Source organism: Tenrec ecaudatus, chromosome 11 (assembly GCF_050624435.1).
Source record: "Tenrec ecaudatus isolate mTenEca1 chromosome 11, mTenEca1.hap1, whole genome shotgun sequence".
Classification (NCBI taxonomy): Eukaryota; Metazoa; Chordata; class Mammalia; order Afrosoricida; family Tenrecidae; genus Tenrec; species Tenrec ecaudatus.
This window is the reverse complement of record NC_134540.1, coordinates 108,259,989-108,401,511: the sequence shown is the minus strand read 5'-3', so window position 1 is coordinate 108,401,511 and position 141,523 is coordinate 108,259,989. Positions and strand designations below refer to the sequence as shown.

The following is a 141,523-nucleotide window of genomic DNA, read 5'->3' as shown; positions in this document are numbered from 1 at the left end:
CTTAACCATTCCAGCACCGGGGCTCCATAGGTAGGCATCCCTAAAGCCGATACACGTTTGGAGCTTCAAGTAGGAATTTATTTCTTATTTGGGAAGACTTAGTAATGGATTATATTTTAAGGGTTTGGGTTTTTTTGTTGTTTGTTTGATTGGTTTGGTTTTTTTTATGTTAGGGTCATGACATTTTGAGTCTGAGATTTTAAATATTAATGTTTAATTAAAAAGAGTGCTTGGTGTATGAGTTGTAAAGAAAAAACACTTTTTCCTACTTTGAAGAAAAATATGTCTCTGTTCTATTTCAGATCCCCACCCCTTATCATCAGGAATAATACTGTGAACCATTTCTTTTCTTCCAAAATTTTCTGCATCCACAAGTTCATGTGTGTCTTTTTTTAAAATCATTTTATTGGGGGTTCTTACTGCTCTTGTTTTTTAAATCATTTTATTAGGAGCTCATACACCTCTTTTTTTTCAATTTTATTTTATTTTATTTTATTTTTTTTAATTTTAACAATTTATTGGGGCTCATACAATTCTTTTCACAGTTCATATATATACATACATCAATTGTATAAAGCACATCTGTACAGTCTTTGCCCTAATCATTTTTTTCTCTTTTCTTCTTTTACATTTTATTAGGGACTCATACAACTCTTACCACAATCCATACATATACATACATCAATTGTATAAAGCACATCCATACATACATACATCAATTGTGTAAAGCACATTTGTACATTCATTGCCCTCACTCATGTGTGTCTTATATTTGCACCAAGAAGACGAATAGGTCATATTCTTATTACCTTAGTCTTAAAGATAGATAAATTCAGAGAGCCAGAACTATCTCGGCCTTCTGAACAAACATTTACCTTGAATCCTACTTCGAATACAATGAGACAGACGGTGACTTGCTGTGAGGGCAGGTAGTGGAGCTGTATTGCCTTGTTGTGCGGATCTACTTCAAGATTACACTATCTGAAAAGCTATCAGATAGGGACCATAATCATTACTAGCAGTTACAAGAGCAAATTACCCACAGTTCCCTTGCTCTTGACGTGCATAGCTGTTTTCATTTGACTCTAATCCTTTCCAGCCCTTGCCTGTTGGGACTATATATTTTTATGTGGTGGTTTTCAATGTAAAGACAGCTTTGCCACTTTTTCCCCTTAATGTGGTGAGCATGTTTTTAATGGTATTCAGAGCTATCATTATTAATAAGGGGATGTTATTTCACACAAAATGTTTACTTAACCATCCCCTAGCTGCGATCGTTATTTCAAGCTATTTTAAATAATGCCACAATGTATACTGCGTGTGGACTGTGTGGCTATTGGAAACAGTAAACTAGATGTACATGGGTGCTTTTTATTGAAAGGGAAAACAGTATGATACAGGAAGAAATTTGTAGCCAAATATAGGTAAATTAGGTACCCAAATATAGGTAAATTAAAAATACATATAAAGCAACAACTACATATTAAAATTTTACAAGGATACATACATTTTAAAATATTAGTTATGTTTAATACCCAAAAGATCATAACATCTTGACCATGAATCAAGTGATTATTAGCATGGTATTGAGTATTATACCTTTATTCTTACATTAATAGTTTATTATTAAGCACATTTCCCAAGAATGTCTTTCAGTATTAAACAAAAGTACACTGTAAGCCAAATTTGTGAGTTGGGCTCTTTTTTGTACATTTTAAAATGTATATATTAGGGCTCATATAACTCATCACAATTCATACATACATCCATTGTATGTCAAACACATTTGTAAATTATTATTATTTTGTCATGTCTTACACTATCCAATGTCTCCCTCCCTTTACCCACTTTTCTGTTGTCCATCCCCCAGGGAGGAGGTACTATGTAGATCCCTGTAATTGCTTCCTCCTTTCTACCCCACCTTCCTTCCACCCTCCAGGTATCGCCACTCTCACCACTGGTCCTGAAGGGTTCATTCCGTCCTGGATTCCCTACGTTTCCAGTTCCTCTCTGTACTCGTGTACATCCTCTGGCCTAGCCAGATTTGTAATGTAGAATTGGGATCATGATAGTGGGGGAGGAAGCATTTAAGAATTAGAAGAAAGTTGTGTTTCATCATTGCTACCCTGCACCCTGACTGGCTAGTCTCCTCTCCGTGACCATTCTGTAAGGGGATGTCCAGTTACCTACAGATGGGCTTTGGGTCCCCAATCTGCACTCCCTGTTTACATTTTCTATAACATCTTACTTTCTTCACTCCATTCTTTTTACTTTTTCCTCTTGCAGTGTATTTACTGAATTAAAACTGTATGCATATGAGAGGGCTATAAAAAGCTTATGAAATTAGACTTAAAAGACAATGAAATTTTTCCACAAAGTTTTTTTTTTTTTTTGGTATGATGACTTGTCAGGGTAACACAGGGACATCTTGTCTGCGTTTCAGTGCACCAAGTGTCATATTCTATCTTTTTATTTGTAAAGAGGACAAGACAATGACAGAGGCATCACATCTAGATGGAGGCCAATAGCACAAGGTCATAAGGATTTGCTGGATACATAACTTTGAAAGGGACATGAGGGGTCAAAGAACACTGTCACATAAACATGGTAAATATCTTTGCCAGTGGGACTCCTGGAACAGCATGGGGGCCCTAATTGGGGCATGGGCATTATGTAAGGCAGGGGAGCATGCAATATTGGTCCACGGGCTTTCCCGAAGCAGTCACGGGCATGGCTCAGGACCAGGGGACCTCCAGTATCCTGATCTCCATCAAGGACACACCCAGATAAGCCCCAGGGGGAGACTGCCCCTCCCAGGGCTGGCTCAGTGAGGTGGAAATGATCTACTTTCCAATGCACGTTGAGGGCAACACTGTTCACATCCCTGGTCTACGGAAGCTTAATCCACTTTGGGACTCTTCCAATGGATTTGAGGCTTTCAGCTCAGAATGTTAGCTCGAATACAATTCCTTCTTGTGATCAGATTCAAGCGTATTTACGGCCATTCATAAAACAAATAAAAATGAATATCTGAGAAGGACAGAAGGCGAGGTTCGGGGAAAATAAAACAAGAGAGGGGCCAGGAATCACACAGCACCATTACCCTAGAGGAGACTAGAACTGCCCCTGGGGGGTTCCAACACCAAATCTTTGCAGGAGTAGAATGCCTCCAAATCTTTCTCCTGCAGAGTAGCTGGTAGTTTCCAACGATTCGTCTTGCAATTATTAGCCCAAATGGTGGACCATTGTGCCCGCAGAGCTCTTTATGAGTCAGAATCAACTGGATGGCAGTAAGTTTGTTTTTGAGTTTGAGGACTCATATTCTATGAATGAGAATATAATTAAATCCCTATCCATTGACCTAAAGCATAATTTTTAAAAAGTGATGCACCGCTTATAAACCAATGTTTGTTATAGCACTATTTATATTAGCCAAAAGGTGAAAACAACCTAAAAATTTATCAACAGATAGATAAAAGAAAAATAGTTGGCCTATCCACACCATGAAATATTAGTTATAGAAAGATGTAGTCTTACATGCTACATCATAGATGAACCTTGAAACCATCTTTCTCTGTGAAATAAGTCAGCCACCAAAGAATAAATATTGTATCACCCGATCCTTCTATGGAATATCAAAACTAAGCAGATTCATAGAGATAAAAGCTTGTTAGAGTTTATCAGGAATGGAGGGGGGGAGGAGCTCAGGAGCATTGAGTTTCCGTTAATAGTAGTGGGATAATTTGGTAACTGGTTGGAAACATGAATGCAGGTTCTTTGGATTGATTGATTCAAATCATGACTGAGGGTTGCTGAGGGATTTCTAATAAGACTCCTGTACCAAGACCTTCTTTGGGGTCTTGAATTGAAAATATGAATGTGTGATTTCATATTTTTAGTAACAGATAAAAGGCCTTCTGTCTTAAGGGCTTGACAATCGCAGGAGGATTTTTTCATAATATATGTAAGTTTATCTAAGGGTTTGACAAGTAGCCTTGGGGATGCTACGGGGCTGGCATTGCTCAGCTAACCGCAAGGTTGGCTGTTCAAACCCACCTGGGAAAAAGAGAGGCTATGTGCTCCCAGAAAAATATTACAGTCTTGGAAACCCTATAGAGGATAGGAATGAGTCAGAATGGACTCAGTGGCAGTTGATTTTGTTTTGTTTTATTAAAAGTTTTGCAGATTAAGATATGGAGCGAGGGGTATCACCGATAATGTCAGATGGATCTGGGCTCAAAGCAGAGAATACCAGAAAGATGTTTATTTGTGTTTTACTGATGATGCAAAGGCATGTGACTGTGATCATAACAAACTCTGGAGAGTATTGAGAAGAATGGAAATTCCAGAACAAGAAGGATTAGAACAGTAGAAGAGAACAAGGGGATTCTGGGTGTTTTAAAATCAGGAAAAGTATGTGCCTGGGTTGTTTCCTTTCACCATACCTATTCAACATGTATGCTGAGCAAATAAGCTGAGAAGCTGGCCTATATGAAGGAGAACGTGGCACTGGAATTGAAGGGAGACTTATTAAGAACCTTCAGTATGCAGAAAATACAATCTGCTTGCTGAAATAGAGGAGGACATGAGCTCTTGCTGATGAAGATGGAGAACTGGAATGCAAAGAAAACAAAAACCCTCACAACTACATAAACAGACAACATTATGATAAACAGGAAAAGATTGAGATTGTCAAGGATTTCATTTTACTTGGCTCTACAGTCAATGCTCATGGAAGCAACATTCAGGAAATCAAATGATTTATTGGGCCATCTGTTTCACTAAAACCTCTTTAAAGTGTTAAAGAGTAAAGATGTCATTTTGAGCTCTGAGACGTGCCTGATCATGTTTAGTGAAGTGAAATTTCTTAATATGGCTCTTCTATTCAGGGCTTTGTAACTCACACCAAATGAATTGATGGGATCATGGCATTTTGATGGGTGAAACACTAATAGAGGGGATTAGTCAGTTTTAATTTCCATTCCTCTGTGTGAAAGAGAACCACCTCAGAATCAGAAATGGGACATCAATGAAGAAGGAGCACAAACCTGAACGTCCTGCCTGCTTTGGTGGAAGCCGTGCCATAAAGAGACAAGAAGTAAGGAGCCCATGAGACAGAGCAGAGGAGCACTGCTGAGACTGTGAGACCGAGGCAGAGCAACTGGAAAGAACATAATGATACAGGAGAACTAAACAACACAATCAACTCTATCTCTGACTAACACGGAACACTTCACCTAACAAAAAGCACAGTATACATTTTTTTCTAGTGCACATGGGACAGCTCCAGAATAGATCATATTTTAGGCCATAAAGCAAACACTAATAAATTTTAAATCTTTGAGCTACTACAAATAATTGTTTTCAGATTATAGTGCTATAAAATTAGAAATCAACCATAGAACCATCAGCCAACAAATAAATCAATTACGTGAAAACTGAACAGCACTTTACTTAAAAGCCACTGGATAATTGGAGAAATAAAGAGAAAATATTTTAAATTCCTTGAAACAAATGAAATCAAACATAAAACATATCAAATCTCTGGGACAAAGGAAAAGCAGTAATCATAGGACAATGTATAGCAATGAGTACATATGTCAAAAATTAAGAAAGCATTAAATAAACACCTTCATACATCATCTCCAACAATTATAAAAAGACTAACAGACCATCAGACAGAAAGAAATAATAAAAGTGAGAGATGAAATAAATTATTTTAATGTTCAAAAACAGAAAAAAATCAACAAGACAAGAAGTTGGTCATTTAAAGACTTAAAAAAATTGATAAAACACTGAAAAACCAACAAAGAAAATGCCAAATCAAATGTAATAAATAAGAAATGAAACGGGCAACATCACAACAGTACCAACAGAAAATTTTTTTAAATACATAATATGAAAAACTGTATTCCAACAAATTTGAAAACCTAAGAAAGGTATAAATTTCTAGAAACACATTATCTACCTCAATTAATATAAACTAGTGAATAAAATCTCAAAATACCTTAACACAAGAAGAAAGGGTTCTGTGTTTACTAAATGGTTGTTTTAAAATTCCCAATATCAAAGAGTCTGTGACCAGATGGTTTTATTTAGAGAAGAGTTAACACCAATTCTATATAAACTACTTCAGAATATAGGAAAGGATAATATACTACCAAATTCATCTTATGAAGCAAGTATACACTTGATACCTAAGTCAGGCAAAGATTGAAAATGGTAGACCAATATCCTTTATAATTATAGATGCCAAGTTTTCAACAAAATTCTAGCCAAGAGAATTCAACCAAACATTAATAAAATAATACATCCTTTTCAATTGGGATTCATACGAGGCATGCAAGGATGGCTCATTGTTAGAAAAACAACTAATGGGATCCACCAACAAATGAAAAGAACCACATGTTTGTAGCCACCTGTGCCGCAAAGGTGGGAGGCCTTCCAGAAGCTGGGTTGGCTCAGTGACTGCATCCGTGCTCTAGACATAAGAATAATTATGAGGATGCTGCAGGACCGGGCAATGCTTCATTCTGTTGTAAATAGATGCCAGTGAGGATATTGAAATAATTTAACAGCTAGTTCACTGCCAAATGACCGTTTTAAGTATAAAAAATGATATACCCAAAAGCAGTTTATTGTTTCATACAGTTAATTAAGTACACTAAAAGAGGTCCACAAAGCTAGGTTAGGTTATAGCAAAGTTTTAAAATATTTATGAAATAAGACCTGACAAAACCAATGAAACTATGATTTAAGATATTTCCATAGTGCTTCTTGCTTGGTGTCCTAGCTTGCAAACATCAACTGTGTGATTTACCCTTAGCTGTCTTTTCAGTAGTAGGATCCTGTTCCTTAGGAGGTAGGCCAACTAGCCAATAATCATTGTGTTTGAGATGCTAGAAACAAGTGACTTCGCTTCCCTGAACATTATGTTCCTCTTTGAAAAGCCCCTTTCTGCTTCTGCTGAACTTTAGCGATTATTCTGACAATATTTTTAGTTCTTTGAACACTTTTAAAAAATGCCTAATTCCGTGGAGTAAGGCCCAGCACCAAAAATTAAGTGAATTCCTGCCCCTCCCCCGAAAAGAATTTGTTTCAAAGGATGACATTGATTCTGCAGCTCCGGGAGATGGACATATCTGATCAGAGCACACGGGAGCAGATGAAAGGGCAGGAGGAGACAGTGGAACACAGCCTGGCCCACCAGGCCGTGATGATGATGTTCCTGAGTAGAGCAGCCAGTCCACAGAGAGAACAACATGGCTGGCCCTACTATGAGACATGATGCCCCTCAGTGACTAAGGGCGATACAGGGGACAACACCGGAGACACAGTGTGGGAATTGCACCTGACCTGACCCCACCACACCGAGGCAAAGCACTGGAGGAGTGCAGTGGAACAGCAAGGGAATGGAGTGGCAAGGTCCCCAGGGAATGCTGAAAGTGGACTTTGGGGCCAGGGCGTGGTGCCCCAACAGACTGGACTGGAAAATGCTCCTAAGGGCCAGCAAATGATCCTTGAACGAACTACAAGCCTTTCTTTTGTGAAGTGTTTTGTTTTGTTGTCAGTGGTTGTTTATGTTGTTTTATTCTCTGGTTGTATACTGTTGCTTTGTTTTCCTCTGTCTTGTTTTCGTGCATGTTAGTGTCTCCACAGGTCTGTCTGAATAGGACAGGCTGGATGAACTATCTGGAGGAAAAACAATAGGACAGACAGTTCCGGGGGGACAGACAGATCCGGGTGGGGGAGGGGGAGGAGGGTAAGGAAGTGGTGTTAATAAACACAGGGACAAGGGAACAACATGGGACCCAAAATGGTAGTGAGTGGGGAGTGGCAGGCCTGATGGGGAACAATCAAGGTTAAGGTTGCGTAGAGAAGAGGTATAGCTGTAGCCCAGGAGCATGATGGTGGGGCAGGAGGAAAGTCAAGGGAGAGGGAGGAAGGAGCTGGGAGTCAAGGGGCATTTATGGAGGTCTAGACAAAGACGTGTACATGCAAACATATATATGAGGATGGAGAAATAGATCTAATTGTCTACATTTATAGGTTTAATATTAAGGTGGCGGAAGGACCTTGGGCCTCTACTCAAGCACTCCCTCAATGCATGAATACTTTCGTTTATTAAATTGGTACTCTATGATGCTCACTCTCCCGACACAACTGCTGAAACCAAAGTGGGTGAACAAGTAAATGTGGTGAAGAAAGCTGATGGTGCCTGGCTATCAAAAGAGATAGTGACTGGGGTCTTAAAGGTTTGAAGATAAACAAGCGGCCATCTAGCTCAGAAGAAACAAAGCCCACATGGAAGAACACACCAGCCTGAGTGAGCGAGTAATCCCAAAGGGATCAGTTATCAGGCATCAAAGAACAAAAAATCATCATATCATTGGCTGTACACCTCCATGATAGGATCGCTGAAGACAAATGGGTTCATAAGCAAATGTGGCGAAGAAAGCTGATGGTGCCCGGCTATCAAAAGAGATAGTGTCTGGGGTCTTAAAGGCTTGAAGATAAACAAGCGGACATCTAGCTCAGAGCAAAAAAGCCCACATGGAAGAAGCACACCAGCCAGTGCAATCACGAGGTGCCAAAGGGACCAGGTATAAGGCATCATGCAAAAAAAAAAAAAGAATGTGTGTGTGTGTGTGTGTGTGTGTGTGTGTGTGTGTATATATATATATATATATATATATATATATATATATATATATATATACCACATTGAATGAAGGGGGAAGTGCAGAGTGGAGAACCAAGGCCCAAGTGTCGGCCACTGGAGATCCCCTCATAGAGGGGTTTAGGAGAGGAGATGGGTCAGTCAGGGTGCAAGGTAGTACCGATGAAGAGCACAGCTTTCCCCCAGATCCTGGATGCTTCCTCCCTCCAACTATCATGATCCGAATTCTACCTTGCAGGGCTGGATAGGGCAGAGGTTGTACACTGGTACATATGAGGGCTGGAGGCACAGGGAATCCAGGGTGGATGATACCTTCAGGACCAAGGGTGTGAGGGGCGATGCTGGGAGAGTGTAGGGTGAGTGGGTTGGAAAGGGGGAACTGATTACAGGGATCCACATGTGACCTCCTCCCTGGGAGAGGGACGGCAGAGAAGGGGGGGAAGGGAGACTCCGGATAGAGCAAGATATGACAAAATAACAATGTATAAATTACAAAGGGCACATGAGGGAGCAGGGAGTGGGGAGGGAGGGAAATAAAAAGAGGACCGGATGCAAAGGGCTTACGTGGAGAGCAAATGCTTTGAGAATGATTGGGGCGGGGAATGTATGGATGTGCTTTATACAATTGATGTATGTATATGTATGGATTGTGATAAGAGTTGTATGAGTCCCTAATAAAATGTAAAAAAAGAAAAGGGAAAAAAAAGAAAGACAAGAAAATGATTAGGGCAAAGAATGTACAGATGTGCTTTATATAATTGATGTATGTATATGTATGGACTGTGATAAGAGTTGTATGAGCCCCTAATAAAATGTTTTTTAAAAAAGCCTAATTCATCCATACTATCTCGTGGGAATTTGGAGCATAACACAGAGCTGAAACGAATGAGCATGTCACCTTCTTATTGCTTGGCACGTTTTCTCTTTACATTATATCTTTGTTTACTGAATTAACAAATGCGGTGGGAAACTGAAAAGCAGGAAGGGAGTGTTTGCACACAAATTCTCAACATTCACACGTTAAGGAGTCTGGGAGCCTATGCTCCCGTGGAGGAAATCTTCACGCTCCTGGGTTGAAGATGTGTCCCACTTACATTCTCCTGAAGTAAAAGTTACTCTCCATGATGTCCCTCCATAATCATGCCAATTTTAAGATGCTGTTTGCAAATGCACGGTGACTGACTATACCCTTGGAGGTCAACTACTTGAAGGTTATTTACCTAAAGGTTGTCGGCCATCTAAGGCAATCATGTCCTATTGTCTGCCCCACACTATGTAGGTAGAACCCACTCCCTTCTGATAAAGGACACTGGCTTGTTCCCCTGGAGGAGAGCCCAGAGATGCCTACAGTCAAGCCAACTCAGATGACCAAGGTGAGACTGCCTTCTTTATTCCAGAGCCCACTCATCTGGCTACATTCATGCCATCCTGTCACACATATGCCTCCAGTGCCTCCCCTTCCTATTGAAGGTCTACCCCTAGCTTGTTCCCCTCCAGGTACTCCAGTACTGTTGTACAACCCCTTCCTGCTACCTATGTGCTCCCCCTGGCCTGCCTGCCCCAGATCACATGAACTCGTGAGATTATGTTATTCAGCCTCTTTCTCTGCTCGGACCTGGCCCCTGATGTCGTGACTGAGAGGTGAGCCCTTGCATGATTTAGCTTGTCTGATGTCTCTTTAATTTACCCCTCAATTATACAACCACTCCTTAGACCTATTCAGTTGTGGGGAGGTTGTCCCTCACAAAATGCACCGGAATAAAAATGTATTTCATAAAAAGTATAATGAGCTTGATGAAATGAATAAATAAATATTATAAGCATGGGTTTGTCTAATTTTTTTATCCCTATGGATGAAATGAACATTATTACGGGCGCGTAGAATACACTGTTTCATAGGTGAATGTTAGAAAGAATAAGGGGCCTAGTTCATTTTAATGTATCTTATATACAGTGGTGTAGTGATTACGAGTTGGGCTACTAACTGCAAGCTTATCAGTTCAAAACCACCAGAAGCTCTGTGAGAAAAAGACAGGGCTTTCTACTTTGGCAAAGAGTTACAGTTTCAGAAACTCACAGGAGGTAGTTAGTTCTACCCTGCCCTATAGGGTCACTATGATTTGGCATTGATTCAATGACAGTGGGTTTGGGCTTTGAGTTTTATGTATATAAATATACATTTATATTAAGGAAATGGCTCACACAGTTGCAGAAGTGAATGACCGGCAGTTCCAACCCACCCAGAGGATCCTCACAGGAAAGGCCTGGCATTCTGTTGCTGAAAGGTGGCAGCGTTGATTGCAGTTCTACTCTGAAACACACGGGGCTGTCAAGAGTCAGAGTTGACTCAAAGACTAGTGGTTTGGCGGTTTTTTGGAGCCAGTTCTCACTGCTGTTCATTCTACATGGCAAGTTTGTAACAACGCTTTTTGTTTATTAAGAAGTTTTAAACCTTTTTGTTTATTGTCTAGAACCCAATGCCCACGATTGCAGAACTTTTGTGTTGTCCAGCATCTAGATATGACAGGCACATAGCAGAGGTTTAATAAATATTTGTAAACTGAGGGAATGAATACAAGCAGCACGGGTATTATTTTATAGCTAATCTTAGGATGTGGAAGCAGGCTCAGAGAAGCTCTCTTATCAGGCCTCACTCTGAATTGGAGGGCTGAAGATCCAGCTCTCCGGCCTGACTGTTCGTTTCTTCTACACAACAATTTCCTAGACCTTTATCTCTCACGATCCAAAAATTCAAGTATGGTCTCTCAGTTACTGAAAAACGATTTCCAATGGCTAAAAGTGATATTTATATCTTCAAACCTACCGTGCGATCCACAGCCTTGACCTTCTCTGTGACAATGCGCATTGGAACAGGCTCTGTTTGTGACGTCCCACATCCCACATCCGTCAGCACCCAGAGTGATGGTGACCACCAGGCAACCTCATTCCATCGTTACTAGCACAGTTCTCACAGCATCTGCAGGACTGTCAATGGTAGGGCCACTTAGACTCTCAGCCTCACTTTCATTGCAGCAGAGCACATCTGAAAGGGTACTGACCTGAAGGGATCGAGGTCCGCAATGGCGGGATCTGGATTAAATATTTTCATTGCCAAGGGCCAATGTTAAGGCTTCCAAAGAAATTGCTGGAGTTACTTTTAGCTGAAAGATCTTTATTTTGGCTCTGCTAATGACATTAGCTAATTCTCTCAGGTCTCCAGTATGCAGAAGCAAATTTGCTCCGGTCATTATGATGACTGGTCCTTCGTTACAAACAATTATAGAAGCAATACCTGTACTAGCATCTTTTATCTGACAAGCAATTTCTGTAGAAATGTCTTACTGTTTTAAGTTTCTATATAATTGCCAAAAGAGTCTTGGCCAACCTTGTCCACCATGGATGTGCAGATTTCAGTGAACTACACTGTGTTGCATTTTGCCCATATTTTAATGCCACCACCAAGTGCCAGGACTGTCCACCGTTTCCAAAAGAAATTTACCTACCAATTGCTGAGGGACTAGAAAGGCTAGGAAAATTATTTTAAAGGTATTTCTGGGAATAGTTGACTGTAGGGAACTTTTATCATTATGTTGCCTCAGGAAGATTGGGTCACAAGGTCATGGCCGTAACATCTTATCATGTTGATAACGTATGCCAGACTGTTTGCTTCCTTTGTGATTCCTTCCGGGCGGCAACAGACAGTTAACTCAACCCAAAGTGGCTCAAACAAAGGAAACTGCACTCGCTAGATTGATGGAAAACCACCACCTACCTCTCAGTATGGCATTCCGTTGTGGTTTTGGTGTTGCTAAGATGCTAGAAGCCAGACCACCACGGGTATTTCAATAGCAGCAGAGCTTCCACATTAAGACTAGAAAGAAAGGCCTGGTGATCTACTTTAGCTAATTAGCCAAATGGCTTAGGCTGGGTTCTCTAGAAAAGCAAAATCAGTGACACTGATATGTCTAGATATACTTGAATATATGTCTAGATATACTCACTGCTATCAGTCAATTCTGACTCAGCCACCCTATAGGACAGGGTAGAACTTCCCCTTTGGTTTTCTGAGACATGACTCTTTCGCTTCTTCTTTGTCCCACCGAGTGGCTGGTGGCTTCCGACTGCTGACCTTGTGGCTAACAGCCCATAACCCACTACACCACCAGGGCTCCCCCAATATTCCCTTGATTTTCACATGAATTTGGATCAGTCAGAGATAGACCACAGTTGCTGAGACATGGGGAATCTCTGGGATAAACACAAGCCATAGGGATGGAGATTGACCACTGATGGCTTCCAGTTAGGGAGGAGCAGAGTTCGCCCTACAGTTATGCCTCGGGATCCTCCGGAGGGCATCTCCATGAGCAGACCACGCAGCATGTCAGTGGGAAAATCCTCCCAGATTATTCTCCTTTGTTAGAGTTTACATTCCGGGGCCCCTAGTTTGAAAAAGGAGATGGATGGCAGTGACAGCCCCAAACCCATTCGCAGGGTTCCCCAAATAGATTGAGCCTTCAATGAGTGCTTTTCTGATTAATAACCAAGGATGAAGATAATCTTGCCCTCAGGCAAAATGCCTTGGCGAGTGGGTTGCCTCCACCCTTCTCTGGTCAACCCAGGGAGGGGCAGTCTCTCTCTCTTAAGGACTTGCTAGATTCCTCCTTGATGGAGGACACTCTACTGGGGCCAGGAGAGAAGGTTCGATAGTCATGAGTCATGCCCCATCAGCCTTGCCCTGACTGCCTTGGTCAGAAGGCCTGGGACCAATCTTGTAATTTTTACCTAATGTATATGTCCCTATTATGGTCCCATACTTCCTTCTGTAGATTCACCTGTAATTATGATGTGTAAATCTGCCACCAGTCATGCTTTTGTGACAGTTTCCTTTGCCTACCCATGCCCCTTTTTAAGCTTGGTATCTCAACAAAATCTTGGAGGCCATTTTAACCTCATATCAGTGACTTCCTTCATCCGGATGATGCATCTCTATTTGTGTTGTCTTTGTCTCTTTTAAGACTTAATAAATCGTCTCCTTAAATTACATTGGAGACTGGTTCTCTTTTATCAAAACCCTTTTATAGGGCATTAATACAGATACCATATCATTCCACAGTTCAATCACATCAAGCAGTATTGCACAATCATTTTCCAAACATACCTTTTCCTTCCCAAACTCCTTGACATCAGCTTCCTTTCTCCTGCCCTGTTTTGCTTTTTAAAGTGCAACCCCATGGCTATGGAGTACCAATCTCAAAGCACAAAATTGCCAGTCCTTTTTCTAACCAAGGTCAAGAAAGTAGCAATGTCAGGCTTAATTAAAAGCAATAAGTAGTTATACAGCTGTCTCTGGGTTCACGGTTTATAAAAGGATTTAGCTTAGAATCTTGCTGCCTTAAACTATTTGTGAATTTCGCACAATGCCATTCCCACTCCACATGGCACAGTGCCTGGCAGCTGGCGCAGGAGCAGGCCACGCCCCTTGCATCCTGATGCTACCTCTGTCACGAGGCTTTCTTGGAAATACTGCATGGGTCAGTAGGACCTGGAGATTCACAAACACCTTCTTCTGCTTGGGAGACATGAGATCTTAAAGGCTGCCCCCAAAAGTGGCCAAATGTTCCCCTCAAATGAGGTGTGGGGAGGGAGGAGAGCAGACACTGTCTCGTTGTGTGTGTGTGTGTGTGTGTGTGTGTGTATGTCTTCACACTTATTCACAGATGAGTGTTTTACACACCATTTTAGGAGGTAGCATATCAGGAAGAACCAATGGTACTAAAGGAAGAAGTTCAAGCTGCGCTGAAAGCATTAGCCAAAAACAAGGCTCCAGGAATGGATGGAATATCAATCAAAATATTGCAACAAGCTGATGATACACTGGAAGCACTCACTAGTCTATGCTAGGAAATTTGGAAGACAGCTACTTGGCCAACTCTGGAAGAGATCCATATTTATACCCATTTCAAAGAAAGGTGACCCAACAGAATGCTCACATTTTAGAACAGTATCATTAATATCACATGCAGGCAAAATTTTGCTGAAGATCTCCAACAATGGTTGCAGCAGCACTTTGGCAGGAAGTTGTCAGAGGTTCAAACAGGATTCAGAAGAGGGCATGGAACAAGGTGCATCATTGCTGATGTCAGATGGATCTTGGCTGAAAGCAGAAGGATGGTTACTTGTATTTTCTTGACCACATAAAGACATTGATTCTGGGTCTTTTACCGCATTATGAAAAATTAAATGCTTGTGGAAGAAAAAAAAACCATTTGATTCTGTGGGTCGCAACAAACGATGAATAAATAGCCTTGAGAAGGATAGGCACTTCAGAGCATTTCGTTGGGTGGAACATTTCGTTCATGTGGAACTTGTGCATGGATCAAGAAGCAGCTTAAAATCGGGAAAGGTGTGAGTCAGTGTTGTATCCTCTCATGCTATTTATTCAATGTGTATGCTGAACAAAATAATCAGATAAACTGCATTGTATGAAGAAGAATGTGGTAGCAAGGCTGAAGAAAGTGTTGTTAACAATATGCACGATGCAGATGACACAAACCTGCTTGCTGAAAGTAAGGAAAACTTAAAGCATTTGCTGACGAAGATGAAGGATCCCAGCTTTCCGTCTGGATTACAAATCAATGTAAAGGAAATCTGAATCCTGCGAACTGGCCCAATAGGTAACATCATCATAAACAGAAAAGATTAAAGTTGGCAGGGAGTTCATCTTGCTTGGATCTACAGTCAAAGCTCATGGAAGCAGCAGTAAAAAGATGCATTGTTATGGGCAAATCTGCTGCCTGAGAACTCTCTGAAATGTTGAAGAACAGTGTTGGAGGCTTAAGAGGAGCCTGACACAAGCTAGGATACTTTCAATGACCTCATACACTGGTGAAAGTTAGGCCTTGAATAAAGAGGACTGAAGAAGAATTGGTGCATTTCAATGGTGGCGCTGGGGCAGACTATTGAAAGGGCCAGGAACTGCCAAAAGCACACACAGATCTGTCTCGGAAGAAGTACAGCCAGAATGCTCTTTAGAAGCAAGGATGGCAAGACTTGCCTTATGTACTCTGGAGAAAATGGTCCCTGGGGAAAGGCATTGTTTGGTAAAGTGGAGTCGTAGCTGTGAGGGAGGGGAGTGGGGGGAGACCCTGGAGAAAAAGGGGTTCACACAGTGGCTGCAACAAGGGGTTCAAACAGAAGAACAATTGCGAGAGTGGCACAGGACCAGGCATTGTTTCCTTCTGGTGTATACAGAGTCGCATGTGTTGGAACCAACTGCGTGACACACCAACACACTCTGTGGTGTAAATGGTCCTTGGATAGCACCCTTCAAAGCAGATTGGAGGCTGGGTATCTATGCTGATGCAAGACCCACCACAAAGAGGCTCTGTTGCTATCAAAACCCAGAGAGCAGGAAGGAGCAGGTGCATCGTCTGGCTGCGTTTAAAATGCGCACGAGCAGCGATTCCAGCTCCCGTGGGTCTCCACAAGCTGGGCCGGACTGGCAGCAAATGCCAGGGTCGCCGCAGGTAGCGCTGAATGCGGGCCGGGCATGGTGCCTGCCACCCGCCGGGAGAGACCCAGAAGCTGAGGGTCTAGGGCTGGGAGATGTGACCGGCCCAGGCGACCTGGAGCTCCCCGCCTCCCTGGCTCCTCCGGCGCAGCGCTACCGGCCGGCGGAGCCCCAGGTGGAGGCTGTGGGCAGCCCGCGCCCAGAGTAGCCTCGATCGGATCCAAGCGGGGGGCTCCGCAGCCCCTGCGGCTGGGGCAGCAGGAGTGGGATGGCGGGGGGCGCTCCGGGCGCCCCTGGCAGCCCGCGGGACCCGGCTGAGTGTACAGCCCCCGCCTGGCCGGGATCCGGGCGAGAGGAGGGGACAGTGAGGGCCGCACCGCGGCGCCGGGACACCCAGGAGGAGCCCGGGCGAGGCGCCCCGGGGCCCGGCTGGCGCTGCGCTGGCGCGGGGTGCGCTCCTCGGCGGAGCTGTGGGCGGGCAGACGCCGCGGGGCCCCGGCAGCGGAGCTGGCCTTCCCCGCCGCCGCAAGGTGAGTCTGCCAGGGTCAGGAGCCCTTCTGCGCGGGGCTCAGCGGGGCTCAGCCCCCAGGAGGAAGGTGGCAGTCCCAGTGGGGCCTTGGCAGTTGGGCTGGGAACTAGGGTCCACTTGACCGTGAGGTGGTGGGTGGGGCGGCCTGGCCAAAACCTTCTTTGAGGGAAAACAGAACTCACAAACCTGCCTGGGGAACTGCCCCTCCGCGCCTATCCTGGCCTCTGCCTGCTGGATCAGAAAGCCATTTCCACAAGTCGCTCTAGGGATCCAAGAAAGCTAACCCATCTCCCCCATTCAGCCAGCTGCCCTTCCATATGACTCTTTCCCCAGAACCTTATGAACTTCTTTTTCCTTTAAATCATTTTATTAGGGGCACATACAACTCTTATCACAATCCATACATACATCAGCTGTGTAAAACACATTTGTACATTCGTTGCCCTCATTCTCAAAACATTTGCTCTCCACCTAAGCCCCTAGCATCAGCTAATTTTCCCCCTCCCTCCCCGTTCCCCCCTCCCTCATGAACCCTTGATAATTTATAAATTATTATTTTGTCATATCTTTCCCTGTGCGACGTCTCCCTTCACCGCACTTTTCTGTTGTCCATCCCCAGGCCTTATGCACTTCTTCTGTCGCCTCTACCACTATATGACAAACCATCCCATTTAGTTACGGTCCACTCAGACACAGGAATCACAATTATTTTTGCATAAATCTAATTCCTCACAGAGCTCAGGGGTCTTGTATACTCAACCTAAATTCCCATAATGTAGGTTTTTACTGTTTTAGTCAATTTGGCTAGCCAGCAAAGCAGCTGCCTCCCAGACTGAGTGGAATATGTTAAACACCAGGGAGGGGGCGTGGGGGTGGGGGAGGTTCTAATCCTGACCTTGCCAGTAACTAGCCAATTTAGTTTAAGTTCACAAAATCTTTGAGACCATCTAGCTTCCAAGACCTGGAGTGTTGCTTCGTTCGTTCATTGATTCTCAAAGTCTAGCACATACTACTTATCTGCTCCAGTAGAATCAATGCTGACGCATGGTGGGGTGTGCACACGTGTGTGTGTGTGTGTGTGCATGCGTATGTCTGTATTCATGGGTAGAATTATGCTCCATAGGCTTTTTACTAGCATTTTTTTCATAAGTAGATTGCTGAGTTATTCTTCTGAGGAACCCCAAGTGAACTCCAACATTGAAACTTTCCATTAGACCATGAGCACATTTATACCCCACAGACCTGTGGTGTGTCCAACCAAGTGTCTTTCACAGGATGTGGTACACAGGTGGTGAGGAGAGCTTTGGGCACTTCTCATAAACTGCTACTTTTTGATGTAGGAAAGAAGGCTTGGAAAATATTGCTATATATTAGGTTGAAATGTAAAAGGTGTATTAAAAATCCAATGAAGCACACAAGGACAGTTTTTAAAATTCACGGGAAAATTTGATTATCTTTTAATTCCGTTTTTACACAAACATTTTGAAGTACCCTGTATCAGCACCCAAATCGATTTGTTATTCTACACCAAGGTTTCTCAGTGTTGACACAATTGATAATATCAGAGCATGTTTAACAAGATGTCTGGTTTCTACTTACTAGATTCCAAAAGCACCTCACCTTAACTGGGAGAATAAAAAATTGCCAGCCACTGCCAGATGCCCGCAGTGCACTATGGGCACTGTGAAGGAGAGACCACTTACAGTTGGGGCCACTTAGACAGCTCCTCTAGGGAGGTTGAATACTTAGTTTAATGAACTGCATTTTACCAGTTTTCAAATATATGTCTTTTTAATTATACCACTAAGAAATAACAAGTCCTGTCTATTAAATTATGACATCCTATTATTTGCAAGATACAGCCTAATTTCAGAGATCTTAAAATACAAATAAGGTGTATCTTAGAATGATGTACTATGGAGAGCCCAGGCGGCACCGTCAGGCAAGCACTGGACTGCTAGCACATCTGTAGGAGAAGGTTGAGGCTGTCTCTTTTGATAACGATTAACAGCCTTGGAAACCCCGTATAGGATGGCTATGCGTTAGAATTGACTCGATGGCAGTGAATATATTCCTGACATTGGGACTGTAGACCAGACATATATAGGTTGGCAATTTTACTCATGATGATCAAAGACAGCTCTTTGGAGGGAGTGCCTTTAAAAAATGATGTTTTCTTGCTCTAGAGGTGCTAGAGGGAAATTAGCTTTCAGGAAACTTTGTAATAATTCCTTGGGTGGTGTTAGCTTGCTCAATGCAAACTGAAATGTGAGCCATTCAAGTCCACCTGGAAGAAAGCCCCGGTAATCTACTGGAAAATCAGCCATTGGCAAATCTTATGGAGCACGGTTCTAATGACTCTTTGAGGCACACACCACCTTCATGAGCCAGACCAGAATGCCTGGATGTGCACGGGGCTTTACCTCAAGCTCACTTGTAGCCCTTGGACTTAAGGCTTAAACTCCATCGTGTGAAGAAACTGATGGCTAGTATACCAAGGTTATCGAACCAGTATTGTCGGACTTTGGCTTGGATCTCTTGCCTTGCAGGTGCCCAATGAATGGTAGCCCAAGACTACCCTACACTCACTACTTTAATGCCCTCTTTGCCTTATTAAGATATGTATTAGTCCCCTCAGGAACAATACTGGGAGTAGCGATAGAGAAAATGATCACAATGATGCACATATAACCCACCCCCAGTAGGATGGACAACAAAAACGTGCGTGAAGGGGGACAACAGATGGTGTAAAATATTAAAATAATAATAATTTATAATTTATCAAGGGTTCACGAGGGTGGGGCAGGAAAAAAGAGGAGCTGATAGTAAGAGCTCAAGTAGAAAGAAAATGTCTTGAAAATGATGATGGTAACATAAGTACTAATGTGCTTGATACAACTGATGTATGGATTGTTATAAGAGCTGTAAGAGCCCCCAGTAAAATGATTTATAAGATATACATATGGTATATAATCTGCCACCATCAGTAATATTGAAAGCATCACCGTATTGACAACCCCAATTGTTTGTGTAATTAATGTCCATTTACTTGAGTTAAATCTGTATAAATCAACAATTTATGTATCACGGTTCATAGTCAACATATACTTGTATAATCTCCTTTTCTCAACTGTGTTTTAAATTCTATATCATTGGTGAAATTAATGAGACTGTCAATAGAATTCCCTTATGTCTCAGGGAGATGATGGATTGTGGTACCTAACATAAAATGACAATGATGTCTCTAAGGTGAACCACAGACATATATAAACCATGAATATATGAATGGATCTTGAGTGAACTCTTCATTCTAGGCCCAATCTAAGAACATTTAGTTCTTAGGACATGGCCCTGCTTGATATTCTCCCTCATGATGAGATCACCGAGGATATGGGTGTTCTACTAAAGTGTGGTGAAGAAACTAGGTGGTGCCCAACTATTAGAAAGAATAGCATCTGAGGCTTTAAAGGTTGGTCTTTAAACAAACAATCATCTAAGGTAGGCATCAACTAAGTCCACATGGCGGAAGCACATCAGCCTGCGTGACCCAAGGATTGTAAATAATATAATCCAAATCTGAAGGAGGGAATGATATCAGAGTTTAAATTGTGAACACCCATTTTTCAGGATATGGATGGCCAAAATCCATGTGCAGGGTCCAGGCAGAGTTCACATCTCCAGTGAATCCCCTCAGACCATAGTCAGGGATGTAAATAACTGTGTTATCAGCATACTTTACAGACAATTATAGTAGATATAGTTAGTTTAAAATGTAGCATCTTATTTGAACACCCTTTTTGTCCTGTTTAAAAGTTGTATTTTTTTAAGTGAAGGGGAAATACACATAGATGATGCCTCTGGAATCCCCTTTGAACACAGACCAGGGATCTGCATAGCTTTGCTATCACGCCGAGTACATTAGATTACGGAAGGTGTAGCTAGGTTAAAATTTAACACCTTATCATTTGATCTCCCTTTTGACCCAGTTAAGAATTGTTCTAGTTTTTAATATTTTCTTCTCAATCAAGGTTTTTCTCTTTTCTTTTGCTACTGTTATTACCTTTTTTGTTTTTGCGTGCTTTTGGGTAGATGAGATCCAGGATGAGTGGATCTAAAGTGAAAACTGGATTAGTGGTGTCTTGTGGGGAAATGGGGATCTAATAATGAGCACAAGAAAGCAGAAAATGTGCTAAAATTGCCTGTGGTGACGATTGTACAACTCTTTTTTCATGTGATCAAACTATTGAACTGTATGATATATATTATGTCCCAATAAACTGTTTAAAAGAATAAAATTAAAAAAATGACTCAACTGCGTAGTTTTGCTATGATTAAAAAAATATTGGAAGGATTTGGGACTTTGGGAGAACTGCAATTAATTTATGGGCCCAAAAGACAAACATGACACTAGAGAGATAACTGGGAGTCAAATGGGGGAGTCCTTCCTGCCATGCTGCCGATCTTGCGGACAAAGGGTAATTATTGAAATGACTTGAACCTAGATACATCTTGGGAAGCTAACTTGCAGTTTAGAAGTCAATTTGGCCCATGATTGCCTGCGTTTATGACACAAGTCTGTAGCAATGAGCTCCAGACCCCATTGTAGCTCAGGAACCCCAAATCCACCACTATCAAATTGATTTCAACTCACCTTTCTCCTGTGAAATAGCTGATGGGTTTGAACCAATAACCTTCTGATTAGCAGTCCAGAAATGATCTGCAGTGCTACCAGCGCTCCTTTATTCAGGGACAGTCCGCTATAAATAAATAATGTCAATTAGTTTGCCACATCCACTGTGTCTATGAGATAATACTGTTAAGGCTTTTCTAATTGAATTCCACCCCCCCCCCCATGTTGCAATCAACATTTGTCTTAAACATTTCCAACTTCAAGCCTTCTCCAGGAGCCAGAGGAGCGCAATGGTTAAACACATGGCTGCTGACACGTGGGTGGGCAGTTTGAATCCACCATCTGCTTCCCAGGGAAAGGGAAAAGATGTGGCAAGTCTGTTTCTAAAACTTATCAGTTCTACTCAGAGATAGTTAAGGTTTATTGTGCTAACCTGGCCGATAAACACATGTGAAATTAATTGAAGGGCGGAGAGATAAATGGCTGGGTGAGCCTCACCTTTCTAGTTTTCAGGTCTCTTGCTTTCTGATGATCAGACCAGGGTGCATCTGCCTTAGCCAGTTCCCTCCTTCAGAGGAACTTCCTGGGAGACATCCCCAAGGAGAAGCTGCGTGGACCTACCCCAATGCAATCCTGGGTGCTAGAGCAGCCGTATGGAGACCCCTGCCAGCGCTGAGATGCTGAGATGCTGAGATGCTCACACGTTCACTGATTCAGCGTTCCTCCTGCAGTCGGCATCATTGTGGGTGTTTTATGAGCTTGAGGAGAACTTTGTAGATCAGTGTGAGACATCTGGGCTAGTGTTGAACCTATGAGCTTGGACAGCACTGGGTTGGAATGCTCTCTTAATGTACACTTACCCTTCGTATAAAACTCTCTCTTATACACATATGAGTTTCAGTGGATTTGTTTCTCTAAAGTACCCAGACTAACACATACTCTTACAGCAATGGGTTTGATATAGTTTGGTTTTCAAGCCTTCTGCAGTCAACATCAAACTTCTCCCACTTTCTGTGAGATGATTAAGGTCATCTGACAGAAATAGCCTCCTTGCTGTCTAATCTCGTTACCTCTCACCTTCTCTTTTCCTGTCTCTAATAAATAAAAGTTCTTATTGTTTGTGGTACTGCAGAGTCAATGCGGACTCACAGCAACTCCATATACGACAGCCTTCCAATCATTGCTGTGTTTGAGCCCGTTGTTGTAGCCACTGTGCCAATCCATGCCAACTTCATCTTCTCTTCATATTTTCTACTGCATTCTATTGGTCAATTCCTCTCAGTCTATAAACACACTTCATAGCTTCTTTCACCCTTGGTCTTGAGTCATGGGTCCTTTCTTGTCAAAAGTAAACTGCAAATCTAGAGATGTGTTGCTGCCACTTTAAATTAAAAAAAAAATACCCAGAGCATTCATTCAAAACAGGGATCTTAATTCTTTTTTTAAATTACTTTCCAGGGCCCCATAGGTCAGTTCAGACTACTGTGTGTTGCAGAGCAGAACCGTGCCCCCGCGCGTTATCAGCTGTGATCTTTCCAAAGTAGACTTCCAGGCCTTCCGAAGCCCCAGTGGACGGAGTTCAACCACCAAGCTCACAGATAACAGCTTACCGGTTTTCCCATCCAGATCTTTCTTTCGACTAGAGTCAGATCTTCACCTGCATGGGCAGAGTGAGTTTTCAGGGCCCCTCAGGAAAGCAGATGCTTTAAACAATGAAAGAAATAAGGAGCAATTTCTCCAGAAGGTGTGCCTCCTGGCCAGCATCTTGACATTGTGCTTGGTTTTCTCTTTAGAGAAAAGACAAGCTCTCTTCTTGGTTTGTAAAGTAATGATTACAAACCACTTAGACTGAGGGAGTGTTCAGTCTTTTCAGGGGGCTGGGTATGCAGACTTGGCTTCATTAAGCCTGCATAGTTTGTGTTAATTCAAACAATTTGGAAGGCTGTTTTCTATATTTTTTAATTAAAAAAACATGCAAATTGGTTTTAATAAGATTTTTGCTAGTACAAAAAAATGCTACATGTCCCTAGGAAGTGTGTGGAAACCTCCCCGTCATCAGCTCTCCTGCGTCGTGCTACTTGTTACTGAAGGTGGAAACATGTCTTTAGAGATGTTCTTTTTGCTGTGTGACCTGGGTAGGTTGTGAGCCTTCCAGAATTTCTGTCTCCTCAACTGTAAAATGGGCAGGGTGGTCTTTGTGAAGATTCTTGAAGATTGAGATAATACGCATCCTCTAGTCTTTGTTGGTGGCTGCTCCCCATTTTTGTTGTAGTCCCACGAAGCGAATTCTGACTCTGTGATTCTGTGTAGGGTTCCTAAAGCTGTGCAGGTCTTTACAGGGGTAGAGCCTCATCTTTCTCCTGCAGAGTGGCTGGTGGATTTCAACTGGTGGCCTTGTGACTCCAGCCCAGTGCTTACCTGACAGCATCACCACGACTCCTTGCGGCTGTCCATAAAACAGCTCAATATAGTTTAGCTATTACACATCAATATGGAAAGGCCTGGAAAGCAATGACCCAACCAGACACATGCGCATCAATGTACATTGATGGTGGCATTATTCACAATAGCCCAAAGGTGAACACTCCCTTATTGGCCATGAATAGATGAATCGATAAACAACATGCAGAATATACACATAATGGAATACTACTCAGTCCTAAAGAGCAATGAAGCTTGGCTTCATGCTATAATGCAAATGAACTAAAAAATATATTATGCTGGGTGAAATAAGCCATATACACAGGACAAATATTTTATGATTCCACTTACTGAAGTAAGAATAGGCAAATGTAGGGAGATTAAAGATAAGAAGAAGAGCCATTGGTTAGGAATCTGTGCACTTTCATTAATGATGATGGGAAATTTGGCAATTATTATGGGTAATGTTTGTTCAACATGATACGTGTAATTGGTATCATGTAACTGTACATTTGAAAAAATTGAATTAACAACAAAATAAAAAAACAATGAATTACTACCAAGCTAATAATAACAGTAAGAATTTATTAGATATTGGCCACCAAAGGGAATGTAGATCTTGCACAAGCCCAGAAAAAAGTCAATCTCGTGTATTAAAAACTGCTGAAAAGGCACAATCCACATGGGACTACTAATGAAGTTCCTGTCTTAAATTTTCTCTGCCTTCCATTGAGAGTTAAAAAAAAATTAGTTTCCAAGAGTTCTGTTCTGAAGCAGGTCTCATGGAAACTCTGGCAGATGCCAACTGTAGGAGGCAGGCCTCTCTTGGCTTTGCACATTGAACTTGCCTTAGCTCACCCATTTCATTAGCTAATTCTGTTACCAATTATTCCATCACATTACGCGGGCCTTGCTGGTTTTCTCATTCCACCCTGAGTGAGCACCGTAATAAAGTTGTTGGCTTCAGCTACCCAGTCGTTGCTAATGCTCTCTGTAAACCGCAAGTGGGAAAATTGGGTGCTGTTCTAACTTTAGGGAGGGGTGCCAGTTTCTGAAAATATTGGAATTGTCTCCTCAAAAATTACTTAACACTGTTCGAGAAATAGTGTTTATATGATCGGTAGCTGTAAATTGTGCCCACAAGTGGACTTTTGTTTTAGCAAAAGGTACAGTAACAGGCACAGCATATCTTTTTAGGGATATTGTGCCTGCTCTGCCAGCAGCTTATGTTTAGTGTGATAATTCTTTCTAAGGTGAATCCTAAGAGAAAAAGAAAGGGACAGCTAAATTCTCTAAAATGAAACATTGGCAAAGGATTTCTTTCTTCTTCTTTTTTTTCAGGGAAAGACATTTCCAGGAAGTCCTAAAACAAAACTCTTTGTGTTTGATATCTCCATAAAAACGTTGCCGTACTTTATTTTATAATTTTTCTATTTGACTTGTGAGGATCCTTGAATGGAGGACTTGTACCTATCCCAAAGTGTTTTTCACTGGATTTTTCAAATAAAAGTGGTTTCATACTCATGGTAAATGCCTAACAAACCTTAGCTACTTCTGAGTGTTTTCATTGGGAATACAAGTAAAAATATTTAATTTCCCGTGGATGATAGACGTTTATGAAGACTGGCAGATACGGCTCTTCATGGGTGTTTTATAAGACACAGTTACAAATCTATTTGAAACTGACTTGGATGCGGGCAAATGAATCCATAGATTAAAACCTGATTTTAGTGTGCCAAATGAAACTAGGGCAATTTGTTGTGTACTGTTTGTGATGGTGGTATTACTTTACGGCTCTAAAACCAAGAGACATCATATGACTTTTACGTACCTTGTACAGGATTTTAACAGGTTTGGCAAAGGGTTTTACGTTCATTATAAGGCCACTTCAGAGAAGAGCAGTCCACTGGTCAGTGTGGACACAGGAAGCCGGGGCCAAGTTCTTTCTTTCAGACCCTTTATAGAAAATGTTGGGGTCGTGTCAATGATTAATGTGTTGTGCTGTTAACCAAAAGGTTGACGGTTCAGATTTACTCGAGGCACCTCGGAAGAAAGGCCTGGTGGTTTACCCCAGATAAATCAGTCACTGACAACACACTCAGTTGTACGCTGAAATACATGGGGCCACCATGAGTCAGGGGGGACTAGACGTTAACTGGTGCTGAGTGAGATGGGTAAGCGTGAGAAGCAAGCTTGTGGAGATCATCTTAAAAGTACATGACTCAAGATGTGCCTGTTTGAAAAGAGCCAACTTATTTTGAAATCCGATGTTAAGAGAATGAACCATTAGAGTTTATGCCAACCTGAAAGTGATTTTGAAGGTGATATGGTTGGAAAACTAAAAACCTTATGAATGGTGTAAAAGGTCTCTGCTTCTGTATAGCCTGTAACCCCATTTTGTACTTTTGACTTTGTTATTCTTTGGTATTGCTTTCTGAAACGGACTCCTGCTGCCATGCTCGTTTTGCCTTCAATCCTGTGGTTTGATGAGAGTGGTTATTTTCACTCAAAACTGAAAGGGCATATGTTTTCTTTCAGTTTTGGGACCTGGCAGGTGCATTTTCAATAGTCCAGGTTTTCAGATCTGTGGGTTCCTAATCAACACAATGCACAATTCAGAAAAGTATGAGTTTGTGGATGATGATTGATGTAATTGGTGGCGCTGTTTCCAAGATGGCTCCATTAACTAGTAGTTGGTTCCACATGGAGGCAGAGATGGACGCATGTGTTGAATATCTTCTAATCCAGCCATGTCTTCTCAACTCTACTGCAACTGAGACTATTAGGCCAGTTAGCTAGTCTTCAACATGCTTATGATCATTGCCAATTTGAGCTTCCTAGGAACTAACTTTAAAACAGCTTGAAATATGGCCAAGGAAGGAAAAGAAACTTGTAGATATTTTTCTTCCTTCTCAAAGATTTAGTTTAGTTATTCCTCTGGGTGCTTGCATGAGTCCTTCTTATCCTAGTAGCTGACAGCCCTGGCACTCCCGGGCACTGGTCTGGTCCCACTGTTGCACACACAACGCTGTGCCGCGAGTCTCTGACACTCCTGTAGCTGACTGGGGACAGGCCTTTCATGAACATTTGTGTTCTGGCAGGGAGAAGTTAATACCAGCTCTGCCATTCCCTTGCTGTATAATTCATATATCTCAGTTAATCTCTTAAAATCTCCTCAGCAGACCCAATATGAGTATTGAGTGAGATAATGGGCACAAGTAGCCAAGGTCAGGGTCAACTAGGTCCTCTGGGCAAGAGGCCATATCAGGATATTTATTTTAAACTCTGGTTTGCCATCTTACTCACATGCTTGGAATCTCCCGTGCCCTTGATGTGATCGTAGCCGCTCATATTCTGGCATAAAACACAAACTGCTTTTAGACTCGCTCCACAAGGCCCAGCTTCTTTTCTTTAAAAAAATGTTTTTACTTGCATTATTATACACCAAACATTGGCAATCATACACACACACACACATATGCATGTTTGCTGTGCACAAAGTCAAGAGAGTGAGGCCCTAATTTCAAGTACTACTTCAGAATCAGTTGCAATAAACCAGTATCTTTTCGCAGAAATCCTATAATTTTCCTTGAGTTTACAATCCAAGATACGGATAATTCTATATAATGTTAAATGAAAAAAAAAACTATAGGAAAGGGGGAAATTATGAGGATGGAACAATAGCAGGGCTTTGATGGTTCAGAAGCTCTTAAGGCTTTATTATATAAATATCGTGCTCTTGGAAAGTTGAAGGCATTGTTAAAATCCACAAAATGACTAATTCTGGCAGAGGACACGAATGTTGCTTCTCGCCTCTCCCACCAAGCAGCTCTCCGGTTTGAAACGAAGATGGAAGACTTAGAGGATCATAATTATCCAGGAAATCCTGAGGTCAGGAGAAATGGTGTATGTTTGTTTTTGGTGTTTTTTTGGGGGGGGGCGGGTGGGTACGGTTCACAACTCCCACACTGCGATGTGGCGTTTGGGTATCGGACGTGACAGTCCCTCGCTGCAACATGGAAACTGGTCTTCAGTCTGCAAGAGGACCGGCGGCTGGTGGCAGCTGCTGGGCACAGGCCTGGCCAGGGCGCCTTGCCGAAGAGCGCGGGCACGCTGGTGGCGCGTGGGAGCTTCGTGAAGGTGCCAGCCTTGGCCCGGGCCACCTGTGCGTCCATCTGACCACGCTGCCCGGCACCATCCTCACCAAGGCAGGAGCCCGTCCAGGAGACTGTCAATGCGTCTCCTCTCGGCGGCCTTGGCGGGGACGCGCGGCACGTCCACGCGCGCCGCGGGCGAGAGTCGTCTCGGTCACATCCAGCACGCCCACGTGCACCCCGACGAGTGCCGCCGCGGTCACGTCCAGCTCGCCCACGCGCACGCCGGGCGGGAGTCGCCGCGGTCACGTCCAGCTCGCCCACGCGCACGCCGGGCGGGAGTCGCCGCGGTCACGTCCAGCTCGCCCACGAGCTCGTCCGCGCGCGCCCCCGGAGCTCCGCGGGTCCGCGCGCAGGGCCTCCACGTCGGCGCGGGCCGCGGGCAGCAGGCGGCGGGCGCGGCGCGAGGCGAGCGGCCTTGGCGGCGGCGGGCGTTCGCTTCCGTTCGCGTCCGTTCGCTTCTGGCGGCGGGCGCGCTCGAGCTTGCAAGCTTTCCCGTTCACAGCCTGGTATCTTCTTGGTGCCTGGATGTTAACTAGGCGATTCATTCTGAGGAGTCCCTGGCTGATGCGACCGTTAAACAGTTTGGCTGCTGGAAGTTTGGAGGTTTGGGCCCGCCTACAGGTACCTCAGAAGAAAAGCCTGGAGACCTTCTGAAAAGTCAGCCATTGACTGTTCTATGTAGTGCACTTCCACTCTGAGATGCCTGGGCCCGTGAGTCTGAGTCTGCTTGGTGGTACCTAGACTGGCTTTTTGTATATTCATGCTGAACTGCAGAGGTCGTTTTCTTCCCCGATGGCAAGCCAGCTATTGTCTTCCTTAAATCACCGATCTTACAGTGTCTAGTACAGTTCTTTCTGCCTATCACGCTTCTGATGCCTCTTCGAGTCCCCGTTCCTTTGCAGAGGCCAGGAGACTACCATTATGAAGCCATCCACAGCTGTTAGGAGCCACAATCTCATTCTCTGCAGCATCTTCACAGAATAGTTCCAAGTCGATCGCACCCACATCCACTTTAAATTCTCACGGCTCTCCAGTAATCTAACAGAGTACTTTATTCACAGTCTTATATTGGATGTTATGCGTCGATCATTGCAATCGGTACCCCCTTCCTCGCCCACCTTCCCTCTACCCTCATGGTATTGCTACTCCCATTATTGTTCCTGAGGGGTTTATCTGTCCTGGGTTTATCTGTGTGTGGAGAGATCTTATTACATGCTCTGGTCTAGGCAGATTGTAAGACAGAACCGGGATCATGATAGTTGTGGGAGAATTAAGGAACTGTAGGAATGTTGTATGTTTTGACAGTGCTGTACTGCACTCTGGCTGGCTCGTCCCTGCCTTGTGACCCTTCTCTGAGGGGATATACAATTGTCCACAAATAGGCTTTGGGTCTCCACTCCTCACCCACTCCTTCGCCATCTCCATACTTTTAATTGGGTTATTTACATTTTTCTTGTTGAGGTATTGTAGCATTCTATAGATTTTTGAGATTAGTAACTTTTCCAAAATATCATTGACAAATATTTCCCCCCAATCTGTGGGTTTTCTTTTTACTCTTTTGGTGAAGTCTTTTGATGTACATACATAAGTGTTGTATAATTTTTAGGTGGTCTGAGCCCTTTATTTTATCTTCTGTGCTGTGGGGGATTTTCATTATGTTTAATGGTATATTTATACTTTGTATTATGACCCTTAAGTTTGTACCTATTTTGGGGGATGATCTTTATAGTTCTAGTGTATATATTTAAGTATTTAATCTATATGTCGTATGAAGTATAGGTTCAGTTTCATTCTTTTGCAAGTGGAGATCCAAAATATCTAGCATCATTTGTTGAAAAGACTCTCTTCACCATTTAATGTATTTTAGTCCTTAATCAAAAATCAGGTGACTATGTTTGATTTTATTTCTATGTTTTCTGTTCTGTTCTATTGCTCTACATATCTATCTTTGTGCCAGTTCCAAGCTGTTTTGATTGCTGTGGCTGTATACATTATGAGTTTTGAAATTAGGGAGTGAGAGGCTCCCACTTTGTCTTGTCTTTCAGCAGTGTTTTGTTTATCCTAGGTTTCTTTTCTGTCCACAGGAAGTTTGTGATTCGTTTTATCATTTCTTTAAAGTATTATGCTGGGATTTGGCTATGAATAGTTTTGAATTTATAGAATGCTTTTGATAACATTGACATTTTCACTGTATTAAGTCTTTCTATTCATGAACATGATTCCATTTATGTAATTCTCAATTTTTGATAGTAATGTTTTATAGTTTTCTTTACTTTGTTTAAGTTTATTCCTAAGTATTGTACCTTTTGGGTGGTTATTGTAAGTGGTACGTTTCTAACATTTTTCTTTGAGTTCTCTTCCTTAATATATAAGAATCTTGTGTATTTTTGTATGTTGATCTTATAGCCTGCTACACTGCCAACATTTTCTTTCTTTTTTAATCATTTTATTGGTAGCTCATACAACTCTTATCACAATACATCTATCCATCTATGTGTCAAGCACATTTGTATATTTGTTGCCATCATCATTTTCAAAACATTTTCTTTCTACTTGAGCCCTTGGTTTCAGCTCCTCATTTTCCCTTCTTCCCTTACGAACGTTTGATAATTTATAAATTACTATAATTTTTCTCATGTCTTACACTAACCAATGTCTCAGTTCACCCAGAAAGTTGTATGTTTCATTGGTGCTTTACTGCACCCTGACTGGTTCAACTCTTCCTTGTGACCCTTCTGTAAGGGGATGTCCAATTGCCTACAGATGGACTTTGGGTCTCCACTCTGTACTCCCCTCTCATTCACCATGATATGATATTTTGATCTGTGTCTTTGATCTTTGGTATCTGATCCCATCGACACCTCATGATCACACAGGCTGGTGTGCTTCTTCCATGTGGACTTTGTTGCTTCTCAGCTAGATGGCCGCCTGTTTTATCTTCAAGCCTTTATGACCCCAGACGCTATTATCTTTTGATAGCTGGGCACCATCAGCTTTCTTCACCACATTTGCATAAGCACCCACTTTGCCTTCAGCGATCGTGTCAGGAAGGTGAGCATATGCCAGGTTAATAGAGTGAAGTGTTCTTGCGTTGAGGGAGTAGTTGAGTAGAGGCCAATGTCTATCTCTTACCTTAATACTAAACCTATAAATATATGTACATAAATCTATTGCCCTATCATTTTATTTAATATATTTACATATGTACATGCCTGTATTTAGACCTGTATAAATGCCCTTTGCCTCCTAGTTCTTTCCTCTATTTCCTTTTATTTTCCTCATATCCCACTATTATGCTCAGCTTTCATTTGGGTTTCAGTAATTACTCTTGGTTACATTGTCCTTGATCAAGCCTTACCAGACCTTCTACACCCTCCTTACCATCGATTTTAGATCACTTATTGTTCCCTTGTTCCTGCGTTTGTTAACACCCACTTCCTTCCCTGCTCCCTGCCTCCCTCTCTCCTGTATCCCCCAGAACCGTCAGTCCCATTGTTCTCTCCTCCAATTGTTTATCCCACCTATTTTATCTAGGTAGACATGCAGAGATAATAATACGCACAAAAATAAGAGAGAGCAAAACAAAACAGCAAAAGAAAACAAAACAACAACAACGACACAAAATAGAAAAACCTATAAATACTTTAAGGTCTGATTTTGACCTTTAAGAGTGTTTTCCTGTTAAGTCTAATGGGGTGCCATGCCCTGGTCCCACAGTCTATTTTTGGTATTCCCTGGGGGCTTCATTGCTCAGCTCCCTTTGATGTTCTATTGCATGCCCTTAATGTTTTGCCTCGGTGTGGTGGGGTCAGATTGGGCACAATTTCCCTACTGTGTCTTAGGTTTTGTCCCTTGTATTGCTATGGGTCAGTGAGGGATGTTATGTCTCCTGGTGGGGTCAGCTGTATGGTTCTCTCTGTGCATTGGCTGCTCTGAGCAGGAATATTGTCCTCAGGGCTTGATTGGCCAGGATGTGCTCCACTCTCCCTCCCCCTTTGTTTGTCCCTGTGTGCACGGATCTGACATGTCCTTCTCCCTGAGCTGTAGCTTCAGTGCTGTCCTCTAAAATGAATTGTTCTGGGGGGAGGGGGGGAAGCAGAGGAGGTATTTTAAAAATAAAATCTTTGGAGTTTTCTCTATACAAATTGTATCCTCTGAAAATAGAGTCATATCATCTTTGTTAATTTGGATGCTTTTGATTTCTTTTTATGAATAATATCTCTATTTAAGACTTCTAGGACTGTATTAAATAAGGGGGATGGTAAAGGGCATCCCTGCTTGGTTCTCAAGGGGAGTGCTTTCAGTTTATCTTCACTGACTGAAATGCTAGTTGTTAGCTTTGCCTATATAGCCTTCATTAAATTGAGGAGTTTCTCCTTTTATTGGGTAATTTTAATAAAAAATGCATGTTAGGTTTCATCAAATTTCTTTTCCACATCAATTGACATAATCATATGATTCTTTTATCTATATAGTGGATTACATTGATTGCATTTCTATTATTGAACCATCATCTTTAACTACCTGATATAAATCCCACTAGATAATGATACATTTAAAAATATTTTTTGAATTCTATTAGCTTGCATTTTGTTGAAAATTTTATCATCTATGTTCATAAGGTATAGTGGTTTATAGTTTTCTATTCTGGGATAGCTTTGCCTGGTTTTGATATCAGGGTTATATTTGCTTTATAAAATGAGATTGGTAGTATGTTGTCCTTGTCTATATTCTGGGATCATTTGTGTAGAATTGATGTTAACTCCTCTTTATGTGTTTTGTAACATTCTGACTAAAACCATCTGGTCTTAGAATTTTTGTTGGAAGTTTTTTTTTTAAATTTTAACAATTTTAACAATTCTTATCACAGTTCATACATATACATACATCAATTGTATAAAGCACATTTGTACAGTCTTTGCCTTAATCATTTTTTTCTCCTCTTTTCTTTTTTTACATTTTATTAGGGACTCATACAACTCTTATCACTATCCATACATATACATACATCAATTGTATAAAGCACATCCATACATTCCCTGCCCCAAACATTCTCAAGGCATTTGCTCTCCACTTAAGCCCCTTGCATTAGGTCCTCGGAAGTTTTAAAATCACCTGTTCTATTTCTTCTTGTATTATAGGTCTGTTAAATTTTTCTATATCAATCTCTGTTAATTTAGGTAAGCAACGTGCTTCTAGAAATTTGTCCATTTCTTCTAGATTTGAAATTTGTTGTAATACAGTCTTTCATAATATTATGTAATTATGTTTTTATGGATAGCCTTGAGAAGAATTGGAATTCCAGAACATTTCATTGTGCTAAAGTGGAACCTGTACATGGATCAAGAGGCAGTTCTGCAAACAGAACCAGGGAATACTACATGGTTTAAGATCAGGAAATGTGTGCAACAGAGTTGTATTCTCTCACTATACTTATCTAGTATCTCTGCTGAGCAAATAATCAGAGAAGCTGGATTATATGAAGAAGAATGCAGCATCAGGGTTGGAGGAAGACTTTTTAATGACCTGTGATATGCAGATGACACAATCTTGCTTGCTGAAAGTGCGTAGGACTTGAAGCGCTTGCTGTTGAAGATCAAGGATTAGAGCTTTCAGTCTGGTTTATAACTCATTGTAAAGGAAACCAAACTAGACCAATAGATAGCATCATGCTAAACGGAGGAAAGGTTGAAATTGTGAAAAACTTTATCTGGTGTAGATCTATAATCAATGTTCATGGGAGCAGCAGTCAAGAGAAAACAAAACAAAACATATTGCATTAGGTAAATCTGCTGCACAAGACCTAAAAGTGTTGAAAAGCAAGGCTGTGACTTTGAGGATTAAGGTGCACCTGACTCAAGTCAGGGTATTTTCAGTCACTTCCGATGCATGTGAACATTGGATGTTGAATAAAGAAGACTGAAGAAGAATCTATTGGATTTGAATTATGGTGCTGTAAAAGAATATTGAAAGTCCCACGGACTGCCAAAAGAACACACAGAACTGTCTTGGAAGAATAACAGTCAGAGTGGTACTTAGAGGCAAGGATGGTGAGACTTCATCTCATGTATTTTGGACATGTAATCAGGAGAGACCAGTCCTTGGAAAAGAATATCATGGTTGGCAAAGTAGAAGGGCAGTGACAAGGGGGAAGGTCCTTGAAAAGATGGGTTGACACAGTGGCTGCCTCAGGGGATTCACTCAGAAGAACAGCTGAGGATGGTGGAGGACCAGGCAGTGTCTTATTCTGCTGTACAGGGTCAATGTGAGTCGGAGCCAACTCCATGGTGTCTAATAAGAACATTTTTATTTCGGTTAGCTCTGTGTGATGTCACCCCTTTTATTTTTTATTAATGATTTTACTTTTCTCTCCTTTTCTTTTGTTAGATTGGCCAATGGTTTATCAAGTAGGTTAATCCTTTTAAAGAACTAACTCCTTGTCTTGATTTTTGCTATTGTTTTACTGTTTTCTAATTAATTTATTTCTACTCTAATCTTTATGATTTCTTTTCTTCTGTTGCTCTTTTTCTAATTCTGTAGGTATTGTATTAGGGTGCTGATTTTGCTTCTTTTGTGATGTGCATGTAGGATTTGGTATGTTGTTTTCATTATTTGTTTTGATGAATTTGCACTTTTTATTTCTTCAGTTACTCAGTGTTTTTTAAAGTAAGGTATTACACAATTTCCATGTAATTGTTTTTCTTGGTCTTCTTAATACTGGTTTGTAATTTTATGGCATTGTGATCTGAAAAGAGTTTGTAGTATCTCAATATTTTGTAACGTATTGATGCTTGCTTTGTGTTCTACCACATGCTCTGTTCCGGAGGATGTTTCCTTAGTGTGGGAACAGGATATATATTGTGCTTTTGTTGACTGTTGACTAATTAAAGTGTTTAGTTCTTCTGTGTCTGTTGATTTTCTTTCCTGAGTGGTATATTGAAATCTATTGTTATAATACTGTCTACTTTTCAACTCTGTAAGAGTTTGATTAATGCATTTTGAGGATTTTTGGTCTTGTCTTTGGTCCTCTAGCTTTTCTTTTATTTTAAACTACCATTAGCTTGTTATATATCGTTCCATCTTTTAATCCCCCCCCACATTTTAATTGTTTTTGTGTCTGTGCCTGAGGTGTGTTTCTTGCAAGCAACACCTTTAATGGGTCATGTCTTCTTAGCCCTTCTGCCAGTCTCTCTTCACTAGTGAGTTTAATCCATTTACAGTCAGTGTCATTATTGATAGATATTATTTTATTGCTTTTGTTTTACTGTCTGTTATTATAGTGTTGTTGGATTACTTGTTCACCATAATTTTTTTAGTTGATTTCATATTGTATATAGATTTTCTTGTCTTTATTGGTTTTATATTACTATTTAATTTATTTTAATGGTTTTTCTCTTTTTATTTTGTGGAGGTTTTACCATTTTCTTTGAGGTACTTAAAAATTATGCTTTCCTCCCCACGTTTAAGGAAGTTTATTCTGTTTTGCAAACCATTTGATTTCTTCTTTTTTCAACTGTGTAATATCTATTCTATTCCCTCTATTACTTTATTCTTGTCTTCATTTGGAATCTTATAGTTTTTGTTTTACTTTTTGTATTACTTGTGTATGTTGATAACTTGACACTGCTGATTTTAGGTTGCTGTCTGCTATGGTTATTGAATGTCCGTCCCAAAATTTTCCTTTAGTAATTTTTGTAAGGCTGGTCTGTTTTTTGTTTTTTTTTTTTACAAATTCCATTAGTTTTTAATTGTCTGAAATGTCCTTTCTTTCCCCTTCACAAGTGAGAAATAATTTTGCTGGATAAAGGATTCTTCATTGGCAATTTTTTCTTTCAAGGTTTTGTATATCTCATTCCAATGCTTAATCTTGCCTGTATGGATTATATTGAGAATTCTGAGTTTAGTGTTATTGTTTCACCTTTATAGATGATTATTGTTTTTTCCCCAAGTTGCTCTCAGTATTCTTTTCTTTCATGTTAGAAAGTTTGACTATGATGCGCCATGGTAATTTTCTTTTGGGTTCAATTCATTTGCGGTTCTTTGGATGATTGCTTTCAGTTCTGTTATGATACTAGAGATGTTTTCTTCTACCATTTCTTGGGCAGTTTTATCCATGGTTAATTTTTCTTCTGTTCTGGATGTTTATAAAACATATGTTGTTATTTTTCACCATGTCCTATAGAATACGTGTGTTTTCTTCAGCTTTTGTTTTGGTTTTATAAGTTGTTCTTGTATTTTGGTCTTGAGAGATTTATCTTTGAGCTCATAGATATGTGCTTCCAGTTCTTTAATTCTACTGTTTTGTCTTTTCAGTGTTATCTAGTTCTAATACCCAGGGCGTTGTTGAATTATTCCTGGTTTTTCATTTATTCTATCATATTGGTCTTCTATTTCTTTCCTAAGTTCTTTCTTATCTTCTGCCCCCCGCCCCCCACCGTTTTTTCTTCTGTAATTCTGTTGACTTTTCGTCTGTTTAAAGCAGCTAAAGATAATTCTTCTAAATTTTCTTATGGGACAATCCAATGCCTTTTCTTCATTTGTGACATCTCCCTCTATTTTTTGTGTAGACCTCTTATTTGTGCCATATTTTGTTGTCTTCTGAAGTGCACTGAAATTGCCTGTTGTTTTAAAGACATGTTGTTTTTATATTTGTCTCTTTGATGGGCAGGTGTTAATAGAATGAATAGTATTCTGTGCACTTGCTGCAGCTCTTGAAGATTCAAGGGTGGCTGAGTTGTGTGTCAACAGCCTATTCCAAGCAGGGATTATTGACAGACCAAAGTTAAATACTACTTCCTTTTAAAGTATGAGTCGAGGTCAGTCCCTATAGTTATTGAGCGGTATTGTCTATTAACCAAAAATAACTGCCATTAAAGGAAAGAAAAGACAATATCCAAGATGCTTTGCCTGTCTACTAGAATTTTTTACACTGAATCTGAATATCAGAGCCAGGCCCTGGGTCAATTTAAGTATACTGTCTAACTAGGAGTCCATGAGCTGTATCTTTTTAAGCCCCAGGGATTTGATAGTTAATGAACTTCAGGCTCTCTCACATTAATTTTCCTTGCACGGATTCAATTAAATTCACTCCTCCTCAATGTGAATTTATTCAAGCTACTCCTCCTCAGGTGGGCTTACCCACATTCAGTTATCTCAGGGAAGGGGTCTCATTGTCCCCTGTGTGGTTAGATTTAAGTCTTCAGGACCAAGAGAATGTGGGGAGCAGTTTGTCAGCCCACCCCATTCCCCTCTCAGTGCCACTGATCAAAGCACTGGGAGGATAGGTCACCCAACGGCATTTTGTCAAAGCGTTCAAAATCTGCCTCTTTTCAGGGCTTCTTATGCAGGTTTCCTCCTTCTGAATTGCTGGAATGTCTGGTTCAGAGTTCTGTTCTACTCAAGAGGTTCAAAACTCAATTTCCTTTTTTGCTGCTTTATTATTTTTATTTGAGAGTGATTACAGAATGTCTGGTTACACCACCATGTTTTGACACAATCCTCCGAAAATACTTTAAATCAAAGTGTATTTCTGTTGTTTTCAGATTCAAATGAGAGTTAAGTTTAATTAAGACATATCAGTTGACAGCTATTGGGAGGTATGAGTCCATTCCCTTTGGTCTAAACTGTTGTGGTTGAGAAGTATGCTGTCTTGCCATCCTTTGAATGTCGTTTGTCTTTTTCACTCTCATCGCTTTTAAGAGTTTTAATTTAATGAGTTCAGATTTGAATCTTATTTAATTTATTTTTCTGAGGATTTTTTTCATTTCTGAATCAATTAAATGACTCATGTCTCTACTCAGACCTAAATACATTTCATCCATTATTTTCTTTGAATGTCATCTCTCTTGTTTTTCCTGTAAATGTATGTTCACTAATCTGTTTTCCGTGCTAATTAACCTCTTATTTGTATTTCCCATATCAATTTTTCTTAACTTTCATTATGAATAATTTTTCATATGTCAACCAGTTCATTAATTCTTTTGTCAGATACATTTAACCAGGTGTTTAAGCTAACCACATTTTTAAATTTGTCACTATCATTATAATTTCTAGAAATGTGGTTCTTTGCTAATGTGCATGTGCATGCTTAACTTTTTATTATTTATTAAAAGTTTACCGAGTATATTGGTTTTCCATTCCACAGCTCATATACATTTTGCTTCACAACAATGATTGAAATCCTTACTAAGTTACCGAATTCATCTCACCCCCTCTATCTGTTTATTGTTTCCATTCTTCCTTCTTTCCTGTCACTTCCTGCCTTCTCAGCTTTATGACGGGCAATTGTTGACCTTTTGGTCTCATACTGTACTTCCCTGGTATTACTGCACAGCCCTATTTATTGGTCTGATAGAGAGGGATTTTATTTTCTTTGAGGTTTACTCGATTGAAGCCTATAATCTTTGATCGTTTGTCAGTAAGTACTTCAAGTCCTCTTTGCTTTCAGCAAGCACTCTGCATATTGCAGGTTTTTAATGAGCCTTCCTCCATATTGAGGTTGTGTTCTTCTCTTCTTTATATGGTAGAGGTTCTCAGTTTGTTGTTCAACATATAGATTGCATAATTATGGTGAAGGGATATAATCCTGATGTATGCTTTTCCTGATTTTAAGTTTGTCTCCTTTTTCTTAGATGCAGTCATTATAGAAAGTAGTTCAATGTTTGCTCCAAAGCCAAACAAAATTACCATATGATTCAGCAATACAGTAATAAACATTATACCAAAGAAAATAGAAAACAGAGAGGGCAGCAGTCAAGGAGGAGGGCGACTTGACATTTTGATGTCAGGGTTGGAATTTGTCTGGGCATTTCCAGTGGCAGTTGGACCAGTAGCTGCATCACCGGATTAGTCTTTAGAAATGGGGTTAAGTGTTGGAGGCATCCTGGCAAGTTAGTGATCAAGTAGCACACAGCAGGACTGTGCAGAGAACAGCACAAAGGAGCCAGGAAGTGATTTCACCTCCAGACCACAGGATTTTCAAAATAAAGAAAAGTAACCATAAATTTACTAAAATTAGAGAGCAGCATCGGCCAATTAGAATCCCCTTGGTCATGTCTCCATGGAACCTAGCCACCTGAGGTCAGGTTCCAAGGTCGACAAACCGAGGAGCTAGCTGCGGTGAGATGCAGCAGAGGAACAGGGTCATAATTCTAAGGGAACAGACTGAGACCAGGGAAAATAAAAATATAAATTGCTTTGGCTCTCTAGTCACACCAGAAGACCCCCAGTGGATATCCCACAGATAAGGCTCCCCAATAGTGGGGATAGCACACAACACAGATTCTTTATATAAATACACAAAACAATATAATAATATGCACAAAAACAAGGCAGAGCAAAACAAAGCAACAAAAAACAACTACAAAAACGACCAAAAAAACAACAACAGAGAAAAGCCTATAAATAGTTCAAGGTCTGTTTGTTGACCTTCAAGGTCAAATCTGATGGAGTGTCACGCCCTGCCCCCAAAGTCTACTTTTGGTACTCCTTCAGGACTTCCTTGCTTTGCTCCTTTGGCTGTTCTGTTGCACACCCTTAGTGTTTTGCCTCAGTGTGGTAGGGTCAGCTCGGGCACAATTCTCACCCTGTGTCTCCAGTGTTGTCCCCTGTAGGGCTATGGGTCATTGAGGGATGTCATGTCTCATAGTCTGGCTGGCCATATGGTCCTCTCCGGGATTGGCTGCTCTGAGCAGGGATATCATCCGCAAGGCTTTGTGGGCCAGGTGTGCTCCACTCTCTCTTCCTCCCCCTTCATTTGCTTCCGTGTGCTCTGATCAAACATGTCCCGCTCCCTGAGCTGTGTAGCCTCAGTGCTGTCTTCTGAAGTAAATTCTTCTGGTGGCAGGGGCAGCTGTCCATGCAGTTGGGATTGGGGCTGGCCCCTCAGACCTCTCTACTAGTTCCCTGCTTTATGCTGATATGACACAACACAGATTCTTTTTGGTTTTGGTTTGTTTTCTTTTCTTTTAAAAAATTATTTTATTGGGCGCTCGTACAATCCATAGAACAATCCATCCATCCATCCAAATGTGTCAAGCACATTTGTACATTTGTTGTTATCATCATTCTCAAAACATTGCTTTCCTACTTGAGCCCTTGATATCAGCTCCTCATTTTTCGCATTCCCTCCCCGCTCCCCCCTCCCTCATGAACCCTTGATAAGCACACCAGTCTGTGTGACCATGAGATGTCGAAGGGATCAGGTATCAGGCATCAAAGAACAAAAAGTCATATCATTGTAAATGAGTGTGACTGCAGAGTGGAGACCCAAAGCTCACCTGTGGGCAACTCAACAGTCCTTTACAGAAGGGTCGTGGGAAGGAGACAAGCCAGTCAGGGTGCAGTGTATCAACGATTAAACATACAACTTTCCTCTAGTTCCTAAATGCTTCTCCCCCTCCCCCCACTATCATGATCCCAAATCTAACTTACAAATCTGGCTAGACCAGAGGGTGTACATTGGTACAGGTAGGAATTGGAACAGGGAATCCAGGACAGATGATCCCTTCAGGACAACACAGATTCTTATAATAAATCATCAATCAGGACTTCCCCCTTTTTAGGAGTACATAAGGATAGTGAAATATTTATACTACTTTGTTTTTTCCTTCCGATTTAATTTGTTCATTTCCTAGCTACCTAACACTATCACTCCAGAAGTTAGACCCACAACAGAAATTAAGCTCATGGGCAAAGCTTGGAGCCCAAACAAACATCCGTTTACAGCTCCTCTGCTTCTTACGCTGGTATTATTTCTCCTCTTCCTATTCTTAATACTTTCATCTCTTGTCCTTTCCTTTAATCTTTTAAAAATGTAATCTAAATATCTAATGTTTTACTTTACAACACTCTTAACCTATCTTTTAGTTTCACTTTTCTTCTTGTCAAATGGTTACTTTCTCATCCTCATAAAACCAAAAGCTGACACTATTACTGCATTTAAAAATATTTTCTATCAAATATTAGTACCCATACATCCATTATTGCATATCAGGCATTTTGGGGGCCTGATCTCTCCTTTCCTTTAACCTGCCAAATAACATTACCTGATCTCACACACACACACTTTAAAAAAATCTGCTTTTTTTGCTCTCCCACCCCTAGCACTTCTTCCTCCACTTTGTGATCACTCCCTAATGCCTAATGTAACTCTCTCCCGCAGAAACCTAATACAAACTGTCCATTTCCCCCATACTGCACCACCTAATAGAGTTAACTACCCAAATAGCACCACTTACCTAGCACCTCTAATAACAATTCCAAGATATCAAGAAAACAACAGAAGATACTGCTGTACACACACAAACACACACACACACACAACAACAAAAAACAAGAGAAACCGAAACCAATAACCAAATACCAATCAGACTTAAGTGAAATGCCAGAAATTGAATAGGCTTTGGATTTACCAGGAAAATTTATTTAAAAGCAATAATGATTGCACTCATGAATAGTTGAAGAAAGAGGGAGAGAAAACATATAGAAACATATAGAAAGCATAACCTCATTAGAGAAACTCCAAACAGAAACAACAACAAAACCAAACATTAAAATAGCAGAATTAAACAATACTCTAAAGGAAAAATATGAAGCTATTAAAGAACAGAGAAACGATAGAAGAGATGGAAACCCAAATTCAGGACCTGGAAGACAAACCAATAGATTACAACTTAAAAGAACATATAACAACAACAAAAAATGCAAAAGAAACCAAGAAAGCTTGAGAACACTGTGGGACACAATTAAGAGGAAAAGCCTGCATCTTACAGGGATTCCAGAAGAAGAAGAAGCGAACATTCCACACAGAGAACAGTCCAGGAGTCTAAAGGAGAAAAAGATAATTTTTCAGGAAGTTGAAAGAACCCGAGCCAGGAGAGATTCCAAAAGGAAAACTCCCTGGCATATTGTAGCTAGTCTCACATCAATGACAAGGGAAAAAAATTCTAAGATCAGTGTATTGGACAAGGTTCTCTAGAGAGACAAACCAGATCGTGACTGTCTATTCTGCTGTTCACCTGATCTACCATTCTTTTGCCTATACAGATCACGTAAATATTTAGTAGGCTTCCCATCTATTTCATTCCTAGGGACACCGTGGCTAAGTAGCCAATGCCATAATTCCACACGAGACAGGTTGCTTTGATTATTATTGAAAACTTGTTGTCTATTATAACCATGCCCACCCTGTCTCTGTTGATTCAGTGCTGACACCTGCCCTCTACCATCATGGGGACCAATCAGCCCCATTGTGGGCAAATGTCGGAGTTTGTTTAGGGCAGTGCCCACTGTTAATCCTGGTGCACATAGAATAGCAATTACAGGAGTCTTAAGAGATGCTGGGGCCCACTTCACAAACTTGTTCCTTATGGTTGTGGTAAAGGGTATGTCTTCAGAACACCCCCTTTTTGGATCTATGGGAATATCTTGATAGATCCATTCTAACATACCAGTTTCTCTAAGCTTTTGGATGCCTTCCTCTACAGTGTACCAAGGTAGGTCAGGTACTTCAAGTTGGTCTAATCTAGGCCATCTGGCAGTCCATGCTTCATTGAACCAACCAAATAAAGACTTAGATCCTTTTTTAGCCTGTCTTGCAGAGACATTGAAAGAAGAGTCTGTGCTTAGGGGTCCCATATCCAGAAACTCAGACCGGTCTAATATTACATTTCATGCACCAGTATCCCACACGCTTAGTAACCATTCCCAGGGGTATTCTCCAGGCTTTTGCTTGTACGTATTTGAGAACTCGAGCAGGTCTTTATGTGTGTAGCGCGCTTCTTCTTGGATAATCCTCTCAACCTCACCTTTAGGAGTTTTCTGAGACTTAACTTTAGTGACAGGTCTTGAGGAAATAATGGGTGGTGAGGGTGTTTCCTGGGTGCTCTCAGCAATATCTTGCGAGGCATCTTCCTCAGGTAATGCTACTGATGCAGCCCACCTGGCATATCAACTTGAATAGTTTGGCTAATCTGCTCAGGTGTTTCTAAGGGCTCAATATCCTCTTCTTCTGGATCATCAGCCCATATGTTCCCATCCCATGTTTCAGGGTCCCAACTTTTCCCAATTAATGCTCTTACTTTGGTTTCAGACACTACTCTAGATCTGCAATTCAGCTGCTGTTGTAATTCAGCCACTCGTATAATGAGATTCTGGACCTGGTTCTCAGCAATGTCAGCTCTTTTACTAGAGGAGAGAAGGCTCTCCTTTGTAGCACAGATGGAAGTTTTCAAATCTGTTAGTCTGCACCTGAGGCATGCCTTTGAGGCTCTGAGATCATCCCTTTCCTTAATAACACTTTCCATTGTACGAAGGACCAGTCAACCAGCTTCTGTATACTTGTCATTATCACAAAACTCCTGGAAAATATCAAATATACGATTGCCTAGAGCATCTCCTTTATCCAGCACGTCATCTACTTTAGGTGCTACTTTAGGTATTATCTTTGCTATTTCACACCATGGATTAGTATGGGTAGTAAATGTATCCCCATCAAGACTAAATAGGTTGGAAAACCAATTTAAGAAATCCATATTTATAGTTTATTTCTCTAGAAGCACTCCTTGTACCAAAATGTATTGGACAAGGTTCTCTAGAGAGACAAACCAGATTGCTAGTAATTATATAAAAATATATTTATAAAGATAGATATATAATTCAAGAAATAAACCATTAAATAATATTCAGATAGATAATACAAGAAATTCACAGTTAAATTATAACGCAGTGAGACACTAGCAGTCCTTCAAGTTTTGAGAGCACAGAACAACCAAGGTGAGGCTCGCTGAGCCATTTATCCCTCTGCCCTTCAGTTAATCCTACTTGTGTTTATCGGCCAGGCTGACACAATAAACTTTATCAATCAGCTAGAGAAAAAAGACCAATTACATACAAAGGGTCAGAAATTAGAATAACCTCAGATTTCTCAGCAGAAACCATGCAGGCAAGAAGACAATGGAATGACATATAGAGTACTAAAGGGGAAAAAAATCAATCTAGATTCCTGTATCCAGCAAAATTATCAATCAAAGTATTCTAAGACAAGGAGAAATTAAAGGAATTCACAAAAGCAAAACCACCACTACAAAAATACTCAATGAAGTACTGTGGCCAAAAAACCATCAGAAGCAACATACAAATTTGAAACCAACATACAAGACAATTCCTCACAAAAACCAACACACACACAGAGGAAGCACCAAAGCAAATAAATGACATAGGGAGAACAAAGAAGCTAAACACAACACACACATACATTAAGCAAAATGACAACTGCCAACGACACATCAGACAAAGGGGTAATTACCAAAATATACAGAACTCTACAACATCTCAATAATAAAATAACAAGAGACCCAATTAAGAAATAGGAAAAAGATATGAACAGACAATTTACTAGAAATGAAAAACAAATGGCTAACAAAAACATGAAAAAATGCTCAAGATTACTAGCCGTCAGGGAGATGCAAATTAAAACTACAATGAGATACTATGTTATACCCACAATGATAACCCAAAAATAAAAATGCTAAAACAACAAATGTTGGACATGATATGGAGAGATTAGAACTCTGTGTACACTGTTGGTAGACTTGTAAATACATACGGCTGTGCAAAATGATATGGCAATACTTAAAGGAACTAGGAATTGTAATCCCATATGACACAGCAATACCACTCTTAAGCATATACCCTGAGGAAATTAGAGACAACACAAATGGAGGTATGCTCTCCCATGTTCACAGCAGCACTATTCACAATAGCAAGAAACTGGAAGTAGTACAAATGTCCAACAGTGGAAGAATGGATAAAAAAACTGTGGTACATAAACACATGCATCCCTAAAAAACAGTGATGAAAGCATGAAACACATGACATGGAAGGACCTGAAAACCATTTTACTGAGTGAAAAAGTCAATCATGAAAGAACAAGTACTGTTTGAGTCCACGACTATAAAAAGAAACACCAATTAAACCAATGTTAGAGACCAGTTCCTGAGCAAAAGGGGAGAAGGCTACCTACCGGCCATAAACTATACATTACCTACCTTTTGCATACTTCTCAAGAGCCAACTTGAAGGAGACCTCACATTCCTGGGGTCACTCTTTCAAGAGTGGGGAAATGGGAGAAGAGCATCCATTTAAGGATATAAAGCATTGAGACAAAGCTGGGGCAAATCAATTGATACTCCCCTCCCCCCCAAACACATTAATGGAAGGAGAAACTTGCTGGAAAATCAGGTCAAGACTCTGGGAGAGCATCATCTACATTTTGGAAAAGACACTGATAATTCTGTTCGTGAGTATGGTGGATAATTGGGGGAGATGTAGCTGCACATCAGGAAAGGATGTTCAACAAGGATTGTAGGGAACCTAGGGTACAATGGTCCAGATTTTATGTTCCTAGGTAGACACTGTGTAAAGATTTCTAACCACCCCTCAGTGAAACACGCCATGGACTAAACACTATGAAGAACTTGGATGCTGCCCTTGTGGGCAGCATCACATAACCCAGGGGCTACATCAGAAAGATTGAACATAAATGCTCAACAGAATGAACTGAGACCTGCATCAAAGTTGTCTGCACCCTCAGACTGAGGGCTGGGGTATTTGAATGGAAAAGGAAACTAGAGAGTGGCTGCCCCAGGCCTGTGGAACTGATCTAGGAAGTTTTCCCCCTGCCATCACCCATCCCACCTCACCCCGATGCCTAGGATAACATCTCGGTGGAATGGGAGATGGAACTGTGTGGAGCAACAGCTCATGGGATGTGGCTCACAGTGGAACTGTACTTGCATAGACTCCTCATCCTTACAGTATCCAGAGTGATGTGTCATTGGAAAAATTAATGATGTTACAAGTACACTCACCTTATAACCCAGGGGATGATTGACAAGGTTTTCTGGTTTGTTTGTTTTTTGGTGTAGCATAGACTTTTCTTTTTAAAAAAAATTAAAATCATTTTATTGGGGCTCGTACAATTCTTTTCACAATCCATACATACATCCATTGTGTCAAAACATATGTACATTTGTTGCCATCATAATTCTCAAAACATTTGCCTTCTACTTGAGCCCTTAATATCTGCTGCTCATTTCCCCCCTCCCTTCCAACTCCCCCCACCTCATTAACCCTTCATCATTCATAAATTATTATTATTTTGTCATATATTACACTATCTGACGTCTCCCCCTGCCCTCTTCTCTGCTGTCCCTCCCCCATGGACGATACTATGTGTAGATTCCTGTAATACATTCCCCCTTTCTACCCCACATTCTCTCCACCCTCCAGGCATCGCCACTCTCATCACTGGTTCTGGAGGAGTCATCTGTCCTGGATTCCCTGTGTTTCCAGTTGCTATCTGTACCAATGTACATCCTCTGGTCTAGCCAGATTTGCAAGGTAGTATTGGGATCATGATAGTGAGGGTTGGGGGTGTGGGGGGGAAGTATTTAAGAACTAGAGGAAAGTTAAATATTTTATCATTGCTACCCTGCACCCAGGCTGGTTCATCTCCTCCCCACAACCCCTCAGCAAGGGGTGTCCAGTTGGCTACCTTTGGGCTTTGAGTCTCCACTCTGCACTCACCCACCTTTTCAATAATAAGATTTTATGTTCCTTGATGCTTAATACCTGATCTCATCGACAGCTCGTGGTCACACAGCCTGGTGTGTTTCTTCCATGTGGCCTTTGTTGCTTCTCAGCTAGATGGCCACTTGTTTATCTTCAAGCTTTTAAGACCCTAGAAGCTATGTCTTTTAATAGCCGGGCACCATTAGCTTTCTTCGACCATTTGCTTATGCAAATGTCTGTCTTCAGTGGTTGTGTCAGGAAGGTGAGCACCCATTGATATGGTTTTTAGCTCTTGGATGTCTGACAACTGGTCTCTTTTATACCTCGTGGTCAGCCAAGCTGGTGTGCTTCTTCTATGTGGGCTTTGATGTTTCTTAGCTAGATGGCCTCTTGTTTATCTTCAAGCCTTTAAGACCCCAGCCACTATATCTTTTGGTAGCCAGGCACTGTCAGCTTTCTTCAACACATTTGCTTATGCACACATTTTTCTTCAGCAATCATGTTGGGAAGGTGTGCATCATGGAATGCCAATTTATTCGAACAAAACGGTCTTGCTTTGAGTAAGTGCTTGTTTACTTTACTGTTCCTATGGGTTTTTCTGCCTTTAGATTACTTGTTTCTGTTTGTCTTTTGTTGTATGCTAGTTGTTTGTTGTTGGGGTTGCTGATCTTATGGAGTTTGAATTTCTCATAACACAACTGCCATGGATTGTGATAAGAGCTGTAAGAGCCACAATAAGATGATTAAAAAAATACAATTGCCAAAGTAAACCTGAGTTATGAATATCCCAGGGATAAGAAGATAGATTCTGGGCCACCACTGAACTCTAGTCCCAGTCTAAGAAGAGTTCTGATAACATAGCCTGCTTGATACTCACCTTCATGAAATGATGCTACAGCAAAGTGTGGTGAAAGAAGCAAATGGTACTCGGTCATCAATCAGAATAATGTCTGAGGTCTTAAAAGCTTGTATTCAAACATGCAGTCATCTAAGTAAGAAGTCAACTAAGCTCACATGGAAGAAGCACACCTGATTGTGTGACGATGTCAATAATAAGATTCAAATATGATCAAGGGAAAATATCAGAGCTAAAATTGTGAACACATAATTTGTGGAAGGCTGTGGAGGACAGTTGGAGTCAAAAACCCATCTGTATAGTTCTAGTCTGATTAAGTCACAGGCAAAAATCCACAACAGCCTGTCATCTTTTCTCCATTGACTACCACGTTGGCTGTTGGTTTGTCATATATAGCTTGTACTGTCTTGAAGAATTTTCCTTCCATTCCTATCTTCTCAAGTGTCTTAAACAGGAATTGGTATTGGATGTTGTCAAATGATTTTTCTGTATCTATCCATATTATCATGTGGTTCTTAATAGTTTTTCATGTCAATGTGGTGAATGATACTAATGGTCTTCATATGTTGAACCATCCCTGCATCATTGGTATGAAACCCACTTGGTCATGGTGAATTGTTTTATATACTTTTGTTAAGGATTTTTACATTGATGTTCGTTAGGGATATTGGTCTGTAGTTCTCAATTTTTGGGGAATCCTTACCCGATTTTGGTATCAGAGTTATACTTGCTTCATAGAAGAGTTTGGGAGTTTGCCTTCTTTTTCTATGATCAGGAAGAGTTTGTGTAGGATTGGTGTTAGTTCTTCCCTAAATGCTTGGTAGTATTCTCCAGTGAGGCCATCTGGTCCAAGGGATTTTTTTATTGGTAATCCCTTGATAACCTTGTCTATTTCTTCTATTGCTATAGGTCTGTTGAGATTCTTGACTTCATTTGGGGATATTTAGGGAGGCATTATTTTTCAAAGAATTTGTCCATGTCTTCCAAATTGTTGAATTCATTGGAGTACAATCCTTCATAGTACTATGTAATTATCCTTTTGCTTTCATTAGGATCTGTTGTAATGTCCCCTCTTTCATCCCTCATTCTTTCTATTGAAATTTGTTCTCTCCTTTCTTTGGTTAGGTTTGTCAGTGGTCTGTCAATTCTGTTTATCCTTTAAAAGAACCAACTTTTAGCAGCATTTTCCCATAGTTTTCTTATTTTCCCTCTCCTAAATCTCAGCCCTGATTTTTATTATTTCTTTTCTTTTGCTAATAGTAGGATTGTCCTACTGACTCTGCTCTAGTTGTTGTAAACTTTGTGCCAGCATATCAATCACAAGTCTCTCTTCCATTTTCAGGTGTGCATGTATTGCTATGAAACTTCCTCTGATAACTGCCTTTGATGTGTCCCAGAAGTTTTGGTATGTCGTGCTCTCATTCTCATTGGTTTTAAGAAGTTTTCTAATTTCATCTCTGATCTGTGCCAGTATGCACTCCCTTTGCAATAGAGAGTTGCTCATCCTCCAATTGTTTGCTTTGTTTTCTTTGTCTTCCTTTTGTTGATTTCCAGCCTTATGGCACAGTAGTCAGAGAGACACGTCTGTATATCAATGTGCTTTAATGTATGTAGATTCATCGTAAGCCCCAGCATGTGGTCTATCTTCAAATATGTGTTATGCGGACTTGAAAAGAATGCGAATTTATTTTGTATTTGGATGAAAAGTTCTGTAAATGTCTATCAGGTCAAATTGTCTAATTGTAGTGTTTAGATCTCTAGCCTCCTGTTGAGTTTCTTTTCCTGTAATTTCCTTTTCTCAGAGAGTGGTGCATTGAAGTCACCCAGTATAATTATTGAGGCTGTGATTTCTTTTTCATCTTTTGGAGTGTTTTGTTGACGTATTCAGCAGGTCTCTTTTGGGGAATATATGTTTACAATGCTTAGTTGTTCTTTGTCTACCTTTCCCTTGAGAATTGTATAGTGTCCCTCTTTATCTCTTTTTTTATGGTTTGTACTTTGAGGTCAATTTTATCCGAGATTAGGATTGCAACCCCTGCTTTTTTTGAATTACTATTTGCTTGGTATGACTTTCTCCAGTTGTTGATTCTCAGCCCATTTTTGTCTGTAGCCTTGAGATGTGTTTCCTGTAGGCAGCAGATTGATGGGTTGTGAGTTCAATCCATAGATAATCAGGGTTATTATCTCCATCTGCGGACTCTGTGATGTCATCTTATAACTTTTGTGTTGGGTGTTTTCCTACCTTCCTTTCTTAGTAGTGTCTTGTGCATGTGTGTGTGTGTGTATCATTCTTGACTTCTTTCCATCCTTAAGCCAATGCTATTTGGGGGTCTGTTTTCTCTTTTTTTGCCCTCTGGGTGAGGTTGTTCTATGTGGCGGTCTCTTATTTATGCTTGGTGAGTGTTGTTCTTCTGCCCATAATGGGTTAGCAAGAATATTTTGTAGGGCTGGGTTTCTTCTAATGTATTCTTTGAGTTTTTTCTTGTCTGGGAAGACTCTTACTTCTCCATCTATCTTGATTGATAATTTTGCTGGTTAGAGTATTCTTGGGTTTGCATGTTTTCCTTCAAATTTTGGAATATGTTATTTCACTCTCTCCTCTCTTCTTCGTTTCTGCTGATAGGTCTGATCATATACTTATTTGGGAACCTTTATTTGTGATTGCTTGTTTTTTCCTAGCTGTTTTCATGATTTTCTCCTTTTCCTGAAAGTTGGATAGTTTAGCTATTATGTGCCTTGGTGACTTCTTCTTGGGATATAGTCTAGCTGGTGTTCTTTCAGCCTCCTGAATGCTTGCCTGGTTTTCATTCATTAAGCTTGGGAAGTTTTCCTCCAATAATTCTCTCACAATTGTTGCAGATGACTTCTTTGTTGCATCTTCCTTCAGTAATCCAATTATTCTGATGTTGTTCCTCTTCATAGCATCAGGGCTAGCTCTTAGGTTTTCTTCAGCTTCTCTGATGATCTTATTAGATTTTTTGTTCATGTTTGTTAAAGTCTGCTTGGCTGTCTTCCAAGTCACTGGTGCAGTTCTCTTCTTCCTCCAGTCGATTCTTGAGGTCCGCGAGTCTGCTACTGGTTTTGTTATCTCCTCCTTAAGCTCTTATATTTCCCTTTGGTGTATGTACTTATCTCCTCTATCATTTCATCCTTTTTCTATATTGTTACCCTCATATCCTGTATGACTCCAAGCATCATTCTGGAAATTTCTTTTTGTGGCAGCTCATTGTCTGCTTCTTCTATGCATGCTGTTAGGTTCACGACATCTTCTTCCATTGCATTTGTTTCTCCTGTTTTATCGTTGAGGTTGGTGGGGCTGATTGCTGTTTGAGTTGCATTGTTTAAAGGACACAGGTGCTGTTTTCCAGGGAGTTGAAGAGCACTGGATATTTCTGGGAGACTTGTAGGAATGCTTCTTTGAACTGCCTACAGCTAATTTCATGATGGAATTAGCCTACCACTTTATCCTCCTGTGGCTTCACTCTCAAGGTGAGTGCCCCAGAAGGCTGGTGGTTGCCTGCTTTGGTGTAAAATACTGGGAATGGTGGGCAGAATTGCCCTGGCCAGGTAGATCACTGTGGAAGTTGGGCAGAAGTTCCTGCAGCAGCTTGGAACATTGGAGGCTGTTGACTGAGCTGCCTTAGGCTGTGTGAGTCACTAAGGTAGGCAGGAAGAAGTTCCCATAGTCACATGGGATAACAGGAAAAATAGGAGCTCCTCCAGCCACACAGGCAGGAATTCCCCTGTAAAAAGTTGGGCAGAGTATCCCCTCATGGACATCTGCCGGGCTTCCCTCTGCCTTGGGCTACATTTCACAGGGTGGAGCTCAACTAACTGGGTGGGGGGCAGGCATAAATGTTCTAGGCTAAGGGAAGTGGTCTGGAGGTCTACAGTGGTGTGTGAGATTACAGGGAAGAGACAAAGAGGAGAAAAAGTTAAAAACTAAGCCCACTGAGACTATGGGGAGATAGAGATAATAGAGGGAAACAAAAGTAACAATATTGCTGAGCCCCAATCCCTGCCCGGGGCTACAAGGGTTTAATCCTTGCTCCAAGGTGGTGGCAAGATTTGGCTGTGTTGAGATTAAGCTCCTGTGCCGGCTCCAAATGGTCCTAGCTCCAGTCAAGACAGGGGCAGGGCTAAAGTCAAACTCTAACCAGCCTCCACTGTGGTAAGCCAAAAGCCCCCAGCCCCTCAAAACCTTGTGGATCTGTGCCTACTTATCTTTATGATGCTCCTCCTGTGATCCAGCAGTGTTCAATTTCCCTCTTAGTAACTCTCCTGAGTTGATTTCTGCAGAGTCCCTCTGATATGTGTTACTAGGTCGCCATCTTCCCGGAAGTCACCATTCGCATTTCTAAGGAGCACTCTGGTTGTATTTCTTACAAGACATACAGTATTTTTTGTTCCACTGTAGTCCTTGATACTGTCAACATTCTTTTATTCTCTCAACACTATAATTGAAATACATAATTCTTCTGTAGTCTTTCTTATTCGTAGCCCAACCTTCACAATCATATAAGGTAACTGAAATATCCTGGCTTGAGTTAGGTGCACTTTAGTCCTTAAGCAGCCATCTGACTGAGGCATCAACTCAGTCCTCATGGAAGAAGAATGCAAACCCATATGACCCCAAGGTTTATAAATTATATTATCCAAATCCAAAGGAGGGAACAGTATCGAAGTTTAAATTGTGAACACCTGGTTTTCAGAAGGCTATGGGTGACACTGGAAGCCAAAAATCCATGTGCAGTATCCACACATGGATTAAAAGTCTCCAGTGTATTTCCTCTGACCATAATTGAGGCAAGTAAATAGCATTGTTACCTGACAGAGGCCATTATTAAGGTGATTATGGCTTGTGTAGTTTGATTTAAATGTAATATTCTATTATTTGATCTCTCTGACTCATTTTAAAGTTGTTTCAGTTTAAAAAAGTGAGGGGGAAAATACGTGGATTAATCCTGTGGTGACTCTCCTCTGACCACACACTAGGGATGTAAATAGCCTTGCTATCATGCAGAATGCATTGGAAGGTAGAGTATTGCTCATGCAGTTGTTAACATTTAGCACCTTATCATTTTTAAGTTGTTCTAATTTTACATTTTTTTGCTCTCTTTTAATGGTTCCTTGGGGGCATAGCTGGAAAAGTTGTGGGGAAATGGGGAGCTAATAACGATGAATACAAGAATGAAGAAACTGTTCTAAAACTGATTGTGGTGATTGAAATATTTTTTATGTAATTGAACTAATGAATTCTATGATATGTGAAGTATATGCCAATAAACCTGTTAAATAAAAAGGTGTTGTGATTACCTTCTACAGTCTGATTAAAATCCTATTCATCCTTCAAGGCCCAGTTTACCATGAGTGGATTGTTTCATCAAGTGTGCATCACCTCTTCCTCTAACCCAAACAGAGCATTTTTTGGAATTCATTACATTTTAAAGCATGGTTATTGGTTATGATTGCCATCAAGCTCAGCCTTCTCAGGGCAGACGTTATTTTAGACATCTTCATATACTTAATGTCATTTTTTAAAGATAATTTTATTGGGGGCTCTTACAACTTATAACAATTCATACATCAATTATATCAAGCATATTTGTACATATGTTGCCATCATTATTTTCTAAACATTTACTTTCTATTTGAGACCTTGGTATCACCTCTTCTTTTCACCTTCCCTCTCCCCTACCCTCCTTGTGACCCCTTCATAAATTATAAATTATTATTATTTTCATATCTTATACCAACTGCTGTCTCCCCAGCATCCTCCTACCCTCTTGGTATCTCTACTCCCATTTCTGTTCTTGAGGGGTTTACCTGACCTGAACTCTGTGTGTTGTGAGCTCTTATCTGTACTGGTGTGCATGTTCCTACAGTGAAAGACAAGATTGGGGTCATAAGAGTGGGGGTTGAGGAAGCCTCAAGGAACCAGAGGAGTATTGTGTGTTTCATTGGTGCTATATTTCACCATGGTTGACTTAGCCCATCCTTATGACTCTTCTGTGAAGGGAAATGTCCCATGCTCTACAAATGTGCTTAAACTCTCTGCTCCCACCCTCCTTGTTCACTACAATGTTTTTGGGGTTTTTTTTATTTGTTTGTTTGGGGACTTCTGATGCTTGTTACCTGATCCCATCAACACCTCATGATGATACAGGTTGTTGTGCTTCTTCCATGTGGGCTTATTGTTTCTCAGCTAGATGGCCGCTTGTTTAACTTCAAGCCTTTAAGACCCCAGATTCTTTATCTTTTGATAGTCAGACATCATCAGCTCTTTTTACCGGATTTGCTTATGCACCCATTTTGCCTTCAGTGATCATGCCAGGAGGGTGAGCATAACATAAAGCCTGGTTGTTAGAACAAAGTGTTCTTGAGTTGAGAGAGGACTTGAACAGAGACCCGAAGTCTGCCCACTTCCTCAATGTATTGTCATATAAATATATGTGCTTAGGCTAATACCTCTATTTTTATGAATTAATATATTTGCATGAGTGCACACCTATGTTTATACTTCTAGCCATAATTTTGCTTCCTACATCGTTCCTCTGATTCCTTTTACCCTCCTCCTTTCGAAACATCATGCTCTCCCTTCTTCTGCCTCTTAGTAATTCCTCTTAGCTAGTTTGCTGTTGCTCCAACAGCCCCAGGATCTGTATGTCCTCTTTGTTGATTTTAATTCCTTATGGCGTTTTTTTCTCACTGGTCCCTTCCTCCATCTCCTCTTCCCTCTAAGACCCTCCTGAACCTTCAGTCTCAATGCTTTCTCCTTGGGCTTGCATCCCAGGCCTATCTAAACCAACAACATGGACAATATAAAAAGAAAAGAAAATGGAATACAAAGAGAAAAATATATAAACAATAATAATAAGTAGCAGATAGATTGAAAAAGCATAGATAATTACAGGTCTGCCCACTGACCTTTATGACTATCTCTCCACTGGTCCTGGAGGGCTCCAGGAACTGCCCCTCCTTGTCTTAAGTCTATTTTGGGAGCTCTTCGGGGGCATTGTGTATTTGCTTTGCTTTGCTCCCATTGCTGATCTGTTATGTTCCTTTCTTGGTTCACCCCACTGTGGAGGGTTCAGACTGGACTCACTCCCCTCTATGTGTCTCCAATATTGTCCTCTGTTTTGGTATATTCCAGCAAGGGGACATCAGGTCTCAAGGTGTTGTCAACCCTACAATCCTCTCTGTGCCTTAGCAACTCCATGTGGGGACATTGTCCTTAGGACTTCATGTGCTGTTATGGGGTCAAATCCTCACTCTCTTTTTCCTTCTTGCTTTGCTTCCATGTGGGTATGGCATGCTGGCCCCTCTCCCAACATGTAGGTTTAATGTTGTAGCACATACTTCTAGGGAAGGGGTCAGTTTGGCTCTGACTGGGTCTGGCCCTATAGCCTGCATGTCATTTTAATTCTCAAAATTGTTTGAGCCTACTAGAACCTCCATTTCTTCTATAACCTTTTTGCTTCCTCTACTTTCCTCCTCTCCCACAGCACCAATCCTAAATGCTATGATTTGTATTCTCTAGTTAATCTGTGTAATCAATTCATTATATAGAATCACTAATTCCCCTCCCTTTTTTTCCTTAGCTGAAGCTATTAGCCAAATTCCATTCCTGGCAAAGATGAATTTTCCACTCATTCCACATCTGCATGAGTGGCTGAATAAAGCTGAGGAAAAACATACAACCATGAAAAGATCACTTAATTTTATGACTGTGAGTATCAAAGATGTCCTCCGTATTTTCCATTAGTCCTATTTTATTTACTGTGCCTTCCCATATGATAATCATTTGACATATATGAGCACTCTAAATGTGACCAGGCTAAGTGGAAGTGTACTGAAAATGTAAAATGCACCATGGCCTTTTGAAGGCTTAGTTATATAAACAAATATGTAATCAATAATTTTTATACTTATTCTATGTTGAAATGACAGTGTTGGGGCTATGTTAAATTAAATGAAATCTATTATTTAAAAAAATCATTTTATTGGGGGCTCATACAACTCATCACAATCCACACATACATCAATTGTGTAAAGCACATTTGTACATTCATTAGCATCATCATTCTCAAAACATTTGCTCTCCACTTAGGACCCTGGCATCAGCTCATTCCCCCCCCCCCCGCTCCCTGCTTGCGCATGAACCTTTGATAATTTATAAATTATTATTTTGTTATATCTTACACTGTCTGACATCTCTCTTCACTCACTTTTCTGTTGTCAGTGTCCGAGGCAGGAGGTTATATGTCAATCCCTGTAATGGGTTCCCCATTCCACCCCATACTCCTTTCACCCTCCTGGTATTGCCACTCTCAGCACTGGTCCTGAAGGGGTAATCTGTCCTGGATTCCCGGTGTTTCCATTTCCTATCTGTACCAGTGTATACTTCCTCTTGTCTAGCCAGATTTGTAAGGTAGAATTGGGATCATGATAGTGGGGTGGAGGTGGGGGAGGTAGCATTTAGGAACTACAGGAAAGTTGTATGTTTCATTGTTGCTACACTGCACCATGACTGGCTCATCTCCTCCCTGTGGCCCTTCTGTAGATGTCCAGTTGCCTACAGATGGTCTTGGGGGCCCCACTCTGAACTCCCACTCATTTACAATGATATGACTTTTTGATGCCTAATACCTGATCCCTTCGACAACTCGTGATCACACAGGCTGGTGTGCTTTTTCCATGTGGGCTTTGTTGCTTCTCAGCTAGATGGCTGCTTGTTTACCTTCAAGCCTTTAAGACCCCAGATGCTATATCTTTTGATAGCCTGGCACCATCAGCTTTCTTCACATTTGCTTATGCACCTGCTTTGTCTCAGTGATTGTGTCAGGAAGGTGTGCATCATGGAATGCCAGTTTAATAAAACAAAGTATTCTTTAATTGAGGGAGTACTTGAGTGGAGGTTCAATGTCCACCTGCTATCTTAATATTAAACCTATAACTATATGCACATGGATCTATTTCCCCATCCTCATATATAAATATATTTGCATATGTACATGCCTTTATTTAGACCTCTATAAATGCCCTTTACCTCCTAACTCTTCTATTTCCTGTTACTTTCCTCTTGTCCCATTATCATGCTCAGCCTTCATTTGGGTTTCAATAATTTCTCTCCATTACATTATCTTTGGTCATGCCCTACCAGGCCTCCTACACTCTGCTTACCACCGATTTGGATCACTTGTTCTTAACACCACTTCATTTCCCCCCACCTTCCCCTCTCCCATGTCCCCTAAGAACTGTTGGTCTGTTGTTTTCTCCTCCAGATTGGTCATGCAGCCTATCTTATGTAGACAGACTTGCAGAGATAATAACATGCATAAAAACAAGACAGAGCAAAACCAAGCAACACAAGAAAACAAAACAAAGCACAACAATAAAAAAGAAAAGCTTGTAGTTAGTTAAAGGACTGTTTTTTTATCCTTTAGCAGTGTTTTTCGGTGGATTCTGATGGGGTGCCAAGCCCAGGCCCCAAAGCCTATTTTTGGTATTCTCTGGGGACTTTGTTGCTCTGTTCCCCTTGCTGTTCTGTTGCACGCCCTTCGTGTTTTGCCTCGGTGTGGTGTGATCAGATCGGGCAAAATTCCCACACTGTGTCTCCAGTGTTATCCCCTGTAGGACTATGGTCAGTGAAGGACGTCGTGTCTCATAGTGGGGTGGCCATATGGTCTTCTCTGTGGATTGGCTGCTCTAAGTGGGAATATCATCCTCAAGCCTTGGTGGGCCAAGATGTGCTCCACTCTGTCTTTCTCCTCCTTCATTTGCTCCTGTGTTCTCTGATCAGATGTGTCCCTCTCCCTGAGCTGCAGCTTCAGTGCTGTCCTATGAAGTAAATTCTTCTGGGGGGAGGAGCAGGTGAAATATATTATTAAAACTGAATTTTCAGTTTATCTTTCTTTCATAATGAAGCTACTGGGAAAATGCAAACTTACACATGTTCATTGCACTGTATTTCTATTGGATAATGCGATTATCCTAGAAAATTCACTGGACAATTCAGTGCTGAGCAAGCCTTTCCATACCTTCGCAAGCTTTCTCATTCTCCAGCTTCCTGCGTCTCCATTGATGACCTTGCTTCTGAACATATAGTGAAATAAAAGCTATTAATGAGCATGTACATCTTTTTACTAACTGGTCTACTAACCTGCATCTTCCCTGTGCATCTTGAGTTTCTTGTTCTTGTTATTTCATTTTTTTTTGTGAAACATACATAGCAAATGACGCATGTAAAGTCAATTACATTTTTTGCAACATTCAAAGTTGTGTAACCATTTTTGATATCCCTTTTCACATTATTCTACAACAATTAATATAAAATCACAGCTCTTCATCTAAAAATTTGAGGCGCTGTTGTCAGTTTGATGCCATGTAAATATGTCTTTGAAAGCATTCAGTGCTTAAGGTAGACATACTGAAGCTAAACTGTTTTGGTTTAAAGTAGATTTCTGGGGAACATTTTGGTTTGAGGTTTAGAGATTTATCTAGTAAATAGTTTCAGATGTTCATCTAACATCAATGGCTCTAGAACTGGATTTCATTGAAAATTGGAAATCCTGTTTCACTTGTCACCCCTTTGATCAGGATTCTTCTATACTATCTTTGACAAAAAAATTAAGCAATGGTAGTAGGATATCTATTTCTTATGATCTCACTACATAGGATGTTGATGTTCTTGGTGGTGCTATTTCTAATTCCAAAGATTGACTCTTCTTCATTGTGAACTCCAGATGAATGGAGACATATATATGGCTACTTGCAAGTTTTAACATCCTAGGTTCTTAGATGCTTTTTGTTATAAGACAGACTATTCTGCTGTGACAGTTATATAATCTCCTGCCAACTTGAATGAAGGGGTGGAGTCTACCCTGTCAATCAGGTCATAGCTAATGAGGCTTCTGTGAGGGCATGGCCTTCTCATGAGACTTCTGGGAACTCATGTTTTCCTCCATGGAGGCAGAACACACACTCTTTCTCTGTCTTCTCTTTCATGCTGTTAAGACTTTCAGAGCGCTGGAGGAGACATGTGGAGACATGTGCCAGCATTGGAATGCTTCCATTGCCACTGGATCCTCAAGACCTTCTACCCATTTCCTGCCATTTTCCTGAATTTGCTTCATTGCATGTGCTGTATGAGGCTAAAGATGAATTTATGGACTTGTATCAGGCATATGTGCTAATATTGGACTTATGGACTTGATCTGGACTTGGCTGGGATGCTTTTTCAATATACAATTGCTCTTTTATATAAACTCTTTCTTATACACATAGGGGTGTCTCTGGATTTATTTCTCCAGCCAACTAACTGATGGACTAACACTTCGCTCTTATGCGAGGCTGCTTGGCTACATACACTGTACTCGATAGTCTTTTGTTTACTCCTGGGTTCTCCTCTTGCATTCATTCCCTTGCCTTCAGTTGCCATCTATTTGCTTCTAGCTGACTAACTCTTTTTGAACTAGTTGACATTCAATCATTTCAAAGGTAGCATGTGATTAAGATCTAATGGTAGGAAGTATGGAAAGCATTAGCCAAAAACAACTCCCCAGGAATTTATAGAATATCAATTGAAATGTTTCAACAAGTTTATGAAGTACTGGAAGCACACACTTGTCTATGCTAAGAAATTTGGAAGACAGCTACTTGGCCAACTTATAGGAAGAGGTCCATATCGGTACCTGTTCCAAAGAAAAGTGACCTAACAGAATAAAGAAATTATAGACTAATAATCATTATAACACCCGAGGTCAGATTTTGCTGAAGATAGTTTTGCAGCATAACAGAGTCTTATTTTTCTACTCCCTAAGTGATCATCCAGATGGGTCAATATGTTAGTAGGAGAAATGGTGGTGTGAAATGCACACTGAATTTGAGTTTTACCCCCAATGCTATAAACTTTATGAATGAGGCTGACAGAATCTGAATATGTGCTCTTGAATAACCCATTGCTTTCCATTTTATTGGTAGCTCTTACAGATGTAACAATCCATAGTTCAGTTAATTCAAGCATGATTGTACAATTGTTGCCACCATCGTTTTCAAAAACATTTTCTTTCTTCTTAATTAACTTCAAGCCTCTAAGAGCCTAGATGCTATATCTTTTGATAGCTGGCCACCAGCCACTTTCTTCACCACATTTGTTTTATCTTTGGTATGCCCAACATGTCTATTTTCTCTTCCTCTGGGTGAGCATCCTTCAGTATTGCTGATCGCCCATATATTCCCTGTGCTATCATTCTTAACGTTTCCCTATTTTTTTCTTTTAAAAAATCATTTTATTGGGAGCTGGTACAATGCTTACCACAATCCATATGTCCCTATAGTTTGGGGTTTTACCTTGAGATCTGTGATCCACCTTGACTTTGTCCTTGTGTATGGGGTGAGGTAAAGGTCCTGGTGAATTCTGCAGGTTGACATTTAGTGTTCCAGCACCATTTGTTAAAAAGGGCACCTGCTTCCCATTTTATTTTTGGGGTCCCTTATCAAACATTGGTTGTCTGTATTCTGCCCTTTTTATTTCTGGATTTTCTGTTCTTATCTATTGGTCTGAGTATCTATTTTTTATACCAGTACCATGCTATTTTGGCAGTTGTGGCTGTATAATAAATTTTAAAGTCAGGCAATGCAAGTCCCCCACTTTCTCCTTTTTTTGAGTTTTTTTGTGCCAATTCTGGGTTTTTTCCTTTTCCATTTGAAGTTAGTAGTCAGTTTATCCATTTCTTTGAAAAAATTATGCTTGTATTTATATCAGGATTGCATGAACCTACATAGTACCATAGGTGGGATTGACATCTTTACAATCTTAAGTCTACCGATCCATAGGCATGGGATATTTTTGCATTTGTGAAAGTCCCTTTTGGTTCCTTGTACTAGTGTTTTATTGTTTTCCTCAGACAGATGTTTTTTGGGTTTTTTTGATTAGGTATATCCCTAGATATTTAAATTTATGTTGGCGATTGTGAAGGGTACTATCTTCTTGATCTCTTTTTTTCTGTAATCCCATCAGTTGCACATAGCAATCCAATTGATTTCTGCTTTGGGATTTTCAATATATACAATGATATCTGAAAATAGCAATAATTTCACTTCTTTCCCCAGACGTACACCTTTGATATCCTTCTGTTGTCATATTATTAGATAAGATCTCCAGGACTATGTTGAATAAATGTGAGGACAAGGGGCATCCTTGTCTAGTTCCCTTTTTTAGTTGGAATGTTTTCAACTTTTCTCCATTGATTGTAACACATTGGCTGTTGGATTTTCATATGTAGTTTGAATTTTATTGAGGTATTTCCCTTCCAGTCCTCTTCTTAGGAATGGCTGGTGAATGTTGTTGAATGGTGAATGTTGTTGAATGGTGAATGTTGTTGAATGGTGAATGTTGTTGAATGGTTTTTCTGGGTTTTTTCATATTATCATGTGGTCCTTATCCTTTTTCTTCTCAATGTGGTGGATGGTGGTGATGGATTTTCAAACGCTGAACCAACCCTACATCGCTGGTATGAATCCCACTTGGTCATGGTGGATTATTCTTTCTATAAAGTCTGTATTCTATTGGTCAAGATTTTAAGGATTTTTGCATCTCTGTTCTTTAGAGATATTGGCCTGTACCTCTCTATTCCTGTCAGAGCCAGTGTTTTGGTATCAGTGGTAGAATGTGTTTGGGAGTTTACCACCCTTTTCTATGATCTGGAAGAACTTACGTAGCATTGGTGTCAACACTTCCCTGCCTTCTTGGTAGAATTCTCCTGTGAAGCCATCTGGGCCAGGGTTCTTTTTAGTTGATAGTTCCTTGATAAATTTATCTTTATCTTTTTTGTTTTTGTTTTTTTTGCTATGGGTCTGTTCAAGTTCTTGTGGGGTAATCTGGGCACAGTTTGTTTTTCCAGGTATTTGTCCATGCCTTCCAAATTGTATTCCTTGGAGTACAGCCCTTCATAGGATGGTGTTATTAGTCTTTTAATTTCATTGAGTTCTGTTGTAATTTCTCCAGTTTCATTCCTCAACCTGAATATTAATGTCTGCTCCTTCCTATTTTTGTTAGTTTTGCCAGTGATTTATCGATTCTGTTAATCCTTTCACAAATCAATTTTTTACTGAGTTAATTTTTCCATTGTTTTTTTATTTTCCCATTAATTTATCTTTGGTCAGATTTTATAATTTCTTTTCTCTTGCTATTAGAAAGAATATTCTGTTGATTGTGTTCCAACTGCTGAAGCTTTTGTGAGAGGGCATCCACCATAAGTCTCTTCCTTCTTATGCATATTTATTGCTCTTAAGCATCCGTTCATAGCTGTTTTTGCATAGATTTTTGTATTTTGTCTTCTCATTCTCCTTGGTTTATAGAAACTTCTTTATTTCATGTATTCTTTGGTCCAATACTCACTCCTTTTGGCAAAGCAATTTATTCATTCTCTAAGTATTTGCCCTTCTTTTTTGGGGTTGACTTCCTGCTTTATGGTGTTGTAGTCAGAGAAGGAAGCCTGAGTGATCTCTGTTTCTTTGAATTTGCTCAAACTTGACTTGTGTCCCAAAATATGGTCTATTTTTGCATATGTGCCATATGAGCTTGAAAAGAATGTGAAATTTGGGCAGTTGGGTGGAGAGCTCTCAATGTCTGTGGTAGTTACATAAACTGTTGTCAATTTGAGACTTAAGAGTAAAGTGGTGTTCGGCCTGTCAATCAGGTCTCAGCTTGATGACCTCATTTGGAGATACTAAAGACATAAATAGCTCTCTGGAAGCAGGGCACATGCTCATTTCCTGCAAGACAGTGCTGATGAGGATCGTGATGGAGCTATACTGATGCAGCCAAAGCCTTGGAGCTGGAGGAGCCACGTGGAGACCCACGCCAGCGCTGAGATGCTTCTACCACCACTGAATCCACAAGATTTTCCACGCACTGGGCTGTAATCTTACTGCACTCATCATCACTGAATGTGCTGTGTGAGTCTGAAAAGGATTTTACATACTGGTACTGGACATATGGCTAATATCAGACTTATGGGCTTGAATTGGACTGGGCTGGATGTTTTCTTAATGTATAATTACTCTTTATATGAAGCTCGCTCTTTCCTATACACATATGAGTTAGTTAGTTTACTGTGTCAACCTGGTAATAAACACATGTGAGGTTAATTGAAGGGCAGAGAGATAAATGGCTCAGTGAGCCTCACCTTTCAAGTTCTCAGGTCTTTTGCTTTCGGATGGTGGGACCAGCATGCAGCTGCCTTAGCCTGCATCAGCCAGCAAGGATAACTTCCTGCAAGACATCTCTGAGGAGAAGTTACATGGACCTACCCCTTATGTAGTCCTGGGTGCTGGAGCAGCCATGTGGAGATCCCTGCTAGTGCTGAGATGTTTACACGTTCACTGATTCGGCTTTCCTCCTGCAGTCAGCATCAGAGTAGGCTTGCTAGCCATGAGGCTGTGGCAGTATTCTGGGAGGGACAGTGGCGTGTTAGTGGTGGTCAGGGGGCACACCCTGAGCATGAGGTGGCAGTGCTGGCTGCTAGTGGGATCACTAGCTTAGAAGTGGTGGGGTGGTAGGTGGGCCATGGGAGGTCAAGTGTCAGCTGTGGAGGGGTGAGGGTGGGATTGTGGGCCCCTGATCATGAGCCTCAGGAAGAGGTGGTCGGCAGGGGTGGCACCTTTTGAAACAGTGGCAGAGAACAGAGCTGCTCTGTGGAACAGCAGCTAGGGTGGGACCACGCATGAACTGTGATTCAGCGCCATCAGGCATGGGGAGAGGCTTTGAACTGTGAAGCGGGCAGCAGCAGGTGGGGCTTGGGGCATGGGCCGTGCATGTGGGTATGGGTGAGTGATGCAGGAGGCTGTGGCCCAGGGACCAAACCACATGTCACTTCAGCCCAGGTGAGCGCTCAGTGGGGCAAGGCAGGTCAACACCATGGGGAAGGTCTGCCCATGTGCTGGTACAGATCCCTGGCATGCCATGAGGCCTCACTGCTCTCTCCGGACCCTCCAATCAACCTCCCTGACCCCCAAACCAGCATTCTCCCATGGAGCTCCTGATACAGTTACCTCTACCTCACAGCCATCTTCCCCAAGTCTTTCCTTGAGTAATTTAAAAGCCCCTGTCATTTGTAATGTCTTATGTATAATATATAAAGACTTTAAGATTATTGATAATGGTCTTTGGTTTGAGTATTAAACTAATGATCTCAGAACTGTATGATAAAATAACCATGTCCCTGTTTAGCACACATGGTTAAGTATTTGGCTACTAACATGAATCACATTTGAATCTGCCCAGAGATGCCTAAGAAGCAAAGCCAGATATTTTTGAAATCATAGCCACTGAAAATTTGTGCAGCACCGTTCCACTCAGATCCACATGCAATTGCCATTAGTTGAAATTATAACAACCGAACAGCTGATTTTGTTTGCTTTTGGTATGTTTCCTGCTATACATATGCTCACCGGGGAAACAAAACATATAATTTGTATAACTTTTTGAAAAATTTCCAAGTATAGTTTTTCCATATAAATAGTGCCAAATATTTCTCTGACTGGATTTCATTTTAATTACCCAAATATGTTTATTTCCAAAAAGGCAGTTGGCATAATCTATTTAAATATATCTTAAATATTTAAGCATACATACAAATGTTAAATAGTTTATGAACACATTGAAAATAGAAATAACAAAAATAGATTCTAAAATATTAAATGTATAATACAATGATCTGTTTTGAAATTGAATAGAAAATGACATATTTTGATCTTCGTATTAAAGAAACTGAACTACTATGTTACATGCTGTGGTAGTTAAATAATCTGGTGCTAATTTGAGACTATTAAGAGGGAAGGCGTGGAGTCTAGCCTGTCAATCAGGTCGCAGCCTGATGACCTCATCTGAAGGTGCAACTGAGAAAAAGAGATTATTGGAGGTCAGACACACACTCCCTCTCTGTGAGACATTCCTGTTGACAAGCCACCTGGAGCTATACTGATGGCCACCAAAGCCTTGCACCTGGAGGAGCCAGCTCTAAGATGCTTCTATCACCACTGGATCCACAAGACTTTCCACTCACTGGCCTATAATCTTCTTGCACTCGGCATCATTGCATGTGTTGTGTGAGCCTGAAGAGGAATTTACAGACTGGTATCAGACATATATATTGGACTTATGAACTTGATCTGGACTGGGCTGGGGTGTTTTCTTAATGTATAATTACTCTGACATAAAGTTCTCTCTTACAAACATATGGGTCTCCCTGGATTTATTTCCCTAGTCTACCTGGACTAACACACATGTCAAGGAGACCAAAGTCAAACACAAATACTTAATTCATGATTTTAAAAGGGATTATTAAGGAAGTTAACAAGTTGTAATACCAGCAAGAAAAGCTGAGCATAGTTGTTTATGGGGACATGTTACGAAGTTTCAGGCCTGCTAATAAATGCCCAAAGGGGCAAACCCCTCTGCTGTAAACCTCAACTTGAAGGCACACATCAGAAAACCCATTTCCCTGAATTAAGTGCCCCAAGGCACCCCACCCCAGTAAGGCTCAGTGTGAAGGCACGCATCCCCACTCCTGTGAGTCAGCAAGCCCAGTTCTCCAAGTAAGTTTCCAGAGGAACCCACTCCTTAAAGCAGCCCTCTTCGCGGCAGCCTTCAGCTTTAGATGCTCCGTGGGCGGGAAGTCCACCACTCTGTGTTCCATCCTCTCCCTCCTGGCTCTGCTGTTCCTCCTCAGATGTTACAGCTGTCTTCCGGATCCAGAAGATTCACTGTGCAGGGATTTTGTGTTCAGAGGAAGCCCTCTGTTCCTGGTTCCTGCTGGTAATGAGATTTCCCTCTCTTGTTTCTTCGGGGGTTAACTGAAGCTGCAAAGGGATGGCATTCCAAGGAATCTTGTTCATAAGTACTCACAGGTGAATCCTAGCAGTATTGTCCCTCTGCCACCTTCTTACCTGATCCATGCAAGGAAAGGTCATTTCGTGGGAGTTAGAGACTTTGGCTAGAAGAACCACCTTAAATACGAAAAATGCATTAGAAATGGAAAAAGCTGGCTCAACATCTATTTGAATGAGGTTGCTGTTGTAACTATAACATGTCAAGGATTTCTTGTGAACTGAAAATGTAGGAAATTAGCTAATAAGACAGAGCTACATTGGGATCATTATATTTGTGACATGGATTTGGGAAAGTGGAGTCCATATGTTGAAATTAATTCATTCAGCCCAAGATAAGAAATTGTTTTAGTTAACTGATTTCAATGGAGATTTTGACAATAGCTATTGTCACCTAGAATTTAGCAATTTAGCCTTATTATCTAATTATCCAGACAAGACATTTCTCCATAGGATTGACAAAATGCTCTTATTAAGGCAAATAATTCTGAAAAGAGGAAAATGAAAACAAAAAACCACAAAAGAAGTTGATTCATGAGCTATTAACTCTCTTCCACAACCCAATCTGGTCTCAATCAAAGAAATGCCAGGATTAATGTTGACTGAGTGCTGGTCAACTCAGATAATCCGTCCATCCATTTTCTTACTGGTGCTTTTTGAGGAGACGAAAGAGAGTTCCTGAGACGTAGCTGAGTTTCAATCTATATAAAGGTCATTTCTGCAACAAACCGATAACAATAAGTACGATAATACCTAAAATAATCTCACAAATCAATTTTTTTCAAAGTGACTGCATGTCTCATATCTCAGTGCATGCTAGGATTTTGTGGGCTCTAGAGTGGAGGGAGATTTATTTCGAGTAACTCTATTTCGAGACGCATTTCGAGTAACTCTATGAGGGGGTTTCAAAAAGTTTGTGGAAAGTGGCATTAAAAGACAATGGGATTTCCCACCAACTATTTGAAGCTTCTTCATATTAGTCACAGCACTAAAACTACACCTGGAGTAGTTTGTGTGTACTTTCTACTTAAATCCTTAGTTTTCTTTTCACATCAGGAAGACAAAAAAAGTCATGTCATCAATCCCCTCCCTGCTTGTGAAGAAAGGAGGAAAACAGCCAAGGAGACATAACAGGGAACAATGTGGCATAACAGGAAGAACATGGACATTGGGAGTAGAAAGAAGGAGTTTCTATCCTGGAGTTATCTATCTACTTTCTGTGTAAATTTTGGACAAATTGTTGAGCCTCAGTTTCCTCATCTATAAAATGGGAATATTGATATATTCTTTTCATAGGGTTGTTCTGCTAGTTGTTAGACATTTATAACAAATACATAATGATGAGCACATGGTATACAAGTGAGTACAGAGAAAACTTTTTTTACTAATAAATGGGAAGACAGAATAAACATTGTTTTACTATAAACATGAAGTAGCTGGCATCCAATTTACTGGTCTCTATTAGAACCCTGATGGCTTAATGGTTATGCTTCAGGCTTTGATCCGTATGATCAGGAGTTCAAAACCACCAGCAGCTCTGAGGGAGAAAGACTGGGATATCCAATCCCCTAAACAGTTAGAGTTTCAGAAACCCACTGGGGTCACAAGGAGTCAGCATCGACTCCATGGCAGGGAGCAAGGGAATTCCTATGAAGCCTGTTGCCAATCAGAACACTTGTTGACAGTAACCACTATTTGTCACCCAATCAACCCCACCATTTAAAATTTATATAGTGTGGCTCTAGAAACCCAAAGTGAACTTCAAGACTGTCTAGACAAGCCGTTGCAAGCTCTAGGCACACACATGTGTATTTTTTACCATGGGGAAATGGAAAGGAAGCATCTTCTTTAAAGTGACAATAGCCACTAAATTCAAGGACACCCAAAGCCCTATTTAAGCCAGTGGGGAGTGGACTAGAATGCAGAGAAAATGAAAATTTTTTTTTAAAGAAAATATTTGAAATGAAATTTTTTGAATGGAAATTTAGACTCTTAATGTGACATTTCACAACATTTACATGTGAACAACAAAGTCACATTCTCTATGACCAAATTTGGGTCTCCTTTCTATGCCTCCCAATGAGGGACTTGTACTTGCAAAGAAAGTACAATGGTTTATCCCTCATACCTCTGTCCATAAGCTTATTTTCATATCCAATAATATGATTAATTAAAAATATATATATGAGCCCCTTGTCCTAAGTTAAACATCAAATCTTGATATATTTATATTGTTCTAAAAAGACACTCCTTATGCCTGTGGCTCTACCTACTGCTCATCCAGTCACGGAGTCTCTTGGTTTAGTTCAGAATTCAGTATTTCTGATCCCTATATCTGGATGGACACTACCCAGCAGCTGCTCCACATCTCTACCCCCGCCCCCACGGCCCCTAGAATCTCTTCTCAGGCCCCAGCACTGAAAGTGTGTGAGTTTCCCCTGAGCACCTTGTCTACATGCACCTTTAGACTGGAAGAGTTGCAAACGGACCACCGCCCCCCCACCCCTTGAGTATGACTGTCAGGGAGCTGAAAATAAAACTCTCTTGCAACACTACAAGCATATTGTGTCTTCACAGTACTCCTGCCTTAATGCTACTTTTCTTGTACCTGATCCTTAGTTTCTAACTTACCTGTTTGTATATTGTCGTTGTGTCCTTGTTCTTAGTTGCTACCCAGACTGACACAACTATGTGGTCTTATGTAGAACAAGACAACACACTCCCCAGTCCTGCATTGCTGTATTGTATTCATTTTCAGGAGTCCCCCTAAATCACATTTTAGGATGTGGTAAAAAAACAAACTAGCATGTTAAACATACATAGGTGTGTTTTATAACTAAAAATTAAACAGGGACCTTTTGAAAGACTTTAACGGAATTATGCTTAGTGAAAAAAAATGCATCTCAAAAATTACATATTAGCCCATTTATATAACAGAGATTTGCATTAGAGTTTGGAGCAAGTAAAGTGGGAAAGTGTGTTTATAGATGATGTGCTGTGTTAGGCTGGGTTCTCTAGAGAAGCCAAACCAGTGATATGTGTACATACATATACACATACACATACTATACATATGTATATATGAATTATATATGATAATTAAATTGCATCCATTCTTTTTTGATCTTCCTTCCTCACTGTCCAGCTTTCATATGCTTATGCGTCCATTGAAAATACCACTGCTTGTATCAGATGCATCTTGGTGCTCAAAGTTACATCCTTGCTTCTCAATGCTAAAAGAGGGCTGTGCTACAGACTGACTCAATGCAGGGCTGTGTTTGACCTCCTGACTGCTGCTTCCAGGAGTATTGATTGTGGCTCCAAGCAAGACAAAAATCCTCACCAACTTCAATCTTTTTTCCATTTAGCATGATGTTACCTATTGCTCCAGTGGTGAGGATTTGGTCTTCCCTATATTGAGTTATAATCCATACTGAAGGCTGCAATGCTTGATCTTCATAGCAAGTACTTTAAGTCCTCCTCACTCTCAGCACAAAGACTGGGTCATCTGTGTATCACAGGTTGTTAATAAGCCTTTCTTCAATTCTGATGCCACATTCTTCCTCATATAAGTCTGCTTCTCTGATGGTTTGCTGAGCATATAGATTGAATAAGTGTAGTGAGAGGATACAACTCTGATTCACACCTTTCTAGATTTTAAACCGTGTGGTAAGCCCTTGTTCTCTTCCCACAATTCCCTCTTGGGCTATGAGCACAATGTGTTGTTCTGGGAATCCCACTGTTCTCAAGGCTATTCATAGTTTGTTATGATCCACACAGTCAATAAAACACAAGTAAACATCCTTCAATTATTCTCTGCTTTCATAGAAACAAAACCAGTGACACTCATATATGTATAAGAAAGAATTGTATACAAGAAGGAAATTTATATCAAGGAATCAGCCCATCCCAGTCCAACTGGAGTCCATGAGTTAGATGCTGGCTGGAGGCTCCTCCAGACTCATGCAGCTCCTAAGCAACAAAGCAGGAAGGAAAAGTGGGAAGCTGGACGTTTACAGGCTGGTGAATGCACAGTCATGATGATCCCAGAACACTAGGAACATAGCAGGACACTGACAGCTCCTTGGTTGGCAGGCCACCCCTACTGCCAGCCTCAGAAAACAGATGTAGGATCCAAGCAAGCAAGAAGGGTAGGAGAGTCAAGAGAAAGAGGCCGGGCCTCTCCAGTCTTTTAGAAATTGACCATATCCCCAAAGAGATGTCATTAGGCTGTGTCCTGTTTGAATGGATGGACTCGCAGTCACACCAAGTTGGCACATAACATACCCATCACACACACATATATATTTAAATTAAAAGACCACATATATAGTCTTTAATTTATATATATATGGTCTTAATTTTTATTTATTTTATTTTTATATGATCTTTTAATTTTTAGAGCACACACACACACACACACACATATATATGTATATATGGTCTTTTAATTTTTAGAGCACTTGGGTTTTCATAACTCAAATCAAACTGCAAACAGAATTTTCCTATCCCTTCCCCCAACTTACCCTAATGTGATAGTTAGGTTTATTGTTCCAAGTAGGCCCATAAAACTTGTAGGCAATGATTAATCAGGTCTCAGCTTGATTGGAGGGCCACAAGATAAATGCAAGGTCTCTGCAAGGCCCCCTTGTCCCCCAGTTCCCCGGTGATTAGACCAGCATTCTGCTGCTTTAGCTGGTTCTCTGCCTCAACCTGTGTAATATATTACTTGTGGGCCAAGGCAACCTGCACATCGTGTTACTGGAGCTTGAGGCTCCTTCAAGATCTGTGTACATTGTTTGAGCTTGAGGCTGGTAGATCCTGTTTCTTTGAAGCACTTGTGTTTGAGGTTCCATCAGGGCCAGCTTTGCTAAGCTTCTGTACTACTGACTGTTAGTGACCCACCCTGCTGTCTGCTGCCTGCCGGCAGACTCTCTGTCTTGCCTAAGGGAAGACTCTGCTGTCTGCTTCCTTGACCGTAGACCCGACAGCCCATGTGTATATAAGGACTTCTAGTATATTAACTGTTCCAGGAAAGTGAGTTGGACTGAGCTCTCTGTACTGCTCTGTGTACCAATAAGCCGTTATAGTCCCTCTTGCTGTATAAACCTGTCCTCTTACATAGATCTAATCATAAGTGTCCTGGTTTTGTTTCTCTAGAGAACCCTGCCTAGAACACCCGTGTTGTAGTTTTGCTTTGTTCTGTAAGGATTTTCCTCTATTGCTTTAAATATATATCCACTCATTTACCTCTGAACTACATTAACATAGAAATCAATACAAATATTCACAAATATCCATCTCAGTTATGATTGATATCAAAGTGCTTGTTTTCACCTGGAGGAGTCCTGATTGCACTGTAGCGAAAGCACGTTGATGCAAACCGAAAGGTCAGTGCTATGAGTCTACCGGCTGCTACAGGGAGAAATGGGAAGCAGTCAGCTACCCTGAGGATTTATAGCCTGGGACACTTGGTTGGGTGGGGATTTGGTTTTGTATTACAGGCTGGCTGAAATTTCTGCCTTTCTGCCTGCTTCCTGAAGATGTCGCACTAGAGGCACATTTATGGGGGCTTTAGGGAGTCTTTTACATACATAGTTTTGAGAAAATGGTTTATTCTGCTCCTGCCTTTCTTGCCCTGCACCATTCATCTCTGTGTGCAGATGAAAATTCACCTTTGGAAGTACCACTTACTTATACAGCGCCAAATGGATTTCAACGTGCTCTAAGTTAGTCTTAGGATGGGAAGCTGGAAGCGTACTGGAAGCTACCCATGCACACCTTTCTGCTGTTCTTCAGCTTCCTCAGCGCCCAGGCTGTGTGCCCGCTCACAGGGTCCCGGCAGCTAGTCCTGCAGCGCATCCTCAAATCAGGCTGCCTCTGTGTTTATTTATGTAAAGTAGTTTCCAAATAATGTTTCTTTGGAAGACAGGGTTTTGCTGCTGGAAAAAAAGTAAAATAAGTTGATAAATAAAACCAAGCAGCGGATCAGACAAGAACACTGACATTCATTCATCAACATGCTGCACTTTCTGATTTTTAAACAGGAGGCTGCAGTATTTAAAGATGACAGAGACGGGGTCAGGTCTCCTGACTCCTGATTAGCCTTCTTCTGTGAGGCCCTAAAATTGAAACCCTAAGTTTGGGGTAGGTGGTGTTTCTCCGAGTCCTGGGTGGTGCCAACAGTTACCGACTAGGCTGTTGACCCGCATATTGAAGAGGCACGTCCATCCTGAGGTACCAAGAAGAAAGGTCTGATCATCTACTGAGAAATCAGTCAGTTCTAGTCTTGACAAACATGGGGTTAATACAAGTTAAAATTATTACCCAACATTTGGATTTAGTCTTTCCCTCCTTGATGCAGTATTCTCAGATAACGTGGCTGGGGATAGAAGAGCTGGTAGAGTGGGAAAGGTGTTGAAGGATCATGCTTAACCAGAACCTACCTCTGCCCTTCCCGTTAAAATAACACAAACACCCACCTGAAAAAACATCCTGCACAAACACTATAAACACCTGGCTCCATACACACCCCTGCCCACAAAGTGTGTCTGAATATGTCCCTTGGACTAGTCCTATAAAACCTGCTAGTCTATACAGAGAGAGCCTTTTGAATAAGGTCAGAGGTCCCCCTTATGTTTCCTCTAATAAACCTCTCTCTCCCTCTCATCTTGTCTCTCCTGTCTCTGATTCTAACAGCTGTGTTAATGATAAACTCATTCTCAGGGGCCCATTCTGTACTCTGCTTTATTCTATTTCTCAACATCTGGAAAAGTATCGATGGTCTGAATGTAAAGTACCCTTGAAGTGAGAAACAGAAAATGGTAAAAGTTAAAAACAAAACAAGAAAATCCCACCGTCCCCAAGCTAAGTAGGAAAGTTCAACTTTTCATGTGCCTTCTGGCTCAGAGGATCATACACCATGATGCTGGGTCCCAAATAAAGCTCCTAATGTGTTTGCACAAACACTATACATTTCTCCTTGTGGTGAAAAAAATTGTTTATGCAGCTGCAATTCCTTAAATGATTACTGACTTTCTTCCCCAAAGTACCTTTGTTTCAAAGACATTGAAGTAGAGCGCTGTACTTGCATTTGGGGAGAATTTTTCAAGTAAGACCACCTAATTAGGAATAATCACTGTGCATTAGATCCACTAAAAAGGAGAAAAATAAAAAAGTCGACATAAATGCTTCCATCTTAAATTATGGGCTTCATAGTTTAACAGATGTCTTCTCTGGCCTGAATGATCTTTCCTGGGGAGACCCAGTGGAAGAGTGACTGCAGGCTGGCCAACAGAGATCTAGAACACACTCTCAGGAAATTTAGTCCCTCACCCCAGCCCACCCCCCGGCGGGTCAATTCCCACTGAGAGCAACTGAGATTATTTTCTTACGTCATATAACTAACCAGATAATAGACGGACTAATGGGGTCAACATGTTCAGTGTAAAGTGTCTTTAGAGCGGAAAGTCTGCCATAGGAGAGGCCGTCACTCAATTTTTATAATCATCCCAAATGAATGTTGGATTAAATGCCATCGAGTTGGTTTGGACTCACAGTGATGCAAATGAATAAGAACCCTCCTCAATGATCATTTCCATTTGAGCCCATTGTCTTCACTGTGTCAAGTCATCTTGTCTAATTGCCCAAATGAATGTGTCCTCCCTGATGAAGGATCCCTTTCGGCTAGCAATAAAAGATGTGTTTATTTTAAGGTGGCTATTTTCTGGGACACATTCAACCAAGTTCGTTTGCTCTTTCTTTCTTTCTTTCTTTCTTTCTTTCCTTTTTCTTTTCTTTTTCTCTCTTTCACCTAAGCACATGGAGATGGTTTTATTACATTTTGCTCTGTAAGCATCTGATAAAAGGCAAATACATATCACGGAGTTTGTCATTGTCAAGAAAAAGTCACCAAGCTTTGACTGCTCATCGAGAAACTATTGTCCGGAGGAAGAAAGAAACCATTGTCAAGATTTCTGTCTGAAGTGGTGGAGAGCACTAAGACCAGATGCATCGCTGTGGCCCAAGACTGTGAACTACAGAGCAGAGTGACAGTCAGGCTGGCTTCCTGGTCCATTGAAGCCAAAGGCCAAAGGACAACATGGCTGAGAGACTGAGAACTAATGAGAAACTTGGCTACCAGGAGACGGAGCGGCTGAGAAGCTGAGAGACACTTGGCTGCTGACTGAAGTGACGAATGACTATACCCTTCCTGTTTGCTGACCCTGACTTGTGGTAACCTAATAACTTCCTTAATAACCCCCTTGATTCACTGATAGACATTGGGTGGCACAGTGTGACCATCAGGACTGTGGATGTTGGATAGTAAAAAGAAACAACAGATCAAGAAGCCACCTTGATTGTGCAAAGCAGCAAGTCTCTGAGCTATTTGGGGCTGATGAGATGCAGTAAAGTCAATGACGTGATGGCGGAGCAATCGGCACAGCAGTGCCCCCATATTACTTTCAGCACCATCCTGCAGGAGAGGTCCTACCAGATGGACTGGCCCCCCAACATGTCTGCTACCTCCTCCTAATGCTCCTGTCCACTCATAGGCTGTCTGGATGGAGAAAAGAAAAAGATATGTTAGTCTGGGTACTTTAGAGAAACAAATCTGCAGAAGCTCATGTATAAGAGAGAATTTTATATAAAGGTTAAGTGCACATCAAGAAAACATCCCAACCCAGTGCTGCCCAAGCTCACAAGTCCAACATTAACCCATTAACCCATATGTCCAACACCAATCCACAAAGTCCTCCTCCATCCCACAGAACAGACACAATGATGCCGACTGCAGGAGAAAGCCAAATCAGTGCTGGCAGGGGTCTCCCCACACAGCTTCTCCAGCACCCAGGCCTGCACCGGGGTAGGTCCATGTGGCTTCTCCTCAGGGAGGTCTTTCAGGAAGTGAGCCTTGTCAGTTGAAGCAGGGAACTGGCTAAGGCAGCTGCTCCCTGGTCCGACCACCAGAAAGCAAGAGACCCAAGAACTAGAAAGGCAAGGCTTACTGAGCCATTTATCTCTCCATGCTTCAATTAACCCCACAAGTGTTTATCAGTCAGGTTGGCATAATAAACTAACTACCTCAGACGATTTTTTGGAAAGGTTTTAACTGTCACCTGTGAGAGTACTCAATTATCTATATATTTGTGTTGCTTACTTGCTACATACCATATGTTCAAGTGTGAACTGGTTTAACACACCTACCCTTCCCCACCGCAAAATGAAAGTGTTTGAAAGCCTCAAAACTTAGTTTTAATCTGAAGGCTTATTTATTCTCCGTAAAACAGAAATTGAATATAAAGTTCAAAAAATGAATGTGCATATTTATTCCAAGCTTCTAACTACTACCACTTAGTGATACCCCAAAATGAAGACAACCTTCTATTTGGAGCTGAAATAATTGTGGACTTCTGCTGGTGATGACCAGCCACTGGCATTGCACTAATTAGGAGTCTTAAAACTCAAACAACTCTTATTATAAAGCAACCATCAATCCAGTATGTCAAGCATATTTGTACATTTATTGCCATCATCATTCTCAAAACATTTTCTTTCTACTTGAGCCCTTGGTATAAGTTCCTTATTTTTCCCCCTCCCTCCCCTCCACCCTCCCTCATGAAGCCTTGATAATTTATAAATTATTATTATTTTGTCATATCTTACACTGTCTGATGTCTCCCTTCACCCACTTTTCACTAACAGAACATTTTATCTAACGTGGCCTTGCCTGACTCCATGCACCCACAGGTGCCCAACTTGCTATCTGGAGGGTGACTTAGTGACTAGAAAGAATAAAGCCTTTAAAAAAATTTTTATGCAGAGGTAATAATCTAAACCCTCTGATCCCATGTAGAAGTAATAGTCTAAACTCTTACAAAAGCTGATTATTCATTATTTCACCACCGTATTCTATTCAGAAGTAAACTTGTTAGTTGAGTTTTACATTAATGTGTTAGCTTTTATTTTGTGGATAAAAAAAACTGGTAAGGATATTGTGTTAGTCTGGGTACATTAGAGAAAAAAATCCTCAGAAATTCATGTATAAGAGAGAGTTTTATATAAAGGGTAAGTGCACATCAAGAAAACATCCCAACCCAGTGCTGCCCAAGCCCACAAGTCCAACATTAACCCATATGTCTGACACCAATCCAAAAAGTCCTCCACCTCACAAAACACATGCAATGATGCTGACTGCAGGAAGAAAGCCAAATAAGTGAATGTGTAAGCATCTCAGCACTGGCAGGGGTCTCCACATGGCTGCTTCAGCACCCAGGGCTGCATCGGGGTAGGTCCATGTGGCTTCTCCTTAGGGTTGTCTTGCAGGAAGTGAGCCTTGTCAACTGAAGCAGGCTAAGGCAGCTGCACCCTGGTCTGACCATCAGAAATCAAGAGACCCTCCAATTTAACCCCACATGTGTTTATCGGCCAGGTTGGCACAAGAAACTATCTCAGATATATTTTAATATTTGTCTAATCATAGCATTATCTGTACTTAATCCATCAAAGTAATTAATGCTATACAGTTAGTAAAACAGTAAAGGGAAAAATATGTAGATTAATTATTTTGTTAATTTGGGTAAGTATGAAAATATATTTTTTAGATTTGGATACAGTTAAATTAATAGAAGATTAATGAGTGAGATGTAAGTAGACAATCTTCTATTGATTTTCTTTACTTGTTTTTCTTTGCTTTGATTTTAGAACTTGTTATTCAGATACATGCATGTTATCATTTTTGATTACTTATGCAACTGCAAAGATCTATTGCTGTCTAATGTGTGAATTAGAAAAAGAAAAACAAGAAAGTCTGGTTATTAAAATTCTGTTTACACTTATCAGAAATAAGTATTTTCTTAGAATTAAAGATTGCTGGCTTTTGTTTAAGACAGTACCTATTAGCAAGTGAATATATGTTTTGATTTCATACATCCTAACAATTAATTTATAGGAGGGATTCAGGCTCAAATGAATTTTCCTGTGTATACATTTATAATATGAAAGCAGGTAGTCTTTTTAAACTAAAGAGTGATTATCTTTCACAGTAGTAACAGAAACAAAACTCTGATATGTGAATTCGCTATTTATTCCTCTCCATTATGGACATAACTTATTTGGTCTTTAACAAATAAACTGAGGTCTGAGTTTCATTTTTATAAGTCCTAATATTGCTAAAGTGTTCCCAGCTACAAGAAACAAAATATAGATTTATGTTTGAATGTCATTCACTTATTTATAGTGACTTCATTTTTCGTAAGCACTTCTTTCTTTGATTATTATGTCAACATGTTTCTGATGCGGCATTTTCCTTTTGTTTTTTATTCAAATCAGTTAAGAGAGTATAGTCTGTCAGTATCAAGGGTGCTTTTCTCATAACTAAATGTCTTCTTAACTTAATTTGAAGGGAACACAAGCTGTGTAAGAAAAAAATCTATAGCCGTTAATAAACTGTAGTTCCTCTTAGACATTGAACGGTGTCGCTTTCCTTTCATCTCGCACCCCTTGGGGAAATGGACCTTCTTTCACAAGACTCGAACTGGTTGTTAGTTAATTTATAAGGCAGTATGTATACTAATAGTATCTCGAGTGAATAAGGAAAAGTTTAATTTTCATATATGTCACATTATATTTAAATTTTTTTTAAAAAGGACAAAAGATAGAAGAGCCATCTCTAATATAGATAGTACCATTTTAGTTCCAAGTACCAATCCTCGTAGTACTACGGTTTGGTTGTCAAGTGGTTTTGGAAGTGTAGAGCTGATTTTCCTTTTAAATGTTGCATTGTTTTACTAAAGTACACACTATTAACATGCTTTAGCTTTGGGAGGTGGTGATGGTGGTGGCGGGGAGGTCTTGAACTTATTCTTTAAACCATTGACTAATCATGAAAGCCTGATGCAACCTAACCTGGGAATATGCTTTGATACATTTGTAGAAATCTATAAAAATATAATATGTAAAAAGCATCAAGGAACAAAAAATTATATTGAAAATGTGGTGAGTTCAGAGTGGAGACTCAAAGCCCATTGGTAGCCAACCAGACACCCCTTACTGAAGGGTTGTGGGGAGGAGATGAACCAGTCAGGGTACAGGGTAGCAATGATGAAACATATAACTTTCCTCTAGATCTTAAATGCTTCTTCCCCCCCCACCCCCCACTATCATGATCCCAATTCTACCTTACAAATCTGGCTAGACCAGAGGATGTGCACTGGAACAGATAGCAACTGGAAACACAGAGAATCCAGGACAGATGACTCCTTCAGGACCAGTGGTGCGAGTGGTGATGCCTGGAAGGTGGAGAGAATGCGGAGTAGAAAGGGGGAACTGATTACAATCTACATATAGGCCCCTCCCTGGAGGAGGGACAGCAGAGAAGAAGGTGGGGGGAGACATCAGACAGTGTAATATATGACAAAATAATAATAATTTATGAATGATGAAGGATTCATGAAGGAGGGGGGAGTGGGGAGGGAGGTGGAAAATGAGCAGCAGATATTAAAGGCTCAAGTAGAAGGCAAATGTTTTGAGAATGATGATGGCAACAAATGTACATATGTTCTTGACACAACGTATGTATGTATGGATTGTGATAAGAATTGTATGAGCCTCCAATAAAATGATAAAAAAAGAAAAAAGTCAGCAACTAGAAAAAGCATCACCTTGAGTAATCTTGTGATGGATGTTGAATGTGTTCTCTTTAGATGCTTTGAAAAGCGCTTTAAAATAATTCCTCTGGGCAATATAGTTCCTTTTTCTTTTTTGCCTAGGATGTCGTAAGTACTGTGAACACTGTTAATGCAGTGACTTCCATCCTCTCCAAAATGTCAACAGTATTTTCAGAAAAGAGTTGATGAAATATATTGCTGAAGTGAAAAATTCTGGTCCTTTGTCTTTGCTGTCTTTTTGAGTGGATGAAGAAAATTCACCTGACTTGTAGTTTCTATAGTTCTGTGAAGCTTTTGACCTTGCAATGGGTTGCAATGAAAGAGAATCTCAGCCCTCTCCGCCCCCTCTCACCCCCTCCCCCCAAAGGAAAAAGAAGCTATTGTCCTTTACATCCTTGGGCTAGTTAGTTAAATAGACTAACTTTGTTAAATATGGAATTGACTGAGAAACTGGCTCTGGATCCCATTCGCACACACACACACACACACACACACACACACACACACACCAAAACAAAACCCTCAACTCAAAGATTTCCTCTACAACCTCTTATTTATTTATTTATATTATTAAGCATTTTATTGGGGCTCTCACAGATATTATAAAAATCCATAATTCAGTTAGATCAAGAATAATTTTACAATTGCTACCACTATATGCCCAGAAGAAATAAGAAACAGACCATGACCAGACATCTGCGCTCCAATGCTCAGTGCTGTGCAGTGCACAATTGCAAAGAATTGGAAACAGACCAAATTTCCATCACTGGATTAAAAACTCTGGTAGATACACAAAACGGGGTACTATGCATTGCTTGAAAAAAAGTGATGAAAATATGAAGCACCTGGTCTCATGGAAAGAGTTGGCAGATATTATGCTGAGTGGTTAGCTCAGCACAAAAGGACAAGTACAACATGAGTCCACTGAGGTTATTCAAACAGCAGAACAGGCACAGGGAAAAATGCACATAATGCAAGTCCCTGGGCTGAGGATCAGATACTCTGCCATGAGCCAGACCAAACCAAATGACGCATATGTCATTTAAAAAAAAAGGAAAGAAAGAAAATATAAAAAACATGCAGATAACACCTGTGCTGAAAGACATAACCCCTCCCCCCACCTCATAGGAGAAAAAAAGTAAAAGGAAATAGAGGAAAAAACTAAAAGGCAAAAGGCACTTGTAGAGGTCTAAATACAGCTATGTACATATGTAAATATATATAACAATAGGGAAATAGATCTATGTACATATATTTGTATGTTAAGTATTAAGGCAGCAGACAGACATTGGGCTTCTATTCAAGTACTCCCTCAAAGCAAGAACACTTTGCTCTAATAACCTGGAATTCCATGATGCTCAGCTTCCCGACACGATTGCTGAAGACAAAACGGGTGCATAGGAAAATGTGCTGAAGAAAGCTGATGGTGCCCAGCTATCAAAAGATATAGCATCTGGGATCTTAAAGGCTTGGAAATAAACAAGTGGCCATCTAGCTGAGAAGCAACAAAGCTCACGTGGAGGAAGCACACCAGCCTGTGTGATCATGAGGTGTCGATGGGATCAGGTACCAGGCATCAAAGACCCAGAACAAAATATCATATCAATGTGAATGAGAGGGAGTGTGGAGTGTCGACCCAAAGCCCATCTGTAGACAATTGGATATCTCTTACAGAAGTGTCACAAGGAAAAGATGAGCCACTCAGGGTGCAGTAACACCAATGAAACATACACCTTTCTGGGTGAAGTGATCATCAGTTAGTGTAAGACATAAAAATATAATAATTTATAAATTATCAAATGTTTGTGTGTGAGGGAGTGTCAGGGAGGGAGGGAAAAAATGAGGAGCTGATACCAAGGGCTCAAGTAGAAAGAAAATGTTTTGAAAATGATGATGGCAACAAATATACAAATGTGCTCGACACAATGGATGTATGTATCGATTGTGATAAGAGTTGTATGAGCCCCCAATAAAATTATTTTTTAAAAATGAAGACAAAACAAATAAATATTATAGGGTACATAGCAGGATTAATGATAACATTGTGGTTAACAAAATGAGAATAGAAAACATTAATTACAACATTCATGTTACAACATTAAAATGAGCCATAATAAAGAATAATCAAAATATTAAATAATAATAAGATTAATTACAATGTTCTGACTCCAGGTACATAAGAGTACATCCTAAAATCAATAACCACTGGGGCTTTCCAAAATGGGAGGGGAAATGGGCAAGTCATCTAGCAGCCAACAAAATGGAGTTACGTTGGTTAGCTTGCCTCACTCATCTGAACTGTTTGGGGGTACCCTCAAAGAGGGCACACTGAAAGTCTAAAGGTATAATTGGGGGGTGTCACTAGATCACTCTATCTCTGATTGCAGGAAGAGCAATGGGGACTTGTAGGAAGTGAGCCTCTCAGACAAGAATGATGAAAAATAAAACGATGTACGTGCTGTTAGGTAAGCAGGTCCAGGGAAATGGAACCCTGAAAGAAAAGGGGAATGGACTGATAGGTTATAACAGGTCCTGCTCACTATTTAACAGAGAGCTACTCTGGGTCAGGATCATAGGATTGGAACTATTTGTACTTTTCTCTCTCTCTCTTTTGGCATCTATCTACCGTATATAAGATAGGCAGGATAAGCAATCCCAAGGAGATAGCTAAGGGACCAATGGTTCTGAGGAGGGTGGGAATGGGAGGGGGTGGGTGAGAGGTGAGCCAATAATAGAAGGGACAGGAAAATAGCAAAGGTTCTAAGATTTAAATGAGGAGGTTGTGGCGTTCCTAGTTGTGTTTGATTAATTGAAATGTATCCAAGAGAAATTACCGAAAGGTGAACGATGGGTAAACATGATAGTGGGTCAGGAGGAAAGAAAAGAGAAATAGAGGAAAAAACAAGAAAGTAAAAATTATCTATATAGGTATATAGATATGTATATATTAAATATATAAAGATAGGTATCTCTCTCACCCTCTCTTGCAGATGGACTTTAGGCCTCTACTTAAATCTTAGCTCAGTACAATAACTGCGTATTCTAATAATCTGGCATTGTATAATATCTTCCCAACATGATTGCTGAAGACAAAGTGGGTGCATAAGTAAATGTGGTGAAGAAAGCTGATGGTGCCTGGCTATTAAAGGATATAGCATCTGGGCTTAAAGTTAAACAAGCAGCCATTTAGCAAGGTATCACCAAAGTAAACTTTAATTTATATTCTAGTATCCCTTTTTTTGTTTCTGTTGGTGGTTTTAATTTTATCTTGCTTGTATTGCTTTTGACTTTTCGGCTTTTCTTTTGAAAATTGAAAGAATAATTTAAAACTTACAGAAAAACTCACCTTGCAAGGATTTTAGTGATTTCTCATTGGAGTACTTTATGGTATACAAATTGCTAAATATTTTTTAAATGTCTTCTTGAATTCTGATTTAGGCTGGGTTTTCTAAAGCAAAACCAGTCTCCTTAAAGCATTCCTTTCTATAGGTGCCCAACAAGGCCCTGCCCACTGCCTCCGAGGGAAGCAGCCCTCAACTAAAGTAATGGCCTGTTTTTGCTATCAGACTTTGGATTCCATTTAGCTTTATTGTATGCTAATCTCTTTCCCTCTCTGACCATCACCACCTCAATCAATGAGCCTACGTCTCTAGGTGGCTATATGCACACCCACCAGGCAGATGCCAATGGGCATCACCCTCCCTAAACACATTCCTCTCACTGGAAACTCATCCAGGCACCTGACTTTCTTAGGGAAGTAGTTCTCAGCTAACCAGGGTTATATTTTTTACTCTTCAGCGTTTTCATTTTATGAAACACAGGCAAAACCAGGGCCTCAGTAACACAGACTCATCCATGTTCATGTTCTTCTAATAATAGAACTCCCTGACCATATCAAATCAAATCCCTAGCCCAGCTTTTTCCTTCTTTCTCATCTTTTTCACCACCCATCTTCCCCCACCCCCTATCGGAATTTCATCACCCGCTCACTCTTCCCTCCCCCTTCTCCCTCCTTTCTCTCTCTCTTCTTAGCTTCAATTGTATTTCTTTTCCAAATATAGACACATATAACTCTCTTCTCCCAGGTTGATTAGCTGCTTGCACTTTTCCTAGCTCACCCACTATTGCCTTCCAATTTCCTCCCCTTCTCCTAATGAATTACACTCCCCATGTTAACTAGCACGTATTATCATAACTCTTAAAATTCCCTTTTCCAATATCTAACAATCTGTTATATTTCCCCAGAAGGCCATGTGTTATTAATACTCTTACTTGGAACCTATTCTCTTGCCCCCTCTATAGTAAATAAGGAAAAAAGAAAATAAAAATAAAACAAACAAACAAGAATACTACAAAATGACAATATCTACAAATGACAAAATGATGAATATCCATTCATCAATAATAACATGAAATGACAATGGACTAAATGTACCAATCAAAAGGGAAAGAGCAGCAGACTTGATTAGAAAACAAGACCCATCAATATGCTGCCTTCAAAAGACATATCTTAAACTCATAGATTAAAAAAAGACTAAAATCAAAGAATGGTGGAAAATCTACCAAGTCAACGGCAGTCACAAAAGGGCAGGAGTGACAACATTGATCTCTGCAAACAGAGACTAATTGTGTTCCTGGAAGGAATCAACGCTTATTTCAAATGACCTGTCTGCAACCTGCATGGGCTGCAGTTTAAAACCCTCAGCAGCTGCCATGGAGAAAGCCTAGATATTCTACCCCTGTAAACAGTTACAGTCTCAGAAACCCACCGGGGGGCAGTGTGTTTGGGTTTTTTGTTTGTTTGTTTGGTGGGGTTCTCTGATTTCCAGAATCACATGATGAAACATTTTGTAGAGTTTATTTGTCTGCTATACATTAAATTTATATTAGTCATGCCTTCTTTTTCTTTTCTTTTTAAAAAAATAATTTTATTGGGGGCTTGTAGAGCTCTTATCACAATCCATAAATCCATCCATTGTGTCAAGCACATTTGTACATATGGTGTCATGATTGTTTTCAAAACATTTTCTTTCTACTTGAGCCCTGGTATCAGCTCATTTCCCAAGCCTCCATCCTCCTTCCCTCATGAACCCTTGGTAATTTATATATTTTTTTCTTTTAAAAATCATTTTATTTTGGGCATGTACAACTCTTATCCCAATCTATCCATTGTGTCAAGAACATTTGTACATTATTGCCATCATCATTCTCAAAACATTTTCTTGCTACTTGAGCCCTTGGTATCAGCTCCGCATTTCCCCCCTCCCTTCCCGGTCCTCTTCTCTCACAAACCTTTGATAATTTATAAATTATTATTATTATTTCATGTCTTACACTGTCTGATGTCTCCCTTCACCCATTTTTTCCTATTGTTTATCCCCCCTGGGAGAGGGTTATGTGTAGATTTATTGTGATTGGTTCCCCTTTCCTACCCCTACTTCTTTCTTCCCCTCCTGGTATCACTACTCTCATTGTTGGTCCTGAGGGGGTTAACTGTCTTGGATTCCCTGTGTTTCCAGTTCTTATCTGTACCAGTGTACAATAAACAAGCAAACAAAAATCCAAGGGCTAGGTTTATTCCCTATCCCCTTACCCTCTGCCTTGCCCCTTCTCTTCACTTTCATATTGGGTTGATCTCCAGACTGGTTGCACCCCACTCTCTCTTCTTTGGTGATTGTCTCCTGGTTCTTGAAAAGGTTCTTACTCTCCTTGTGATCAGTCTGCTATCTTGACCCAGAACCTGCCATAATGTGTTCTTAAAGTTCTTTCATGTTCCTCTCAGTTTCTAGAAAAATTGGGGGCACAGAATCAGAGCTCAATATAACCACTAATTGAGTGAACTAACATATTTTTTAAAGGATGGAAGATAAAAAGTGTGATTAAAAATGGATATTCAGTGTCTTCAACATCTTCCAGAGGATAATAAATCTGCATCTTATTCAGTTTTATTTCATCATATGCTTACAGATCTGAGCAGGTCAACTCCCTAATGCTGTCATATCTTTTCTTCCCTGGAGAGTATGCAATTGCTATAGAACTTCAGACCTACTAAGACACAACAATGTCTTTTAATACTACAAAAAGACACCAACATCTGTTCTTTTTTTAAATCCCCCATTCCTATTTCGAAAAACTTTCTGATTTTTTATTTACACGTAAGAATTTTTAAAGAAAATCAACTTCTGTGAGTGTAGCTCAATAACTGAAGCATTATTTTCATGGGATAATTTTCATTTTAATTTACTTATTGGTAGTTAATACACATATCATTCCATAGTTCAATCACCTCAAGCGGTATTCTACAATTGCTACTACAGTTTCCAGCAATCTTTTTCTTCCTGGACTCCTTGACATTGACTCACAAGCTCCCTCCCATGCCTGGAGCCTGGAACCCTCATTAATTTCCTATGCTGCTGAACCAGATTAGATTTCTCTCAGAACTATCTTTGGCTGTATCTGCTCCCCTGTGTCCCACACAGCCAGGGACTGACCTCTGTGCCTTGGACTCTAGGCAGGTCTTCTCAACACTGAGCCCCACTTTCCTGGACACTGAATCCCAGCACTCTTTTCAGTGACAACTGATCCCCTTGGGTTGAAACTAGGTTTTAGACTTGCTCTCTGGACTCACACTCATTCCTTCTCTGATTGTCTCAGGACAGCCGACTCCATCCAACATGTCCATGTTCAGGACTTATATCTCATTCAATATGGTCAGGCACCAAGTGTATTTCAGTACCAGAAATGGATTCTATTTTTTAATTGCAAAATTTCCCTCTTTCTGTAGCACATTTTGTCCAGGTAGCCTATTAGTCAAGATAAATTAAGTGCTTTAACAAACAACCTCAAATCTTTTGTGGCTTAATGCAAACATTGTTTGTTTTTTGATCACCCAAAGTTCAATGAGGGCACAGAAGCTTAGTGGAATGTCTCAGAATTCACTGGAATCAAGCCACAGTATGCATGGCTACCATCTGTACAGGGAACCTGTCTGGCTTTCAGTGATGAATTTTAAAGTGGAATTACCAATAGGCAATAGCTCATGGGAAGGCGTTCTGGTGGTTAGGTGTTCATCTGCGATCTGCAAGGGCAGCAGCTTGAAATCACCAGCCACTTCATGGGAGAAAGACGGTGCTTTCTGCTCTCCTAAAGAGTTCAAGTCTCAGAATCTCAGGGGCAGGTCTACCTGTCCATAGGGTCACGATGAGTCGGCATCAACTCGATGACAACGAGTTTGGGTTTTCGTGGAGCTCGTGGAGCTGAGGAGCCAGCAAGGACTGTATCTTCTTCCTACTCTAGCTGCCAAGTGTCTCTACTTGTTTCCCATTGAACCTAGCCACCCTGGTCTGTCCAATCTCATCCCCTATTTATTCAGCATTTTCCTGAAACATGCTTCCTCCTCAACAGCTTCTAGGGGCTGGGAATGTCTCAAGGCTGACTTTGAGCTGTCACTTAGCAAGGTAGTAAGCCTCAATGGCAAGCAAATACCACAAGAATAACAAGAAACCCAGCAGGGATCTCCTTAAATGTTATCAGTAAAGAAACAAGCCCACATGGAATAAGCACACTAGCCGGTGCGATCGTGATGTGTCATCAAGACCGGGCAATGGACACCAGAAGATTCATAACAAACAATAAACCAAGAAAAATGCATTGGTGAGGGGGTTGGTTGGAGCAGAGACCAAAAGCCCATCTGTGCACAATGGAACATCCCCCCATAGAGGGATCACAGGGAGGGGATGAGTCAATCAGGGTGCAGCAGGGCACCAATGGATCACGTAATATACCTCTGATCCCTTGAGGCCTCCTCACCCCCACTGTCATGACCCCAGTGCTGCTTCCCATTCTGGACTAGACGGGAGCATGTATATAGGTGAAGGCAAGAGATAAAACTCACAACACATGGAACCCAGGAACAGGAATGGGAATTGAGATATAAAAAGGGTAGGGGGAAAGGGGGGGAGAGATGGGGAGGGAGGGGTGTTCGAATCACAATGAGTGGCACATAACCACACACCCCCATCCAGGGGGAAGAACAACAGAAACCAGAGGGGAAGGGGGACTACAGTCAGTGTGGGTTTTGAAAATAATCAACAATCTATAATCTCTCAAGGGGTCACGAGGGTAGGGGGGCAGGGAAGAGGAACTGATCCTAAGGACTCAATGGAAAGTAAATGCCTAGAAAAGAATGAAGGAATATATGTAATAATACGTCAGATACAATTGATGATGGATTATAACAAGAGTTGTAAGCGCCCCCAATAAAATGATCTTAAAAGGATGTTATCATTCTCACATGTTCACTCACTGACATTCAATTTTATGATTTACTGTTAAAAACACTGCTGTGTGGGTTTAGTTTTGTAAACTAAATCAGGAGCTTCAGTAACTGTGAAGTATATGAAGACAGAAGAAAAAAAAAAGGAAAGGCCATACATACAACTCTTCCAACTTTCCCCACTAGCGATACCACCTTCAGTCCCTGGGGGATTCGTAACCCCACCAGTAGAATAAGTACAGCAAAAATATGCTCATCACTCCAGCTTGTCTCCATCATTGGGGTAAAATTTTATTATTTGTTTATTAAAATATATCTGTAAGTTTTTATGTAATGCTCCAGAACTCAAAGACAAATAAAGATTAGCTACATAAAGACACTGCTAATAAACACAATAATAATGAAAAGAGAAGAAGAAAATGAGGTATTTGACTTATATTAGGCAAAATTTATGATGGAGTCATTGGAATGAGGCCCTTATGAGTTCTGATTTATTAGGCCTTTATAAGTCCTAATCCATTTCTGTATTAGGAATGACCAGTAATCTTCCTCACTGGGTTTTAGTTTATTCATCTACCATGTGTAGCTTAAGAAGCCATGGTGCCATAGTGGTTACATATTGGGCTTCCAACCTCAAAGTCAGCAGTTCAAAACCAGAAGCTGCTCTATGGCAGAAAGATAGAGCTTTCTACACCTGTAAAAATTTACAGGGGAATAGACACCCTCTGTCCCGTAAGGTCTCTATGAGTCTGCATTCACTCAATGGGATATGAAACTTAGAATGAACTTTTTTCCAGTATGCTTTTTAGGGTTAGCATTCTGTGATTCCATAATAACAATGTGCTCTATTTAGTTGACATGTTTCCCCTGTTGGGCAGCATTTCATATAGAGAATAATTGTGTTCCTGAAAGGAATCAGGTTTATTTTACATAACCTGCTACAATCAGCATGGCTGGCAGTTTGAAACCCCCAGAAGCTTCAAGGGAGAAAGACAAGGTGTTCTATTCCTGCAAACAGTTACAGTCTCAAAACCCCACAGGGGGTCGGTGTGAGTCAGCATTGACTGGATAGCAGTGGGTTTGGTTGGTTTGTTTATGGGCTTCTCTGATTTCCAGAATCCAATGATGATGCATTTTGTAGAGCTTATTTGTCTGCTATACATTTGATTGATGTTAGTCAAGCTTTCTTAAAATAAACAAACAAACAAAAATCTGAGTCACTTGCCAACAGGTAGTCTCTGACTCATGGCGACCCATCCGTGTGTCAGAATTAAACTGTTCTCCATAGGGATTTCAGCGGTGGGCTTTTCTGAAGCGAACACTAGGTCTTTCTTTCAGGGTAGGTTTGAGTTTTTAACTACCAGCGAGTCCTCTTAAAGAACAGCATATATTCACACCTGGTGCTTGCACTATATTGAATATTATTTTCCATTAAGGCACGGATCATCTAGATGGGGTTGCCGAGAAAGAAGAGCAACACAAGAACCAAGAAAAGAACACTTGGGTCTGGAGACCTAACTCTGAACCCAGTGCCACATGTGTCCTTCTGTTATGCGCACAGGATGCTCATCCACTGAACATGCTGAGCATGAGGCCACGTTTCCCAAAAGCAGACATCCTTCTGGCTGCTGCTGTCTCACGTGGTGAGGCTCTCTGGGTGTTTGGTAATGCAGCCAGGCTCCAGATGTATGTCTTCCAAAATTAAAACTGTTTACTTACAGACAGACAAAAGACAAATTAATCCCACTCTACTGCAGATTTCTGAGTGGGTACCCTCTCCTATGATATAATCCAGGATTTGATAGCATTCTTTGAGTTTGTAGTTGGAAATGAGGTGCAATGGGTGCAGTGGTTCGCTCCGCAGTCCCTCAGAGCATGACGGTGGACAGTCAGCAATTAGGACAGGAGCTGATGCTTTCTCTGTCCATCCTGAGCTTCCATTCATGGCGAGGAGCCCGAAGATGAAGCAAATCAGCCATCAACTCTCTCACAGTGGGGACACTACTAGATGTTCCAGTTGGGTCTCCCTTCCATCTTGGGTAGGAGTATTCAGCTAAGAACCTAGTCTTGTTTATTATGTTCACATCTGAAAACTCTACACTTTGATCCCTAACACCACCTTCCTCTGGGGAAATATCTTCCCCTTGTAACAGTTTCACTCATTGGTCCTTAAAACAGCGATACAGTGTTTCAAATTGCATGTTCAAAGTGAGGCACTGCAGTCCCAAAAGTGGATACCAGTTGAATGTAGAGACTAAATATTTTAGGACAGATATTTCTACTCCTGTAAACAGTTACATTCCTGGAAAACCACCGGGAAAGTTCTACTCTGGTCTGGAGGGTCAATATGAGTCAGAACTGGCCCGATGGTAGTGAGTGCTGACCTTAAGATTCTTTGTAGTAAATCATATCCTTCGCACTAGTTGCTGGCAAGTCAGTTCTGACTCATGGTGATCTGTGGTGTGCTGGAGTAGGACTGCCCTCTATTCGGATTTCAGCTGCTGATTTATCAGAAACAGATCAACAGACCTTTCGTGTGAGGCACAAGCCTCTATTTTGAGTTAGCAGGCAGGTGTGTTAACATTTTACACCACTCATGGACTTATCTAGTAAATACTAGGAATTGTTTTTGCGGTCTTTACTTTTTTCTGACACCGATGTGGTATCATTTTTAAATGTGTTCATTCATACCCATGGGAAGAGGTGATGTGCAGGCCCCAAATTGATGCACACATTTACCAGCTGCATTCCAAGAGGAAGCTGAGGCAATGTGGTCTAACCTTATGCCTTGAAGGACGGGCAAATTGGTTTGCTAAGCCAGGCTCCACCAATTGAGCAAGCTCAATAAGCAAGTATGGACTTCTCATGACTGTGCCAGCCCCTGGACTTACCTGTCACCAGTTTCCCTGGCTGCCATGTGTGTCAGAGGAGAACTGTGCATCATAGGGCTTTCAATGGTTCATTTCCCCAAAGTAGATTTAAAGTGGACCTTTCTTCTGAGACAGCTGTAGTTGGGATCAACTCTCCAACCTTTAGGTTAGAGACATGCTCTTTGTTTTCACAACCCAGGGGCTTCTAGGGGTTGGGCAAAAGACAGAAATGTGAGGGTCAGTGAGATTCAGCCTATGAATCTTAGAAATTACAATCTTAAAAAAAATGTCCTCGAAGAATAGATGGAATCATATCACAGACAGCATTGTATTTCAAGATTGATTTTTATTTTTTAAAAAAGGAATGTTATTAATTGGGAGTTTATACATGCATCATATCATTCCATAGTTCATTTATGTCAAGCAGAATTGTACAATTGCTACCACAGTTTCCAAACATTTGTTTTCTTCCTGGACTCCTTAACATCATCTTCCTTTTACCCCTGTACCACCACTGCACACCGTCCCCCCAAATCCCTTATTCTACTAGTTGTCCCTATAGGTCAGAGGTTCTCAACCTGTGGGTCATGGCCCCTTGGGGGGGTAAAATGACCCTTTCACAGGGGCCACCAGATTCATAACAGTAGCAAAATTACAGTTATGAAGTAGCAACAAAAATAATTTTATGGTGGTGGTGGGGGGGGTCACCACAACATGAGAAACTGTATTTTAGGGTCACGGCATCAGGAAGATTGAGAACCACTGCTATAGGTACATCAATCCTGGGTTTCGAATAACAAAACACAGAAAAACATACCACATAACTTCATGAAGGTGATCTTCAATGACACAACGCCTCTGAGAAACACCCTAATACGAAGAAACAATTACAAAACAAAACAAAAATACAGAAAATGTTGAAAACCAGATCAAGTCCAGCATGCATCAGATGGGGATCAGCTGACAAAACTTTAACTGTTTAAGTCACACTTATGCCGTTAGCTTCTGTATGATCTCTCCAGTGCACTGTGTAGTGACCACTTTCCTCCCATGCCTCTATTGTGAAGAAAGGGCGATCACCGCAGGCTTATTTTTTATGCAGCTCACATAAATGAACCGTGGGCTCCTACGGTCACCCATAGCCTTAAGAATTTACCATCTTAAGAGTGACACTGTTCCTTTAAAGGCATGGGATAAACTGTGATGGGCAGTTTCTGTTGGTAGTGCAAAGGGTTTGAAAGTAAAAATTAGGTGAAGTGATGAGCTAGGGGGTCAGAGGAGCTCCACAATAGAGTGAGATTCAGAGTAAGTCCTGGAGGGTGAGTCTGGTTTCTGAGGAGGGGAGGAGGAGCAGAGGGAACCACTGAACTGAGGGTTGAAGGGTGGAGGATGACGTATGGTTCATGGTGGGTGGAGGGTGTGGCAGTTACATAATCTGGTGTCAGTTTGAGGATTAAGAGTGTAGGGGTGGAGTCAAGCCTGTCAATTGGGATACAGCCAATGAGACCTGTCCGTGGGCATGGCCTCCTGAGGATTCTGGGAACACCTGTAATTCCTCCCTAGAGGTGGGAGACACAGTCTCTCTTGGTTCTCTCACTTGGAGACTCTCTACTGACATGTGTGCACAAATGAGGAAGTAAATTAAACTAGGGAGGACAGGAAGGAGGAAATGGATGTAAGAGACACTGCAGAGATAAAATGAGGGTGACTTGGCAGTTAGTTGGATGCGGGAGTGTTGAAAGAGAAGTATCACGAATGGGTGCCCTTAAAGAAATTAATTGTCCCCTAGTTCAGGAGGCTAGAAGTTCAAGTGCTGGAAGCCTGCTTTAGAAGTCTCTTGTCAGTCTGGGGAAGAGCCTTCTTTCCTCTTTCGTAGCACTCCTGTTCTTCGGTTCCTTGACTCATCATGAAGCTTCTATCAGGGGCCTTTGAAAACTTGCATTTTTCCACACATTTTTGAAGCCTATTTATTTCTTCCATCATTATGCTTGCTCCAGTGTCTAATCTGCTATTTTTATAACTCTGAAGTGATTAGGTTTAATACGTATCCACATTAATCTGGCCCCATGAAAGACATAGAAAACCCTATTCTCATACAGGATTAAATCCATTAGGATAGTGAGCAGCATTCGCATGCACATTTTCAAGGGCCACAGTTCAATCCATAACAGTGAACTGAGAATATTGGAAGATTCATAGATGAGGGATGTTTTGATAACATACCTACGTATATCATGCTACCAAGGACAGAATATTGGTTTGAGCAAGAACAGCTATGTTGGATGATATTATGGAGGTTGGGAAAATGATTGCTATGTTTCCATGGTAATCATTGTACACAGACTAGGTACCCATTTGGTTTCCAATAGTCATTTATTTGTAAACATTTTTAAAGAGTCTGTTAGTCCCAGCAATCACTGTTTAAATATAGTGACAAAGACTAAAGAAACATGATTGAGGCTCCCAGGGGCTGACAGAGGCATGGTCGGAACTCATGGAGAAACCAGCTAAGGTGAGGGGGAAGGTGCTAAGGAAGACCTGTTGAAAGATGTAGTTGTTAAACAAGTTTTTTTAAATTGATAGAGTACATAACTTTATTCTACAAGACAACCTCTCTATAAATACAGCCACAGTTTGGATAAATACAAAGGAAAGCCCAAACATGAAAGGGTACTGATGTTTTACAGAGCCATGACATAAACTGTATAATGTATAGTTGGCATCTTATTACAAACTTTTCTACCCCTAGGTGAGTGTGTATGTGTGCGTGTGTGTGTGTGTTTAATCTACTTTTAAGATAACAGAGAAGTTATTAGGTTTAGGACTCAACTTATTCTTGTGCTATCTCATTAATGTAACAGGAGAGAAAAATCTCTTTGATTAAAAAAAGTAATTTTATTGGGGGCATATACAACTCTTATCACAATCCATCCATCCATCCATCATGTCAAGCACATTTGTATATTTGTTGCCAACATCATTTTCAAAACATTTGCTTTCTACTGGAGCCCTTGGTATCAGCTCCATTTCCCCCTTCACTCCTCACTCCCTCTTCCTCTTGAACACTTGATAATTTATAAATTATTATTATTTTGTCATATCTTACACTGTCCGACATCACTCTTCGCCCACTTTTCTGTTGTTCATCCCTCAGGGAAGAGGTTACATATAAATCCTTTTAATCGGTTCCCCATTTCTACCCCACCTTTCCTCCATCCTCCAAGTATCACCACTCTACCCACTGGTCCTGAAGGGACCATCTGTCCTGGATTCCCTGTGTTTCCAGTTCCTATGTACATCCTCTGGTCTAGCCGGATTTATAAGGTAGAATTGGGATCATGATAGTGGGGGGAAGGAAGCATTTAAGAATTAGAGGAAAGTTGTATATTTCATTATTGCTACACTGCACTGAATGGCTTGTCTTTTCACCACGCCCCTTCTGTAAGGGTATGTCCAGTTGCCTATAGATGGGCTTTGGGTCCCCAATCAGCAACCCGCCCCCATTCACAATTATATGTTTTTTGATGCCTGATACTTGATCTCTTCGACACCTTGTTATCGCACAGGCTGGTGTGCTTCTTCCACATGGGCTTTGTTCCTTCTGAGCTAGATGGCCGCCTGTTTACCTTCACGTCTTTAAGACCCTAGACACTATATCTTTTGTTGGTTGGGCACAATCAGCTTTCTTCACCATATTTGCTTATACACCCATATGTCTTCAGTGATTGTGTTGGGAAGGTGAGCATCATGGAATGCCAATTTAATAGAACAAAGTGTTCTTGCTTTGAGGGAGTTCTTGAGTGGAGGCCCAGTGTCCATCTGCTACCTTAATATTAAACCTATGAATGTATGCATATTGATCTGTTTCCCCATCCTCATATATAAATACATTTACATATGTACATGCCTTTATTTAGACCTTGATAAATGCCCTTTGCCTCCTAGCTCTTTCCTCTATTTCCTTTTACTTTCCTCTTGTCCCACTAACATGCTCAGCCTTCATTTGTGTTTTAGTAATTTCTCATGGTTACATTGCCCTTTATCAATCCCTACCAGGCCTCTTACACTCTTCTTGCTACTGATTTTGGATCACTTGTTGTTCTCTTGCCCCTGGGTTTTGTAAAACCACTTCCTTCTCCCCACCCCCCCCCCCCTCATGTCCCCCTGGAACCATTGGTCCTGTTGATTGCTCCTCCAGATTGTTTATACAGCCTATTTTATCTAGATAGACCTGCAGAGATAATAATATGCACAAAAAAGCAAGACAGAGCAAAAACAAAGAGACAAAAGGAAAGAAAACAACAACAAAACCAATGACAAATAAAAGAAAAGCTGGTAAAAGTTCAAGGTCTGTTTTTTGACCTTTAGGAGTGTTTTCCAGTCTAGTCTGATGGGGTGCCACTGCCTGGCTCCAAGTCTGTTTTTGTTATTCCCTCAGACTTCCTTGCTCTGCTCCCCTTGCCTTTCTATTGCTTGCCTTCATGTTTTAGTGGGGTCAGATAGAGCGCAGTGCCCACCCTTTGTCTCCAGTGTTATCTCCTGTAGTGCTATGGGTCAGTGAGGGATGTCGTGTTTCATAGTGGGGCTGGTCATTTGATCCTTTCTGTGCAGTGGCTGTGACATGTCCCTCTCCCTCAGCTATAGCTTCAGTGCTGTGCTCTGAAATAAATTCTGGGGGGAGGGGTGGCTGACCACATAGCTTGGATTGGGGCCAGCTCCTCAGACCTCTCTACTGGTTGTCTGCTTCATGTCTGTATGTTGCATTTATGTCTTAGAGTATCGGGTTGAAATCTGGTCCCTCTTTCTCTGGAGATAAAAACAATACCCTCCCCTTGGGTGGGTGAGTGTCCTGTTTCCCCCTAGACCTATTTATCTCTTTTTTTTCTTTCTACTGCCCCCTTTTTTTTTTAGTTGGCTACCGTATGTACCTCTGGATTTGGTCTGGCCCCTGTCAATAGGATCATATCCACAGGTATCCAAAACCAAATGCAGTGTGATAAAGTAGATTCTGACTCATATCCACCCTATAGGACAGATTAGAACTGCCACTTTGGGTTTTAGAGGTTAAAATTCCTTGCAAGAGCAGAAAAGCCTCATCTTTTGCTCTTGGAGCATATGCCGGGTTTGAACTACTGATCTTGAGGTTAGCTGCCCCAGGCATCATCAAGTACACTACCTCTTTCCCACAGACATAAGAACTCAAAAGTTAACGCATTTGTGGGGAAGGCATAAATCAATCCATAAAACAAGGTGTCTGATTCGCAACAAAGTATTTATTATTCACACATTCCCGGCTTCTTCTACTGAAGACACATGAGATATTACTTAATACATGGGAGGGAAAGAGTTAGAAAGGACAGAAATGATATGGAAAGATGAAGATTATGCAGATAAGAGTTCTCTCTTTAAGTGAACTGTCGTTGCTTCTTATCGGCATCTTCAATCAGATTTCTAATTCTGTAGGTACTAGGAGGAAGAAATGATTTTAAAGCATGAATTGTGTGACTGAATAATTTTTAAAAAGTCTTCCTAAGAGAATACATTATTTCCTTGACTGTTACAATGAAAAACTGATGGAGTTAGATTAGTGACTTAAAATCATAATATGCGCTGTAGCCAGGGAAATGAAGCAAGCGGATTGTAAATACTTAAGACGCTATGGCGAGAGTGCCAAGTTCTGGAGCATACATTTTAACTCAAAGGGGAAGGTACTCTATGTAAGAATGTGGCCCAATTCCTCAAGATCAAAAATTTCAAGTGAAGATAAAAATCTGGAGTTTTGTGTGAAATAACTGAAGTGTGTAAATTTAAAAAACTTAAGCAAACAAATCCCCTATAATTCACCTATTTTAAAACTCTCACTTGATTAGGCTTTTTACAATGAGACATAGAAATAGGGTTTCTACATCCCACAACATGGCAAAAAAGATATAAACAAAAAAACCAAGAGTGAGCAACAACAACAAAAACCTTCCATTAACAAAGTATCTAGTGACTGTGTATAGAAAATGTATAAATATAATGTTTTAGAGGTATACCTAACTTCTTTAAAAGGTAAGGTAAATTTCTAGAACAGTCAGCACACAAGTTGATGTTAAATTGCCCTAGTATGTGGGAAGGTGACCATGAGGTATAGAAGAGACCAGGTATCAGACAAAAAGAACAAAAAATCACATCGGTGGGTGCCCACTTTCTTGATATGATTGCTGAAGATAAATGGGTACATAACCAAATGTGGTGAAGAAAGCTGATGGTGCTCGACCAACAAAAGAGATAGTGTCTGGGGTCTTAAAGGCTTGATGGTAAACAAGAAGCCATCTAGCTCAGAAGCAACAAAGCCCACATGGAAGAAGCACACCAGCTTGTGTGACCATGAGGTGTCAAAGGGGTCAAGTATCAGGCATCAAAGAACATAAAAATCATATCATTGTGAATGAGGGGGAGTGCTGAGTGGAGACCCAAAGCCCATCTGTAGGCAACTGGACACCCCTTACAGAAGGGTCACAGGGAGGAGACGAGCCAGTCAGTGTGCAGGGTAGCAACGATGAAACATACAACTTTCCTCTAGTTCCTAAATGCACACCACCACCCCCACTATCATGATCCCAATTCTACCTTACAAATCTGGTTAGACCAGTGGATGTACACTGGAAACACAAGAAGTCCAGGACAGATGATCCCTTCTGGACCAGTGATGAGAGTGGTGATACCAGGAGGATGGAGGGAAGGTGGGGTGGAAATGGGGAACCAATTACAAGGATCTACATATAACCTCCTCCCTGGGAGATGGGCAACAGAAAAGTGGGTGATGAGAGACGTTGGACAGTGTAAGATATGACAAAATAATAATAATTTATATATTATCAAGGGTTTATGATGAAGAGGGAGTGGGGAGGGAGGGGGAAGTGAGGAGCTGATATCAAGAGCTCAAGTAGAATGCAAGTGTTTTGAGAATGATGATGGCAACAAATGTACAAATGTGCTTGACACAATGGATGGATGTATGAATTGTGATAAGATTTGTATGAGCCTCCTATAAAATTATTAAAAGAAATTTAGACATGGGAAATACAGTGACTGAAATAAAGAAATTCAATTAGCATATTAAAGAATGCCGAAACAAAGCCAGAAAGAGATTAAGTGGGAATGACATCTGTAATGAAATTACCAGAGCATAATATACAGAAATGAAAGATAATATATATGAAAAATGTGTAATGGTAGAGTAGGTGGTTTGGACATATTTGATTGTGAATAACAAGTATAAACTTTGAGAAAAGCAAACAAGCAAATGCGTAATTGGAATGTGAAAAAAAATTGGCAGCCACGGAGTGAGAATCACAGTTCTTGGCTTTTCCCCTGAAGGAACTCCCCAATCCATTACAGTGTGACAGATAGAGCTCAAGAAGAATATGGTAGTCTTTGTGGAACTGAGAAACCAGAAGACATGGCTTGGGGATGTCAGAGAATTTTGAAAGAGAGGTAGAAAAGTTTCAGAAAAGAGAAAATCACGTAAGGTAGCTTCAAAATCGACATATAAACTCTCAAATTATCCACTAATCCCTAGACTTTACATGCTTGGGTTGACCACCAAGAAGCCCAGGGAGAAAGCAGAGGGAAAGCTGACAGAACTGATCACAGATTTCAACTGCTGCCTAATCCAAGTAGCTGTATTTTGGAATTCAAATTCTGCCAAATTTGAGAGATAAAAAAATGTCTTCAACATTTAAACATTCTAATTTAAACCTGCAAAACTGTGCTTTAGGACTTGTGGTTAGGTTAAATGCAAAATTTAAATAAATCCATCTTAACAAAGCCTAGACTAAAGTCCTTATGAAGCCTAGGAATTTAATTGTTTTATAAAATAAAAGTCAATATTTTTCAGAGGAAGATAACAATATCTGGAGTCCCAACAAAGTGTTATCCACAATATCTAGTATGAAATAAAAATGCACTAGGTATACAAAAAAATGTGACCCATAGTCACAAGAAAAATAAATCAATTGAAACAGATCCAACAAAACTATTTAGATGTAGAAACTAACAGAAGAGCATTTCTGCTTACTTATGATAAATAATGTCCAGGAATTTACAAGAAACAAACATAGAAGGTGAAAAGATGAGAAATTGTTAGAATCAGCATGGGAAATTTTAAAATAAATCTATAGAAATCCCAGAAATGAAAAATAAAACAAAAAACAGTACATGAAGAAATTAATAGGCTGGAATTGACAGCCTATTAAATCCAACCGAACTCATTGCTATTAAGTCAGTTCTGACTCACGGTAACTCTAGATAGGGTGTCTGAAGCTGTAAATCTCTATGGTACAAATCGTCTCTTCTTTGTCCCCTGATGGGTTGGTGAGTTTGGAGGCCAACCTAGCGGTTAGCAGTTCACTGCTTTACTCCACAGTGTCGGCAAGGTTCCTCATTCGACACAACCAAAGAGCGGGTCGGTGAAGACAGGTCAATAGGAATCCTCTAAAGGGAGACTGTGTTTTAAAAATAAACACAGCTTATGGAGTTGTGGTACAATGTCCTTTTCCCCCCAAAATTTATCCCACATTTTTCTAGATTTGATCCCAAACATTAACTCTCAGGTCCATAAAGCCTGAAAAGATCATGAAGAATAATTTCAAAGAAAAATATATCTAGCCACATCAGAGTCAAACTGCTGAAAACCAAAGATTAAGATCCAAACTTTAAAGGAATCAATAACAACAACAAAAAAGAATCAATAACAACATCATGATCGTCTCATGGAGGTGGGCACCCAATGATATGGTTTATTGTTCTTTGATGCCTGATAACTGATTCCTTCGGAACCTCGTGATCACACAGGCTGGTGTGTTCTTCCATGTGGGCTTTGTTACTTCTGAGCTAGATGGCCGCTTGTTTATCTTCAAGCCTGTAAGACCCCAGATGCTATATTTTTTGATGCCTGGGCACCATCAGCTTTTGTCACATTTGCTTATTCACCCGCTTTGTGTCGGGAGGGTGAGCATCATAGAATGCCAATTTAATAGAAGAACGTATTCTTGCATTGAGGGAGTACTTGAGTAGAGGCCCAATATCCTTCTGCCACCTTAATACTAAAGCTATAGGTATAGCCACGTAGATCTATTTCCTCAATTCTCTCTAAGAGAGTTTTATATAAAGGTTAAGTGTGCATCAATAAAACATCCCAACCCAGCGCTGCCCAAGCCCACAAGTTGAACATTAACCCATATGTCCAACACCAATCCACAAAGTCCTCCTCCATCTCACAAAACAGACACAATGATGCCGACTGAAGGAGGAAAGCTGACTCAGTGAACGGGTAAGCACCTCAGCACAGGCAGAGGTCTCTACACAGTTGCTCGAGCACCCAGGGCTGCATTGGGGTAGGTCCATGTGACTTCTCCTCACGGATATCTTGCAGGAAGTGAGCCTTGCCAGCTGAAGCAAGGAACTGGCTAAGGCAGCTGCACCCTGGTCCAACCATCACAAAGCAAGAGACCTGAGAACTAGAAAGGCAAGGCTCACCGAGCCATTTATCCCTCTGCCCTTCAATTATTCGGCCAGGTTGGCACAATAAACTAACTACCTCAAGTGATGAGCAAAGGAAGAGGAGCCAGTGAAGAGGGGTTAGACAGGTGGGAAGAAAAACCCAAGATCCGATGGCATCAAGTCTCCAGCCCATCTCTTTTCTGATTTGTGTATACGTTTGCTCAGTGTTGCTCATGGTTTTGGTCCTACAACACCCTCATCAGAATTACCTGGGGAAGTGTATTTTAAAAAGAGTCTCCTGTCATATTCCAATTTTATTTAATTAAAATGGTAAGCAGGGGGACCTGCTACTAGTATATTTGACTTTTGTTCCATGGCTTTCTTCAATATATTTTAAATGCTGAACTACTGCCCTTGACCTAAGAAAGTGTGCACACTACATAATGTCACGCAAAGAGAAGGTGCTGAACAAAGGGGAAAGTGCTAAACTGGAGAACAGAGTGACAAAGAGGAAAAGAGAAATTCCCAGTGTTTGGAAACTAGGGTGGGAGGAGGCTTATGCGGAGGAAAGCGACTATTACTCTTACCCCACGGTTCAGGCAAACACACTTGCAGTAGCTGAGTCTTGGGTGCAGCTGGAGTTTCTCTTTGGCACATGGTCCTGTGGAACTCCAGGCCAATGGAGAAGTTAGTGAGTGGAGGGTGGAGTGCAATACCAACAGCTGTGCTGAACACCGCCCCCCCACCCCCCCGATGAGGAATGAGCCATTTGGACTGACAAGCTCCTTCTTGAAACAGCATCCAATGGTAATTTAGTCCTGTTACTTTTACATGATTCAACCAACATATGTTAATTGGAACATTCTATGCTGATTCTAGTTATCATACTTTATGTTTTGCTAATTTAAGCCAAAAGGGCTCTGGCAGTAGTAGTTAAAGTGCTTGGCTGCCAACCAGAAGTTGGTGGTTCGAACCTACGAACTGTGCCACAGAGGAAAGAGGTAGCAGTTTGCCTTTGTAAAGATTTGCAGCCTTGAAAATCCTCTGGGAAAATTCTATTCTGTTTTATATAAATAAGGATTGACTCAACAGCAGTAGGTTTTTGCTACTCTAACCAAACAACAGGATAATGGAATAAAGCTTGTTGAGATGTAAAACTCTACACATTTATCTTTACCCCCTCTCCCACTCCAGGACTACACAGTAAATTTATTGAAAAAGACCAAAAGTCAGTATCCAAGGTAAACAAGCGGCCATCTAGCTCAGAAGCAACAAAGCCCACATGGAAGAAGCATACCAGCCTGTGTGATCACGAGGTGTTGAAGGGATCAGTTATCAGGCATCACAGAACAAAAAATCATATCATTGTGTGCTCACCTCCATGATATGATAGCTGAAGACAAATGGGTGCATAAGGAAATGTAGTGAAGAAAGCTGATGGTGCCTGGCCATTAAAAGATATGGCATCTGGGGTCTTAAAAGCTTGAAGGTAAACAGGTGGTCATCTAGCTCAAAAGCAACAAAGCCCACATGGTAGAAGCATACCAGCCTGTGCAATCACGAGGTGTCCAAGGGATGAGGTATCAGGCATCATCAGAACAAAAAAAATCTTACCATAGTGAATGAGGGGGGGAGTGCATAGTGGAGACCCAAAGCCCATTTGTTGGCCACTGGAGATCCCCTTACAGAGGGGTCTAGGGTAGGAGAAGAGCCAGTTAAGGTGTGATGTAGCACTGATGAAAAATACAACTTTACTCTAGTTCCAAAATGCTTCCTTCCCCCCACCCCCATCACCCTACTATCATGATCCCAATTCTATCTTGCAAGTCTGGCTAGACCAGAGGATGTACATGGGTACAGATAGGAACTGGAAACACAGGAAATCCAGGACGGATGATCCCTTCAGGACCAGTGGTGAGAGTGGCGATACTGGGAGGATAGAGAGTGGGTGGGTTGGAAAGGGGGGGACCAATTACAAGGATCTACATGTGACCTCTTTCCTGGGGGACAAACAACAGAAAAGTGGGTCAGGGGAGACGTCAGACAGGGCAAGATATTACAAAATAATAATTTATAAATTATCAAGGGCTCATGAGGGAGGGGAGAATAGGTAGAGAGGGGAAAATATGAGGAGCTAAAGCCAGGGGCTTAAGTGGAGAGCAAATGTTTTGAGAATGATGAGGGCAATGAATGTACAAATGTGCTTTACACGATTGATGTATGTATGGATTGTGATAAGAGTTGTATGAGTCCCTAATAAAATGATTTAAACAAAATCCATGTTAGATGAATTCATCCCCAAAGTGAGCAGGAAAAGCGTACCTCATTTGGGTCTCCTAATAGTATCAATGTCCTTCACTTAACTTCTTCTCATTCCTGGTCTTTTCCTGTGAGTGCTGCAAAAGAGTGTTCAAGTCTCTTTCATTCCTGTGCCTGGCACAGAGTTGGAGCTCAGTACATTGGTTGAATTTGCTAAATTTAACGTTGACCGAATTTCTCCTACCCTATGCCTCCATCCTTTTCTTGACTTTTCTTCTGCTTCCTTTACATTTTCACCTCCTCTCACCATCAGTGCTTAACTGCTGTCAGAAGAGGAGGAAGTTTGGAAGCGGAGGTGGAGTTGAAGAAAGCAAGCCACACCTCGGTGTCTGCCAATCTCTCTCCCCTAGCCTCTCAACTCTCTCCTTCCTTGTCTTCATATACTTCTCCTTCTTATCCATCTTTTTTCTGTTTCTTTCCCATCTCTGTACTCTTTGGAATTATTTTTCCACATCCCAAGTCCTCTGTGTGGAAGCAACTATTGATATTGATATGCAAAGTTATTCAAGTCACTGGAGTAAAAGCGACCTATTGCTTCCTATTAAGCCTCCTTCTTTAGTGGTTCTTTTTTGAATGAAAAAAATTCAAAACAAATACAATTTCATGATAATCAATTTAATAGAATTAATATTTTGCATTTTAAACAGTTTAATGTCCTAATTTTATGAAGAATTAATATATTTATCTGTACTTTACAAAACATCTGAGGTCTTGAAGACTCAAGAATTTTGACCAGTCTCCTTCACAAATTAAACGAAAGTAACATTGTATACCCAAATGATAGGGAGACACATCAGCAGGCGGCTATAGTCACTCAAGTAAGATGTGATGTGAACCTGCATTAGAAAGCATGCATGTACAGATAGAAAAAAAAATAACATTGAAAAGAATACTGGAATTACTGAAACCAGAATGAAGGCTGAGCATGGTAGTGGGACAGGAGGAAAGCATAAGGAAATAGAGGAAAGGAGTAGGAAGCAATGGGCATACATCAAAGCCTAAATACAAACATGTACATATGTAAATGTATTTATGATTATGGGGGAAATAGACCTATGTACATATATTTATAGGTTCAGTAGTAGGGTAGCAGGTGGACATTGGGCCTCCTCACGCACACTCCCTCAATACAGTAGCACCTTGCCCAGCTAAATGGTCATTCCATGATACCCATCTTCCCAACATGATCACTGAAGACAGACGTGTGCATAAGCAAATGTGAAGAAAGCTGATGGTGCCCGGCTATCAAAAAGATATAGCATCTGGGGTCTTAAAGACTTGAAGGCAAGCAAGCAACCGTCTAGCTCAGAAGCAACAAAGCCCACAGAGAAGAAGCACACAGCCTAAGTGAATACAAGGTGTTGGACAGAGCAGGTGGCAGATGCCAAGGAACAAAAACCCTCATTGTGTGCTCACCTTCCTCACATAAACGCTGAAGACGAATGTGTGCATAAGTAAGTGTGGAGAAGATGGCTGATGGTGCTCGGCTATTGAGAGATACAGCGTCCAGGGACTTAAAGGCTTGAAAGTAAACAAGCGGCCATCTAGCCCAGAAGCAACAAAGCCCACATGGAAGCAGCACACCAACATGTGTGATCATGAAGGGCCGAGGGGACCAGGTTTCAAACAACAAAGGCGGGGGGAGGGGGAATCACATCACTGTGAATGAGGGGAGTGCGTGATGGGAACCCAATGCCCATCTGTATACAGCTGGACATCCCTCGCAGAGGGGTAGTGGGGAGGAGATGAGTCACTCAGGGTTCAGTGTAGCAACAATGAAACTCAAAACCTTCCTCTAGTTCTTGAACGTTTCCTTCCCCCCCCCCACCCCCCACCCCCATCCCCGCTACTCCCAATTATCATGATCCCAATTCTGCTTTGCGGACTTGGTTAGACCAGAGGATGCACAGCGGTGCAGTATGGATCTGGAAACACAGGTAATCTAGGACGGATGAAACCCTCAGGACCAGCGGTGAGAGTGGTGACACCGGGAGGGAAGGGGTGTAGAAAGGGAGAACCAATCTCTAGGATCTACGTGTAACTTCCTCTCTGGGGGATGGACAACGAACAGGAAGGTGGGTGAGGGGTGACGTCGGGCAATGTAAGATAAGATAAAATAATAATTTATAAACTATTAAGCGTTCATGGGGGAGGGGGGAGAGGGAAGGGGAGGGGAAAAAAAAGGAAAATGAGCTGATTCCAGGAACCCAAGTGGAAGGCAAATTTTGAGAATGATGAGGGCAGATTGCGATAAGAGTTGTATGAGCTCCCAATAAAATGATTTATTAAATAAAAAAATTTTAAAAAGAAAAGAATACTGAAGAAGAGATTCTCTGGGCAAAGCAAGAATTTTCAGAGTCAAGAGTTAAGTGCCTCACTGCAAAATGGAAAATAAAACTCCCCCCAAATTCTGCACTTGCTTGGAAATAGAATTCGGTCTCTGTATTGAAATGCTCTGCTAGAAAAGACAATCCATTGTGTAAGTATGCCAACTCCTTCATAGACAATGAGCAAATGCTTACAGAGAACTGTGTCGGAAATTACTGCAATAATACAGAAATATATATTAATAAATATAATATATATATTTAAAGCAACAGGTAGAGATTCTTGATTTATTTTCAGACCCTTATTCTTTTGGCTCACCATTCTCTCATCGGCAGCTCACATGTTTCTGAGTAATCTCAGACCTGGTAATTTCACTGGCGAACCACTCTTGCAATGAGAGGGAGAGGATACAAATTCAGATCAGCACTTTTTCTTTCCTGGAAGCAACTCCCAGAATAGCTGAACTTCACGTCTAACTATATTTAATTAATTTTCAAGAAAAAAGTAGGGATAGGGAAAAAAAAGTCCAGATCTCTTAAATTTGCCCTTCTTTTACCTAGCTTCTAAATACTAACTCATTTAACCTTCACAAAGACACAGGAATAAGGAGGGGCTCAAAGAGGTTAAGTAACTTGCTCAAGGTTATTGCAGAACAAGAAATTGGTGAAATCTGGATTCAAACCCAAATCAATACCCTACTCTGTCTACAGTGCTTTATTCCTATGACTGGACTATGAATTTAGTGTTTGCTCTTTTTGCCATAGATCATGCATAGTGAATAGGCCATAATTGTTCCATCTACTGCCTTCACCTCGCCTCCTGTCTTCCTCTTATCTGTTTTCCTATTTGCTCCATCAGTGAGACCAAAATCCACATCAGTTGCCATCAAGTTGATTCTGACCCATGACAACCACATGCATGTTAAGGTACAACTGCATCCCTTAGGGTTGTCAATGACTGTGATCTTTCAGAAGTACATAACCAGGCCATTCTTCTAGGGTGCATCTGCGTGGATTTAAACTAACCAACTTTATCATTTGCTTTACCCAGTAACTCCCATTTGGACTTTTTTTGTTTTTTAAAGACGTTTGCCAGATGCTTCCCTAGGCATCTCCTTGAATGATAACCTGGGGTGCATAAATTATTATTACTATTATTGCAGTTTTCTCACGTGGAACCTGGGATCTGGAGTTCTGATGGGACGGCTCCACATCACAGGGCCAATCAGCAACTAAGTTGATTCCGGAGGGAGGAGCGGCCAGCGTCAGGGCACTAGGCAGATAGGAACAGAGAAGGTCAGTGAGTTGGACGGTGTAACAAAGAACAAGTCGGATGGGGGTGAGTAGGGCAATATGTCCAACTGAGTACTGAAATACACACTGAATTCTGTTTCCAAGCAAGAGCAGAATTGTTTGAGAGCTTTATTTTCCATTTGGCAGTGAGGCACTGAACTGTTGATTCCGCCAATTCTTGCTTTGCCCAGAGAGCTGCTCTCCTTTGGTATTTCTCTCCATCCACATGAATTTTCTTTTTCCATATGTGCACGCATACTTTCTAGCGCAGGCCAGCATCACATCTCACTTGTGTAGTTACAGCAGCATGCAGATGTGTCTCCCCATCTTTAGCTAGCTCTCCTACCCATCATTCACACTAGCATTTGATTTTCCTAAAACGAAAACAAATTCAATCATGTTATCTCTCTTTGTAGCAAGCTAGTGCCCCCCAAACCCTTTTAGGACAGAACCCAGACTCTTTATTACAATGTATGCTGTTCTTTGGAACGCAACTCCTCTGTTAGGAGGACTGCTCTAGAGAAGCAAAACTAGGGGCATGCATGTGTATGTAAAGAAAGAAATTCACATTAAGAAAGCGACTCACAAATTTGTAAAAGCAGTTAATTCCGGTCCAAGCCCGTGGATCAGATGTTAAGCTAAAGATGGACAGATCCAGAGGAAGAAGGTCACAAGCTCGTGGAGGCAGTGGCGGGTGACCCCAGGGTCAGCACATCAGGCTTGCGCCTGCAGAGCTGAATGAATCTCGGGTCAGCAGGTAACATGGCAGCTAATGAGTTGGCTCTCAGGGTTGACAGGAAATAGGGTGGATCTTTGACTCCAGTCCAGAGAACTGGAGGTCGATGGGGCAGTTGCAAGATCCAGACTTGCAAGAAGAGACAAACCTTCGCACAGAGTCTGTTTAAATAGGACTAGCTCACACCCCTGAGGAAACGTCCTTTCACCTGCCTCAGGGCTGCAACGTAGGGAAGGAGCCTGTGCTCCTTCCTGCTTCTCTGACAGTTGCTTTGCTGCCCACAACAGATCCCATCATGGAGCTAATTACACTGTATTATGGCCGCATCATGGGGAATTACCAGACCTAACTGCCAAACCACCAAGTCCTAGCCCAGCCAAGCTGACACAAAAAGCTTAACCATCACACCATCCATACCTTTTCAGGCCCACTTGTTTGCGGTACTCCACTGCTGCAGTGGCATCTTGACCCATCCCTATCCTTCCACGCTGTCCGTTCTGCCACAATCAGCTGCCTGATGGTGCTTCCTCACCTCTCTCACACGGACTCCTGTCCCACGTGACACGTGCATTTGCTGGTTGCTGCTTTCTCCAATCCAAGTCAGAGACACAATGCTCTCTTCTTGGATGTGGACCCGTAGAGTAGGGGGAATTTTTTAAATGATGTAATTAGGAGAAAGCAACTGTTTTTTTTTTTTAATGAACAATAAGAAAAAGAATTTAGGTTTTCAGTATGAGTCCTTATTTTGATTGTTTCTTTTGCAGAATGGTTACTGGGGAGGCATTCCCTCCGTAGGTTACCTTGGTGATCTCTTTTCTCTTTATTGTCTATTTCCAAGATATACTGCCTCTTTCTCCTCCATTTAGGGTTTAAATATCCACATAAATCACGAAAAGAATGTATATTTCTATCAATTTCAAGATATTTGGCTTAGATGCAAAAGACATTGGATATCTTAAAAAACAAAACACACATACAATTTTTACTGTGATTTGGGTGACAATTTATAGAGCAAATTTGTTTCCCAGCCAACAACTAATACACATACTGTTGTGTGACATGGACTGCAATCCAGATCACAGCACAGCATCACGCCATTCCTCTCTCTTCCTCTGTGTTCACGGTTTCCATTTTTCTTCTTTCCTGTCCCTTCCTGCCTCCTGAACTTCATTGCAGGGCAAATGCTGCTCTTTTGGTTAAGTGATTTATAGTGTTGATTTTACCTTATTCTGTGATTATAAGGATTATATAGGTTTTGCGGTTACCACTGGTCTCTCAGTTTATTGTACTAGGATGGTTTGCAAATTGCCATGATGCTGGATGCTGTGCCACATAAAATACCAGCATGGCGGACAGTTCCAGTGGAGCATCCAAATTAAGGAAGACTTGGAAGAAAGGTCTGCTGATGTTTAAAATTAGTCATGAAAACATTATGGATCACAAGAGAACATTAGTTAACCTGCTTGACTTGGATATGTAATAAGGAAAGATCAATCTCCAGAGAATCACGTTTGGTGAAGCAGGACTGAAGGAGACAGATGAATTGGCACAATCGTCATAATACCAAACTTGATCATCACAGTGTTTATGAAGATGGTGCAGAAGAAGCAGGCTACACGTCATTCTGTGTGAGAGACCAAGAAAGGATTTCTACTGTGGTTCTCACATATCTTTCCCACTCCTTTGCCCACCCTATCCTCTTCTTGTGCATAACCTTGACCTCTAACTATTCCTCTCCATGCCTTTGGATAAAACCTAAATTGCCCAAACCATGGCTTCTAAATTACAAGAACAGTTCCTCCCTCTTCTGAGCGCTCTCCTTAACTAAACATTCCTGAATCTGCCTCCTGTACTTCAGCTAATCCTCCATTTTGAAGAATGTTCAACATTCTAGTCTTCTCCAAGACTACTTGGAGTCTTCTCATACCTAGCATTATTACCCAAAGGATACTTCTAGTGGTGTTGTGGTTGATTTTCTTATACAGCTCAAGGGTACTTTAAAAACCTTTATGTTGAATAATAGAATGTGGAGCTAAGTGGAGCTGACTCAGACTGATTTTGCACATTGTGGTCACTACCCAAAGGATAGTAGGTATCTCAGTGAGATGAGGCGCAAAGGACAGTGGATTATACAGAGAGGACTGGGAGGAGAAGCTCTGAAAGAGAGAGCTCAGGAGAGAAGGTCTTTAAGTAGACGCAGTAGTCAGAAAAATGTTTGGTTTATTGGTTTGATGTCTGATCACCAGGTTAAGAAAACGAGGCCCTCCATCTATCTGAGAAACTGAGATCTAACAACCACACGGTGGCTGGACTTGGGACTGGCTCCTCCCTAGTGGAGTTTTAGAGGCAACCACAGTCCTGTTGGCTATTTGACTGCAGCCTCATGAAAGTTCTTGAGTCACCTGGCTAAACAGCATTGGCATTCCCGAGTCACAAAAACCGTGACACGGTAACTTTTGTGGTTGTAAACTGCCTACTTTTGTGAACATATGTTATGCAGCAATTGATGACTGATATAAGGGTAAAGAAAGGACAAAATAAATTTTTTGTTAGCTGAATATTTTCTCACCTTGAACAAGGTGGAACAGGGTCTTAGGAAAAACTTTGAAATGTTTTTAGCTCCTCTTTAGAAATTGTTAGCAATACAGTTGCAAATCTAGATCCATTCTCTGTTTTTCACTCTAATGATATTGTCTGCTTTCACGAATGGGTTTTCAGCGTACATGTAATTTTAGCTCAAATCTAAGAACAATTAGATATTATGACATGACCCTACTTGATGCTTCCCCTTATGAAGAGGTCACTGAAGATAGCAAAATGTGGTGAAAAAACTAGGTTGTATCCAGCTATCAGAAAGAACAGAAAACTGGAGTCTTAAAGGCTTATGTTCAAACAAGCAACCATCTAAATGAGGTGTCAACTATGTACACATGGAAGAAGCACACCAATCTGTGTGGTCCAAGGATTTTGAATAATAAAATCCAAATCCAAAATGAAGAATGGTATTAGAGCGTAAATTGTAACTCCCTGGTCGGCAGAGGTTATGGATGACAGTGGAAGGTAAAACACTGCTTCTAGGGTCCACGCATGGATTGAGCCTCTGGTGACCCCCTCTGACCAGAGACCCGTGATGGGAAACCAATGGTTTCAGATGCAGTTGGGTTAAAATGTACCACCTCATGATCTGATCTCCCTCGTGACCCATTTTAAGTTGGTTCTAGTTGTTAATACTTTCTGCTTTTCTGTTGAGGTTTTTATCTGTTTTACTTTGTTGGTGTTGTTTTACTTCACATGGTTTTCTGTATATGAAATCCAAGTTGGGTAAATCTATAGACACAGTAACTGGATTAATGGTTTTTTGAGGGCATGGGAGGGGAGGTTTGGGAGAAATGGGGAGTTAATAATAATAAGTACAAGAAAGAAGGAACTATTCTAAAATTGACTGTGTACAACTCTTCTTAATGTGTTGAATTGTATGGTATGAGAATTAAACTGTTAAAAATATATATTGGTAAAGAAGAAAACAGTTGGGAAACAAGTCAGGTATAAAATAGCTCATTGTGTTTGGATGAAACTCTACAATATTATAGAGTTGGTCTTTTTGGGGGTGAGTACTTCCTGGTTCAGGCTGCTCCTCCCCCACGGCTGATCAGCCCTGGGAGGTGCCCTGTCCATTTGCTGACTCACATTGCTTACGTGCAGAGCGGGAGATGTGCTTGCAGAGAGCATAGCATTACTACAATTATAATTTTGCTCATATAATTATAATCACATGTAGACAGAGAATGATTTCCACATTCTCCCACTCATTCACCCACAAAGACAGCCAGTAGTCAAGTTCAGCCTAAAAGTTGTGTGTTTAGAAAATAATCAAAGTTATTTTCAGTAACAAGAATGACAGATAGCATGCCAGAAAAAAAAAAAAAAACCTGACCCAAAGACCTGCCCTCCTGCGTGTTTATAAAATCAAGTAGCAGGAATGTGGTATAAGAAAAGCAGTGCCTTAGAAACTTTCACCAGTAGATTGGCTGATGGATTTGAACTGCTGACCTCTTGGTAGCAACCCAACCAAAGTTATTACACCATAAGTTCTCCTTCCAATCTCAAACCAAACTCATGGCATCAAGTTGACGTCAACTTATAGTGACCCTATAGGGCAGAGTCAAACTGCCCCTGTGAGTTCCTGAGACTGTAGCTCTCTAGGAGAGTAGAAAGACCCATTTTTCTCCCATGGACTGGCTTGTGGTTTTGAACTGATTACTTTTTCATTAGCAGCTCAATTGTAAGCCCTATGCCACCAGGGCCCCACGTAAGGCTCCTTAGGGGATAATAAACCAGGAAAATTTGTGACCCGCACAAATTAATTGAATGGTTGTAATTCCTACAACCACAGAAAAACTTTGCTATATCTGAGTGCTGGGTTAAAATCCTCAGGTTGTCTTTTTTGTTGTTGAAGAATCCTTTCATGAAAAGAATTTAGACTGATCTGCATGAAGAAATTAAAGGGACTGTGTTAACCTGGGCAGACTAGAGAAACAAATCCATGGAAGCTCATGTGTCTAAGAGAGCGTTTTATATAAAGGGTAATTGTTCATTCAGAAAGCATCCCAGCCCAGTCCAGTCCACGCCCATAAGTCCAATATTAGCCCATATGTCTGATACCAGTATTTAAAATCCTCTTCTGACTCATGAAGAATATGCATTGACACTGAATGCAAGAAGATCCGTAGCCAGTGTGTGTGTGGGGGGGGTGTCTGTGACTCCAGTGGCATTTGAAGCATCTCAGCGCTGGCAGGGTCTCCACATGCCCCTGGTCACTAGCCATCAGAGAAATGCACGTTTCAACCACCATGCTATATCATCTAACACCCTTGAGGATAGCCCAAATCAGAGAACAACAGATGTTGGAGGGCATGCGGTGAGATAGGAACTCCCCTCCACTGCTGGTGGTCTTGTAGATACACACAGCCTCTGTGGAAAGCAATCTAGGGATATTTAAAGCAAATGTAAATTAAGCTACCTTATCTCCTCTAAAGGGAATATACCCAGAAGAGGTAAGAAATAAATCATGACCAGTCATCTGTGCTCCATTGTTTATTGCGGTGTAATTCATGATCACAAAGAATTTGAAACAACCTAAATTTCCATAGATAGGTGAGTGGATTAGTAAACTCTGGTACATGCACACAATGGAGTAGTACACATCACTAAAAAGCACTGATGATCACAGGAAACATGTCGTTTCATAGTCAGAGTTGGAGGAAATGACCCTAGTACTGTCTTTTACTGTGGGCTAGACCAAGTAATGTGCACAGGTACAGATAAGACATGTGCACAGGTACAGATAAGACATACAGGACACACGGACTCCAGGAACAGGAATGGGAGTAGCGGTACAAGAAGGGCAGGAGGAAGGTGGGGAGAGGAGAGGAAGAAAAGGGAACACATCAAAAGCCCTCAATAAAATGTTAAAAAAAATAGTATATGGGAGGTTTCTCAAGTTTATCTTCCACAAGTAGATGCTTATATCAAGCACATAAACATATTGCTGAGGATCTACTTTGATTGGATACATTCACATGCTTTATCTCATTTTAGCAGGGTTGGATTACCAATAAACTAGGTAATGTTGACTATTTCATACTTACTTACCAATCTATAATGAAACATCCACCTTTGTTCATCACAACCAAGATTCTACTTCTAGGTGTGGCTGATATTTGTTTCTCTCTAAAGCTCACAGCACTTTCCTCCAGAATCAAAGTCTGTTTTCAAATTCACAATTCCTGAAATGGATGGATGAACCAGTATACAAGGTAAGAAAGGAAATTAGAACGAGTAAGCTTGCCAGGTTTACAAGGTGATTCACCGCTTGCCAACTCTATGAAGTAACTACTGCCATCAGCGCTTTAGATGAAAAGGACAGTCTGGCTGGGAGAGGCGAGCAACTTTCCTGCATCCTCCCAGCTACGAGGCCAAATGCATTCATAATCTATCTATCAGCTTCCTTCTCTTTTGCTTAATTTATAGGGCTCTGGAAATCAGGGTGAGAGAAGAGAGAGGTATTATAAAGAGATAAATGTAGAACAATTTTTATGGGTGCAAATAATTTCCAGAAAAAGTGAAAAATGAATATAGTATACAAAAGACAGAGGATGAAAATGGCAGAGATAATTACATTAACCCAGAAAGGAAGGCTTATATGGAGAAATCACAGATTGAGGATCCATACCCCGAGGGGAGCATAACAGCCACTAACAGCAAAATGACAATATGACATTGTAAAATTACTTGTGAAACCTATAGTCTGCCTCCTGAAAGACTGGCTTCAACAGATTGAAGAAACATGCAGAGCAAGGACACTCATGACAGCTTGGTAAACTTAAATGGTGGTTCCACACAAATTGGGATTCGAACTAATAATTAAGAGGTTTTGTGCATTGCATACCCAACTTGCTATGCTTACTGTCCCAGATGCACTTGCTACAATTCTGTTTTGGGATTTTTTGGTCCAATGTCGCACATGCATCCATTGAAAAGTCGACCCGTAAAAACCAACCCATTGCACAAACTGACAAATCAGAAACCTTACCCCAAGAAACACATGGCAACTATTGACTAAAATAACAGCCCATAGAAACATTATTTTGTGAGCCCTGAGAGACAGTGTTGTCTAAGACATACCTTCTCCCTAGGATTCTACCTCAGGTCTCTAGTTATTAATAGAGACTTTAATGCAATTTTGACTTATGAGTCTTTTTTGTTCATACTTGTCTCCAATAACAATAGCTAATATCTAGGGAGGAGAAGGATGTGAGGACAAATGAATACTTTAGGCCTCTATACTTTTATTTCATCACTTGTCTGTCATACGCTGGTGGTGTATTTGTTGCTGTGATGCTGGAAGTTATGTCACTGGTATTTCAAATGCCAGCAGGGCTGCCCAACATGAACGGGTTTCAACAGAGCTTCCAGACTAAGAACAGACAATGAAGAAGGAGTCAGATCATCAATTCAGAGGAAGGTGCCACTGAAAACCTTATGCATAGCTTTTAAACATGATCATATATTGAAGGTCCAATGCATGGAAGCAGAACATTGTCAGAGATAGCTCTGGAGGACGGGTCCCTCAGGTCACAGGGCACTCTCAAGGTGACTGAGGAGGAACTGATTATGGAATGAAGTTGACCATGCTGTGACATGAGGCAGGTAAAGCCTGGGGCAGTGGAGCTTTCAGGATCTTTACTTGCTGATGAGCCAAGACTCAAGATAAGGAAAAACAGCTGCAAAAATCTACTAATGATTAGAATGTGTGCAGCATGAATCTAGGAAATTTGGAAGTAGTAAAAAAATGAAATGGAGCACTTAAAAATGGATGTTCCAGGCACTTGTGAATTGAAATGGACTTGTATTGGCCATTCTGAATCATATGATTTATTATAGTGGGAATAACTCAATCAAGAGGAATGACTTGACATTAATTGCTAAAAAGTACATGCAAAATCAGTCATGAATACAGTATAGTCTGTGATAGGTTTATATCTATGCACCCTCAAGGAAATCCAATCGATACAACTATTGTTTAAATTTATGCACCAAACACAAAAGGAAATAATGAAGAGATCGAAGAATTCTCCCAATGACTTCAGTCTGAAATTAATCCTTTAATCAAAATGCATTGATAATTATTGGCGATTGGAATGCAAAAGTCAGGGAAAAAAGGAAGGAACGGTAGTTGGAATATAGGGCCTAGGAGATAGAAATGAAGATGGAGATGTGTGAAAAAATTTTGCAAAATCAATGGCTTATTCATGGTAAATACTTATTTTCCCCAACATCACAAATAGTGACTATACACATTTTAGTCCCCAAAACAAGTCTCCAGGAATTGATGGAATACCAATTGAAAGTTTTCAGCAAGTTGATGAAGTACTGGAAACACTAGTTGGTGTCAAGAAATGTGGACGCTAACTACTTGGTCAACTGACTGGAAGAGATCCATATTTGTATCCACTCCAAAGAAAGGTGATACAACAGAATACTCGAAATACAGAACAATATCACTGATATCACACACACATCAGTGAAAACAACCGAAGATCATCCAACAACTGTTGCAGCAGTATATTGAAAGGGAACTGCCAGAAGTTCATGTTGGCTTTAAAACAGGACATGGAATAAGCAATATCATTGCTGATCTCTTAATAGAAGAATAAGATAGAACTTGGTTCAAAGTACAGATTACCAAAAACATGTTGACTTATGTTGCATTGACTAGGCTAAGGCATTTGACTGTATCATAATAAACTATGGATAACTTTGAGAAGAATGGGAATTCCAGAACACTTCATTGTGCTCATGCAGAACTTGTATATGAGTCAAGGAGCAGTTGTACCAACACAACAGCAAAGTATTGCATGATTTACAATCAAGAAAGGTGTGTCCAGGTGTGCGACCAGGTTGCATCCTCTCTCCATAGTGCTCTAATCTCTAAACTGAGCAAATCACAAGAGAAGCTGGATTCTATGTGGCATCAGAAGTGGAGGAAGGCTAATTAACAACCTGTGATATGCAGATAACACAACTTGCTTGGTGAGAGTGAGGAGGACTTGAAACAAATGCTGATGAAGGTCAAGGATTGCAGCCTTCAGTATGGGTTGCAACTCCATAAAGAAGACCCGAATCCTCACAACTGGACCAATAGGTAACATGATGATAAATGGAGAAAAGGTTGACGTTGTCAAGGATTTTGTCTTGTTTGAATCCACAATCAGTGATCATGGAAGCAGCAGTCACGAGATCAAAAGACACTTTGCATTATGTAAATCTGCTGTACAAGACCTCTTGGGCGTACTGAAAAGCAAAGGTGTTACTTTGAGGACTAAGATGCACTTCCCCCAAGCCATGGTCTTTTTAATTTCCTTATATGCATGTGAAAGTTGGACATTGAATAAAGAAGACTGAAGAATAATTGGTGCATTTAATTGTGGTTTGGAGAAGATTATTGAAAGTATGGGAGACTGCTCAAAGGACAAACTGATATGTGTTGGAGGAAGTACGGCTTGTGTGCTTCTTAGGGGCAAGGATAGCGAGCCTTTGTCTTAACAGACTTTGGAAATGTTGTTAGGAGAGGCCAGTCCCTGGGGAAGGACATCATGCTTGGTAGAGAGAGGGCCAGGAAAGGAGCGAAGTCCCTTCAAGAGATGGACTGACATTGTGGCTGCACTATGGAGCTCAGGTATAAGAACAATTGTGAGGACAGTGCAGGACTGGGCATGGTTTCCTTCTCTTGTCCACAGGGTCATTACGGGTCAGCACTGACTTGATGGCACCTACCAAGAACAACTTATTTCTATTAAATAAGTTAATTATTTACATGAAAACTACTGAATTTTGAAAAGAAGTCAAGACCCATTTTCACTGAATAGGGGAAGAGAGAAAGTAAGGCTCAACCAGGCTAACACTGACCTGCTACTTAAACAGAATTGACCATAGAACTGTGTTTAGATTTTCTGACGTATTTTCCCTGTTCAGACCTGATTGTTTAAGATTCAAATGAGTAGAGAGAGACACAATGGCCGCCAGATAACAAGCCCTGGAAGATCTCCGCAGTGACTACAGAGAAGGCCCACTAAGAGGATTGTCTTGCCATTTCTGGCAGTGAGAATCTTAATAAAAAGATAAGTAGACTCAAGTTTCTTAAAGTGGTGCAGTAGCAATGCCTACTGACAGTCTCCTTTACCATTAACCAGCGCCCCATGCCACTTCTGTGCGTCCTGCTCCTCCTCTTCACAGCCCCTAAGGCAACCTAAGCAGTCAAACCTCTGACCTTGAAGGCTCCTTGGAGACAGCTCTGTGTGGGAAGCTCACTGCAGACATAACTAGCAATTAAGCTTAACTTTCCTTTCCCTTAAAATTTTTAAAAAATAAATCATTGGGGGCTCTTACAGCTCTTATAACAATTCCTATATCAATTGTATCAAGCACATTTATACATATGTTGCCTTCATCATTTCCAATTTTTTTTTCTACTTGAGTCCTTGGTAGCATCTCCCTCTTTTCCCCTCCCTCCCCCACCCTCCCACCCTGTGAATTTATTTTACACCATCTGCTGTCTCTCTTCGCCCATGTTTTGTTGTGCATCCCCTTGGGAGTGGGGGTGAGTATGGGGTGCTGTACATCAATCATAGCAATCAGTTCCCCTTTTCTCCCCCTCTCTCCCCACCATCTTCCCCCTACTCTCATGCTATCACCACCCCCATTGCTGTTCCTGAGAGGTTTGTCTGTCCTAGAGTCTGTGTGTCGAGAGGTCTTACCTGTACCAGTGTACATGCTTTGGTACAGATTTGTAAGGTAGAATGGGGGTCATGATAGTTTTGGGGAGGTGGACATTAAAGAACTAGAGGAATGTTATCTGTTTCAACAGTACTATACTTCACCCTGGCTGACTTGTCTCTTGTGACCCTCTATGACACATGTTCAATTGTCCACAGATGGATTTTGGGCCTCTATTCTGACACACACGCCTCATTTGAATCAAAATGGTTGTTTGCTTGGGGTCTTCTGATGTCTGATACCTGATCCTATTGACACCTCATGATCACACGGGTTGGTGTGATTTGTCCATAATGACTTTGTTGCTTCCCTGCTAGATGGTTTCTTCTTTACCTTCCAGCCTTTAACACCCCAGATGTTGTATCTTGTAATAGCCAGGCACCATCAGCTTTCTTCACATTAATTTATGCACCCATTTTGTCTTCAGCAATCATGTTGGGAAGGTGAGCACAACAGAATGCCAGGCTATTAGAACAAAATGTTCTTGCATTGAGGGAGGACTTGAGTAGAGGCCCAATGTCAATCTGCTACATTAATAGCTAACCTATAAATATATGTACATCAATCTATATCTCTATTATTATGTATATAAATATGCTTACATATGTACATGTCTGTATTTCGACCTCTATAAATGTCCTTTTGCCTCCTACTTCTTTCATCTATTTCCTTTTACTTTCCTCCTGTCCCACTATTATGTTCCACATTCTTTTGGCTCTCTGTACTACCCCTCAGCTACACTGCACTTGTTTGAATCCCACTAGGCACTCTATGCCCTCTTCACCATTGATTTTAGATATCTGTTGTTCATTTGACTCTGGGTTTGTTGGCTCCCCCATCCATTTCTCCTCACTTCCTCCAATCCCCTGTTCCCTGGGAACTGTTGCTCCCATTGTTTTTTCCTTGGGATTGTTTATCTTGCCTATCTTATATAAATAGGCATATAGCAAAAAAAGAAAGAAAAATCAAGCAAACATAAAATAGCCTATGAATAGGTCTGGGTCTGTCTGCTGACCTTTATGAATGTTTTCTGATCAGGGATGATGTAGTGCCAGGCCCTGCCCATTCCCCCTCCCCATCCCCACCCCGAGTCCGAAGTTTATTTTCGGAGTTCTTCAGGGACTTTATTGCTTTGCTCCCCTTTCTGTTCTGTTGTGCTCCTTGTGTTATGCCCTGATGTGGGGGTGTCAGACCGGGCACAATTCCCACGGTGTCTCCGGTGCTGCCTCCCATAGCATCGTGGCTTAGAAAGGGGACATCATGTCTTTTTTCCTGCTTTTGGCTTGGGTGTCAACCCCCACCATTTACCCTAACTCCCTGACTCAGGGCATGTGTTAATAAACTAACACAATCAAAGAGTTGATCTCCTACCAACAAGACAGTTTCTTTTCTTTCATTTTTATGACTGTTTTATTACAATACTCTCATATTTTTCGAGTTTTCTCTCACTTTCCCTTCTAGTGCCTTCCTGTGTGGCTCCACTCTCCTGAGAATACCACTCAGGCAAACACTACATGACAGTTCACCTACCCAGAAAAGGATACCCCCTGTGTGCACTGACATGCTTACATTCACATTGCTATAGCGACATGCATTAGCATCCACACCCAGATCATATGCTGGTGTTTAGTCTCTTTTGTCCCTTACCACCCAGCAATTGCACACATTATTTCATCTGCTCTCTATTTCCTTGGGAGATATATTTAAGTGGAACTTATTAGTTTTTTTTAATCTCAAAATATATTTTCCAATTATTTTTACCAATTTGCTGGCATTTCCAGACAGCTGCTTATAATTACTATCATTACTTTTAATTTGTTCTCACTCTTCTTCCACTCACCTTCCCCAATTACCCATCTCTCTCCCCTTTCCTCCATTAAATACTGTATATTTTCCAGCTCTTATTAGGCCTTTCCCATGTCACTAAACAGAACCAAATACTTCTACATGATCAGCACTTCATATACCACTAAAAGCTGTACCACAGTGCCGAAGAAACAACAGTCAACAATATTAATCAAGAAAAATAATGCAAACAATAAAAGAAGAGGTCATGAAACTACCAAATATACAATTCAGAAGAACGATACTCAGGTCCTATCAAAGAATATGGGGAGCACTCCAGAGAACAATAGAAGAAATTGAGAAACTTAGATCTTTAAGCCAAAGGGAATCCCAGAAGACAATGAGATAAGAGAATTGGGCAACATAGTAAAAGACCCCAGGGATGGAATGGAAGAAGAGGAAAATGAATCAGTGAGCTCAAAGACAAACACTCTGACTATAATTGACGAGAGAAACAAATAGTAAAACAGTGAAGGAATCAGAAGACATGAGGATGTCGTAGGACTCTATCAAGAGAAACAGCCACATCTCATCAAAATCTCCGAAGAAGAAGAAAAAACAACAACAACTAAAAACTTAAAGAGAAAACATTTTGAGAAATTATAGAAAATTTCTTCAGCATCTCAAAGTAAAAGCAAATAGTTATTCAATAAGCCAAGAGAACCCCAGATAGGAGAGTTCCCAAAAGAATAATCTCCCAACAGATTGTAGTCAAAATATCTTATTTCAAGGAAAAGGAGGGAAACTTGAGGACAGTAAGAAAGAAAGAAGTCATCTACAAAGGAAAACAGTTCAATATAAACTCAGACTTCTCAGCAGAAACGATGAAGGCAAAAAGACAAAGGGGTAATGCATATATAAATCTGAAATTAAAAATCCCTGTAACCAAGAATCCTCTATCTAGCTAAATTATCCTTCAAATATGGGGAGAAATGAAGATATATCCAGACAAGAAAAAAATCAAATGAACTTGTAAAAACAAGACCAGCATTACAAAAATTACTTACATAAAGCTGTTCCCCCAAACAAAAAACAGCTACAGGCAAACTTGAGGGTAGTAGACACGAACGACACTGCCAGCCAGAAACCAATACCTTAGAAGCAGCACGCAAAACAACACAGAAAAAGAGGAGGAACAAAGACCCGATACAATCACCAAACACTGGAGGGGGAGGGGAAGAAACCAAATAAAAACACAACAAAATGACAGCAGCAAATCCAACTATATCAATAATGGCACTAAATGTCAATGGATTAAATGCACCAATTAAACCAGAGTAGCAGACTTGATTATAAAATAACACCTAGTTATATGCTTCCCTCTCTCTTTTTCCACCCCCATCTCTGGCCTCCTTACAGTCATTAAAGTCTTGTCTTTTGTTGTACAAACCACATCTATTCCGTGCTATCTTAAATATTTACCACTGTGACAACGACTGAGTTTGCTAACCATCATACGAGGAGGTACTAAAAAAATCCAGATTTTTTTTCCAAAGCTATGTATTTAAATTTTTTACAAAGCAGCTGTGTTTGGGTAATTTAGAGAAACAAATCCACAGAAACTAATGTATAAGAGAGAGTTTTATATAAAGATAAAGTGCACATCAAGAAAACATACCGACCCAGTGCTGCCCAAGCCCACAAGGCCAACATTAACCCATATGTCTGGCACCAATCCACAAAGTCCTCCTCCATCTCACAAAACTCACTATGACGCTGACTGCAGGAGGAAATCTGAATCAGTGAATGTGTAAGCATCTCAGCCCTTGCAGCGGTCTCCACACAGGTGCTCCAGCACTCAGGGCTGCATCGGGCAGGGTAGGACCATGAAGCTTCTGGAAGTAAGCCTTGCCAGCTGAAGCAGGGTACTGGCTAAGGCAGCTGCACCCTGGTCCGACCATCACAAAACAAGAGACCTGAGAGCTAGGAAGGCGAGGCTTACCAAGGCATTTATCTCTCCGCCCTTCAATTAATCCCACATGTGTTTATCGGCCAGGTTGGCACAATAAATTAACTACTTCAGCAGCCTTATCACCTTCAAAATACTTTGCATTACACTTAATACATTTGTCAAATCTGCAATGCCATTCTTGGAAACATTTGTCAAACTCATCTGTTTGAATGGCTGACAGACTTCCCTCGTTTTTTCTTCACCTTGTCTAAGTCATCAAATCACTGTCCTTTTATGTCCTTCATTGGAGGAAACAAAAAGAAATTGCACAGAACAAGGTCAGGTGCGTGGGGCAGGCAAGGCATACTGTTCTTTGCAAACACTGGTGCACTGAGATGGCTGCATGAGCAGGTGCATTGTTGTAGTGGCAAAACCAGTCCCCCATCAGCCACAAACAGGCCTTTAAAAAAATCATTTTTATTGGGATGTGTGTCTCTTACAACTCTTCACAATCCAGACGTCCATCCATGTGTCAAGCACATTTGTACTTATGTTGCCATCATCATTTTCAAAACATTTTTTTCTACTTGAGCCCTTGGTATGATCTCATTCCCCCCCCCCCATCCTCCTTCATGAACCCTTAATAATTTATGATTTTTTTTCATCTCTTATACCAAACGCTGTCTCCCTTCACCCACTTTTCTGTTATTTGCATCCCCTTGGGAAGGGGTTATATGGTGATCATTGCAATCAGTTCTCCCTTTCTCCTCCTACCATCCTCTTACCCTCCTGGTGTCACTACTCTCATTATTGGTCTTGAGGGGTTTATCTGTTGTGTAGTCCCTGTGTTTCGAGCTCTTATCTACACCAGTGTACATCCTCTGGTCTAGCCAGATTTGTAAGGTAGAACTGGGGTCATGATAGTGGGGAGAACAAGCAGTAAAGAAGTAGCACTTGACTCCTTTCTTCCTTGTGACCCTTCTGTGAGGATGTTCAATTGTCCACAGATGGCCTTTGAGTCTCCACTCTGCCCCATCCTCATTCAAATTGACGTTTTTTTTTTTGTTTTTGTTCTGGGTCTTTGATGCCTGATACCTGATCCTATTGACACCTCATGATCACACAGGCTGGTGTGCTTCTTCCATGTGGATTTTGTTGCTTCTCAGTTCAATGGCTGCTTGTTTATCTTCAAAATTTTAAGACCCCAGACACTATATGTTTTGATAGCTGGGCACCATCAGTTTACTTTGCCACATTTGCTTATGCACCCATTTTGTCTTCAGCAGTCATTTCAGGAAGATGATCATCACAGAATGCCGGGTCATTAGGACAAAGTGTTCTTGAGTTGAGGGAGTACTTGAGTAGAGGTCCAATCCAATGTCTGTCTGCTACCTTAATACTTAACATATAAATATATGTACATAGATCTACTTCCCTATCATTATATGTAAATTTTTTTACATATGTACATGCTGTATTTAGGCCTCTATAAATGTCCTTTGCCTGATAGTTCTTTCCTCTATATCCTTTCACTTTCCTCTTATCCCACTAGCACAAATAGGTCTTTTTCTGTCGCACATTGTTAGACTATCTTTTCAGCACTTCTAATAGAAAGCTTGATTAACAGTCTGACCTGGTGGAACAAACTCCATGTGCATTATCCCGCTCACATTGATTTTTGAATTCACTTGATTAGCTTTGTTTGGGCAAGGTGATAATGGCCTCTTTTACTGCCTTGATCAATGTTTACTGTCAGGCTCACTTCTGAGCTGTTCTTTCAAAGAAGCACATGTGTTTCCAGTAGATTCTCCTTTTGCTGGTCAGAATGCAGGGCACACATTTCCCAGCAAGCCTTCTCATTCTGAAATCTTCCATTAAAATTCACTTAACTGAGCACCAAGATAGTTCAGATAACTTCCCCATCTCTTCAATGGTCCACTGTCGGTCTTCAAGTACACATGCATGCATTTTGTGCACATTTTCATCTGTTTGGGAAGAATGAGGTTTGTTACCAGTCAACATTTCACCTTTTTGAAATGAGAAAACCACTCAGACACTTGAGTTTTTCCCATAGCATTGTCCTTGTACACTTTGCTCAACATCGCAGTTTCTGTGGTATTTTTCCTAAATAGGAAATAAAATTTCACAGCCACATGCTGTTCTCTTCAACAGGCTATCACAAAAAACAATGTTTGAGTGAAACTGTTTTTATGAAAAAATTCACTGTGACCAGAGAGAACCTTCCCAGGAGATGCCACAGGGTGCACTAACTCAGAGGGAGTTGCTCGATGTTCGCCTACCATGAAAAATGCATATTAAGAAAGTTCTGCCCAGAGGAGTCCACCCCCCTCTTTTTGAGTACCTCCTTGTATTTTCTAATCTTGATCATGTCGTGTGGTGCTAAAAATAGGTATTTTTTGTTGATGTATAAAGTTCCATATTATGAATGTATCAGAACTTGTTTATCCATTCCTCGATAGTTGGGATTTTGGTTATTTCCATGTTTTCGCTGTTGCAGAAACTGCTGCAATAAAAATACGTGTACATATGTCTGTTCACATTATATTCTTAATTTCTTTAGGGTATGTTCCTAGAAGAGAGATTTCTGGATAAGTTACTTGGATTTGCATTTGTTTAATGAAGTGTCATATTGATTTCCATAATGTTTGCACAATTTTACAGTCGCACCAGCAAGGTAAGAGTTCATATTTCTTCACATCTTCTCCAGCATATATTTTCTGTTTTATTGAATTTTGCTGAAAATGTTGATGTGAGGCGATATTTCATTGTTACTTTAATCTGTATTTCTCTTATTGTTAATTTCCTTATATGGTTGTTGGCTGCCTGTATGTCATCTTTGGTAAATTGTCTATTCATGTCTTATGTCCATTTTTGATGGGATTATTTGCATTTTTCTTGTTAGGATGTTGTAGGGTTTTTTTGTTGTTGGAGATAGCCCTTTATCTGATATATCTATATATCTACATACATATATAATTTTTAATCTGATGTATCACTACTGAATATTTTTCCCCAATTTGTGGGTTCTCTGTTGACTCTTTGGGTGAACTCTTTTATTTGCTCTTAAATGTCGTATTTTCAGTGGGTCCCAGCACGTTATTTTGTCTTCTATACAGTGGTTAGTTTTCTTTACATTTGGTAATGTGTTTATGGTTTGTACTAGGGTCCTTAGGTTTGTCCTAATGTTTTTAATTATGGGTTTGATAATTATGTGGTTCATATTTAGGTATTTAATCCACCTTGAGTTTGTTTTTGTACATGATGTGAGGCATGGGTTTGTTTCATTCTTTTACAGGGGAAGATCAATGTTTTCTAGCAACATTTGTTGAAAAGGCCATCTTGCCCATTTAATGTATTTGAGCTCTTTTTCAAAAATTGGGTGTCTATGGGCATTTGATTATATTTCTGGGTTTTCAGTTCTAATCCATTGATCTCCAGTGGTACCTAGTTCAGCAACGAGCACAGTGCCAGTAGCATAGCAGATGCTTGAGAAGTTTGTGTTAAAAGACGGAATGAGTGGGTCTGGAACATTGAACTCTAGAAAGGAAGTCAAATACATTTCTTTCCTGATATTTTCCTTCATTCACATAGAAATTAGATTTTTAACTACTATCAATATTAATTTTTGGTTCAAAATTTCAGTTATTGCAATGGGTCTCATGTACTGAGCACGTTCACAGGTCTAAAGGTTCAGCCTACTTTCTATTCTTTTCACACACCCATTTTATCCGTGAGAAAACGGAGTCTCAGAGTTTAAGCGATACAAGGGAGCTTCAAAAAGCCATGTAAAAATGAAATGAAGAGACAATGAAGTTTTTTCACAAACTTTTTGCAGCCACCCCCTCGTATGTCCAACATCTGTCAGCTAGTAAATTTAACACTTCCGTTTGTTGACTTCCAGAACCCGTCTGCATCGGGCTCACCTGCCCATCGTTCTTCTCAGTCTCGAGGCATCCCTGGACCACCTGCACTCTTCTTACTCATCTTAGCTTCCTAGCCAACAAACCTCCTGCTTGTCCTGCAGTGGGTGTGCAGACAGGGCCTGTCTACCATATCTGTGTACTCCCTGGGATAATCCAATTTTTCTTGGATTATCCCACTGTCTTTTCTCTACATGTCTTTTTCTCTTTCTTTAAAACAAGATTCCATTAATGAGTCCATCGCAATAGTATTTAAGACAGAAGAGCAGGCATTATGGAAAAAACAACTGAACCAATCAGTAGAAATCTCTGTAAGTGATTAGCAATGTCTGTTCTGTTTGTCATTGGAATATGCAGAGCTCAATTAGTATAATATCCTAATTTCACATATACTACTCTTTAGGGAAAGTGACTTTAATATGGTACCTTGTGTACTGGGGTACCCTGGATCTCCATTCACAAGTCCCACACATGTGTTCTTTCTCATCCATGAGACAGGGGTCATACTCTATATTGGAGGTTAACATATGGGCTATATTCATCTCACATCCTCTTTCTCTAATCTGGGACACATCCTCACTCAAAGCCTTCAATTTCAAAGTAAGGCTTCTGTCCATGTTGGAGAACAATAGAATGTTCTGACACACAAAAGAAAATAAATAATGTTTCATCACGTTTTTTTATAGGTTCAGTGATGCATTCATTTTTTCAGAATATCTAAATACCCTTCTGTTAGTTTATTGTATTATCGTCGCTTATTTGATGCTGTGATGTGGGAAGTTATGCCACCCGTGATGGACAGGTTCCAAAAGTGCTTCCAGACTAATACAGACTAGGAAGAAAGAACTTATGATGCATGTCTAAAATTACCCAATGAAAACCTGATGGATAGCAACAGAACGTGATATGATTCGCTCACTATGGAAACATCATCCGAGGGAATCAGTCTCAGGAGGAGGACATTTGGCAAAGTCGATAGGTATTGACTGCCTGGCATACTAGGCTGTGGAAGGATTCTGTAAGTGATTAGCAATGTCTGTTCTGTTTGTCATTGTAGTAGACAGAGCTCCATTACTCTAATATCCCCATATTATACACACCCGGAAATTGAAATTCAGATTTAGTCAATACATTCATGGTTTGTAAATCTTTATGTGGTCATGGATTTAAGGTGACCCCTTGATTTCCTTCACAAGGAAAGTTTTCTACAAGACTTCATATGTGGAAGGAATGGTTGACTGTTACATTATCGTATGAGGTTGTTGTGTTTATTGGTTTGGCTTTCAGTTTTCCCTATTTGAACAACACTACAATGGAAATGTAATGGGATCGATAAATGGAAGTTCAAATAGTGCAGGAAAAAGGGTATATGCATCTTGAAAAAATAAAACTCTTCATACATGTGCATGCTCTTGGAGGAACATTTAAACTGCTGAGTATTCAGCCATGTTCCTGCTTAATTCAACTTACTGCCGTTGAGCTAATTCCAACTCATAAGTGACCTTAAACGACAGTATCAAAATGCCCCTTTGAGTTTCTGAGATTGTAACTCTTCATAGGATCAGAAAACCTCATCTTTCTCCTTCAGAGTGGCTTTTGGTTTTGAACTGCTGACACTGTGGTTATCCGCCCAATGCGTACACCCAGAGCTCCATGTTTCTCTTAAGACTAAGAAAATGAAAGAGAAGTTAATTTAGTCTCTACCATTAACCAGTTGCTTCTCTAACAGGAAATTCTAAGTATCTAGAATGAAATCATTCACGGTATCTAGAACGATTTCCTTTGGAAACTTCACATATTCTAAAGAGAGACTCTAGTCATCACTTGATATAGAATGAGCCTGCACTCGTGAGAAAATGGGCATTCCCGGGTGCCTACCCGTATCCCAGTTTTGATGTGGAGTGTTCAGATGTTGTAAAGGGGGCTATTATCTAGAAACTCTAATTAGAGATATGGTTTGGGCAAAGCTTTTCCAAAAGCTCCCAAGCTCCTTGAATCGCCCGTGTTGTGCAAAATACAATTCATTTCTGGTTCTTGGTTGGGACAGACACATGCGCCTCTTGAAAGTTGATTCTTAAACATTTAGTTACCCACACACACACCCCCCCACCACCCCCAAACACACACACAATCTGATTCAGAAAGTCTCAGCCTCCACCTCCTCCTCTTTGCATCTCTTCTTAGTCCTTGTCCCTCTAGGTTTCAACTCAAGCTTTGGTCTCTCTGGGTGGGTTCCCCCTCTACTTCTATACTATAATTGAACGCTAAAGTTTTGCCTTGATTTATTCATATAGATTAATTTACAAAATCACTCAATTTAATTCACTCCTATATGCACTGAATAAGGTTCTGGGTTAGAGGATCTCCCCCCCCCCCAAAATGTGCTTAAGCCTTAAACCCTGGACTCAAAAGTATTTTTAAAAAGTAGAATTTTCTTTTGTTATGTTAATAAATTCATGCCGGAGGAAGGTAAGTCCTAAACCTAATCACTTCTGGGTCATAAAATGAGCAGAAAGACCCAAGAATACACAGGTGAGAAACAGACACCAGGAGATGCCAAGGAGCCCCAAGGAACCCCTTGGGCTACACAAAAGGAAGGAACTCCTCACAGAGCCACACGCTGATTTCAGACTTCTTGCCTGCAGAGCTGTAAGATCATAAAAGTCTGTTTTAAGGCTGACCATTTGTTATGTTTCTGTTATAACAGCACAAAGAGACTAAGAAAAATGCCAGCTTTTTATGAAGATGGCGCCGAAGGCGACGAAGGAACCTCCTTCCCATCGTAAAATGGAAGCCAAAGCCAGGGAGACCATGCTGAAAGGCGTCCACAGCCACAGCAAAAAGAAGGTCCGTACGTCACCCACCTTCCAGTGGCTCAGGACCCTGAGACGAAGAAGGCAGCCCAAATACCCTCAGAAGAGCGCCCCCAGAAGAAATAAGCTGGACCATATGCCATCATCAAGTTCCCCTGGCCTTGACCAGAGTCTGCCGTGAAGGCGATCGAAGATAACAACACACTTGTGTTCATTGTGGATGTCAAAGCCAACAAACACCAGATCCAACAGGCTGTGAAGAAGCTCTATGACATTGATGTAGCCAAGGTCAACACCTTGATCAGGCCTGACAGTGAGAAGAAGGCATATGTTCAACTGGCTCCTGACTATCATGCTTTACATGTTGCCAACAAAATCGGAATCATCTTAACTGAGCCCAGCTGGCTAAGGTTAAATATAAACTTTTTCAATTAAGAAAATGCCAACTGTGTTATTAATGGGAAAAAGACAGATATGACACCATGACACCTGATCACAGCAATCTTTTAATCTGGACCACAGATAAAGGTGTACAGGAATTGTAACATGGCAATTGTGTCTGTGTCTTAAGGAGAGAGAGGGTGAAGACACTCCAACTTCGATGTCGGGGAAGGCATTATTGATGAAGCAGCATTTTACCTGACTCCTGATAAGTAAGTAGGATTGCGCTAGTTAAAGTGGGAAGGTAGGGAGCCGTGGGGTTGGGGGTAAGAAATAAGGGCAGAACATTCATTAAGGATGGCACTATAAGGTCACAAGGTGTGAAAGACAATAACGAGGAGGACAGAAGGCCAGCGGTGTTAGGTTTCTGAGTGTGGCTATAACACAAGAGACTTATAGATGCCTTTTGCTTTCTCACAGATCTGGAAGCCAGAAGTTTATATCAGTCTTTTTCCTGCCAATTCCTTCTCCTTTTTTTTGGTTCAATTGTGCCTGCTCCTTGGGATTTCTTGAGGAAGTGGTGTTAACAAACCCAGGGACAAGGGAACAACAAGTGATCCAAAATCAGTGGCAAGGAGTGTGTAAGAGGTTTGGTAGGGCTTGATCAAGGGCAATGTAACTGAGAGGAATAACTGAAACCCAAATGAAGGCTGAACATGATAGTGTGACAACAAGAGAAAAGTAAAAGGAAATCGAGGAAAGAACTAGGAGGCAAAGGATATTTACAGAGGTCTAAATACAGGCATATACATATGTAAATATATTTATATATGATGATGGGGAAATATATCTATGTGAATATATTTATAGATTTAGTATTAAGGTAGCAGATGCACATTGGGTCTCCACTCAAGCACTCCCTCAATGCAAGAACACTTTGTTCTATTAAACTGGTATTCCATGATGCTCACCTTCCCGACACAATTGCTGAAGAAAAAGCAGGAGCATAAGCAAATGTGCTGAAGAAAGCTGATGGTGCCTGGCTATCAAAAGATATAGCATCTTGGGTCTTAAAAGCTTGAAAGTAGCGGTCCGGGAAGATGGCCGACAGAGACACCCGCATACTCTGAGAGCTCCTCCAAACAAAGCGGGATTGGTGACCAGGTAGCTGAATAGTAAGAATCTGGTGAGTGAAATATCCCCCTGGGACAGCACCCCAGTCCCACCCCACGTATTTGTCCTGAGCAGGGGTCTAGGTGAAAGAGGACCGGACTCGTGGGACATCTCTGGTCACTAAGTTGCCGTGAGCTCACTGGCGACCGGCCTAGGCTCCATCCCCAAACCGGACCCCAGCCCAGAGCCGCTTGCCTGCCCTGCCTAGACAGGCGCAGCGGGTCACGCTCCCCTACACCAGTGGCCCACTCGCGGATCTCCACTGGGAGAGAAGCTTTCCTCTCCCGCGGTTCCCCTCTCCCCACAGGGCAGCGATCTGCCCTCGGGCCCGCGTCCCTCCCTCCATTCATCCAAGCTCAGGGGAGCGGACCCACGGGTTGTCTGGCGACCCCCACGGGGGACCATCCACCCGCACCGCTGCCGTGGACCTCTCCACCTGCCCTCCGTGCGCCTGCCGCCCACCCCCGCCTGCACCTGGCAGCCTAGCGCCAGCTCCACTCCTGACCGGGACCCTGCGCTGAGCACTTCCCGCCGACGGGAGCCATAGCCCAACCCGCGCCTGTCCCGGGCCCTGAGCTTCCGCGGAGCGCCGCACCCCGCGCTGCTGAGTCTGCCCGCCAAGGGCCCCTCCCTGCGCAAGGCACAAGAGTAGGTGCCCTCCGCAGGGTGCTGCGGGGACCCCGGCGGCCGCGACTCTGAGCCTGAGCGGAGGAAGGGCGCCATTGCCCCCTGCGGTTTCGCGCCAAGCCACTACGGTCCGCGGGGTTCTGAGCTCAGAGCGGGGCGGAGGGCGAACACCATTGTTCCTTGCAGTGTCGCGCCGCTGTCTGCGCAGCTGTCCGAGGGGCCTCCCCGCGCCCGCTCACAGCCCGCGCAGATCAAACATTCCACCTGCAGCGGAGCCTGGGACTCGGCTTTGCAGTCCCTGAGGAGCCGTTGGTGAGCTCCAGCCAGCTCTCACCACCTGGGGGCCTTGTGGGGTACCCAGTGCCAGCCCTAAGCCTGCCGCAGCCCGCCCCAGCCACCCCAGGAGACGGCACAGTGGACTGAGCCTCCACACAATAAGGTTACTCCTGTCTCCCAGAAGCATGGGTCCTATGAAAGGATCAAGGAAAAATCAACAGACCACATCACTCCCAACAAAAAAATCAGAGAAATGAGGCACTTTAACAGACCTAACGTCACTCATAGAAGAAACAGATATAGATCAGCCACAAAAGGAAATCTTCAGAACTCTGCTTGCAGTAATACAGGAGCTAAGAGAAGCAAACCAAAATAAGGATGCAACGATAGAGGGGATGAAATGCACAATAGAGGGGATGAAGTCCACAATAGAGGGGATGAATACTATCCACCAAAAGGAACTGCAGAAACTAACAGAGGAGGTAGCAGAGGCCACACAAAAGGTCACAGAAGCTATATCTAGGCTTGAGGAGGCTGAGAACCGTATCAGTGAACTCGAGGACGCTCAAACCAAACGAAGCAAGCGAGAAAAACAATCAGATAGGAAAATTAAAGAAACAGAAGACAGCCTGAGATCAATGACAGATGCTATGAAGAGGAATAATATTCGAATAATCGGTCTACCGGAACACAACATAACACACAAATCGACTGCCAAGATAGCAAAGGAATTTCTGGAAGAAAATTTCCCCAACCTAACAAAGGAGAATTCGACTCTCATACAGGAAGCAGAGAGGACGCCGGCTAAGCTAAACACCAAGAAGAACACGCCAAGACATATAATTTTAAAATTATCCAACTTAGAGGAAAAAGAGAAAAGTTTATGAGCATCAAGAGAATGGAAGACAGTCACATACAAAGGAGCGCAGGTAAGAATATGCTCAGACTTATCAGCAGAAACCATGAAGAGGAGGAGAGAATGGAGCAACATCTTCCAAAAACTGAAAGAGAAAAATGCCTCCCCCAGAATCCTATACCCTGCCAAGTTATCCATTAAGATAGAGGGTAAGATAAGGGTCTTCCAGGACAAGGAAGAACTCAAAAAATATACTGCAAGTCACCCGACCCTGCAGAACATACTGGCTGACTCACTATGGCCAGAAGATCAAGCTCCAACTAGAACCACCAGGAGACCACCATATAGCCCATCTCCATCTAGAAGCCAACATGCCAGCAACACGTACCAGGACAACATGGTCTCAGATGGAAAAGAGGACAGGATAGAAACCCTCCACTCAAATGCAGTACACTGATATGAAGGAAGATAGGCAAAGACCCAAAACACAAAACAGAATATGGCAACCATGAAGCCAGAGATTGTAATAATCACTCTGAATACAAATGGGCTCAATTCATATGTTAAAAGAAAGAGGCTGGAGGAATGGATTAGAAAACATAACCCATCAATCTGCTGCCTGCAAGAGACACACCTTAAGCGAGCAGACAAGCATATGCTGAGAATAAAGGGCTGGCAGAAAGTTTACCAAGCAAATGGTAACTCCAAGAAGGCAGGAGTGGCTATCTTAATCTCCGACAAAATGGATCTCAAGATCCAGAACATAAAAAGAGACAAAGAGGGACATTACATAATGCTCAAAGGCTCAGTAAACCAGGAAGCATTTAGCATACTGAATATTTACGCACCTAATAATGGCGCGGCAAATTTCGTCAAACAAACTATTAAAAAGATGACAGAAGAAATCACGGAAACAACAATAATAGTGGGGGACTTCAACACTCCACTATCAGAGAAAGACAGGTCACAGGGAAAGAAGCTCAGCAAAGAGGCCAGAGAGCTAAACAATGTAATTAGGCAACAGGGCCTGATAGACATCTATAGAGCCTTTCATCCAAAAGCAAAAGGTTTCACATTCTTCTCCAATCCACATGGATCTTTCTCAAGAATAGATCACATGCTGGGACACAAGGCCAGCCTGAGTAAATTCAAACACATAGATATTATCCAGACGTCTTTCTCAGACCACCATGCCATAAAGCTGGAGATTAATAGGGCACCCAGAAAAGCAAGGGCCACCAATTGGAGAATAAACAACAATCTCCTGCGACATGAATGGGTTAAGGTCCAGATCAGAGAGGATATCAGGAAGTTTCTAGAAACTAATGAGAACGAGCATACAACATATCAAAACTTATGGGACACTGCAAAGGCAGTTTTCAGAGGTAGCTTGATATCACTGAATGCATATATGAAAAAAGAAGAAAGGCGTATGACAGATATGTTAACACAAAACCTCCAACAACTAGAACAGAGTCAACAGAACTACCCTTCCAATAGCAAGAGAAAAGAAATAATAAAAATCAGGGCGGAGTTAAACCAGTGGGAATACAAAAGAACAATGCAAAGGATTAACGCAACTAGAAGCTGGTTTTATGAACGAATTAATAAAATTGACACTCCCCTGGCAAAGCTTACCAAAGATAGAAAGGAGCAAACATCAATAGCCAGGATGAGGGATGAATCGGGGGCAATAACAACAGACCCCAATGAGATAAAAAGGATAATCACAAAGTACTATGAAGGTTTGTATTCTAATGAATTCAGAAACCTGGAAGACATGGATAAATATTTAGAAAAACAATCTATCCCTAGATTATCTGAGACAGAGGTCAAGAACCTCAACAAACCCATAGCGAAGGAAGAAATAGAGAGTGTCATCAAAAACCTACCAAGGAAAAAGGCCCCAGGGCCAGATGGCTACACAGCAGAATTTTACCAAACATTCAGGGAAGAGCTGACACCGATCCTCCACAAAGTATTCCATAACATAGAAAAGAACGGCAAGCTCCCAAACTCATTTTACGAAGCCAGCATTACTTTGATACCCAAACAGGGAAAAGACCCCACAGGTGTAGAGAATTATAGACCAATATCTCTAATGAACATAGATGCAAAAATCCTTAACAAAATATTGGCCAATAGAATACAAAGGAACATCAAGCATATCATTCACCACGACCAAGTAGGATTCATCCCAGCGATGCAGGGATGGTTTAACATCCGAAAATCCATCAATATCATACACCACATCGAGAAGAAAAAGGATAAAAACCATATGATAATATCCATAGATGCAGAAAAAGCATTTGACAACATCCAGCATCCATTCCTAATCAAAACACTCATGAAGATAGGATTGGAAGGTAAGTTCCTCAAGCTCATACAAGCTATCTATGAAAGACCAACAGCCAACATCATAGTCAATGGAGAAAAGACAAGAACAATACCACTGAAAAAGGGTACAAGACAAGGATGCCCCCTGTCCCCTCTTCTATTCAATATCGTTTTGGAGGTTCTGGCTAACAACATAAGACAGCGGAAGGACATCAAAGGGATCCAGTTGGGAGAGGAGGAGGTGAAACTATCATTATTTGCAGATGACATGATCCTATACATTGAAGACCCCCAAAACTCCACAGTTGGAATACTTACAGCAATAGAGGAATACGGAAGAGTAGCAGGATACAAGATCAATAAACAGAAGTCGGTAGGGTTTCTATACACATCGGACAGGGCCATGGGAGAGGTGATTAAGAGGGAAGTTCCCTTCACAGTAGCCAAGAACAAACTGAAATACCTAGGAATATATTTAACAAAAAATACTAAAGACCTTTATAAGCATAATTATAAAACCCTATTACAGGAAACCAAAAGTGACCTTCACAAATGGATGACCCTCCCCTGCTCATGGTTAGGTAGGCTGAACATAGTAAAGATGACAGTTCTTCCTAAAGCACTCTATAAGTTCAATGCTATACCAATCCAATTACCATCAACCTTCTTCAAAGAATTGGAAAAACTGACCACCAACTTCATATGGAGAGGGAAGAAACCCAGAATTAGCAGAGAACTCCTCAAGAAGAAGGACACAATTGGAGGACTCACCCTACCTGATTTTAATGCCTACTACACAGCTACAGTGGTCAAAACAGCATGGTACTGGCACAATGATAGACACTCAGACCAGTGGAAAAGAATAGAAAGCCCAGGAGTAAATCATCAGCATATAGACAACTGATCTTCGACAAGGGTCCCAAAAACGTCAAGTGGGAAGCAGATGCCCTCTTTAATAAGTGGTGCTGGAAACAATGGATATCCACATGTAGAAAGTTGAAACAAGACGTCTACCTCACCCCATGCACAAGAATACACTCAAGGTGGATCACAGATCTAGAAGTCAAACCCCAAACCATCAGGACCATTAAGGAGGGAATTGGGACTAATCTCAGAGCACTGGCCCAGGGAGCACATAGGCTCACTGCAACAGGGAAGGGGACACACACAGGTGATCTGGAAATCGACAAATGGGATCTAATAAGAATAAAACACCTGTGCACCTCGAAAGACTTTGCCAAGAGGGTGACAAGGCAACCCACAGACTGGGAGAAGATTTTTAGTAATGACACGTCAGACAAAGGGCTCATTACTAAAATCTACAACACCATCGTGACCTGCAAAAAGAGGAAAACAGTTAACCCCCTAAGGAAGTGGGCAAAAGAAATGAGAAGAACTTTCACTAGAGAGGAGATCAATATGGCCAATAAATATATGAGAAAGTGCTCGAAGTCCCTTGCCATAAGAGAAATGCAAATCAAAACAACCATGAGATACCACCTAACACCCCTGAGGCTAGCCCAGATCAGTAAATCAGAGAGCAACAAGTGTTGGAGGAGCTGTGGTGAAGTAGGAACCCTCCTCCACTGCTGGTGGTCGTGCAGATTTGTACAGCCACTGTGGAAAGCAATCTGGCGATACCTAAAGAAAATGGAAATTGATCTACCTTATGACCCAGCCATCCCTCTACTGGGCATATACCCGGTTGAAGCAGCAAATAAAACACGACCAGTTATATGCGCTCCAATGTTTATTGCGGCACAATTCACAATAGCAAAGACTTGGGAACAGCCTAAGTTTCCATCGATAGACGAGTGGATTAGCAAACTTTGGCACATACACACAATGGAGTATTATGCAGCACTGAAAAGCACCGATGAGCACATGAAACACGTTATTTCATGTGAAGAGCTGGAAGGAATTTATGTTAAGCGAGGTAAGCCAGACCCAAAGGGACAGGTACAACATGAGTCCCCTGAGGTAAGTACAATCAGCATGACAGAAATAGAAGAATAAACATCCATCCCACAATAAACGGGAGGAAGCATAGATAGTTGGAGGGAGGACAGGCCACACCTAGGGAGGTACATGAGAGCCCAGCATAAAGAAGGAGTAGTGGGGTAGGGAGAGGGAGAACCGGGAGGGGGAGAATCTGAATGGATGGTATGGGGGGGGCAGGGTACTAACCCACCCGGGGGAGAGTATCGGTTGTGTCCCCACATATCTGGAACATGCATATGGACCCCAACACGACACATCAAACAAGGAGGGCAACGCAAAGTACAGAGGTCTACACAAAGAGGCTGGACGACAAGCCGGCCCAAACCAGAATTAGGCCGACCCCCACACTCGAAGGGAATACCACAGAAAACAAAAATAGATCGTCTGGAGTGGGAAAGGAACTGACCCACCACACCACATCCAGAAGGAAGCTGAAACAAAAGAAGGAGAAAGGACATAGTGGAGTACACCTGGGTCCACCAAGCCCAAAGTCGATAGACCAGCTAGAAGGGCCCGTCATACAGAGAGGACCATTCAGCTGACCACACTACGAGATACGACATCCTGCACCAACACATGGCCCTACATGGGACAGCACCTGAGACACAATGGGGGATGGGCCACTGAGCTGACCCCGCCACACTGAGGCAAACACTGGGGGCATGCAATGGAGCAGTGGAGGAAGCAGAGCAAAGGGAGCCCGAGGGTGTATAAAGGATGGTCTAAAGCCAACGAAAAGACCTTGAACTACTAGCAATTTTTCTTTTAATATTTGCTATCTTTTTGCTTAGTCTTTTTTAATTTGTTTTGTTTTTTACCTTGTAAATTTTGTATGTTAGTGGCTTTTCTGCTTATCAGCGTGTCGATGTTTCTTCTGTCAAAGCCATGTTCTTATGGGCCATTTGGGTGCAGTCAAAGTCATATCCATTTGTATGCACATATTACTATGTCAGCAGGTCCACCTAGACAAGATAGGCTGGACAAATAATGAGAGAAGAAAACAACAGGACCAACGGTCCTGGAGGGACATGAGAGCGTGGGAGGTAGGGGAAGGGAGGAGGTGTCGGCCAACACAGGAACAAGGGAACAGCGAATGGTTCAAAACCAGAGGAGGGAGGGGAGGGGAGGGCTGGAAGGGAGTGACCAAGAGCAAGGTAACTGAGAGGAACTACTGAATCCAGAATGAAGGCCAAACATGGTAATGGGTCGGGAGGAAGGCGAAAGGAAATAGAGGAAAGGAGTAGGAGGCAAAGTGCATACAGAGAAGCCTAAATACAGACATGTACATATGTAAATATATTTATGATTATGGGGGCAATAGATTTATATGCATATATTTATAGGTTCAGTAGTAGGGTAGCAGATGGACATTGGGCCTCCTCATGCATAATCCCCCAATACAATAGCACCTCGCCCTGCTAAGCAGCCATTGCAGGATACCCATCTTCCCGACATGATCACTGAAGACAGCCGTGTGTGTAAGCAAATGTGGTGAAGAAAGCTGATGGTGCCCGGCTATCAAAAAAAGATATAGCATCTGGGGTCTTAAAGGCTTGAAGGCAAATAAGCGGCCATCTAGCTCAGAAGCAACAAAGCCCACAGAGAAGAAGCACACGGCCTAAGCGAATACAAGGTGTTGAATGGACCATGTAGCAGATACAAAGGAACAAAAACAATCATTGTGTGATCACCTTCCTCACATAATGGCTGAAGATGAAAGTGTGCATAAGCAAGTGTGGTGAAGAAGGCGGATGGTGCCCGGCTACTGAGAGATATAGCGTCTGGGGACTTAAAGGCTTGAAAGCAAACAAGCGGCCATCTAGCCCAGAAGCAACCAAGCCCACACGGAAGCAGCACACCAACATAGGTGATCGTGAAGGGCAGAGGAGACCAGGTCTCCAACAACAAAGGTGGGGTGGTGGTGAGAATCATATCACCGTGAAAGAGGGCGAGTGCGTGATGGGGACCCAATGCCCACCTGTAGACAGCTGGACACCCCTTCCAGAGGGGTAGTGAGGAGGAGATGGGCCACTGAGGGTTCAGTGTAGCAACAATGAAACTCAAAACTTTCCTCTAGTTCCTGAATGCTTCCTCCCCTCCCAATCATCATGACCCCAATTCTACCTTGCCTTGCGGACCTGGTTATACCAGAGGATGTACAGCGGTGCAGTGGGGATCTGGAGGCACAGGGAATCTAGGACAGACGAACCCCTCAACACCAGCGGTGGGAGTGGCGACACCAGGAGGGAAAGGCGTGTATAAAGGGAGAACCAATCTCGGAGATCTATGTGTAACCTCCTCTCTGGGAGATTGGCAAGGGGGAGGCGGGTGAGGGGAGACGCCGGGGAGTGTAAGATAAGATATAATAATTATTTATAAACTATCAAGGGACAAGGGGTGGGATCGGGGAGGGAGGGGGATGGGGAAAAAAAGAGGGAAACCGAGCTGATTCCAGGAACCCAAGTGGAAGGTGAATTATGAGACTGACGAGTGCAATGAATGTATAAGGGTGCTTTGCTCAATTGATGTATGTACAGATTGTGATAAGAGCCTTATGAGCCCCAATAAAAAGATTAAAAAAAAAAGAAAATGATTAGGGCAAAGAATGTACGGATGTGCTTTATACAATTGATGTATGTATATGTATATGTATGGATTGTGATAAGAGTTGTATGAGCCCCTAATAAAATGTAAAAAAATAAATAAATAAATTTAAAAAAAAAGCTTGAAGGTAAACAAGTGGCCATTTAGCTCAGAAGCAACAAAGTCCACATGGAAGAAGTACACCAGCCTGTGTGATCACAGGGTGTTGAAGGAATCATGTATCAGGCATCAAAGAACAATAAAAAATCATACATTATGAATGAGGGGGAGTGGATACCCATAACCCATCTGTAGGCAACTGGACATCCCATTACAGAAGGGTCACAGGGAGGAGACAAGTCAGTCAAGGTGCAGTGTAGCAACAATAAAACATACACCTTTCCTCTAGTTCTTAAATGGTTCCTCCCCACCACTATCATTATCCCAATTCTACCCTACAAATCCGGCTAGACCAGAGGATGTACACTGATATAGATAGGAACTGGAAACACAGGGAATCCAGGACAGATGAACCCCTCAGGATCAGTGGTGAGAGTGGCAATACCGGGAGGGTGGAGGGAAGGTGGGGTAGAAAGGGGGAACCAATTACAAGGATCCACATACAACTCCTTCCCTGGGGTATGGACAACAGAAAAGTGGGTGATGGGAGACATGACAAAATACTTATAATTTATAAATGTAAGACATGACAACATACTTATAATTTATAAATTATCAAGTGTTCGTGAGTGGGGGCTGGGGAGGGAGGGGAAAATGAGGAGCTGATACCAAGGGCTCAAGTAGAAAGCAAATGTTTTGAGAATGATGATGGCAACAAATGTACAAATATGCTTGACACAATGGATGTATGTATGGATTGTGATAAGAGTTATATGAGCCCCCAGTAAATGATTAAAAAAAAAAAGATCCTCACGTGACAGTGTTTTCTTCCAGTATGTGATATTGTATTTAGGATGCATTGTTTAGAACTCAAAATTATTAGGTTTAGAATCCATCCTGCACTAGTATGACTTAATTTGTATAAACAAGCAAACCCCTATTTCCAAATGGGATCATATTTGTAGATGGACAAATAATCCCTACATAAAAACCCATTTCTACCCAGTAAATTCCTACACATAGTGATGCTAAAAGGCAGGTGGTAGAAGTGTCTCAGAGTTTCCAAGGCTATAAATCTTTACAGGGCAAACTGTCACATCTTTCTCCCACAGGCAGCTGGTGGGTTTGAACCAGTGACCTTTTGGTCATCTGGCAAGCATTTAACCATGGTGACATTAGGCTCCTTTTGTAAATATAGGCATTAGGGTTTCAATCTGTACAATTTGAATTGCATGGGGTATGATTTGCTCTGTAGCATTAGAAGAGCCAGAGTGGTGTTATTTTGGGAGGGGGATTCACTCACTAGGCTGTTTTGAGAATGGGGATCAGCAAGTAGAAAGTGGACACGTCATGTTGGATTTTGTATGTCATGCTATGGCTTTGGTGTCAGACTCAAACTTTTGAACACTAGGAGAAGCCACAAACATATTTTATCCGGGGAGCAAAGTACCCTTAACAGTGTTTATTCCAAAAATATTCCTCATTTTCACAGAGCATGATTGAAAATCTGAATATTCATTTTCTATTAGAGACAAATCAATATGGGTCTGTCTCCATTACATTATGCTTTAGAGACAGAATCAAATCTTTTCCATCTTTGTATAATATGCAGTCTACCTAGTAGAACAATATGGAAAAATATATTGGCATGGATGGCGTTGGATCAGGTAGATCTGGTTTTGATTCTCGTCATACATTTCCAGCTCCATGACACTAATCATGTACCGCAGGCAGAGTAGAAGGAGTGGCCTCCCCTCCCACCCCCACCCCCGTGTGCAAGGAATAAAGGGGTGCACTGCTGTTGAGAATTTTAAAAACAATAATAAATCTGGATGAAAGTTGATCTGCTTTTGATTATCATCATGTGCTACAATTCTAAATAATGCAAGTAATAAAATATACACCCTCCCTCAATTTTTTTGTGGGCCTAGCTTCTAAGTAACTGCAGTAGTTCCTGTCGAGATCCCCTCACCAACATTTTATTATGAATGTTTTTGAACATAGAAAATCTGAAGAAATTTCATAGTGCAATCCCGCACCCCTAGATTCTAAAACCAACATATTAAATTGCCTTATCATATATCTATCCATCTATCAGTCCTTTTATCCCTGTATTTGTTCATTTTGGGATGTATTTCAAAGTAAAAGGGATTCTTACACTATCTCCTAAATATTCATATTATTAATTAGAGTTATTTGCTAAAGTTCAAATTTGTTTATACTTGTTAAAATTTCAGGACATGATGCATAATTCTAAGTGCACCATTTAACAGGGTGTGACAAATGCATGTGACTATGTAGCCCCCCAAATCCCCTGGCAGCTCAGACAGTTTGTATTCAGCTACTAATTGAAAGGTTGGCTGTTTGAATCCACTTATTGGCACCCAGTTAAGCAAAAACTGGCACAATCCATAAAGATTACATCCTCCCCAAATTCGATGGAGCAGTTCTTCTTTGTATTACGTGGGGTCAACTTGAGAGCAGCAGATTTAGTTTGGCCATACGGAAACAACTATTAAGACACAGGGAATTAGTGGTACCCAAGGTCCTTCTTGCTTTTTCTCAGGCAATTCCTACCCCTTCTCACCAGAGGAAAGCAGTTTTTTTGTTTGTTTGTTTTTGTTCCCCAGATTAGATTAGTTGTGTCTATTCCAAAATTTCATATAAATGGAGTCACACAACAAACCACCTTTGTACAAAGCATAATACTCTCACCAATGTCTCAAATTGAACCAAATTGCTTTACCTGTAATTTTTCTTTCTAGTAGCTAATTAGTATTCATTTGCATGAATCTTCTCTCTTACTGATGGAAAGTTGAGATGTTTTCTGATTTGGGTTATAATGAATGGAATTGCTATTAGCATTTGTCTACAAAGCTTTTTTTAAAAAAAACTTTGTAGGCAAATACTAAAGGTGGGCTCTGTTATTGGTATAAAGTCCCTGAGTGTTGTTAGTACTCAGTTTCAAACCAAAAGGTTAGAGGTTCAAGACCACACAAAAGCACCACAAAAGAATGATCTGTGATCTGCTTTTGAAAGATCAGCAGTTGAAAAACCTATGGCATACCCCTCCACTCTGATACACTCATAGGGGCCATGAGTCAGAAAATGACTCAATGGAACTGGTTTTATGATAGGTACATGTGTTCATTCGTGAGGCTTTTTAAAAAGGTGCTTCTAAATTTTTCACTTATATAGCATAAAGGGACAGCAATACAATGTCTTAGAGCTGTGACTTGTTCATATCTTTGCCAACATTTTTTTTAAGTCTAAAAAAATTTCTCTACCACTTGTCTGTCAGCAAGCCATACTGTGGTGGCTTGTGTGTCGCTGTGATGCTGGAAGCTATGTCACTGGTGTTTCAAATGCCAGCAGAGTCACTCAAAGTGAACCGGTTTTAGTGGAGTTTCCAGACTAAGAACAGACAATGAAGAAGGAGTTAACCATGGTGACATTAGTGGGGAAAATCCTATGGAATTGGACCCTCCAGGATTTTCATCTGTTGATGGAGTTTGTATCAAGAGAAAGAGAAACCCATCTACAAAAATCTGATGATGATAGGAACTTGGAATGCTTGAAGTGTGAAACTAAGAAAATTGCAAGACATCAAAAATAAAATGGAATGCATAAGGATTGATGTTCTAGGCATTAGTGAGCTGAAATGGATTGATGTTGGCCATTTTGAATCAGAAAAGTAATGCGATTTATTATGCTAGAAATGACACAATCAAGAGGAATGGCATTGCATTGATTGTCAAAAAGTACATTTCAAAATCAATCCAAAAAAAAGTACAATTCTGTCTGTGAATAGGATTATATCTAGCTGTCTTCAAGAAAATACAATCAATGCAACTATTATTCAAATTTATGAGCCAAGTACAAAAGCTAGTGATGAAGAAATTGAAGAATTCTACCAATGGTTTCAGTCAGAAACTGATCAAACATGCTATCAATATGGATTGATAATTATTGGCAATTGAAATGCAAAAGTTGGCAAAAAACAAAGAGCCAGAAACAATAGTTGAAAAATCTGGCTAGACCAGAGTATGTACATAGGCACAGATAGCAACTGGAAACACAGGGAATCCAGGACACATAACTCCTTCAGGACCAGTGGTGAGAGTGGCGATACCTGGAGGGTGGAGAGAATGTGGGGTAGAAAGGGGGAACCGATTACAAGAATCTATGTATAGCCTCCTCCCTGGGGGATGGACAGCAGAGAAGAAGGCTGAGGGAGACGTCAGACAGTGTAATATATGACAAAATAATAATTATTTATGAATGATGAAGGGTTCATGAGATACTAAGGGCTCAAGTAGAAGACAAATGTTTTGGGAATGATGATGGCAACAAATGTACATGTTCTTGACACAATGGATGTATGTATGGATTGTGATAAGAATTGTATGAGCCCCCAATAAAATGATTAAAAAAACAAAATTAGAAAAGTTTGTGTCAAAAAAAAAAAAGAAAAATATGGTCTTGGTGATAGAAATGAAGCTGGATATTGCATGATATAATTTTTCAAGACTAATGACTTGTTTATAGCAAATAACATTTTTCATCAACATAAAAGGTGACTATTCACAAGATTACATGAAAATCAGTTGCTGTGTCCATGGAGAGACAATAGAGAAACCTTATCAGTATTTAAAACCAGGCCAGGGGCTGACTGTGGAACAGAACATCAACTGCTCATATGTAAGTTCCAATTAAAACTGGAAAACATTAAAACAAGTCCACAACAGTCAAAATACAGCCTTGAGTCTATCCTACCTAGATTTCAAGAGCACATTTGATATATTGAACACTAATAACAGAAGATCTGTTGTGTGGTGGGAGTACATCACAAATATCATTTATGAAGAAAGCAACAGGTCATTAAAAAGACAAGAAAGACCAAAATAGAAAGAGCTGAGTAGAACATTGCAAAGGGCACCTTCATATAGGTTATAGTCCACCGTTATTGAAGGCCATCAAGACTCAGCCTTGAAACTGCTGAGAATTCTCATGACCTATGTGTCAGTGTTTGCTGATTTTTTTCCTGCAGCTTTACATTTTGAACAGACTGTTAAGAACAAGAAAGTATGCAAGGTCTGGGAAAACAGGTTGTTTAATT

At 41.1% G+C, this 141,523-nt stretch overlaps 1 long non-coding RNA gene and 1 pseudogene across 2 annotated transcripts; one reads left to right on the top strand and one right to left on the bottom strand.

Annotated features, from left to right (window-relative positions):
* Positions 1–11,486: 11,486 nt before the first annotated feature.
* On the bottom strand, positions 11,487–14,261 carry LOC142461033 (ribokinase pseudogene; annotated as a pseudogene).
* Positions 14,262–28,382: 14,121 nt separating this feature from the next.
* LOC142460858 (uncharacterized) lies at positions 28,383–136,952 on the top strand. 2 transcript variants are annotated; one of them, XR_012786848.1, is made up of 7 exons: positions 28,383–28,548; positions 50,725–50,845; positions 54,958–55,085; positions 110,962–111,041; positions 121,878–121,991; positions 125,945–127,515; positions 136,433–136,952. It is a non-coding gene; the product is annotated as an uncharacterized LOC142460858 (long non-coding RNA). The 2 variants fall into 2 exon arrangements; XR_012786847.1 differs by lacking the exon at positions 50,725–50,845.
* The last annotated feature ends 4,571 nt before the right edge of the window (positions 136,953–141,523 follow it).